This window comes from Myxine glutinosa, chromosome 9 (genome assembly GCF_964187855.1).
Source record: "Myxine glutinosa chromosome 9, kmMyxGlut1.1, whole genome shotgun sequence".
Lineage (NCBI taxonomy): Eukaryota > Metazoa > Chordata > Myxini > Myxiniformes > Myxinidae > Myxine > Myxine glutinosa.
This window is the reverse complement of record NC_136269.1, coordinates 67072286-67216464: the sequence shown is the minus strand read 5'-3', so window position 1 is coordinate 67216464 and position 144179 is coordinate 67072286. Positions and strand designations below refer to the sequence as shown.

General features: G+C 43.1%; 1 protein-coding gene and 2 long non-coding RNA genes across 7 annotated transcripts; 2 read left to right on the top strand and 1 right to left on the bottom strand.

The window, feature by feature from the left end:
• The first annotated feature begins 35594 nt into the window (after window positions 1-35594).
• On the top strand, window positions 35595-80886 carry LOC137435354 (uncharacterized). Its single transcript, XR_010986045.2, has 3 exons — window positions 35595-36306; window positions 80339-80405; window positions 80777-80886. It is a non-coding gene; the product is annotated as an uncharacterized LOC137435354 (long non-coding RNA).
• Window positions 80887-90123: 9237 nt separating this feature from the next.
• Window positions 90124-116123, top strand: BTBD3 (BTB domain containing 3). 5 transcript variants are annotated; one of them, XM_078784416.1, is made up of 6 exons: window positions 90124-90416; window positions 96082-96308; window positions 100784-101021; window positions 102360-102450; window positions 110977-111095; window positions 114334-116123. In XM_078784416.1, the coding sequence occupies exons 2-6, from the start codon at window positions 96218-96220 to the stop codon at window positions 115364-115366; spliced, it is 1572 nt and encodes a 523-aa protein (XP_078640542.1). In that variant the 5' UTR covers window positions 90124-90416; window positions 96082-96217; the 3' UTR covers window positions 115367-116123. The 5 variants fall into 5 exon arrangements, with proteins under 5 accessions (XP_078640542.1, XP_067985157.1, XP_078640543.1 ...); XM_068129056.2 differs by lacking the exons at window positions 90124-90416; window positions 96082-96308 and adding an exon at window positions 99489-99779 and having other exon boundaries at window positions 100495-101021; XM_078784417.1 differs by lacking the exons at window positions 90124-90416; window positions 96082-96308 and adding an exon at window positions 99493-99779.
• Window positions 116124-130473: 14350 nt separating this feature from the next.
• On the bottom strand, window positions 130474-131022 carry LOC144893556 (uncharacterized). The gene is made up of 3 exons (XR_013624462.1): window positions 131007-131022; window positions 130771-130887; window positions 130474-130534 (listed from the first exon to the last, which is right to left on the bottom strand). It is a non-coding gene; the product is annotated as an uncharacterized LOC144893556 (long non-coding RNA).
• Window positions 131023-144179: the final 13157 nt, after the last annotated feature.

Genomic DNA, 144179 nt, shown 5'->3' with positions numbered 1-144179 from the left:
TGCCTCAGACAGGCAGGGTTAAAGTTGAGTCCAAGCAAATGCACTTTGTTTGCAAGAGAGGTGGCCAATCTAGGTCACGTCATTGGTTGCGAGGGGGTAAAAACAGACCCAGGCAAAATTACAGCGGTAGAGGAGTGGCCCGCACCACGTACCATCAAGGAGTTGCGGGGATTTTTGGGACTCTGCTCCTACTACCGGCGCTTTGTAGCAAAATTTGCAGAGTTGGCCCGGCCCCTTCACCGGCTTACGGAGAAGGGGACGAGATTTAATTGGACAAGGGAGTGCCAGGAGGCCTTCCTAGCATTGAAGGGGTGTTTGACATCCGCACTCATTCTAGCTTACCCCACTAGTGACGGGACATTTACCCTGGACATCGATGCAAGCCAGGAAGGATTGGGCGCAGTTTTGTCCCAGACACAGGGGGGCGTGGAGAGAGTAATCACGTATTATAGTCGGGCCATGAGTCGGCCCGAGTGAAATTATTGCGTCACTCGTAAAGAGTTATTGGCTGTGCTGGCTGCCATGAGCCATTTCCACCCGTACTTGTACGGGCGGAAATTTCTGGTTCAAACTGACCATTCCTCCCTGCAATGGCTCCTCCGGTTCAAGAAACCTGAGGGCCAAATTGCAAGGTGGTTGGAAAAGTTGCAGCAGTACGATTTCAGTGTGACCCATAGGGCCGGGAAGGCCCAGGGGAATGCCGATGCACTCTCTCGACGTCCTTGTTTGGAGGAAAACTGTAAATTTTCTGCGAGACACGAGGAGAGGGAGCAATTGGCAGACTCCACCCCTACCCTCATAGCCCGTGCGACCCGGGTGAGAGGGCCAATCTTGCCACTAACCGCTGATGAAGAATTTGGAACGTTGGCTTGGAGCACGGCCCAGCGGGAGGATCCCGTACTGGGACCGGTGTACGAATGGGTTCGATTAGGGAAAAGACCTAATGGGGAAGAGGTCACCCCCCTCGGGGCGCCAACAAAGGCATATTGGGCTCAGTGGCAAACCCAGGAATTGAAAGGTAACATCTTGTATTGCAAATGGGTAGAGATTCCCTCTGAGAGAACTTCCTGGCTGGTGATAGTCCCAGACAAATTTAAGAACACAATATTACAGCAGGTGCATGGTACCCGCCCCAGCGGCCATTTGGGAAGGACAAAGACAACATCTCGGTTCCGCCGGAGGTTCTATTGGGTAAATATGGGGCGCGATATACAGGACTGGTGTCGGAGATGCGACGCCTGTACTGCTAAAAAGGGACCAGCACAGAGGATGAGGGCCCCCCTTCAATTACACCAGGTGGGGGCCCCCCTTGAGCGGGTGGCTATGGATATTCTTGGCCCACTACGCCGCACCCGCCAAGGTAACAACTACATCCTCGTTGTAATGGACTATTTCACCAAGTGGCCGGAGGCCTATGCCCTCCCCAACCAAGAAGCCGGGGTGGTAGCACAGGCCTTCGTGGAAGGATTTGTATGTAAGCATGGGATTTGGGAGGAGCTGCACACTGACCAGGGTCGAAATTTTGAAAGCCAATTATTAAAAGATGTAGGCAGGCTCCTGTCATATAGGAAAACAAGAACAACGCCCTTCAGACCTCAATCGGACGGGATGGTGGAAAGGTTCAACCGAACCCTGGTACAACAGTTGGCGTTATTTACCACCACCCGGCAGGACGACTGGGACGAACATCTCCCGTATTTGTTAATGGCCTACCGAACCAGCCAGCACGGGGCCACTGCATGCAGCCTAGCGTTGCTTATGTATGGGCGGGAGTTGCGGGCTCCCACCGACCTGCTATGCGGTCCCGTGCCAGAGACCTCTAATAGACCGCCGGGGGAGGGCTATGCACGTCCCCTGGAGGAAGGCATGGAAAGGGTCCAAAATGAAGCGCAGGTACGACCACCAGAGCCAGGGGAGTCAGTACGCTCCGGGGATGAAGATTTGGTTCTTCAATCCCCGGAGGCAGTAGGGCAGGTGTCCCAAACTCACCTGACCCTGGCAAGGCCCAGGGGTCGTCCTGGCACAAATTTGTGACGTGGTCATTAAGATCAAAATAGGGCCACGAGCACTCCCTTGGATCGTCCACGCTGACCGGGTAAGACCCTACACCGGCGAGCAGGCGCCCTCATGGATCGCCTCGGCTTTAGAGGCCGAGGCGGGACCCAGTACCTCAAATGACGGGGGCTCATAGTGCGAGAGGACTGGGGGGTGATAGTGTTGGGAAATGGTGTCCGGTGTAGAGGGATGGTAGATCTACCATCCCTCAATAGGGGACACATGAGCTCTAGATTATGGGGTGGCAGTGTAAGCTAGCCGAGGGCGGGCTAGGATATTGTTAGGGATTTAGAGATGACAATAGGAGACCTGAGATTTAAGTAGTGACTTTTGTACAGGTAGAGGGGACGTAGAAAGATTAGATGGATGATAATGACGAGGGAAGTGCTTAGTGTAAGGGAAGACGGGAAAGCATGAGTATTAGATGGAAGTAGTTAGTTAGATGATGCTGTGTGTGTGTAGAAGTGTATAAGTGGTGTATTGAGGACAAATGGAATGGTGTTGAGTGAATTGACTTGCATGGGGAGCAAGTGGGGAATAAATGGTGTGGAATGAGTGGTGTGGAGTGCATGGTGTGAAGGAGTGGATGGGGGAAGATGGACCCCTTCACGAGTACCTGGGGCGGGTAGTTTAAAGTTAGGTAGAGGGTTTAGGTAAATTGTTTGGATATTGACACCTGTGGTGCAGGTAGTAGCAATGAAGTGCTTGGATGGGTGCATGAGTCTGTGGAAATGGCTGGGCGTGTGGGCTTTGTTGGTGCGTATGGTTATTTGGGCACTCCGCCCCTGGTAGTTTGTTGGCCAGCTGAGGCCGCAGGTAGGCTCTGGGGGCCAGTCAGAGTAGTGTTCAGTGGGGCCCGAGGATCCTAGGGAAGGACCCAGGTAGCCCAATGCCAGAGAGGGCATCAGAGGGGTGAGAGAGCCAGGAGGGGCCTTCCCCGATTTAGGATCGTCGCACGGAGCATGGTAAGCTCGGGTGGCGACTTCAGTGGCGGAGGTGCGCAGGTAGGTAGACCTGCTAGTGGAGCCACACGACCCAGCCCCGAAATTGTGCAAAAGCACAGTAAGAAAAATTGGGGAGTGAGACCCAAATTCGTAGGGCACCACAGGGTGGGTCAATGGGAATTGGTTTTTAGAACCGCATAGTTAAAGATGGCCAAATGAATTGGCAGGGCAAGACCCCGGGTAGTGTAACCGAGTTAATGTTGTTAGAGTATAGTTAGGATTAGAAATCGCTTCGCACCATCCACATCCACTCACCAAGGGTGACAGAAGCACACCAGGTTTTGTGAACAATTGGAGTGGGTGAGACGCATCACGACGGAAAGTGACAATGTGTGTAATTCCATCTCTTCCTTCTTGGGAGGGATTGGATGACGAATTTGGCGTAGAGGGGGGATAGAAGAGACCAGACGTAGAGACGGATTTGTAAAGTGTAAATACAGGGAAGGGCAAGGGTAGTGTAGGCTGACATGGGGGGTTACGAACGGTTAGGGACGAGCTTTCTCCGCTCGCTCTCCCGCGCCCCTCATGTTGGATTGCCTTGATTGATGTGTACCCTTGCGTCCTTTCCTTGCCTAACTCTGCTTTGTCTTCCTCCCCACCCATGGACCCATATTTTTTGGAGCGTAGTGTGCAGGAACCCTGAATTGTGCTGTGGCACGTGGCTACACTTGTGCGGTACTCCTGCTACCTCTTGTTGCACCAATACACCCTATGGACCACACGTTCTGTGGCCTGGCACCTGTGCTGAGCAGGAATTTGCTGCAAACGTTACCTTGCACCTGCGGACCCCTGGCTTTGAGTCGCGTCAACGTCACGCGGACGGACCACCTAAGATTGGCCCTGCAAATAAAAACGGACACGGTTTGTGCATTTTATTCCAGTGTGTTAGGAAAGAAGATCTTCAAGTTTTATTATGGCACACCGAAGACGAAGCAGGAAGACACAAGATGCAGCAGCCAAGCAGCAGCCAAGCAGCAACTGTGACATTTGATTATGAAATGGTGATTGTACATTTTTTTTTGGTGTATTGGTGCATTGCATTGTTGTTTCTCCTCTCCAAAATTTCGTTCCCACAAAAGAACAGGTCCTGGGTTATAGAGATGTAAATAATTAGTTCAGTCTTGGAAATAACATGCTCCCCACCGGCTTTATGTTTAGTTTGAGAATTATTTCCGCAATTCGGTTAGCTGTGGGTGTGAGTCTGTTAGTTAGTACACAACGCAGTAGGTGGGACATATCTCGTGTTGTAAAACTGTCGCATACAGGGTGTTAGATTAAATGTAGAGGGGAACCACATCTAAGTGTCACACATAATTTAAAGAGTAGTCCTGAACCTTGCTCAAAACTGGTTGTTCTCACCTGTGTGGGTTCGGCTTAGGGACGAGCCTGGCGAAGGAGGGGGCAGTGCTACGGTTTTGAGATTTGTACATATGACATCATTAAAGGTTAAAGGTTTGCCCCCCATAGTTAGTCCACGAGCAACACGTAGGCCCACTTAAAGTATTAGTTATGTCATAGTATGTGTGAGTATAGGCCATTTTCCCCTAGTAATATCTGCGTTGTGTAAAGACATGAGTTTTGGTCCTTTCATTTTGCATCCACCCTCCAATTCCATCTATGGGCATAATTGATCCCGCGCCCCAATTGGCTGATCCCTCATTCTGTTACGCTTTGGGCTACCTGCAGCAGTTTGTTACGCTTTGGCTGCCAGCAGCATTCGCTGCCCTTTGTTCGCTCGCTATTCAAGTGACACGAGGTAGGCCTGAGAAGAGGGAGGAGCGCGGGGTCGGAGTGGGGCGGCGTCAAGGAGCGCGTCAGAGGCGATTCCGGTAAGGGCCACCAGACAACCCATGATAGGGCGTGGTAAGGCGCGTCTAGCAAGTGCTAGAAGGTTCGCGGGGCGTGCCTATAAAAGTCTGCACAAATCCCTTGAACAGGACTTATGAGAGAGGACTTACGAGAACCTGCACGAGAGGAAGGACTGAAGCGAAAGACTTGCATGAGAGAGAGGACTGGAAGGAATTGTGCTTTGTCACAGGACTCAAGTTGAAGGAGCGCATTGTGAGCACTTCGAGGCTTAGCGCTTCGATGCGGTATTCGCCTATTATGTACGCAGCCACGCGAGTGAACATGGCATTAGCCGCCAGTATTAACCACAAGAGCCCAGACCCTACCGTTCACCCCATATTATCCTGTGTGCACCAACGACAGGCGGAGAGCTCCTGCCATCTCTACTATCCATCTTCGCGGTACGAGCTGGGGACTGGAGAGAGCTGACCATCCTTGGACGTGCTGACCTTCATCTGCAATCCCCGTGTGAGTGTCTGTGTGTGAGATGGGCCCGTTTGTCTTGGGGTAGTAAGTTAAGACTGTTATTAAGGCTGCACTGTGTCTTCTTCTTCTCATCATTGTACATAGTGTGAATAAATCTTGTTATTCCTTTTCTTCTGAATTCGACCGCTTCTGTGATTTCTCCATTGGGTAAGCATGGCACGAATAAGAACCGCTTGGATCGGGGTCTAGTAATTGATAACGGCTCGGATCACGGGTTCGCTACCGCTCGGCGTATCCACTAACACACGTGATTCGTGCGAGGCTTATCTCCTCATTTCAGGGCAGCGCTAGTACTTAGGTAATAGCGAATCTGGTCCTACAACCCTATTTAGCGCTGTCCGGAAAGGACGTCATAGGCCTCGGCTCACGCCTGGTTAGTCAAAGACAAGGGGACTAATCCCCCCTTGGTAAGGGGAGAAGGCCAGCGCTGAGAGCCGCAACATTATTTATATAGTCAGGTCCGAGGCCGATGAACACCAGCCTTGGATGGATAGCTGGTCGGTCTTACTCCGATCAAGCAGAAAATTGGCGGTACTTTTTATGGCGCGCGCGGGACTGATGGGGCAAGGTGCTTACCTGCACGGAGCTCATGGGGTTTTATCCGAAACCCATGAACAAAGAAACACGACACAGCAAAATGCACAAAAATGAATTTAATAACATTAATGCACGGAATGAAAATGAACGATGAGGTAAATCTATAATCCTAATCGAGGTACCTCCACACGCAGACTCATACACAGATGGGGGATGGGTGGGTAGGGGGGGGGGGGGGGAATGATAAAAGAAAATAAATTGTTCAAAGTCGGCTGGCACTCAGCTTTGCTCAAATGAGACCGCCGAATGAAGCCGCAGCACAAGGTGGCCCGAAGCCGCTTGCGCCGGAAACGCACAAGATGGCGCAAAGTTCCTCTCCACAAACATGAGGGGGTTTGTGTGGCTGGTCCTCTTTCCCTCTTATCTCCCTCCGAAACGTGATGTGGCTCCAGCTCCCCCGAAAAATACCACCGGCAAACAACACCCCTGGCTCCAATGTTGCAAAGGTTATCTGAGCTCCGGACAGTCCTCCCCAAAAAGTGCACATGAGCCAGCCGCAGCCGAGAGCCAGAGACAAAAGCGTCCGAGAGAGAGAGAGAGAGAGAGAGATAGAGATAGAGATAGAGATAGAGATAGAGATAGAGAGATATATATATATATATATATATATATATATATATATATATATATATATATATATATATATATATATATATATAGATTCTTCATCTTCTCCTGCTTGAACCTTCCCTGTCAAGTCACCCCGACCAATCATGCACTCACAGCCCTCTTGACCTTGGAACGCAATATTTCAGACAGGACAGCGTAAAATTGACAGCCGGGACAGAACCGACAGCATGATAATCCACTTGGTCATGTGACTGGTTCCAGTATCTGATACATTATTGCCTCTTTGGGCCTACAAACTCCACATTTCAGTGATCTTGATTGCACAGAACGAAGGTGTTTATCAGATTTGACTTGATCAGATATCATACTTGTGAACCTGATCACACTACCAGACTTACAAAGTATTTCATTGTCAATTACTTTTTATTTTTATTTTTATTTATTTTTTGTATACAAGATCGAGGCTCGTGCAAGAGCTAACATTAATCACAAAAAGACAAACTGACACATAAAACGGGAGCGGGAGACAAGATGGGGAGAGAGAGGGAAGCACACAAGTACAACATTTGAGAGCAGGGACATCGGGAGATCTGTGGGAGGGAGATGCCTTGGGGGGAGTAGGCACGGGAAGGGGGGGGGGGGGGTGGGAGAGGTATAAAACACATGGGCATTGCTAGGATTTCCAGGAAAGAAGTCGGAATTTAAAAAAAGTGGATCTGGGGTAAATTAAAGGGGGGAAGAAAAGATCAAGGTTTTGCATGGGGGAAGCCAAGAGATGGTGGTGAACAGCTGTTTTAAAGACCTGGAGGGAGGAGTGGGATTGAAGAGAGTGAGGAAGTTTGTTCCAGAGGCGGGAGAAAAGAGGAATGAAAGAGTGAAGGTGAATAGAGAGTCTTGATTTTGGCAATTTCACCAGAAAAGGGTTACTGGCAGATCTTGTGCGACCTGTAGGAATATTTGGGGGACAGAGCACAGACAGAGCTGGGGGAGCTAGGGTGGAGAGGAGTCGGTAAAAGACAGAAAGACCACCATCCTGCCTGCGGTGAGTGAGTGAAAGGCCCTTGGAGTTAGCTTCATCGCAGGAGATTCCAATGATTCTGAAAGCTTTGGTTTCAACAGTGTGAAGCCGAGCTAGGTGTGAGGCAGGAGCACTTGCCCAGAGGGGAGAACAGTATTCCATTGAGCTGTGGATGAAAGCCTTGTATGTAGTGAGGAGTTCAGGTGTGCCAAGGAAGGAATTCGCACGACGGATGATGCCCAGTCGGTAACTGGCTTTGGAGGCCAGCTTGGAAATGTGGTTTTCCCAGAAAATATCATGGCAGATAGTGAGACCCAGAAGCTTGAGTGACAGAACTTCTTGGAGAAGGTTGTTCAGGAGGTAGATGGGAGGGTTTTCCAGACGAACTTTTCGGAGAGACATAGTAAGTATGTGAGATTTGTCAGGACTGAAAGACATGTTCCACTTGTTTGACCAGTCTGTGATTTTGTACATGTCTGCAGAGAGTGAGGAGGTTGCAGACTGCCGATCTGAGGGATGAGCTATGGAGCGGCAGAGAGTGGAGTCATCAGCAAAGAGGTAGAGAGGATTTTCAAGAGGGTCGGAGAGATCATTGATGAAGACCAAAAAAGCACAGGGCCCAGAACACTGCCTTGGGGAACTCCAGCCTGAACAATTATTGGAGATGAGAGAAATCCATTCAGGGCCACACGTTGACTACGACCAGAGAGGAAGTCCGCAAGCCATGCGTGGAGATTTCCATGGATACCAAAGGAGGAGAGTTTGGTGAGCAGAGCGGGGTGCCAGACGGTATCGAAGGCATGTGATATGTCAAGGGAGACAGCTCTAATTTCCTGTTTGGCATTGAGGACCTCAATCCATTGTTGAGACAGCAGAAGCAGCATGTCCAGAGTAGAGTGACCTGGTCTGAATCCAAATTGATGATCAGAGATCAAGCCCTTGGAGAAGAGGAAAGATTTCATATCCGAAGTAATGATGCCATCCATGACTTTGCTGATAATTGGGAGAAGGCTGATTGGTCTGTAGTTGCAAGGATCTGTGTTTGCACCTTTTTTGTTTGCAGCGGTAATGTTGGCTGATTTCCAAGCTGATGATAGATGACCTTGAGTAAAAGAGAGGGTGAAGAGAACAGAGAGAGGGTGAGATAGAGCGGCAGAGCAGGATTTTAGGACCCGTGGGCTGATGCCGTCTGGTCCAGTTGCAGAATCATTGTTGAGGTTTGACAGAAACTTCTCCACCTTGTCAGGAGAGAAGGACACAGAGTCCTGGAGCAGCTGGGTTCGACTGGGAAAGGTGGGTACAATTGTTTTTACTTTCTCAAGATACCTGAAACCTGTTTATCTGAAACCAAGATACCTGGAACCAAGATACCTATTTACTTTACCAAGATACCTGATGTTTTACTTTACCAAGTTACCTGAAATAAACATAATAATTAGCTATTTCAACAATTATTCTTTTCCTGGGTGGTTTACGTTGCATGTGACCTCAAACTGTGACAATACGACGTGGCGTTGACGTTACACTTTTTTGGGACCGATGTTCCACAGGACACACATGTGCTGCTTGGTTTGCCACATTTTCATCACCAGGAGAGTCACGCTGACAACACAAGGTGTGCCATGTGCACTGCTGACTATTTATGGCCAGACGGATACTCATTTTAGCTTTTCAAAGCACCACAAGTCAAACATCATGCTCTGTATTTTGCATTCTGAGCCATGATTTATCAATTTAAAAAATTCTGCTTTCAGAAAATGTAGTAAAAAAAAAAAAATGTCCACCAATAATACTGCGGATGCAGGATAGTCCAGTTGGTAGCATCTTGCTATTCAGCTGTCGAGTTTGGGTTTGATTCCTGAATCCAATATAAACTGTCACCATGATTATTAGAAGGCAAGGCAGGTGTTGTATCAAAGAGTGTGCCAGGTGTCACCCAGGTCCCATCTGCCAACATTTGTTGGTTGATATTAAGTATCCTACAATATCTTTTGCAAGAGTAGGTCGACACATTAGCCAAATTCCTGCCCACACCAGGCATGAGGCTCCTGGCAATGACCTTCTCGCGGTGGCCAGTGAGGAATTGTAATTGCTTTAAAGGACAGGCAACCAAATAATTGGCATTCTACCTGCCTTGCGGGATAAGGCAATATGTCGTATGTGACAGTTGTGGTATCAACTGTACAACGGACTTGCGTTCAGCCAGCCCAGATATATATATATATATATATATATATATATATATATATATATATATATATATATATATATATATATATATATATATATATATATATATATATTGAGAGCAGGGACATCGACTCACAAGGAGGAGTGGGATTGAAGAGAGTGAGGGAGGTTGTTCCAGAGGCGGGAGAAAAGAGGAATGAAAGAGTGAAGGTGAATAGGAGGTTTGGTGTGGATTTTGGCCTATCATACAAGTGTTATTACTTGCAGATATATATATATATATACATATACATATACACATGCATACATATACATACACATACACATGCACACATATACATACACATACACATGCACACATATACATACACACACATATACACATATACACACACACACACACACACACACACACACACACACACACACACACACACACACTCATATACACATATACACACATATACAAATACATATACATACACACACATACACGCACACACATGTACACATATACACACACATACACATACACACATATACACATACATATACATACACACATATATACACATACATATACATACACACACATATAAATACATATACACACATATATACACACACACACACACACACACACACACATACACACACATACACACACATACACACACACACTCACACACACACACACATATAGCTACATATACATATACATACAAGCACATGCACACATATACACATGCATATACATACACATACATATACATACACATACATATACATACACAAACACACACATGTACACATATACATACACACATACACACACACACAACGCGTCCCCTTTTATTAATAGATGGTGAGATATTGTTATGTCGATGTGGTACAACGATATGTAGAGCAGATAGATCTGAGTAGGTAACATGCTTCGAGGTGTCACGGTAAGGAAAACTACCTTGTAATAAGTTCATGTGTAGGCGTTTTGTCGGTTAAGATGTATACTTGTGAATCTACCAGGAGGTTCGAGTGATAAGCAGTGTAGGGATTAAGGAGTCCTCACCTGGTTAGCCAAACATTTGTCCCTTTTGGCACTGCACACCACATAGACATTCCGACGGATCCTTAGTGCAACACTAAATAACGCCCTCCCCCTGATATGACTTAGGAAGAAACCAGGCCAGGACACCACCGATAATGGCCGTCGCCACCTACACCTCCGGAGAGGCCTATCCACCTCGAATAGCACATGCTTTACACCAGGAGCAGGGAGCGCGAGTGGGAGTGATGCAGTGGGCATGCACCTGGGCGAGCCGGCGAGTCGGTAAGGAGACTGATTGGTTGGCAGCCCGCCATGGCTGAGGTCATGGGCGAGCAGATATTAACGAGGGCCGAACACCATTTTTGGGACAGTCGAGGAGAGTTGTGAGTTGGATCCCGAGTTGCACTTTTCGTGTGCAGAGTTGAGTCCCGGTGCGAGTGGGAGTTGAGAAAGCAGTTGGATCGAGGGTCGTTCAGAGATCCCGAGTGAGTTACGCATGAGTTGAGCAGTTGCGCACTAGTGAGACTCCTGGCCCTGGCAGTTTCGTGAGATCCCTGGTTTCGTTGGCTCGCAGATTCCAGTGAGATTCCTAGCAGATTCCTGGCAGATTCCTGGAAGATTCACGGCCTGAGTTGGCCGTCCCGGTGAGATCCAAGTTGGCTTGTCGACCGTGTACGAGGGTCGACCTCGTGGTGATCGGTGCTCGATGCTTTGGAACTTGGAGCGAGGCGTGCCGCGGGACGAAAGGAGCCGCGTGTTGGACGGCGGCCAAAGCCAATGGCAAAGACCAGATAAGACCGAGTTGCGCATTCACCAGTACATGACGTGTTATTTTCCTTAATTCAGATTCCCCTGTTTTTGTTTGAGGTCTGGTGTGTGGGATCCCGATTTAGGCATTAGATTTACCGGCGCGTGTTTTTCCTGTCCCTGCCTTTATTTAATAAACCCTTGCATTATTTTTGTACATATACCTGAATGCAGTTTTCCCGGTGATTAATTTAATAGATACTGCTGTAGGGTTCTCGCCGCTCCCCTCCATCCCGCGCGCTTGGAGTAGCTTTTGGTTTTGGAATCCGCCATTGAGTTTTCGCCTCAGGGGTTAAGGCCTTCGCGATCGGCATCCGCGACCGCCTGATATTAATTAAAGGCTGTTGCGCGACAATATTTACAGACCAACACAGCAATATGCTGTGTTGGTCTATGGACGCGGGTCAAACCGAATGGACAGGGATGGATTATAGCCTGCCTGACAACCATTGGGGCATCTGTGGAACGTGATGGTGTGAGAGTGACCTTCCACAGATGTTCCGTTATGATTTATGGACTCTCGGGTTGGGAAGAGAGCCATGGGGTTGAAGAATCGGGAAGTTGTAACGTGCCGAGCATATGGGCCATGCTCGGCTGGCATGTGTATGGCAAAGCATCTTTCTTTGGTGAGGTTAGTGAAATGTGGGAAAATGTTTTGCATGGGTAATCTGTGGGTTAAATGCAAATTTAAGGGTGAATTTTGTGAAGAGAAATGGTGGACACTGTACAGTGATGCCATTATTGATCCAGGTGTGTTAGACCAAAGTGTTGGAGGCTGTGATAAAATTGACAGGGTAGCAGGACACAGCTTTCAACTGCTTGCGGGGGGCAACTGTGCCTATATTTGGGATGCGGGATCATGGGGATGTAGTTGTGTAGTTGAGGGTCAACGTGGTGCTATGGGTGTCCGAGGTGTGTAGACCATGTCTTCTGGGTGGGTCTCCTGGTGGAGCATGGCTGTCGACTGGACCTTGGTGTGGTCGAGTGTGGGTGAGCACTGGGGGGGCTGCAGTTCTGTAGTCTGACTGGGGGATGATGTGGAGGTGCAGGGGACGTGGCTGTAGGGATGCCACGCACTGCGACCGTGCCCCCCAGGGCCGAGGTTGTGCGTGCGATAGTGTGTGCAGGAGTGTGTTTTTGGCAGCAGGTGCTCACCACATTGACCAGCTGGGGCTGGTGCAGCTGTGTTCCTCGCAGGGGGGCCGAAGGATGGATGGTGGTTCGCACCCTTATGGACACTCATGGGCCATGTTGGCGTTTTGACTGCTCACCTTGTCCCGATGACCCTTGCACGGTAGGGGTGCAGAGCTGTCGTGGCCACAGGTAGTTGTGTAGTGATGATCACCGTTGGATGTGGATCCACATACCTGCCAGTGTAGTGGGGACAAAAGAGAAATTTGCAGAAATTTGATTGGTCCAATGTGAAATTTTGGGATTTGTGAAGGGTGGATTGCACTTTGGACCTGACCAACCGTAGTTACCTGTACATCAAGGTCGAGGTAAGGCCTTTATGGTTACTGTCCCAGGCTTCAGGACTTGCTTATGGAAATTTTGGGGACATGTAATTTGGAGATGGGAGGCGGGTGACAGTGATGACATGGCCAGTGAGGGGGATGGAATGGGGGCCACACAGTGTCTTGTGAATGGCGTTTGTGTTAGTGTTGTGGTTATGTGTTTTGATGTGGTCGTGAGGTTGGAGGAAATGGATGAGTGATGATTATTGGAGACAATGAGTGGTGATTATTGTTCTTTTGGAAATGTAATGATTTGAACTGTGAACTGGGGAATTTCACATGCAGCAGGCCATGGCAAGCCTTCCAACATCTTTTACACTATCTTTCGAATTGTGCTTAGTTGTGTTGAGAATTGAATGGCAGCGGGGGAGTCGATGTGTTTTGGGGTCTGTGGGTGCGGAAGGTGTGTGTGTCCGCAGGTACAGATCAAGCTCTGAGGAGCGTGCCTGCTTCCCCCCACTGCGGCAATTACCCATGGCAGCCGGTGGTATCTGGAAATTGGAGCTCGTCAGTGGAGGGTCTGTTTGGGCTCCGAGGGGTGAGGGAGTCCCCCGGTGACCCGTGTAGCTGCGCGAAAGCAGGAGGCCACGGAGGAGCCGGGTGTGTGTGGAGACCCTCACCAGCGAAGTAACGGAAAATAGGGGCTGTTGGGCTGTCACGGGGCCAAGGGGTAAAGGGGGGGTGGGGGGGGCAATGAACTTGTAAGTCGGTTGACTTGTTTTTGGGACTGCGGGCACCACACTCTGAAGCGCCCCCACCATCTTTTTGTGCGGTACCTCCCCGCTGCCTTGTTGAGGAATGCACACATGTGAATGACATCAAAGCCATGGTCCTGCAGGGGGTGTATTGAAAGAAGTGCTTGTTGACTTTTGAGATGCCTTGATGAGTTTTGGAATGTGTATGAGTGGATAAGGGGTTTGTGTTGCATGAATGTGGGCGAAATCAACTGAGCCATGTCACTCACCTGTAACATCTGGATAGGGCCGTGGAAATTTCGGGGTGCATTGGGGATGGCCCCGCAGGTAAGGTTGTGCCTTGTGGCATCCACCGGGGGACGCGGTCTGTAGACCGGGGTATGTAAAAATGTTTTATAGAGTTTTTGGAATTTTTGTAAGTTTGATAAGGTTTAAGGATAAGGGACCTGGAGGGAGGACCTGGCTTCCGGTCCCTCGAGCGACGGGGCTTGCTTTGATCTCTCCACGGCATCAAAGTTTGAGTGTTTTCCCGTTCGTTTCTTTGTCAAATTTCCGCTGGGTATTTTGTTGTGTATGTGTTATTGTGTGTTTCTATTTGGTTTTGGTTTTGTAGTTGTTGCAAATTTGTGTGTAATTAGTCGTTTCTTTGTCCGCGCCTCGTGCGGCCTGGTGTCTCGTGCGGCCTCCTCGTCTCGACTTGTGCCCCGCCCCCTATATATCGTTTGTTCTTTCACCTCTGCTCCTGCTTTCTCAAATCCACGTTCTCACTTAGAGACTTTTCCCAGATTGTTTTCATGGTTTTGTTTAAATATATATTTAAATATGTTTAAACCGCAGCGGTGATCCCCCCCCCCACCCCCCCCCCCCCAGGATTTCCATGTTTTAAACGTTTCCCAGTGTGTACCCTGGATAAGAATAGGTACGCCGTATCCCTGCGTGTCGTAAGAGGCGAATAAGAGGGTTGGCGTCAGGAAGGGCATCCGGCCATAAAAAAACATTGCCTCAAAAAAGAGAACCATGACAATTACAACTACATGTGGGCAGGGTACAGCCCGAAGTGGAGATCGGTTTCTGAGGTTTGGGACATGGAATGTAGGGACAATGACAGGGAGATCAGGAGAAGTGGTGGAAGTATTGGTCAGAAGAAGAGTGGACATATGTTGTGTGCAAGAGACGAGATGGAAGGGAAGTGGTGTGAGAATGGTGAAGGGTAGGCAGGGACAGAAATACAAGTTTGTGTGGCAAGGGTGCCCGGAGGGCGTGAATGGTGTTGGTGTCCTGTTTTCTGAGGAGTTTGTAGACAGTGTGGTGAGTGTGACTAGAGTGAGTGATAGGTTGATGATGGTGAAAATGATGATTGGAAAGCTCTTGGTGAACGTCATCTCGGGATATGCTCCGCAGGTTGGTCGGAGCGATGAAGAGAAGGACAAGTTCTGGTGTGCGTTAGAGAAGCTGATGGAAAACGTGAAAGATGAGGAAGTTTTTGTGGTAGGAGGAGACCTAAATGGACATGTGGGAAGGAGTATGGATGGTTTTGACGGAGTTCATGGGGGTTACGGATATGGTGTGAGAAATGGAGAAGGTGAAAGGATTTTGGAGTTTGCTGATGGAGCTGATTTGTTGATTTGTAATACTCAGTCCCAGAAAGAGGATAATAAGCTTGTTACATACACGTCAGGTGGGTCGACGACAACCGTTGACTACCTGATGGTGCGTAGGCGAGAGAGGGGGCACCTCCGAGACACAAAGGTGATCCCGGGGGAGAAGGCTGTTTCACAGCACCACTTGGTTGTCTGCGACGTAAGGGTGAAAGGTGCGAGGAGAGCTCGGCGGGTGAAGTACCAACCGAGAATGAAGGTGTGGAGGTTGAAAGAGGTGACAGTAAGGGAGGCATTAAAAGAGAGGCTGAGTAGGGTCGAGGATGATGTGGTTTAGCTTGAAAGTGGTTGGATGTCAATGAAAGCTAGTCTGTTGGGAGCCGTTGGTGAGGTATGTGGATGGACAAAAGGACCACCGAGGCACTCGGAAACATGGTGGTGGGATGATGAAGTTGGAAAGAGGATTGCCGAGAAGAGGAAGAAGTTCAAGGAGTGGCAGAAGGCGAAGGGTGCGGGAGCAGAAACAGCAGAGCATGAAAGTTATAAGGCAGCTAGGAAGGCTGCAAAGAAAGCGGTAGCAAAGGCGCAGGAGGCATGTAGGAAAATGTTCGGAGAACGCTTGGATTCGGAAGAGGGTCAGTTAGCAGTATTCAGGATTGCAAAGCAGATAGCGAAAGAGAGGTGTGATGTGATGGGGGTGAGCTGCTTGAAGGATGAAGTGGGACAAATCGTTGTCGACCCAGATGGAATTAAAGGAAGATGGAAAAGATATATGGAAATGCTGTTGAATACAGAGAATGAATGGGATGGCAACATAGAGAGTAACCCAGTTTTAGGACCGGCAGAGAAGATAACTGAGAAGGAAGTTGAGGAAGCGATAAAAGCAATGAAGGGTAGAAAAGCGGGAGGGCCGACGGGAGTTGTGGGAGATATGTTGAAGGCAGCAGGACGTTGGGGTGTGAAGAGAATGACAGAGATCTGTAATCTGGTGGTGAAAGAAGGCCGCATTCCAGTGGCTTGGGAACTGAGTACCCTCGTCCCTCTATACAAGGGGAAAGGTGACCCTCTGGAGTGTGGCTCGTACTGAGCGATAAAGTTATTGGAGCATGGAATGAAGGTATTGGAAAGGGTGTTGGAGAGGAGGATAAGGAAGAAAGTGAAGATCGACGAAATGCAGTTTGGATTTATGCCAGGAAGAGGAACGACAGACGCGCTTTTCATTGTGAGGCAGTTGCAGGAGAAGTACATGGAGAAGATGAAGAAGTTGTTTCTTGGGTTTGTTGATCTGGAGAAAGCATTCGATCGGGTTCCACGCAAAGTATTGACATGGGCATTGAGGAAGTTAGGAGTGGAGGAATGGTTGATCAGAGTAGTGATGGCAATGTACAAAAGAGCGCGCACAGCTGTAAGGACGAAGGACGGGAACAGTGGTGAGTTTGAGGTGAAGGTGGGAGTGCATCAGGGGTCGGTACTAAGTCCACTACTATTTGTAGCTGTGATGGAGGTGCTGGCTCAGAACGTAAAGGAGGGTTTACCGTGGGAGTTGTTGTATGCAGATGATCTGGTGTTGATTGCGGAAAGTATGGATGGACTGAAGGAAAAGATGAACACGTGGAAGGAATGTATGGAGACAAAAGGTCTGAAGGTGAATATCGGAAAGACGAAGGTGATGGCAAGTGGTAAAGCATGTGGTGAGGTGGAAAGAACTGGGAAGTGGCCCTGTGCTGTGTGTAGGAAGGGTGTCGGAGTGAACTCCATTCAGTGCACAATGTGCGCTGAGTGGGTTCATCAAAAATGTAGTGGTCTGAGAGGGTCATTAACCAGTGTGGCAGCTACATTCAAATGTAAGGTGTGCACAGAGGGAGCTGCAGATGGAGGAAATGTTGAGTTGGATCTTGGAGACGGCGTGAAGCTGGAAGGTGTGAAAACATTTTGCTACCTCGGAGACATGCTGAATGGAGAAGGTGGATCAGACTCGGCAACGGTTGCTCGAGTGAGATGTGCATGGAAGAAGTTTCGGGAATTGAGTGGCATGCTGATGATGAGGGGAGTGTCGTTGAAGCTGAAGGGAAAGGTGTATGCTGCATGTGTGAGAAGTGTTATGATTTATGGGAGCGAGACATGGGTAATGAACGTAGAGCAGCAACGAAGGTTGGAAAGGGTGGAAATGCGAATGGTTCGACGGATGTGCGGAGTATCGTTGAGAGAGAGGAAGACAAATGATGAATTGCGAAAGATGATGGGAATAGAGCCTGTGATTGATGCTGTGAAGAGGAACAGGTTGAGATGGTTTGGTCATGTGTTGAGGAAGGATGAAAGTGACTGGTTGAGAAGAGGGATGGAAATGAATGTAGAAGGAATTAGAAGACGGGGAAGACCGAGAAAGACTTGGCTAAAGATGGTGGAAGAAGAAATGCGGGCAAGGGGGTTAACAAGGAGAGATGCAGAAAATAGGGCAAAATGGAAAAGATTGTCATGGGGACCGCAAGGCTAACCCCCGCTCTAGCAGGGAAAATGGCCTTTTAAAATGCATGTTGTTGTTGATAAGGTTTGTGGTTAAGTTCCATTTTTGAGTGTTGTTTGTTCCTCCCACCACAGGAGCGATGGAATGAAGATCAATGTACATATTTGATTGCATGATTATTAAGGGGTTTAGCTTGTTAAGGAAGTGTAGGTAAGTAGTCCGACTCACTTCCCACAGCCCTCCTGATTTATTGCATCGGTTAATTAAGTGTGAGACAGTAAGTGTTAAGGCTGGAATGGTCGCGCCTGCAGTGAACCTTGCAGGAGCTACGGTTCCAGGGGGGGTGGGGGCGGGCTGTGTTATGTCGATGTGGTAAAGCGATATGTAGAGCAGATACATCTGAGTAGGTAACATGCTTCGAGGTGTCGTGGTAAGGAAGACTACCTTGTAATAAGTTCATGTGTCGGCGTTTTGTCGGTTAAGTTGTATACTTGTGAATCTAACAGGGGGTTCGAGTGATAAGTAGTGTAGGGATTAAGGAGTAGCGCCCCTGTGTGTCCTCACCTGGTTAGCCAAACATTTGTCCCTTTTGGCACTGCACACCACATAGACATTCCGACGGATCCTTAGTGCAACACTAAATAACGCCCTCCCCCTGACATGACTTAGGAAGAAACCAGGCCAGGACACCGCCGATAATGGCCGCCGCCACCGAACACCTCCGGAGAGGCCTATCCGCCTCGAATAGTACGCGCTTTACACCAGGAGCAGGGAGTGCGAGTGGGAGTGACGCAGTGGGCGTGCACCTGGGCGAGCCGGCGAGTCGGTGGAGGAGACTGATTGGTTGGCAGCCCGCCAAGGCTGACGTCACGGGCAAGCAGATATTAACGAGGGCCGAACATCATTTTTGGGACAGTCGAGGAGAGTTGTGAGTTGGATCCCGAGTTGGACTTTTCGTGCACAGAGTTGAGTCCCGGTGCGAGTGGGATTTGAGAAAGCAGTTGGATCGAGAGTCGTTCAGAGATCCCGAGTGAGTTACGCATGAATTCAGCAGTTGCGCACTAGTGAGACTCCTGGCCCTGGCAGTTTCGTGAGATCCCTGGTTGCGTTGGCTCGCAGATTCCAGTGAGATTCCTAGCAGATTCCTGGCAGATTCCTGGAAGATTCACGGCCTGAGTTGGCCGTCCCGGTGAGATCGGAGTTGGCTTGTCGACCGTGTACGAGGGTCCACCTCGTGGTGATCGGTTCTCGGTGCTTTGGAACTTGGAGCGAGGCATGCCGCGGGACGAAAGGAGCCGCATGTTGGACTGCGGCCAAAGCCAATGACAAAGACCAGATAAGACCGAGTTGCGCGTTCACCAGTGCATGACGTGTTCTTTTCCTTAATTCAGATTCCCCTGTTCGTGTTTTAGGTCTGGTGCGCGGGATCCCAATTTAGGCATTAGATTTACCGGCGCGTGTTTTTCCTGTCCCTGCCTTTATTGAATAAACCCTTGCATTATTTTTGTACATATACCTGAATGCAGTTTCCCGGGTGATTAATTTAATAGATACGGCTGCAGGGCTCTTGCCGTTTCCCTCCATCCCGCGCTTGGGGTAGCTTTTGGTTTTGGAATCCGCCATTGAGTTTTCGCCTCAGGGGTTAAGGCCTTCGCGATCGGCATCCGCGACCGCCTGATATTAATTAAAGGCGGTTGCGCGACAATATTTACAGTGACATATGTTATCACTTACAGATTTGCATATTGTGATTGGTTTGTTACAATCCTAACTGTGCTGTATAATTTCCTATCATACAGAAGTTTGCCAAAATGTTTACTTTAAGTTTTGTAAAATGAGTACGATAACTGGGGAAAAGTGTGTAAAGTTATTACAAAAAACATGGGAACGTTCTTGTTCTTGTGCAATTACTTACTCAGATATGGATAAAAACAAACTGCTGTTGCACATGCTCAGGTTGCCTGATTTTGTTATGTATCTGATCATTCAGGTGTGGATTTGGCTTTAGGAGTCATTTCCAATTGGCTGTAGGTTATTTTATGCCTCCGCTCCTGAAGGTGGCCGGAGGCATTGTTTTCGGGTAATCCGTCCGTCTGTCCGTACGTGTACGTACGTACATCCGTCCGTACGGGCTAAACTTCATTTTTCTCAGCAACCACATGTCCGATTGAGACGAAACTTTCAGGGTAAGAGTAACACTCATGTAGAATGTTTTTATGATAAATGTGACGTCATAGGCACATGGTTTGGCAGCCATCTTGGAGGGAAAAACGAACCTTATCCGATCAACAAGAAACTTCACAAATGTGATCCCTGACCCATACATATGCAAGTGTACATTTATGATGCCATATGCCACATGGTTTAAAAGCTGGAAAGCTGATATATATATATATTTTTAAACCTTCTCCGAAACCATTTCACCAATCGATGTGAAACCTGTCATATCTGGTAAAAATGGATTACTGGAGAGCAGCTGAAGGGATTTAAATCAAACGTGTTTATTTTTAGACAGTCAACAAGGGCATCTACCTGTAGGATTGCTTTAGTTAGTCCTGTTTTAATTCTCCGGCTCGGTTTGTTTTATAATCTAAATAACATTCTGGAAGATTTCACACTTTTTAAAGGTATTGCTGTGTGCATTTCATGATTCAGACATTGTAGTCTGTAAAGTCAGGCCACATTGACAATACAGGTGGTCTGTACACTGCCCTATATTGTTGATCATATGAAGCAACTTCTTCATTGTAGTGACATTATTACTCCTAATAATGTGATAATGTGATAACCTTTGGATTCAGACCAGGTCATTCTACTCTGGACATGCTGTTTCTACTGTCTCAACAATGGATGTAGGTCCTCAATGCCAAACAGGAAATCAGAGCTGTCTCCCTTGACATATCATCACGTGCCTTCGATACGGTCTGGCACCCAGCTCTGCTCACCAAACTCTCCTCCTATGGTATCCATGGAAATCTCCATGCTTGGCTTGCGGACTTCCTCTCTGGTCGTAATCAACGTGTGGCCCTGAAGAGATTTCTCTCATCTCCAATAATTGTTCTGGCTGGAGTTCCCCAAGGTAGTGTTCTGGGCCCTGTGCTTTTTCTGGTCTTTATCAATGATCTCTCTGACTCTCTGTAAAATCCTCTCTATCTCTTTGCTGATGACTCCACTCTTTGCCGCTCCATTCCTCTTCCCTCAGATCGGCAGTCTGCAGCCTCCTCACTCTCTGCAGACCTGGACAAAATCACAGGCTGGTCAAACAAGTGGAACATGTCTTTCAATCCTGACAAATCTCACACTCTTACTATGTCTCTCCGAAAAGACCGACTGGAAAACCCTCCCATCCACTTTCTGAATAATCCTCTCCAAGAAGTTCTGTCGCTCAAGCTTTTGGGTCTCACTATCTGCCATGATCTTTCTTGGGAAAACCACATTTCCAAGCTGGCCTCCAAAGCCAGTCGCTGACTGGGCATCCTCCGTCTTGGCGCACCTGAGCTCCTCACCACATACAAGGCTTTCATCCGCAGCTCAATGGAATACTGTTCCCTCCTCTGGGCCGGTGCTCCTGCCTCACACCTAGCTCAGCTTCACACTGTTGAAACCAAAGCTTTCAGAATCATTGGAATCTCCCGCGATGAAGCTATCTCCGAGGGCCTTTCACTCACTCCGCAGGTTGGTGGCAGGTTGGTGGTCTTTCTGTCTTCTACCGACTCCTCTCCGGCCTTGCTCCCCCAGCTCTCTCTGTGCTTTGTCCCCCAAATATTCCTACAGGCCGCACAAGATCTGCCTGCAACCCTCTTATGGTTAAACTGCCAAATCTAGGTTCTCTGCTCACCTTCACTCCTTCATTCCTCTTTTATCCCGCCTCTGGAACAAACTCCCACACTCCCTTCAATCCCACTCCTCCATCCAGGTCTTTAAAACAGCTGTTCACCACCATCTCTTATCTTCCCCCATCCAAAACCTTGATCTTTTCTACCCCCGCTAATTCACCCTACATCCACTTTTTTTGAAATACCAACTTCTTTCCTGGAGGTCCTTGCAGTGTTCATATGTTTTATACCTCTCCAATCCCCCCCTTCCCATGCCTCTCCCCACCCCCCAAAGCCCTCTCCCTCCCACAGATCTCTCAATGTCCCTGCTCTCAAATGTTGCGTTTGTGTCCTTCCTCCTCTCTCCCCATCTTGTCTCCCGCTCCCCTTGTTATATGTTTTATGTGTCTATTTGTCTTTCTGTGTGATTAATGTTAGCTCTTTCACGAGCCTCGATCTTGTATACAAAAAAAACAAAAACAAAACCAAAAAAAAAAACCAAGATTTACATTTGATAATTTTACTAATCGTAACCCTGATGAGAATTTTTATGCGTTGCACCAAATTAATGCATCATTTCCATGGTAACTGCCCTGTGGATATCTCTTCTCCATGATCCCTTATTTACTGCAGAGGTTTGCTTCGCTACTGGAATAGGGGAGCTTTGTGGTCATTACCTAACCGGTGGGGAAACTTAATTTCGTTTAGGTGAAAGCCTCTTTGTATTACCTCGCTGGCCCAGGTTCGATTGTTGAAGCCATTCCAGGTGGGGTTTTCAGTCGTCCTGTTTAAACTGCAGTGTGGGTTCTGTGGAATATCCCATCATTATACAAGCAGAGTAGGCTTTTGGGCCTGTACCTTAGATTAACAAAGGTTATAAGAAATTCTTCTCAATCACCATCTGTCTGTACTTGTGTGCCATTCTCTTAAGAATGAGGTATGTTAACACAACCATATTTTATTGTTATATTGTACATAGTGGAACAAAAAGAACAACAAAATACATTCACAAAGAATCGTGCCTTTGATGATCCTATTCGAAGATGACTTAATTAAAATTCTGATCTCCGCCAAGCTGGGGGACGTGCCCTTGCATGGAATATTGTTCGGATTCATTAATTTGTAATAGATTGGGGTGCAAATTGTGTCAAAATGCAGGCCTGACATTCCAAACCGTATCCACTGCATGGCTCCATCTCAGAGGTTTACCTGTAAACCGGCCTCGATCCACCTGTAACCAGAGTAAGAACCATGCATGCCATGGTAGTGTTGTCAGTTAAAGTGTGACACAGTAAATCCAAGCTGTTTTTGATCACCTGGTAATATGATCAGTATTGACATGAGGTCTTAGGTCCCTTTTTGCATACAGTCAAGTCTCGTGGAAGAGCTAGAACATTGAATGGATTGGGAGGCATCAGAACAAAAGGAACAGTGGAGAGGGAGGGAGGACACAAACGGCGCAGCTCAAGGACAAAATAGAGGAAGACCTGGACAAACAATGGGTGCAAGGAGGAATGGCGGGCAGGAAAGGATTAATCGGGTGGACAGGATGGATACAGAAGGATACCCTCAGGAAGGATAAAAGTGGAAATTAAGAACGGGGATGATTTATCAGGGGTAGACAAGATCATGGTTTTGGATGGGGGATGATCTGAGATGGCGGTGAACCTGAAGACCTGGAGGGAAGAATGAGATTAAGGGAATGAGGAAGTTGGTTTCACAATCATGGAGGACAGAGGACCACATGAGTGGAGGTGACCAGTGATCCTGGATTTTGGGAGTTCTCCAGAAGTGGATTGATGGTGGATGGCATTCGCCCTGCAGAAATCTGGTGGAGCAGTATGTGAGGGACAAGGAATGTTGAGGACAGAGGGTACAATACCAAAAAGGAGACGGAAGAAGACAGAGAGACAAACCGCAGACCTCTCTGTGTTAGCAAATTGATAGGCCAACAGACTCCGTTTCATCACGGGAGATTCCAATGAAAGTCCGTGGTTTTCATGGTATCAAGGTGAGTAAGGTGTGTGTCAGGGGCACCAGCCCAGACAGGAGAGCAGTATTCCACCCAAGAGTTTGAGTGACTGAACTTCTTCAAGAGGGTTTTTGAGAAGGTAGATGAGTTTATCACACGGTCTTTAGAGAGAGAGAGAGAGAGATAGAGATAGAGATAGAGATAGAGATAGATAGATATAGAGATATAGAGATTTCTCAAGATCGAACGACATATTGCAATTATTTGACCAGCTTGTGATTTTGTCAGGGTCTGAAGAGAAGAGGCTGCTGCCTGTTTATCTGAAGGATGAGGGATGTCATGGCAGAGGGTGCAGTCATCAGCAAAGAGGTAAAGGGGATTTTCCATAGAGTCGGAGAGATTGTTATGAATATTAGAAATCGAATGGGTTTAGTACACTTCAGTCTTGATAAGGAGATGACATGAAATGATTCCATTGAGAGTCACATATGTATTTGTGTGTGTAGTCAGAGGCTCCAATAGTGGAGGAAGTCAATGAACCAAGAGTGGATTTTTTCCATGGATGCCATAGGCAGTCTTTGGAGAGCAAGGCAGGATGCCAGACCGTATTGAAAACTCGAGATCTGCGTAGAAAGACAGCCCTGAGCGCATGCCTGACATTCAGGACCTCCATCCTTAACGTCCACCAACGACCTGTGCTGTCATATAGGTCCATTGGGTGAACAGCTACTGTATCTGAAGGACTGTGCACCCATTGATGTGTAGCCCGACATGTGGAACACCAGGTACTACATGCTTATAGCTGTTCTGTTTGAATCCAGGCTATGCAGCTCAGAGGTGAATGCAAACATCTCTTGGGTTATCCTTCCAGTTTGATGTGTAAATAGAAAGTTGTGAATGAGAGAGCCAGGAAATTAAAAAATTGGAAATAAAAAAAAATATTTGAGACGCAAACCTGAATTTTCCATAACAAAAGGAAATGAAACTCAATTATTTTTTTTATTTTTTTATTTTTTTACTCAATTGGATCATTTATATTTTCTCTTTGCATTCCTACATGGAAAACAATTTTCCCTGCAAATGCAAACGTGAAACATTGCCGCGTTCCATTGCTAATCAGAGATCCCTAATGGCAGAACTTAGCTACTGTCACATAAGTTGTCATAAAAATCGCTGAGGTTGCATTCACTGTCGAATGCTGCATCACCGTTACGCTGATTGGCTATGTGTGAGACTAGGTGCAATGTGATTGGCTCCTTGCAAGATTGAATAATGTATCGTATCGGCTTATTAAAAGCTGATATTCGAAATCTGATTCCATATTTCACGATCAAAACTCATGGTCGAAATAAATATGTCGAAGCCTCGAGTTAAATCGGAAAGAAGTTTGGATAAAGCGATTTTTAAATTAAATAATTAAATAATAGGCTCGGCGAGATAAGAGGTGAAATGCCTCTAAAATTATGGGGTTTTTTCACTCTTTTTAAAGGTAATTATTGTACATCTGATTTTATTTTACACCGTCCAAGGACATTGGTCGTGATGTTTTTGGATTTGGATTGTACTTTCATTATATATTTTAAACGTATAGTAAATAGTTATACATCCAACATGGAATCGCAGTTTGATTATATTAACAGCACATTAAGGGACCACCTCGGCTGACAGGATGACCTCGAGGTACCCACACTCTCCTCTAAGGTGTCGAGCCTGGGTTTGAATCCCGATCCAGCTATAAACTATCATCCCGGTGTTTCATCGACCGGTCAATCATCAATGTGTGTGCCGTCCCTCCGATGGACATAGAACGGGATCTTCTGGTATTAGTCGGTGGACATTAAAGATCCCCATGGTGTCCTTCACGACCTTTTGCCGGCACCCTGGCCAAATTAAAAATTCCCGTCCGAACTACACCTAGTATAGCCCTTGCTCAGGAAGCTGATTTGGCGGCACAGACACTCCGTAATGAGTATGGTACATCAAATATCAAATAAAAGTAACAAATGAATAGCGAAAGCAAAAAAAAAAAAAAAAAATGAAAAGGAAATTAAAGCCATTGAAAAAGGATCGACACAGACATGTGGAGAGGGACCGGTAGGGAGAGGGGAGAGAGAGGAGAGAAGGGAGTGGGGGAAGGAGCGGGACATGAGGGGAGGGAGAGGGGAGTGGGGGAGGGAGCGGGATGGAGGAGGGAGGGAGTGGGGAAAGGAGGGGGGAATTGGGGGAGACAGAAGGGAGATGGAAGTGCGAGAGAGAGGGGAGTGGGGGAGGGAGGTAGAGCAGGGGAGGGAGAGAGAGGTCGGTGATACCTTTGCTAGCTATTCCCGTCACTTGGGAAGGGTACTATTCATAGTTTGAAAATAAATTGTAAACAACTTCATCTTGTAATTCTCTGTTTGGACGTTTGAGTTATGCCCCTTTCAATCAGCGATAAAGGACCGTATCCATTACAAAATGTAATTTCCTTCCAAACAATCGTCGCTTTTCCATTTAGAGGTGACATGATCATTACAGAAAAAAACGGGGAGCAACTTCGAGATGCAATTAGCTGTTCCTGCAGTTAATCACAGTTCATATAATGGTGTGTCATTGGCCAGCAATGTGAAGATTGAAATCGCATCAAACGGCATCAATTCAACCGTCCATGCAGACCCATGTGTTGACAGCAACATGATTGGAATGCGTCGTTGCTGACTCGAATAAACTGTGAAGCTACCCATTAAATAACATCAAAACAGTGTTAATTGCCAGGCAGACATCAGAGCGAAGATGCATTTGATGCATCAAGAATAATTGTGTGTCGACACATGAACAGAAGGATACAAATGTAACACTTTATTGTCTCCTCTTTTCTCATACAGCAGAAACGATTGTTTGGCATTGGACTCCAAATATTTCTGTATTTCTATATTAATGAAGTCCTCATTCTGTAGTGAGAAAAGGTTTGTTGTGGTCTGCCTCAAGCTCACATTTTCTGTTAATTTGGGAAAACTGCTTCGGGGATTTGAAAAAGAGTTAAAAAAAAAAAGAAAAGAAAAAAGTAAATTGACATTTTAATAAACTTCATGAAGGTGACTGATCAACACCCATTGCATTTTTTTGAATGGGACAGGTAATTTAGAATAATGTATTGTCACGTGACCGGAATCTATTCAAGACCCTCAGTCATACTGAAAGTTTTACCTCCAAAGAAGAAATGGGTGATGAAAGATCCTGGAAATTTGGAAACAACTCCATTCATAACAATTATTTTTAACACCAGATTGTAACTTAATTTCACAGTTGTGCCACGCGGGCCGCAGACGTAGTGGGGCGAATCTGGTGTAGGGAATTCCAGGATTCACTCCTTTTTGGTATTCAGTCATGGATGGCATGCACTTAGTATCCAAATGGTTTATTATCACATGACAGTTTTATTACACAAAGAAGGGCTCATTAAGCCACAGGGAGGAAGGAAAACAAACTGCACTTAATATGGACAATTACGGACTGATACCTAATAAAATATTAATCGTGAATCGTGAATCGTGAATCGTGAATGACTTCAAAGAAAAAAATTTAAAAACATGGAAATAATGTTTTTCTTTTTTTTGTGGATACTAAGTCTAGGCGCGTATGAGAGCTACCACATAGAACATATAATAAAGGGAGCAGGAAGCAAGAGGGGGAGAGAGAGGGAAGCACAACAACAGTAGGGAACAGGGACATCGGGAGATCTGTGGAAGGGAGAGGGCTGGGCGGGTTCATGGGATAAACAATATGGACACTACAGGGGATTTCAGGAAAGAAAACAGGGAATTTTGAAGAAGGTGGTTTGGGTGGATTAATGGGGGTAGACAAGATCAAGCTGTGGGATATATAATATCAGGTCAATTGGATGAAGTTTGGCAATTTATGTGACCATGATCTTTGACCCATTGACCTCAAAACATCTGTTGGTTTTGTTTCGTTAAGATTGGTTTAGAATTGTGACCTGCAGGCGACTAACAGGCAAATAGATAAAGAAACAGACAAACATACTCTGGGAACGAATATGATTTATACTAAAAGTATATACTAAAGTTATCTACCTGCCCCCAATGTTTGTGTCTAAACAACCATCCCTTAATCACCCTTTTTGTTCTCACCTTTGGAATCTGTCTTTTGTGTGTTTTAAATGATCTAACAGGCTATTGGGTGCAAGTGCCAGGTCGGGGGAAAGGTGCTCACCTGTGAACTGGGCCCCGGATCAATAGTGGCTGAGCGGGTAGGGGCTAAGTACGTCATCACAGCAGGTTGTGGCACAAGATATAAAGATGGGTGTAATCCATGGGGTTTGGGGGCAGCAGATGCCTGTAAACTCCTCTGGAGAACCTGCATGAGAGTTGCCGTGGGGTTACCCCCTGAACCAACACCCTTTTCTGCTGCGATCTCCATCACACCCCATTCAGCAGGCCATTCCTACTCTTCCCTTTGTGCCGGGGTCGTTCTGTGCCCTGACCTGTGCCTTGGCTAATGGTGTCTTTTCCGGTGGTCAAGCTGTGTTCTGCCGGGCTGTGGTGGAATAACCCGAACCTCAATCAAGCCATACCAGTTCACAGGTTAGTCAAATCATTAATTAAATACGTGCACACAGAGAGAGGTGCTAAAACAACACAGGGTGATCAATATCATGCGTCGTTCACCCTCTCTAGTGAAATGCTTCACATGAGCTCCTTATATGCAGTAGAATACACAGGGATGCGGCAACTTATGGGGAAATCGTACTCCTGCCTTGTCATGCTGACACTAAGGATTTTTCAAAGTAAACAACAGATGTTGGTCAGTAGATTAGCAAACAAGAGACTCTGAGATCTGTTATCTCCTATGAGTGGCTTTGACATTACAACAATTTTAAACACAGAGATGAAAACAAGTTATCATCACTTTCCTACTTGGTATTAGCCCAAGATGCTTTGTGGCAATCACATGGTCTCGAGTTCTGTACTACCTTATATGGTCATAAATTCTCTTTTCAACAAGAAGCATTAATTGTTTTACTTCCACAGCGCCCAGCCAGGGTATTTTCCATCTTGTCTGACTCAATCTCTCGTCTATCTCCTGTGGTATGAGAGATGCCTCAAGAGCTTAGATAAGTAACGTTCCCATTAATTTCTTTGACTATAGTGGGCACATATCTGGTAGAGGGATAAGTGATGATTATTTGTGATTACTCTTTGCTTCTTCTCGTATTCTTGCCCCATGTTCTCACAATTACATTTATAACCACTTGGTTTCCGAGTGAATTTGGGTGGTTCTGATCATGATTACAATTGTGCACGTCCGTTAAAGGACAAATTGTATTCAGGCGTTTAGCACCAATAATGAGGCCGTGCTATGTGCCTGAAGACTCTGCTCAGTTTTTATACGAGAGCAGGCATATGGCACATCTACTAACTCATTGATCCCACTCGGCAAGGCATCGTGGTGCACAGACATGTGATCCGGCCCGAGATGACAAAATCAGTCGGCCGCCCCAAATGCTTTGATGTGGTTCGCTGGGATTCAAGCTGAGCAACCGGACGAACCTGACGACTTCAACATTGGTAATCAGAATTGGGATGGTACAAGCATACCTCTTATAACGCTGTTTCGCATAATGCTTGATAAAATTGGGGGAGAAATCCATCAAAAAATCTGTCAAGTGTCAAAAAGCCATCAAAATGCACCACAAATAGTGTACATATAAGGAAATGCGGCGATTGTTACCTTCCCCGCGTTAAATAATGCGGGATCCAATGCAAAATATTTCCAAACTGATTTTCTTGATGCTGTTTTCACCACATAAATTCCTGCAGGTATGACTGAAATAAGCCATCAGAAGTGCCATGCATGCCGGAATTTGGCCTTGACATTCGCCCACGAACCTTCCACCTGGTTTGTGTGCAGCGTTGGATCATTTGGATCGACGAAATGCAAAGAATGGTTAACAGTCTCGTGATTTGGCAGCTGGTTGTAACTAGCCCATTGATCAGTCAGTATTCGCATCCCTGGCAAAACATGCTGCTGGATCAAAGGTATCAGGGTTGCTGCAGATCTGTCGTTGACAGGTATTATTATTATAACTCGCATTATTATAACGTTTAAAATCATTTAAAACTGTTTACAATCATGTAAGCCTGTTTAAAAATAAGCATTATCATGTTTTGTTGTTGTGAAACATGTGTTGTTTTATAATTGTACGTTTTCATATGATTTTCGACAATTGCTGAATTTAAAGCGGGGAAGGTAACAATCGCCGGAAATGCACCCTACTGCCTCGTAATGACGTAGTTTGCGTCGAAACAGAAGCACTGTAACTGAGGTAGCTGATGGTACGAGGTAGTTTTTCTTCATTTTCCTACGTATCTGGCCTGCACTTCTTAGTGCCACTCAAATGTTTTTTCATCATGTAATTGGAACTTATGCAATTAATATTGTGGTGACGTCATGCACCAGGAAATGGTAGTTTTTTTTTATTTTAAGTAGCATTAAATTATATACATATTCTTCATTGAAACATATCGCAATGTGTACACTTAAAAAAAAATCTGGGTGTGTGATACTTGAATTGGAATGTACGCCATTAATAGTGATGTCACACACACCAGGAAATGGCAGTACCTGTTGTAATAATCAGACTTACAACATTGGCTCAGTTCGTGAGTTTAATCTCAATCGATCCCTAACAATACCTGTAAAGAGAACCAGCGAACATCATATCAATATTCAGCATGCATCTGAATCAGTAATGGGTTTACATATGAGCACAAGCAAGCCTTAAACAAGTGGCGGTACGTACCATCTATTTATGCAGCTACGTAGCATACAGTAAATGTCTCAGGTATGATCATTGCATTGAATGACCGAGTTCGTATAACAGCCGCGTAGTGGACAAAAGACGCATGACACCTGGGTTCAGACTTTAGACAGAATTTCATGACATTCTCCCCAGTGTTAAAACTACACTACCCTAGGGGTGAAAGCAAGCGGATGGCAGTATAGAAAACGTCAGTTAGTAAAAGGGTACATAGAACAGCAATTCATGTCAGTCCCAGCCGTAGCGATCGGGGCGGCGAATTTCTCTTCCGGTGCGTGTTCGCTAAGCGTCGGGAGCTTCAACCGCGAGATCAAATTCCCCCACGTCGGAATAACCGCCTATCTCGGGACACGGCGGCAGCATCTCAGGGCCGACCGGATTGGGCGTGTGCGGGAGCGGAGTTGACGGTGAATTCCCCATCAACGGGTCCCCCGGGCAGAGTTCCGGCTGAACGGTATCCCCGCACGGAGCAAGATGACGCACCGAGACTGTAGACTCGCGTCCATTTGGCAGCAGCACTCGAGCGTGCTCGGGCTTGGCTTGGAGAATGTGAATCTTGTCGACAAGCGGGTCATATTCACTTTGACGAACCGCGCGTTTGAGGAAAGCCAGTCCGGGCTCAGCTAGCCAGTCTGGCAAAGGTCGAACAGCACCAGAACGGTGCGAGTAACGAAACAGACAATCATGAGGAGTTTGATTAGTAGCGGTGAATAATAAAGTCCTGATCGATTTTAACGCCCCGTGCACCATCCAGGTCCATCGGTCCAGTCCTAGTCCGCGAGACTTAAGGCCCAGAGTAATGGCCTTCCATATAATTCCATTAAATCTTTCGACCTGACCATTCGCCTGTGGCCTGTACGGGGTAGTATAGCTTGAAGCTATATTGCGCTGGAGCAAAAAGGTCCTCACATCCTGGGACAGAAACACAGCACCTCGATCGGTGTGTATGTAAGCCGGATTCCCGAACAAGGAGAACAAAATCTGCAGGCACCGGATAACCGTGGCAGCTGTCATATCTACGCACGTGAAAGCGAAAGGGAATCTCGAGAACTCATCAACGATAGTGAGCAGATAACGAGAGTTACTCGATGCCGGTAGGCTAGGACTAGCAGGTAGACACGAAGCCGGTAGAGGCCCTTTAAAGTCCGTTGCCAATCTCTCCCACGGCCGAGTAGCCTGAATCAGCGTACCCATCGGTGGTTTGTAGAAACGAGGTTTGAGTTCAGCACAAACGGAACAAGTGCGACATAGCTGCCGAATGTCCTCAACAGAGTAGGGCCAATTGCGACTTTGCACATAATGAGCGAAACGCGTCACTCCGGGATGGCACAACGTTTCATGAAGAACACGCAGATCCTCAAAGGAGGTGAGACTCGCACTCACCGAAGGTCCTGATAATGCGTCTGTGGCGAGATTATCCCGCCCTCGGCGATACTTAATGGTGTAGCAAAAATCGGCTAGCTCTATCCGCCAGCGAGTGATCTTTTCGTTTTTAATGCACTGAGCATGGCGCGTGTCATACATGAAAGTGACGCTTTGCTGGTCAGTAATGACCTCAAAACATTTGCCAAGCAGATTGGGTCTCCAACGCCTAATAGACTCAACGATGGCATACGCTTCCTTCTCGGCAGACGTATGACGTTTCTCCACGGAGGAGAGAGTCCTTGAAAAGAAGGCCACAGGTTGCCCCCGTGGCAGCGTGGCAGCTATCGCGTGGTCCGACGCATCACTTTCCAAAACAAAGGGTTGACTGTCATCGATAGACGACACAGCGGCGCCAGCTATGTCGGACTTCAGGCCATGGAAAGCGGCCTTGGCAGCATGACCCATGGGGAACACTTTGCAATCTACAAGTGGGCGGAGCTTTTCAGAAAAATTTTGGACCCACTTCGAGTAATGTGCAAATAGTCCGAGGGCACGCTTCAACGAAGCACGATCATGTGGTGGGGCCATGTCGAGCAAAGGTCGCAGTCGCTCCTTGTCTGGAGTGATAGTGCCCTGGGTCATGGTGTACCACAGGAGATCTATCGTTCGGGTGGAATAGCGACATTTAGCCTCGTTCAGAGTTACCCGATACGTGCGCGCAACCTGGAGGAAATGCTGCAAATTAGCATCATGATGGGCCTGATCGTACCCACAAACCGTTAGATTGTCCAGGTAAACAAAGATATCGGTTAAGTGTTCTTTAGCGATTATGACATCGATGGCCCTTTGAAAACATGCCACCCCGTTTGTGACCCCAAAAGGTAATAGAGTGAACTGGTACAACCTCTGTCCGGATTCAAACCCGGTGGAGATGCGATCGGCCTCCGCAATTTGGATCTGATGATACGCGCTTCGGAGATCTAATGTGCTGTAGATCGAGTACTGTGCCACCTGCCGGACCAGGGAATCCTATCCCGGGAGTGGGTAGGCATCCAATTGTGTAAACTGATTAATCATCTGCGAGTAGTCGATTGCCAAGCGTTTGCGATGATTTTCTGTCTGGACTACCAGAACTTGAGCCCTCCAAGGCGATCGACTAGGTTCGATTATACCCTCCTTTAGAAGTCGGCTCGTTTCCTCCGCTATTAATTGTGTGTCAGCCCGCGAGTATCGTCGTGATTTAACGGCAACCGGCATGCAGTCAGGAGTCAAATTTGGAAACAGCGACAGGGGTTCATTTCCACCCTGGCCAGAGAACACACAGAGAGAGTATTGTCACCACCAAATTCTATTTCTAACCATCCATGTCGACAGAGAAAATCGTGACCTAGTCGTACTTCTGCACATAACGTTGGTAAAACCATTAAATGCACATCCGGAAACATTTGGCCATTGATCACTAGCTTCAGCCAGCATTTGCCTTTGGTACACAGCCAAAGAGCTTGGGAAGCCATGAAAATCCTGTGTGTTGTCCCGAGAATTGGCCAGCCATGCTGCTGGACGAGCCGCAAGTCAACATAGCTGTCAGTAGAGCCCGTGTCAATCAAGGCGTTGACCATCTTTCCCTCAATCATGACTGGAATAACAGCGTTTGTCAATCCGGGTGGCCCTGTAGTTGTCGAAACATCCAGAGGTGGCGATCGAGCCACGCGCGCGGGTCCGACGCCAGCTCGTGTCGAGCGTGGTGCGGAGCGCCCCTTGGGCGATGAAAGAGTTCCCGTCAAGGGCGTTCGTGCCACGCGAGGTCGGCGCGGGGAGATCCCAGTCAAGGACACGCGACGGCGCCTCGCAGGCTGCGAGTGGATCCTAGTCAAGGTCGCGTGAGATGCCGATTGTGCCCCGGACTGTGCGAAAAGCACGGACAATGTCGTGTGAGTTCGCCGGCCTCGTGTCGATCGGCATACCTTTGAAAAATGACCCCTCCATGAGCACGAATGGCACGTCGCTTCGCGCGCGGGGCAAATTGTTCTCAAATGATTTTGATTTCCACAAAAATAGCACTTGGCGTTATTCCCGGCAGATGGGGTGGCGGCAGCAGCGGCTGTCACGCTCGGGCCCAAAGCCTCGAGAGTGTCCGTTGTCCCTGATTTCAGCGGAGGTTCAGCATCCGCTCGCTCCGCTGCCTCAGCCCTCTCCAGTTGCTCACCGGTTAGCCCCGCAGTGACGTACGGGCGATCGTATGCTTCTGATTGTGTCTGCACCTCATAGTAAACGAGCGCCAACTTATGAGCTGTCTGAAGAGTTAGGTCTGTAGTTTCCAGCAATCTTTGACGTATTATCGGCGGGTGTATCCCGGAAACAAATGAATCTCTCATTAAATCATCACAGACCTGTTCATGGGTCCTAGGTTCCTCTGTGTGTACAGTCCTTCGCTAATCAGCGGAGGTCCTGAACGAAGTGGTCGATGGATTCCGAAGGGTCCTGTCGTCGTGAAGAGAGCAGGTATCGGGTGTAAACCACACTTCGAGTCTTGATGTAGATTCGACGTAGTTCCGCTTCAGCAGTAGCATACGTGACGCACTGAGAATTGTACTGATAAACAGAATGTGAGACGCATGAGTTAAGAACTGCGAGCTTGGTCTCATCCGTGAGATCAGCTTGGGCCCCCAGGTAACTTGTCAGCAGTCGAAGCCAGTGCTGGAGTTGGGCAGCCGAGTCCGATGCTTGAGGATCCGCTCAGAAGATCGGGACGAGAATCAGCTTATGAGTCATCGTTGTCGATCAAGACAAGAGACGATTGAGATTAATTGTTGTAATAATCAGAGTTACAACATTGGCTCAAATCTCAATCGATCCCTAACAATACCTGTAAAGAGAACCAGCGAACATCATATCAATATTCAGCATGCATCTGAATCAGTAATGGGTTTATATATGAGCACAAGCAAGCCTTAAACAAGTGGCGGTACGTACCATCTAGTTATGCACCTACGTAGCATACAGTAAATGTCTCAGGTATGATCATTGCGCTGAATGACCGAGTTCTTATATAAACAGCCGCGTAGTGGACAAAAGACGCCTGACACCTGGGTTCAGACTTTAGACAGAATTTCATGACAGTACCGTATGTTTTTTTTTGCAATTTAAATAGCACGTTTTTTTAAAGCAGCATTAAATGATATACATATGCTTTATTGAAACGTATCGCAATGTGTATACTTTAAAGAAAAAATAAAAAAACTTTAAAAGAAAATCTATCTTTGTCACTATGGCCCCTTCTCACAGTGGGCGTGGCGCCATTGCAAACTCGACCCTGCTGCCTACGTCATCGGGTGAAGCAAATGACTCACTCCCATGAGCGTTATTGCAATCATCTCCCATTTCCCCAGCTGCCGGCGCCATGGTTCATTCGTAGTCCCGGAATCATGCCTAGAAAACGGCCTGCGAGTGATATTGCTGGGGTCGCCTGCGGATATTACCAGTACATCCAAGTTCACGTGAAAAAGCATCAGCATGGATGTGAAAATGCAGGTGGAGTGGCAGGGGACGTGGCAGGGGACGTGTGGAGTGGCAGGGGACGTGTGAGTGTGTGCAGAAGGAGGGGTGGTGTGGAGAGGGAGGGGATAGTGTGCAGAGGGAGGGGATAGTGTGGAGAGGGAGGGGATAGTGTGCAGAGGGAGGGGATAGTGTGGAGAGGGAGGGCACAATGTGGAGAGTGTGCAGACGGAGGGGATAGTGTGGAGAGTGTGCAGACGGAGGGGCTGGTGTGGAGAGTGTGCAGGTGGAGGGTATAGTGTGGAGAGTGAGCAGACGGAGGGGTGGTGTGGAGAGTGTGCAGGTGGAGGGTATAGTGTGGAGAGTGAGCAGACGGAGGGGATAGTGTGGAGAGTGCAGAGGGAGGGGTGGTGTGAGTGTGCAGAGGGAGGGGTGGTGTGAGAGTGTGCAGAGGGAGGTGTGTTGTCAACGATGTGGAGGAGCAACTGGCCTCACAATGGAGCAGTTTAACAAACGAGGAATTGCAGGAGCTGGATGAGCACCGCAAGAGGTGGAGAATACTGCTACAAAGGAGGTTGAACTGGGGAAGTTCCTCAACACCAAAAACTTGACTGATGTCTTCCTGAAGTCTGAAGTGCTTGAGATCATCTCTGACAATGACCCAGACATGGAGTGCAGCAACGGAGTGAAACGTGCTGCTCTGAACGCTTTTTCCTGCTACGAAGAGATGCTCCAGGTGAAGAAAAGGAACCCGAGAAAGACAAACCTGGATGCTTTCTTCACAAAGAAAGCTGCAGATTCGCAGGAGGATGAGCCACAGCCTGGCTCATCTTCCCAGCAGTAGCTCCCACCATCGTCTCCCATTGCTGCCTTGTTGGAGGAGCAGGAGCGAAGGCAGGGGTTGTAAATATGAAAAGCTCCGACAAAATTCACTGGCGACTGTTCTTTATGGTAAAATTTGTTTCTTGTGTTATGTTATGTTCTTCTGATTGTTATTTATATGAACAAAGTCTTTTTTTTTTACTTATAAAACTCCACAATAACATCTGTTGTGCTATTAACGATGCCAAATGAAACAGGTTAAAGCGCTCATGCGTCAGATATAACTCTCTCGGGAACATACATCTCCATAGGCACCATTTTATAAGTACCTCTTATAGCGCTATTCTCACATAACACTCACTCCTGTGGAACACATCCTGAGCGTTATAGGAGGTATGTCTGTATTCTTGTTCAGAATGAGCACGCAAGACGAGACTATGCGATCGACCAAGTGCCATTCTAGCAACCGCACTATTAGCATTAATAATGCAATTATAACTTTTATTTTTACCTGCGACATGTCGCAGGTCTACAAGAGCTTTGCGATGTTGTTATCCTCGCCAGAGGAGAGGGTATTGCATTTGAGTCCGTTTGTTTGTCTGTTTGTTTGTCTGTTTGTTTGTTTGTCTGTTTGTTTGTTTGTCTGTTTGTCCGCACAGAATAAATTTGATTTTCTCTGCAACCGTTGGTCCGATTGACAGGAAATTTTCACCATAGGTGCAACTACACCTGTATATTTTTTATGATAATTATGACGTCATAGGTCACGTGGTTCGGCGGCCATCTTGGAATAATCGAAAAACTTTGCACCTCTATATCTTGGAAAGCGCTGAATAGAAAAAATTGAGACATGGCTCATTGTAAACAACTCTCCATGGGGAATAAAATATATTAATGATGATGTCATAGGTGCCTCCATTATGACGTCATAATTCGATAAGTACAAAACCTCATCCTATCAAGATGAAATGTATTGAGCGTTATGCAGGCATAAATTGGTGGAGAAAAAAAAATGATGATGCCGTCATCGGTCATGTGGTTCGGCCGCCATCTTGGAAAAATGGAAAAACTCTGCACCTCTATATCTCCGAAAGCGCTGAATATAAAAAATTGAGACATGGCTCATTGTAAAGAACTCTCCATGGGGAATACAATATGTTAATGATGATGTCATAGGTGCTTCCCTTTATGACGTCACAATTCGACAAGTACAAAACTTCATCCGATCAAGATGAAATTTCTTAAGCATAATCTAGGCATAAATTAGTTTAGAAAACAAATAATGATGACGTCATCGGTCACGTGGTTCGGCCGCCATATTTGTTTTAACACAAAAGCCTTAAAAACCACTGAAAATACATCCTGGCGAGGGTTTGCAATTTCCCATTGCTCTTTTTATTGTTGTTCTTGTTGGGGGTCAATTTTTTCAATGTCTGCCTATCGGTTGGACAGCTGCTGGACCACACCCACAGCTATCGCTCGACTCCACCCACCATAGCACCGAGACAAAATGATATGGCAGCCATCTTGGTTTTCTGGTGGGTCTAACACATTCAGCCTGTCGGTCTCTGCTGATTATACACTGCGTGGGTTTGTGGCATCAAATTTCCATTGGCCTTTTTGGGTCGAGTGTTATTGATTATGAGGGACACCGAAAAATCTAATTGCATTCGAATAATAGTAAGGTTTAATCAAGCCCATCAGAATGCACAATAAATCAGATCGCCTGGTAATCAGGCGTTACATTACGTATTCAAGCGTTATGTTATGTAAATTACTAAAATCATTGCATTTGTTAGGGTTGAGTGTTATTGATTATGAGAGACCCTTAAAAATTTAATCATGTGTTGAATAATCGTAAGGTTTAAGCAAGCCTGTCAGAACCCCCAGTAATCAATCATTATGTTATGTAATCGAGTGTTATATGATGCAAATTACTAAAAAGACATAGCGGTACATAATTTTCGAACGGTTCCATATTGGGGTTAAGCAATCCGTGACCACGTGACGAATCAGCACATTCTGATATAACCGTGGGGAGGTTGACATGGATAAGAGGTGTCAAGTTAATATTTTAATAGCGCAGTTAATATTTTAATAGCGAGCGCTGCTCATCTTTTAAGAGTGTTTTAAATGCGCGTTTCCCAATTGGCGTGCTACCGGATTTTGTCGCAAGTTGTGACCACAGTGTGGTTGCGGTCATTTTCACCCCTCAGCCCAAATTGGGCTAAGGGGTATTGTCGTCACGGGCGTCCGGGCGTCCGTCAACTTTTGGTTTCCGTCAATTTCGAGCAGAACGGCCTGTCCAATTAAATCCATGTCTGCAGTGTGTGTTGGGGTTGAGTAAAGGAAGGTGCCTTTCGAAAATGGGCGCGCTGCGATTTTCAATATGGCCGCCACGGCAGCCATCTTGAAATTGGTTTCCGTCAATTTCGAGCAGAACGGCTTGTCTGATTAAATCCATTTTTGCAGTGTGTGTTGGGGTTGAGTAGAGGAAGGTTCATGGGCGCGCTGCGATTTTCAATATGGCCGCCACGGCAGCCATCTTGAAATTGGTTCCGTCAATTTCAAGCAGAACGGCTTGTCCGATTAAATCCATTTTTGCAGTGTGTGTTGGGGTTCAGTAGAGGAAGGTTCCTTTCGAAAATGGGCGCGCTGCGATTTTCAATATGGCCGCCACGGCAGCCATCTTGATATTGGTTTCCACCATGAATGGGCTGAGGGGTTACGCCCGCTTTGCGGTGCTATTTATTGTTATTTGTATGCTTTGTAAAACATACCTTGTTTTCTGAAATAATATTTTAAAAAACTTCAAACAAAACGTTTGCCATATTTGTATTGACCTTATACAGGGTTTCCCAGAGAGAGAGAAGTTAGCTGTTGCTTAGGGTTAGGGGTATTTTTTGGCAGCTGCTGTATTTTCTATTTATTGTAATAGGTTGCTTGTTTATGTGAGGAGTTATATAAATAATTTGCTTTCATATGTAACACTTCTACATACATCTTTATAATACTTGCCTCTAATACACGTTATTTCTCCTTGCTGCCGGTTAATTTTAAACATAGTGGCAATACCCCTGGTGCTCACCCGGTAGAATATACAGTATACTGCATTGACTAAGGGTATTATAAATGAATTTCAGTGGTTGCTAGAAGACAGGGCAGTATGTAGAATCATACTAACATAATCATAAGACTTTAAACAAACAAACAATAAAAATACCTATTTTGGGTGGCAACCCCCCCCCCCCCCCCCCCCCCGCCAACCCCAAATACCTCCTACGACCCCAATTTTTCTAATGCCTTGAACAAACATTGGTACATCATGGGTGATTAAGGTTGTGGTGAAGTTTCATCCAATTTGCATGTGTAGTTTCTGAGAAGAAAGCAAATACCTATTTTGGGGGGGGGGGGGGGCAACCCCCCTGTGGATGCCCAAAGGGGCAGATTTTTTTAATGCCGTGACGAAACTTTGGTACAGCATGGGTGGTGAGGGTTGTTGTCAAGTTTCATCGAAATTATTTGTGTAGTTTCAGAGAAGAAAGCAAATACCTATTTTGGGGGATCAAACCTGGATGCACTTTGACCTTAGAAACCGATTTTTTTTTTAGTGCCATGAACAAACTTTAGTCATAATACAACAAATATAATTTGTGCCAAGTTTGGTCACAATCCCTTCAGTGATTTTGGAGAAGAAGTTGCAAGTGTTTATGGACTGACGGACTGACGGACTGACGGACTGACTGACTGACGGGCGGACGACGTGCCATCGCATAAGCTCGCCTGAACTTAGTTCCAGTTGAGCTAAAAAGCAGTGAAACAGCCATCATCACTTTCTTTTTTCTGTGCAACCCTGTATACTCCCCTCAAAGGAAAGCCTTTGAAATGAAGTTAAAATGCCCATGCTTGTGTTTCAATATCTTATTTTAGTTAAGTATAAAGTTGAGAATTTTGCTTCATTAGTATTCCGAGCAAAAGTCTCGTGATACACAATGGAGGGTTGAGCAAAACAGGAGACCAGATCCTAGAATTTTTAAATTATTCTGGAGTTAATATCCAATGCAGTCATATTGAGCAGAGTTATGACAAAATTGAACTTGACCTGAAAACCTTGCTGTTGCTAAGCAACAGTCCCCTGCTGCAGAGCCATTCCAACAGCAGAGTTAATTTCCCCAGTTCATATTGCAGCTCCAGCCAATAGTCCAAATCATTGGCTATACCTCCATCTTAAAAAAGAAAAGAAACAAGACTCCTTTGCTGTAAATTCGAATTGCGACGAGAGCTCCAGCTCAAATTTAAGCAGCAGTAATTCCAATTTGAGTGGGCAGATGGTTTGCTGAGACCATGAGTTCCAACCACCAATTGCTCTTGATGGCATAACCTTTCATACGGTCACGATTGCTTGCGGGCACTCGTTTACACCACATATTGATAAACAAGTGGACCATCGCACCTTCATTTTCTGATTACTTGCCTCTCATATCTGCCATAGGCCTCATTTCACCTGCCTTCTGTGATGTTCCATAAAAGTTGAAGAATGTGTTTGTTAAGTTTTCATAAGACCCAGCACCGCAGCATTTTCAGTGACTGTGATATTGGGGTTGTATCAAGGTTAACAAAAAAATCACACGAACCGAGTATGTTGTGAAGTTTGGGGAGGCGGTTGTTGGCAGGGGAGTGGGAATAGACTTTTCTGTAGTTTATTGTTAGAATTCCCAAGCTGCCTGTACTACTTGGAAAACTTTGACGATAGCTGTATGCAACGATTCATGTGAGGATGGATGGCAGCAAGACACGCTTTGCACTACTGGGTAATCCAGACGATTCTGATGGAAGTGATAGCATTCTCACGAGGAACATCATCGAGCCTGCGTGATAACAGACTTCAAATGTAAGCCTCCTTCGATCATCATCACTTATCTTGCCTCGTTTTTTTTGTCCTCGCGAACCAACACCTGTAGCCAACTTGCTCCATTGCACCTATGATTCGAAAGTCAAACAGTTAAGATTTAACCAAGTGAATATGGAAGCTCTAAAAGTATAATGGTGCACAAAAAGATGGCATTTTCAAATTTCATTCATCTGGGCAGTTGTAAAAGCATACACATCAGACTGTGGATCCACATATTGTTCTTTTAATATGGAAACATATTTTGTTCAATTTGCAAAGTATTAAAGTACGTTTTCAGCATTTTAATTATTGGGCATCATCGAGCTAAATTGAGTGTCCTATAAAAAATAATATTACAGGAAGATGTTTAAGTTTGAGGTGCTTGGTTACGAGGTCAGGTCAGGTCAGGTGTGGGAGCATGCACCAGTGCGAGTCACTGCGTCCACTTTCTGCCAGTACTCCAAGGGCCTTCGTCTGGCTATCCCCCAGGCAGATGCCCGACCCATCCCCATCTCCTCGAGATATCGCTCAACCTGCTGCAATCACGAGGCACGTGGTTGGTCCTTTGGCGGCCTCCACTCACGAGGCTCCCTCACTGAGAGAATGTGGTGAGCAGGATCAGCGTCAGGAAAACGAGCCACATGTTCATGCAGCCGCAGCTGGTGCTTATGGACTATAAGGTAACAAATCTCACCTGGGTCTCTCTCGGCAATGCTTGTTAAACACAAAGTCCGACCTGCGATAGCCAAGGATTCTCTGAAGAGACCTGGTCCAGTGGTACCAGAGGAGATAAGTATTTGTTTCAGATCCTTGGTCAGAGTCCAGGTCTCATATCCGTAGAGTAAGACTGGAAGCACCAAGGACTTCAAGACCCGTACTTTCTTCGTCCTGCATCGATACCGACAGAGCCAGACCCCATGGCCCAGTGAATTCATGATTCCCCAGGCCCACCTAGATGTTTATTGACTTCTAACTTACAACATGCGGAGGCAGGAATGTCACTGCTAAGGTAAGTGAATCTCTCCGTACCTCAACATCCTCGCCACAAACGTACAGACAGGATAGCATCATCCAATATGTCATTGAAAGCCTGGATCTTAGTCTTGACATGGAAGACCCATAATCCCAGTGGCTCTGACTCCCTACTCAGCACCTTGAGGGCCCCCGTAAGGGTTTCCAGAGTCTGCTTAAAGATGACTGCATCATTACGGTGGGCCATACTTTTTTTTTTGTTGTAAATCAATCGAGAGGGGTGCTCATATTACGTATTTTGGTGTGTAGAACACAAATCTGAGGTTAAAAAAAAAAATTCTGATAACCCTAACCTACATCAATTTGCAGTTGATTATTATTAAATTTTTGATTATTTTGCTATTCTTCTGGAAAAAAAGAGACGTTTTTTATTTTGAAGTTAGGGCTTTTATTTTGGTAACTTCCTGTTGGGACGGCAGTTGTAGCCATCTTGTTGCTGAAAGCTCGATGTTGAGGAGGTTGGCAATCCTTATCCATCCGTCTTCTCTTCTCTTCTTATGGCATTGCCAGTAAGTACGTTTTTGATTAGGAACCTGAGGAACAAATAGATAATAATTTTAGATGTAAATTACCTTGTTTTATATTATATTTGTTAATTGATTTGTGTACTTAACTATTGCTAGCCTGAGTTACATGTAAAGGAAAATAGTGACCTGTGAAGTGAATATTTTGACGGTTTTCTGTAATACCTGTGTAATACCTTAATATCTGTCTGTAGTGGATACTTACCTGTGTATTATTGTTTTTATTTCAGTGTGAACTACTAAAAATGGCTCAAGTCAGAACAAGGATGAAATCAAGTTCTCATTTAAGTAATCTTGTTGGCACTGGGCAGGAGCTGTTGGTGTCTGAACTGCCAACTATGAGGGATATCCTGAGGTATGGCATCTACTTGAGGGAGCAAAGTGAAGATGACAGGAGGAACTACCCAGTGGACCAGCTCGTGTCTGACATCTACCCTGGTCTGATTTGTCAGTGGAGCAAAGCTAATGCTCTTTTCAAGCCTCCTGTTATCAATGAAAAGGTGACCATCATGTCCAAGCACAAGGAGGTCTGGAATCAGGCAGTGAAGTTTTCTCTTGGGAAGGGCAAACTTGATGCCAAAGAGAGGTTCATTGTCAAGTTAGACAAGTTATTTGATATTTTGACTTGCAAGTGTCAGATTACCAGTTGTGAGGGGGAAGGCTGTGAGGTCGGTGAGGGCTGTGTGATCCAAGCCCACATTAACTGTTTCTGCAGCAGAGAGAAAATGATTCCTGTGAAAGATCTTGCCTACATCAAGGGACAGAAAGAGAAGGTTGGAAGTAAAGGACCCCACCAAATGGGGAGCCCTGATCTGGCAGAGCACAAGAGACAGGTGAGGACATTGGAAAGGCAGGAAAAGAAAAAGAATGCAGAGAAAAGGAGAAGGAGCAAGGAGGAAAATGCTGCAGCAGCAGAGAAGGCAACCAGGAAGGATGTTGAGAGATTTTTGTCAGATGGTGATGAGGATCTGGAATTGGAGAGAAGTGGTGCTGAAGATGAGTTTGTCACTGAAGTTGAGCTCTTCCCTGAAACTGACACTGAGCCTGCAGCTTCAGAAAAGGTCCAGAAAAACGATGATGAGTTTCCAAACATTGCCCTTGCTAGTGTAAGGTATGGCATAGGGCTGAGGCCAACTGCAGCGATAGCAACTGCAGCTCTGATTGATGCAGGAATCATCACAGAAGACAATACAAGTAAAGTGATTGATAAGAACAAGGTCAATAGAGCACAGGAGAAGTTGATGACAGAGCTGGGGGAAGAGTTTGATGAGAAGTGCAGGGAGGAGGGGGGGATCTCCTGCATCCTCTTTGATGGGCGGATTGACCTGACCAATGTGATGATGGAAGCTGAGGGCAGTGACCAATCTTTTCCTGCAAAGATCAAGGAAGAACACTATAGTGTTGTTAGTGAGCCTGGTAGCTACGATCTGTTCCACTTTACCCCAGAGAAAGCAATTAAAGAGGAGTCACATGCGGAGCAGATTGCTAAGGTCCTGTTTGCCTGGCTGAAAGAGAGGTATTTTGATAAGACCTTGTGGGCCATTGGAGGAGACTCAACAAATGTCAACACTGGTGTGAAAGCTGGAGTAATGCGGAAGCTGGAGCTGCACCTGGGGAGAAAGCTGGTCTGGTTGGTGTGCAACCTGCACACTGGTGAACTTCCCCTGCGCCATCTCATTGTTCACCTTGATGGCCCTACTCTGTCAGACAACACATTTTCCGGGCCAATAGGAAAGCTCCGTGCTTCTGCTACAGACTTGAATATCAATCCAAACTTCACCCGGATCTTTGTTGGCCCTTCACTGATCAAGCTGTCTGACAAGGCCATTGAAGATCTCTCAACTGATCAACACTATGGCTATAAAATTGTCTGTGCAATCAGGGATGGAGTGCTTCCTGCAAGGCTGGCTCTAGTGGAGATTGGACCAGTAAACCACAGCCGCTGGCTCACCACAGCGAACAGACTTCTCAGGCTCTGGGTGTCAAAGCATGGACTGAAAGGAAAGAACCGGAAGAATCTGCAATTCATTGTGGAATTCATCATTGGAGTGTATTATCCATGTTGGTTCAACGTGAAAGTCAAGCACACCTGGATCGAAGGGCCAAGGCACATTTTGTTTCAGCTGGACTGCCTCAAGTCACAGAGGAAGGAGGTGCTGGACCTTGTGATGCCGACTGTGAGAAGATCTGCTTGGTATGTCCACAGTGACGCCATCCTCCAAACACTGCTGTGCTCTGAGGATCAGAAGGAGAGGACTGAGGGGTGGAGAGAATCCTGGCCATCAGGGGAGAGGGGGGCCCAGACACTCAGCTGGGGGACTCCTCTGTCAGGACCAGAAAGACACCTGACATCAACTGTGATGCTTCCAGCATTGGTAACTTGATCAGCTGGTCAGAAGGTGTGTCAGAGCCATCTCTCACCTGCTCCCTAAGCACCTCGGAGGTGAAGAACTTCATCAACACCCCCATGGAGGTGCTCAACTGGCCTTGCCACACACAAAGCATTGAGAGGGTTGTTAAAATGGTGACTGAGGCTTCTGCTAAGTACTTCTCACAGGAAAAGAGAGATGGAGGCATCAGGGCTCAGGAGACCAGCAGGAGGCTGATGTCCAAGAATGAGTCAAAGCAGGACTTGTGCAACCTGGTAAAGTTCAAGAAGTAAGGAGATTGATCATTGTAATTGTAACCAGTGATATACATGCAGTTCACCTGTTAATAAATATGTACATTTGATTTGGCTGTGTCAATATGAATGATTTCCCTTATATCTTTTAATCTATATATATATAAAACACAGTTTGTGTGTGTGTGTGTGTGTGTGTGTGTGTGTGTGTGTGTGTGTGTGTGTGTGTGCGTGCGTAATGTTACCGATAGACTCCTAAACGGAGAGGCTCACGTACTTGATATTTGGCACAAACATGGCCATTGAGCCTGGGAAGAACATGGTCGACCTAAAAAATTATTTCATAATATTTTTTTACCATATTTTTACCTCAGCGCATTCAGCGAGGAATATTATGACCGGAATGGCAGAGCAGCGCGCTGATTCGCTCAGAGCGATCACGTGATGTTCCTTGCCACCATTAACTCAGTTACGCGTTCGCACGTATTTCAGAGCGAAAAGCGATTTCAGCGAGGAACATTGCCATTCACACCACATAGGGTTTTTTCCCTTTCATCTTTAGATCCATATTTTTTGCCATAACGTAGCGCATTATGGCTCTCTCGAGCTCGAGTTAGCCAATCACCTGGGAGCATGAGGCCACGTTGGCCACGCCCACGACACGACGCCGAGTTGCAATCGATCGCTCAGAGCGATCACGTGATGTTCCTTGCCGCGCGATTGCATTTTTTCACATTTCAGCGAGGAACATTGCCATTCACACCACATAGGTTTTTTTTTCTTTCATCTCTAGATCCATATTTTTTTTCAGCGAGGAATATTATACACGGAATCTGAATCGGTGGCAGAGCAGCGCGCTGATTCGACGATTCGCGCACCCTCCCCCCTCCCCCTCCCCTCCCCCTCCCCCTCCCCCTCCCCCTCCCCCTCCCCCCTCCCCTCCCCCTCCCCCCTCCCCTCCCCTCCCCCATCCCCCCTCCCCCCTCCCCTTCCCTCCCCCATCCCCCCTCCCCCCTCCCCTCCCCTCCCCCATCCCCCCTCCCCATAATATAGACACCCCTCATGTTAGGATTTCCTTCAGATTCATTTTGGCACCTGAGTATGACCCGCCCTACTGCATCATCTGCAAAATCAAGGTCAGAGGTCTTTACAATCCCAAATGATGCATCTCAGCTAGAACTCTGATATCCTCCGTATAATCTAGTCCATCCAAGTGTTGAAAAGCATCATGGCCAGTACCCACCCATGACAAACTCCAGTGGGAACTGGAAATAAGTCAGAGATGGAACCACCAAACCTTACATCACTCTCAGTATCAGAGTGGCAGATCAATTAGCTTTGGTGGCATCACACAAAGACCGAGGATCCTCCAGAGGGCATCCCAATTTACTGAGTCAAAAGTTTTGCAGAGATCAACATAGGTTGCAATCAGCCCCTGTTGAAACTCTCACCTGTGTTTAGTGAGGACCAGAAGAGCAAGGATATGGTCAATCATTGATCTCTTTGATGTAAAGCCAGACTGCGTGGGCGCTGATGCTCAAGCAGATGGTGGCGAACCCTATCAATAGTTATCCAAGCAAAGACATTGCCTGGGACTGAGAGCAGCATCACCCCTTAGTTAGTTGTTGTTGCAGTCCTAGTGATCACCATTCCCTTTCTTGAGAGGGACAATACGGCTCCTCTTCCAGTCAGTTGGTATGATGAACATGATACTATTCTAGTCTTGGGCGATTTTGATGCATCGACTGTCACTGATAGGGATGGCTATGAGGCATGTTTTGGTTCTCATGGATCTGGAACCAGAAACCAGAATAGCACTAGGTTCCTTGACTTCATGTGATGTCATGGACTTAAGAGCTGGTTCATGCATGGTTTCAGTGCAAACAGCCACATTGTTGGACTTGGTACTCCAATGATGGAGGTGTGGCAAAGGAGATTGATCATGTTCTTGTTGATAGTTGCTGGAGGTTGCTCCAGAACTGCAGGGTCTACCAGAGTGCTCAATTCCTCAAAAAGAACCACACGTGTTGAAACCTGGCTTTTGCAATCCCCCCAGGATTCCTGTTGTCAACATATCTCTGTTGATAATCCCTTTCTAGTTAGCATATGGTCATCATTCTGGAAGTACACCCTTTGCCCCCAAAAAGATTCCCACTGCTTCCTAAATGCAAAACCTTCATCCCTACACTATTCTTCCAGCCATATGTTGACATCTGTTGTTTGATCTGCTCAAAAATTATATTCCATTTCCTAACTGGTAGGAAACCAGAAATGATGACCTCCTTTGCTCTCAGTCGCTTACCCAATATCCTGTACCTACCTATCGTTCCCTAGCCTCACTCCTACCTATCTCTAATGCTACACCTTCAGCGTTGCCTACATTAGTTATACCTTCACCCCTGCCTGCATTCACTAAACCCTCATGGCTGCCTGCACTCGCTGCACCCTCACTGCTGCCAGCAATCGTTACACCCACACTGCTGCCTGCAATCGCTACACACACACTGCTGCCTGCAATCGCTACACCCTCACTGCTCCTGTGGTCTCTACACCCTCACCGTTGCCTGCACTCACTACAACCTCACCGCCACCTGCACTTCCTACACCTTTGCCGCTGCCTGCAGTCTCTACACTCTTGCTGCTGCTTGCACTCGCTACACCCTCAGTGCTGTCAACAACAATACAGCCATTCAATAACAGCTTTCCTGTCAACCACACAGTGATCATGTAAGAATGAATACAAATAATATACCAAAGTATGTCTGGTGGCATCTTGTACAATTCATGCCACAATAAGTTGAAGCTCTCATCTAGACGTACCCACTCTATTCTCATCGAGACCTACCCACCTGTCCTACCGTTCATTCTCCATTAATTTTTACTTGTTATTTTGGGCAAGGTGGTGTATAAAGTCAGATTTTTGTCCTGACAACAACATTGTAATCGATGTATCTCGACTATGTGGGCTAGCCCACAAAATGCCCATGCCCAGCCCACATGGGGTAGCACACAAAGAGCCCATGCCTTGCCCAAATGGTCGAGCCCACGAAAATCCCACGTCCTGCCCACATGGGCTAACCCAGTTGGGCCCCGAGTGGTGCCTATGGACAAATCCAGCTGGGACCTAAGTGGGGCACACATTTAGAACCCACAAGTTAGCCTACATAGGACACATATGGGTCCCAGCTGGACATGCTGGCTGGGTAGGCTGTAACTGCTGACTTCTCAGGTTTGATGTGGCATTTTGACATTACCATTTAGTGACCTCTTGTGTAGGACAATGACTTTCTTCTGAATCAGTCTTACCAGACATATATTAAATATATGAAATGAGTAATTGGGAGAAAAAGCTTTTAAGGACATTATGGGTTCATTTCAAGTTATCATTAACGTTTGATTGTCGTGTAAATTACAAAGCACCTGCTTAAACCGTCACCTTTGCAGAGCTTGGCCACTCAAAGGTAGAGCCATTGATATTGGGCCCAATTTTGCCAATGTGCAGATGAGAATGAATGAAATACCTCACCGGTGACCAGTGGCTGCTGACACTTTGTATGCAGAGTGGTCACGGCCATATTTCAGAAAACACATACCGATGATTCATTTGAAGGGTCGGGGGAGTGGATATTCTTATTTATCTGCTTTACTGATACTAGGGCATGCCCGTACTATATATATATCTAAAAGTATATCCCCCCCCCCCCCCTCTATTTACATGCAATGGTTTGGTCCAAAGCTAACGGCTTGCGAGTACGGTGACAACCCCCCCCCCCCCCCCCTCTATTTACATGAAATGGTTTGGTCCAAAGCTAACGGCTAGCGGAGTTTGGTAAAGAAATCGCCATAGCGTGCACAAATGCGCAGGAAAGCGAAAGAATCGCAAATTAGTTTTAATTAGTTTTAAAACATAGTTTAACGCCAACATAGCGGCAACATAGTTTGCCAACGTGAAATAAATGAATACGCTCTCAAATGTGCCAAAAAAAAAAAAAACGCTACCCGTACGCTCTACCCCGCCCGTACGCCCGTAAACAAAAAAAACAACGCTCTTCGCTTCCGCCCTTCGCTCTGACTGAATTGGGAGAAATAATGCGCATAAGAAATCGAGAAATTATTATTTTCTCCGGAAGAAATCGAATTACGTACCGTAATGGCGCACGCGCTGGGCTCGGCTCGCTGCTCGCTCTCACATCGGCCACGCCTACGCAATAACGCGTTCTGTGATTGGATGCCGGAAGTGCAGTCCTCACTGTCCGGAAGTTCGCAAATCGCAGTTACGATGAATCGCAAATTAGTTTTAATTAGTTTTATAATTAGTTTTAAAACATAGTTTAACGGCAACATAGTTTGCCGACGGGAAATAAATGAATACGCTCTCAAATGTGCCATCCGAGGCAGAGTGTGTTCGCCACGTTCGGCACACGTGATAGCTCGCTGCTCTCTGATTGGTTGAATCGTTTTTTGGACATAGCTCGGTAACTACTTCTGCGATTAATTTAAAACCTTGAAAAGGCACATCCTCGGGTCCCCAGCAATATACCTGGCAAGTTTCAAGTATATCGGACCGGTAGTTGTCGAGAAACAGCGGTCACAGACATACAAACAAACAAACAAACGTACAAACAAACATACACACAGAGATTAGTGGAATTATAGATAGATGTCAAAATCTCCAGAAATCAGAATGAAATTGTTATTCTCCAAAAAGTAGCACACGAGTACTTTTCACCGATTCCTTTGAAATATGCTAATTTGTAAATGCTCAAATGGCATGTTGATGTATGATATTTTGCCTGCGTCAAATAAATTGCATTTTACAGTCAGGAGAAAGAATTTGGCACAGGATGCAATCTTATTAGTGTGTAAATTCCCTGTGCCGTTACCCAGTACCTTTCATTAGCTGAAATTGTCCTCCACACAGTATTACACATCACAGCATGGAATATAATTTGGCTTTAAAGATAGGCCTTGAAATGACCTCCAGGAAAAGTACGATATAACCAGGTGACCAACCAATTACTCTTGCCTCGTTTTACTCACCTGTCAAGGCAAGAAACAAACGAATACTCCTGCAAACATGAAGGTGATTCCAATGTCCTTCAACGAACCGGGTATACATGTCGGTCACTGGAATTTCCCGAGAAAATAGAATGGGAATGCGGTTCTGTTGGTTTCCAACGTGCCTTTTTAATGAGTGAAATACCTTTTTTGATTATACCCTTGTTGTGCCTGCTTTAGGAAAGTCTAATGGTGCTAGAATGTTCCTTCGATCTCCTTGAGTTGGAGAAATTTAATTACTCTCACCAGACCACGGGCCTTTCTTTCTTTCTCTCCTAGCTCTCCACCCAATTATTTTCTTCATTGGATTTTGGCATTAAGTATCCTCTAAACAAGAGCCTCTGTGTAACAGCCTCCTGCAGTGACCAAACAGTAACACAGATTTAAAGGAAAGTAACAATAACAATTACTTGACTGTTCTCTAACATAGTTGACCTGGACTATCGTTGAGAGAGAGGAGGACAAATGATGAATTGCGAAAGATGATGGGAATATTGCCTGTGATTGATGCTGTGAAGAGGAACAGGTTGAGATGGTTTGGTCATGTATTGAGGAAGGATGAAAGTGACTGGTTGAGAAGAGTGATGGAAGTTAATGTAGAAGGAAGTAGAGGACGGGGAAGACCGAGAAAGACTTGGCTAAAGATGGTGGAAGAAGAAATGCGGGCAAGGGGGTTAACAAGGAGAGATGCAGAAAATAGGGCAAAATGGAGAAGATTGTCATGGGGACCGCAAGGCTAACCCCCGCTCTAGCAGGGAAAATTGCCTTAAAATGCATGTTGTTGTTGTTGTTGTCTCTAACATAGTTGGTAGATGTATAATCTCACAATGCTTGCCCACTTGCTGCACAATGTGAAAGCTGCTTTGGACATAAAAATTGCAAGGACGACACATCTTTCAGCTTGTAGGTACGATGTACTGTCATTGGCAACATCCATATCCAAAACTGAAGGCACGAACAACTTGTATAGCTGCTCAGATCTGACGTTCCGAGCACCGAGTGGTTTTCATCTGGGATTACTACAATTTCATATCAGTCTAATCAACTCTGTGAGTACTCATTGAATCCTGGATGAACACCACTCAGTGGTCAAAACATTGAGTGCTGAACTACTCGGTGAGTCCAGGATGAAGACCTGGACTACTCGGTGAGTCCACGATGAAGACCTGGACTACTCGGTGAGTCCATGATAAAGACCTGGACTATGCAGTGAGTCCACGATGAAGACCTGGACTACTCGGTGAGTCCACGATGAAGACCTGGACTACTTGGTGAGTCCACGATGCAGACCTGGACGACTCGGTGAGTCCACAATGAAGACCCGGACTACTCGGTGAGTCCTCGATGAAGACCTGGACTACTCAGTGAGTCCACAATGAAGACCTGGACTACTCGGTGAGTCCACGATGAAGACCTGGACTACTCGGTGAGTCCACGATGAAGACCTGGACTACTCGGTGAGTCCTCGATGAGGACCTGGACTACTCGGTGAGTTCACGATGAAGACCTGCACTACTCGGTGAGTCCTCGATGAAGACCTGGACTACTCGGTGAGTCCACGATGAAGACCTGGACTACTCGGTGAGTCCACGATGAAGACCTCGACTACTCGGTGAGTCCACGATGAAGACCTGGACTACTCGGTGAGTCCACAATGAAGACCTGGACGACTCGGTGAGTCCTCGATGAAGACCTGGACGACTCGGTGAGTCCTCGATGAAGACCTGGACTACTTGGTGAGTCCACGATGAAGACCTGGACTACTCTGTGAGTCCACGATGAAGACCTGGACTACTCGGTGAGTCCAGGATGAAGACCTGGACTACTCTTTGAGTCCAGGATGAAAAGCTGGACTACTCGGTGAGTCCAGGATTTTTTTCAGTGCTTGAAATGTCAGACTTGAGTCTTTTCTGCTGGGCAGCTGTAATAGTTGGTGGTATCTTCAAGTTCGAATATAAATTGAACATGTTTACTTATTTAACAACATGTTTACTTAGGACAACCAGGGGATACAGGTAACGATGAGTGGTAGGGGGAGAAGGCAAGAGATGAACAAGATGGACACGTAAGCAAAATTTTGGGGTGGTTTAAGGAGTATAGAAAATTTCATGGTTTGGATGGGGGACAGCTGTCTTGAAGTTTGGAACAGCTGTCTTGAAGACCCAGAGGAACGAATGAGATTGAAAAGAGTGTGAAGGGTGGTTCCATAGGCAGGAAAAAGAAAGGAATAAATGAGTGGAGGTGAGCAGTGGTTCTGCATTTAGGCAGTTTCATGAGGAGCTGGTGGACCTCGTCATCCAGCAGATACTTGGGATTGGGAGGAGGATGGATAGAAAACAGAGAAGGCAGATGGTGCAATACCATAAATGAGGCGGAAGAAGACATTCCAGCGACCTGTTGCCAATGGCGAAATTTATTTAATTTTATCAGATGTAACATTTCTGTTCAATGTGCATTTCATCAAAGAGCAGCAGTTCACCAGGCCCTGAAATCCATTGGGTGACATAGGATAGTGAGGGACTAAAGGATCATATGCAAACATAGAACTTATAAGTAATGCCTCAGCACCCAAACTGCAGGTTCATCCATCCATTGTCTTTGGTGAACCTGCGTGCCCTGCCCTTCCTGTTTACCCATCTGGAATCCAGAGGTAGAGGGGGAGGAGGGAGGGAGTTAGATGCTATGGAGTTTCCCTTTTGCTTCTGGTTATGGAAGGATTGCTGCAAATAATATTTTTTCTAATCATGTATTACATTGAAGCATCATGACAAAGATTATTAAGATACTGTCAGGGTGGTTATGGACTAGGAGCCTTCCTCATCAGATAATGTGGTCAACCTTTATATGTTTAGTCCAGATATTAAATTTGCAATTTGCCCAGGGTAACGGTCCAAAGGCCCGATCTTCATACTATCTAATGCTCATGAGCAAGTGCAAGCAGCTAGGAAATAGCCAGATGAATGTTCTTTACTATCGACCTTAACCTACTTGAAATGCCCCATGTGGCAGCTTTGGTCGAATATGGTTCTACCAAGGAATATGATTCCACAGCTTTGAGAAAAGTTCTGCTTAATGATAACTACCATATACTGCTATTTACCATGAACTCACTGTATCTAATAATTCAAACACTGTAGCACTTCATCTGTTTACATTCACTCTATAATCCTTAAAGCCCTTAAAGCTGAAGGGCACCATGAATGCAAGTGTGCTTACCACAAAGGCAAAAGTTACTCTGAGAGTAACAATGCACCTGCAATGTCATAGGAAGCTCTGATCATATTCGCACATTGGTAAAGGAAATAATCATTCAATTAATTTCCCATTCGCCTGGTTGTTAATGTGGCTGTCGTCACAGGCCCTCTCCGAGCACAGCACAAAGCTGCACTTCAGAAGATGTCAAATGCACTGAGACTTTGGTACTTCCTTGATTAATTGTTATGGTTGACCGAAGAAAATCCCATTCGCCAGTCTTTCCACCCACCCAGTCCGACACATCCAAGCCCACTAAGCCTGCTGTGGATGACAGGAAGTAAGAGGATGGGGGGAACTGCACCTGCACAATATCTCTGTCGTGCATATGCTCTAGGAATTAAATTATTTAATTACCTAACACGTGACATAGACAATGCATATGTAACAAACACTCAAATGCATTACTCTGGTTTAGTGAGCCACATTCTTGTCAATCGAACTAAGGATAAGGAAATATTACATGTTATGATTGTTACATCTATAAAAGATTACTTGTCATCATCTACTTTATTTTCAGATTTCATAGCCCTGCAGCCTCAATTTGAACTTTCTCTATGGACCTGAATCCTACTCCAAAATGTATGTATCAGAAGATGCAGTTATATTAAGATATCCGCACGGCATTACTATGAACCACTTCCCAAAAGGGGAATGCCACCACAAGTTTATACTAGCAGCAGTTCCAGAAAGTATTGTTTTCCACCTTCATTGCTTCACCAACAGGAGAAAATAAATTGGCATCTGAAACTTTTTGTGAAAAACCTCCAAGTCTGAAATGCACCATTGATTCAAGTGGTAAAACAAAAAAAAAATCCTGGCAAAGGCACAAAGAAGTAAGAGCAGAAATAGAGTAGAAATTTAAAGGTAAAGTTAGAAAGAAAATCATCGTTAACAAATAGTCTAGTAGGAAGACTAGGTCCCTCTGCACCCCCCGGAGATATACTTCTAATCAGTGTTTCTAGATTGGAAAAAATGTGTAGAAAATGACTAGCTATGGCCCCAAGCTGAAAAAATGTCCCACATACCATTTTTATGCAAATTACTGCTGCAAATTTTATGCAAAATTATGCAAATTTTATGCAAATTTTTGATGAGGAGTAGAGTTGAGGGGTCTTTTAGGGCTTCATCGAGGTGCTCTCGGTTGCAAGACTGGGTCATTCTGAGAAGCACAGCAGGGTCAGAGATCATGATGTTCTCCTCCTCAGTGAATCTCTCCATCAACAGCCTCTCCATTGCCTCACACACTGTTTTGAGGCAAAAGAGGGACTTTGCGTAGGCCTTTCCACTGAGAACACCTTTGAGAGATCCACTTGTTACTAGTTGTGCCTCAAAGAGAATCTCTGCATATCCAGAACCACGCATCTTGTGTCCAGTGAGCATCCCGATGTAGTTCATGGATGTGTGGAAGGGTCCAATCGTTACTACATGACTAGCAAATTCATTTGGCCAGCGCCAGATGATGGGAAGGGCTTTCATGCAGACACCCAGATCAAATGTATTCAGGACCCATCTCTGACCCACCTCAGCAGTTGCTGCCTCGGAACGCTTCAGTAGCTCACGAACAACTGCGTTGTCTGTGATCGGTTGGTGGATAGGCGTGCAGTAGTCGACTGTTGATTTGCTGGGTGGGGGAGAACCAGTTGCAGAGGTGAAACCCCCTAGCCCAGGCACAGGCTGCAGGCCATTGCCATGCCATGCAGGCACCAGGCACAGACCGATCACAGACAACGCAGTTGTTCGTGAGCTACTGAAGCGTTCCGAGGCAGCAACTGCTGAGGTGGGTCAGAGATGGGTCCTGAATACATTTGATCTGGGTGTCTGCATGAAAGCCCTTCCCATCATCTGGCGCTGGCCAAATGAATTTGCTAGTCATGTAGTAACGATTGGACCCTTCCACACATCCATGAACTACATCGGGATGCTCACTGGACACAAGATGCGTGGTTCTGGATATGCAGAGATTCTCTTTGAGGCACAACTAGTAACAAGTGGATCTCTCAAAGGTGTTCTCAGTGGAAAAGCCTACGCAAAGTCCCTCTTTTGCCTCAAAACAGTGTGTGAGGCAATGGAGAGGCTGTTGATGGAGAGATTCACTGAGGAGGAGAACATCATGATCTCTGACCCTGCTGTGCTTCTCAGAATGACCCAGTCTTGCAACCGAGAGCACCTCGATGAAGCCCTCAAAGACCCCTCAACTCTACTCCTCATCAAAAATTTGCATAAAATTTGCATAATTTTGCATAAAATTTGCAGCAGTAATTTGCATAAAAATGGTATGTGGGACATTTTTTCAGCTTGGGGCCATAGCTAGTCATTTTCTACACATTTTTTCCAATCTAGAAACACTGATTAGAAGTATATCTCCGGGGGGTGCAGAGGGACCTAGTCTTCCTACTAGACTAAAAGGCATATTATTCAAAGCCGAGCCACTGATTTCATCATGACTGCGGTAATACTGTATCACTGACGCAATGCCCCTCATGCACATTAGCACAGGAATTTGAGAATTTGGCCAGGGTGCCAGTGATACGTCTCCTCCCATTGTTTGTCAAAAGAGACCGCAAGATCGAAAGAGAAATCCTTCAGCTAATGCTAGCTCAGCCTTGAAAGTTTGTGCACTGCTGAGTTCCCTAGCCATGTTTGCAGAGACAATTGAGCCCATACACAGGAAAGATATAGTTTGCCTTTCGATGCTTTGGTATTGAATTACTGCTAACATCATTATGATAGATCCATTATCATGTATGAACACAAATCTTTGGACAGAGTATTACATGGTCTTGATTACTTAATGCAAAACAACTCAGAGTGTTTTACGACGAGCCCAGATGCCATCAATATGTCATTTAACATTAGCTAGAGACTGCGAGTATTTTTGAAGGACAAATGGACAATTTGGATCACTTTTGACAGGTGGATATTGAAAGTTGTCAAGAGTAACCCTGGGATATTCATGGACAATTTGGATTATTTTTGACATGTGAACATTATATGATGTATGGAGTAGCCATGGTATATTCATGGACAACTTGGATCATTTTTGACATGTGGACATTATATGATGTAAAGAGTAGCCATGGTATATTCATGGACAATTTGGATCATTTTTGACATGTGGACATTAGAGGATGTAAAGAGTAGCCATGGTGTATTCATGGATGATTTGGATTATTTTTGACACGTGGACATTATATGATGTAAAGAGTAGCCATGGTATATTCATGGACAACTTGGATCATTTTTGACATGTGGACATTAGAGGATGTAAAGAGTAGCCATGGTATATTCATGGATGATTTTGATTATTTTTGACACGTGGACATTATATGATGTAAAGAGTAGCCATGGTATATTCATGGACAACTTGGATCATTTTTGACATGTGGACATTATATGATGTAAAGAGTAGCCATGGTATATTCATGGACAACTTGGATCATTTTTGACATGTGAACATTATAAGATGTAAAGAGTAGCCATGGTATATTCATGGACAACTTGGATCATTTTTGACATGTGGACATTAGAGGATGTAAAGAGTAGCCATGGTATATTCATGGATGATTTTGATTATTTTTGACACGTGGACATTATATGATGTAAAGAGTAGCCATGGTATATTCATGGACAATTTGGATCATTTTTGACATGTGGACATTAGAGGATGTAAAGAGTAGCCATGGTATATTCATGGATGATTTGGATTATTTTTGACACGTGGACATTATATGATGTAAAGAGTAGCCATGGTATATTCATGGACAATTTGGATTATTTTTGACATGTGGGCATTATAAGATGTAAAGAGTAGCCATGGTATATTCATGAATAATTTGGATTATTTTTGACATGTGGACATTATAAGATGTAAAGAGTAACCCTGGTATATTCATGGCCAATTTGGATCATTTTTGACATGTGGACATTAGAGGATGTAAAGAGTAGCCATGGTATATTCATGGACAATTTGGATTATTTTTGACATGTGGACATTATAAGATGTAAAGAGTAACCCTGGGATATTCATGGACAATTTGGATTATTTTTGACATGTGGGCATTATAAGATGTAAAGAGTAGCCATGGTATATTCATGAATAATTTGGATTATTTTTTGACATGTGGACATTGTAAGATGTAAAGAGTAGCCATGGTATATTCATGAATAATTTGGATTATTTTTGACATGTGGACATTATAAGATGTAAAGAGTAGCCATGGTATATTCATGAATAATTTGGATTATTTTTGACATGTGGACATTATAAGATGTAAAGAGTAGCCATGGTATATTCATGGATAATTTGGATCATTTTTGACATGTGGACATTATAAGATGTAAAGAGTAGCCATGGTATATTCATGAATAATTTGGATTATTTTTGACATGTGGACATTATAAGATGTAAAGAGTAGCCATGGTATATTCATGAATAATTTGGATTATTTTTGACATGTGGACATTATAAGATGTAAAGAGTAGCCATGGTATATTCATGGACAATTTGGATCATTTTTGACATGTGGACATTAGAGGATGTAAAGAGTAGCCATGGTATATTCATGGATGATTTTGATTATTTTTGACACGTGGACATTATATGATGTAAAGAGTAGCCATGGTATATTAATGGACAATTTGGATCATTTTTGACACGTGGACATTATAAGATGTAAAGAGTAGCCATGGTATATTCATGGATAATTTGGATTATTTTTGACATGCGGACATTAGAGGATGTAAAGAGTAGCCATGGTATAGTCATGGATAATTTGGATCATTTTTGACATGTGGACATTATAAGATGTAAAGAGTAACCCTGGGATATTCATGGACAATTTGGATTATTTTTGACATGTGGACATTATAAGATGTAAAGAGTAGCCATGGTATATTCATGGACAACTTGGGTCATTTTTGACATGTGAACATGATAAGATGTATAGAGTAGCCATGGTATATTCATGGACAACATGGATCATTTTTGACATGTGAACATTATAAGATGTAAAGAGTAGCCATGGTATATTCATGGACAACTTGGATCATTTTTGACATGTGAACATTATAAGATGTAAAGAGTAGCCATGGTATATTCATGGACAACCTGGATCATTTTTGACATGTGAACATTATATGATGTAAAGAGTAGCCATGGTATATTCATGGACAACTTGGATCATTTTTGACATGTGAACATTATAAGATGGAAAGAGTAGCCATGGTATATTCATGGACAACTTGGATCATTTTTGACATGTGAACATTATAAGATGTAAAGAGTAGCCATGGTATATTCATGGACAACTTGGATCATTTTTGACATGTGGACATTAGAGGATGTAAAGAGTAGCCATGGTATATTCATTGATAATTTGGATTATTTTTGACATGTGGACATTGTAAGATGTAAAGAGTAGCCATGGTATATTCATGGATGATTTTGATTATTTTTGACACGTGGACATTATATGATGTAAAGAGTAGCCATGGTATATTCATGGACAACTTGGATCATTTCTGACATGTGAACATTATAAGATGTAAAGAGTAGCCATGGTATATTCATGGATAATTTGGATTATTTTTGACATGTGGACATTAGAGGATGTAAAGAGTAGCCATGGTATATTCATGAATAATTTGGATTATTTTTGACATGTGGACATTATAAGATGTAAAGAGTAGCCATGGTATATTCATGGACAATTTGGATCATTTTTGACATGTGAACATTAGAGGATGTAAAGAGTAGCCATGGTATATTCATGGATGATTTTGATTATTTTTGACACGTGGACATTATATGATGTAAAGAGTAGCCATGGTATATTAATGGACAATTTGGATCATTTTTGACACGTGGACATTATAAGATGTAAAGAGTAGCCATGGTATATTCATGGATAATTTGGATTATTTTTGACATGCGGACATTAGAGGATGTAAAGAGTAGCCATGGTATATTCATGGATAATTTGGATCATTTTTGACATGTGGACATTATAAGATGTAAAGATTAGCCATGGTATATTCATGGATAATTTGGATTATTTTTGACATGTGGACATTATAAGATGTAAAGAGTAACCCTGGGATATTCATGGACAATTTGGATTATTTTTGACATGTGGACATTATAAGATGTAAAGAGTAGCCATGGTATATTCATGGACAACTTGGGTCATTTTTGACATGTGAACATGATAAGATGTATAGAGTAGCCATGGTATATTCATGGACAACATGGATCATTTTTGACATGTGAACATTATAAGATGTAAAGAGTAGCCATGGTATATTCATGGACAACTTGGATCATTTTTGACATGTGAACATTATAAGATGTAAAGAGTAGCCATGGTATATTCATGGACAACCTGGATCATTTTTGACATGTGAACATTATATGATGTAAAGAGTAGCCATGGTATATTCATGGACAACTTGGATCATTTTTGACATGTGAACATTATAAGATGGAAAGAGTAGCCATGGTATATTCATGGACAACTTGGATCATTTTTGACATGTGAACATCATAAGATGTAAAGAGTAGCCATGGTATATTCATGGACAACTTGGATCATTTTTGACATGTGGACATTAGAGGATGTAAAGAGTAGCCATGGTATATTCATTGATAATTTGGATTATTTTTGACATGTGGACATTGTAAGATGTAAAGAGTAGCCATGGTATATTCATGGATGATTTTGATTATTTTTGACACGTGGACATTATATGATGTAAAGAGTAGCCATGGTATATTCATGGACAACTTGGATCATTTCTGACATGTGAACATTATAAGATGTAAAGAGTAGCCATGGTATATTCATGGATAATTTGGATTATTTTTGACATGTGGACATTAGAGGATGTAAAGAGTAGCCATGGTATATTCATGGATGATTTGGATTATTTTTTGACATGTGAACATTATAAGATGTAAAGAGTAGCCATGGTATATTCATGGCCAACTTGGATCATTTTTGACATGTGAACATTATAAGATGTAAAGAGTAGCCATGGTATATTCATGGATAATTTGGATTATTTTTGACATGTGAACATTATAAGATGTAAAGAGTAGCCATGGTATATTCATGGACAACGTGGATCATTTTTGACATGTGAACATTATAAGATGTAAAGAGTAGCCATGGTATATTCATGGACAACTTGGATCATTTTTGACATGTGAACATTATAAGATGTAAAGAGTAGCCATGGTATATTCATGGACAACTTGGATCATTTTTGACATGTGGACATTATAAGATGGAAAGAGTAGCCATGGTATATTCATGGACAACTTGGATCATTTTTGACATGTGAACATTATAAGATGTAAAGAGTAGCCATGGTATATTCATGGACAACTTGGATCATTTTTGACATGTGGACATTAGAGGATGTAAAGAGTAGCCATGGTATATTCATGGATGATTTTGATTATTTTTGACACGTGGACATTCTATGATGTAAAGAGTAGCCATGGTATATTAATGGACAATTTGGATCATTTTTGACACGTGGACATTATAAGATGTAAAGAGTAGCCATGGTATATTCATGGATAATTTGGATTATTTTTGACATGTGAACATTATAAGATGTAAAGAGTAGCCATGGTATATTCATGGACAACCTGGATCATTTTTGACATGTGAACATTATATGATGTAAAGAGTAGCCATGGTATATTCATGGACAACTTGGATCATTTTTGACATGTGAACATTATAAGATGGAAAGAGTAGCCATGGTATATTCATGGACAACTTGGATCATTTTTGACATGTGAACATCATAAGATGTAAAGAGTAGCCATGGTATATTCATGGACAACTTGGATCATTTTTGACATGTGGACATTAGAGGATGTAAAGAGTAGCCATGGTATATTCATTGATAATTTGGATTATTTTTGACATGTGGACATTGTAAGATGTAAAGAGTAGCCATGGTATATTCATGGATGATTTTGATTATTTTTGACACGTGGACATTATATGATGTAAAGAGTAGCCATGGTATATTCATGGACAACTTGGATCATTTCTGACATGTGAACATTATAAGATGTAAAGAGTAGCCATGGTATATTCATGGATAATTTGGATTATTTTTGACATGTGGACATTAGAGGATGTAAAGAGTAGCCATGGTATATTCATGGATGATTTGGATTATTTTTTGACATGTGAACATTATAAGATGTAAAGAGTAGCCATGGTATATTCATGGCCAACTTGGATCATTTTTGACATGTGAACATTATAAGATGTAAAGAGTAGCCATGGTATATTCATGGATAATTTGGATTATTTTTGACATGTGAACATTATAAGATGTAAAGAGTAGCCATGGTATATTCATGGACAACGTGGATCATTTTTGACATGTGAACATTATAAGATGTAAAGAGTAGCCATGGTATATTCATGGACAACTTGGATCATTTTTGACATGTGAACATTATAAGATGTAAAGAGTAGCCATGGTATATTCATGGACAACTTGGATCATTTTTGACATGTGGACATTATAAGATGGAAAGAGTAGCCATGGTATATTCATGGACAACTTGGATCATTTTTGACATGTGAACATTATAAGATGTAAAGAGTAGCCATGGTATATTCATGGACAACTTGGATCATTTTTGACATGTGGACATTAGAGGATGTAAAGAGTAGCCATGGTATATTCATGGATGATTTTGATTATTTTTGACACGTGGACATTCTATGATGTAAAGAGTAGCCATGGTATATTAATGGACAATTTGGATCATTTTTGACACGTGGACATTATAAGATGTAAAGAGTAGCCATGGTATATTCATGGATAATTTGGATTATTTTTGACATGCGGACATTAGAGGATGTAAAGAGTAGCCATGGTATATTCATGGATAATTTGGATTATTTTTTGACATGTGAACATTATATGATGTAAAGAGTAGCCATGGTATATTCATGGACGACTTGGATCATTTTTGACATGTGAACATTATAAGATGTAAAGAGTAGCCATGGTATATTCATGGATAATTTGGATTATTTTTGACATGTGAACATTATAAGATGTAAAGAGTAGCCATGGTATATTCATGGACAACTTGGATCATTTTTGACATGTGAACATTATAAGATGTAAAGAGTAGCCATGGTATATTCATGGACAACTTGGATCATTTTTGACATGTGAACATTATAAGATGTAAAGAGTAGCCATGGTATATTCATGGATAATTTGGATTATTTTTGACACGTGGAAATTATATGATGTAAAGAGTAGCCATGGTATATTCATGGACAATTTGGATCTTTTTTGACATGTGGACATTAGAGGATGTAAAGAGTAGCCATGGTATATTCAGGGATAATTTGGATTATTTTTGACATGTGAACATTATAAGATGTAAAGAGTAGCCATGGTATATTCATGGACAACTTGGCTAATTTTTGACATGTGAACATTATAAGATGTAAAGAGTAGCCATGGTATATTCATGGACAACTTGGATCATTTTTGACATGTGGACATTAGAGGATGTAAAGAGTAGCCATGGTATATTCATGGACAATTTGGATCTTTTTTGACATGTGGACATTAGAGGATGTAAAGAGTAGCCATGGTATATTCATGGATAATTTGGATTATTTTTGACATGTGAACATTATAAGATGTAAAGAGTAGCCATGGTATATTCATGGACAACTTGGATCATTTTTGACATGTAGACATTAGAGGATGTAAAGAGTAGCCATGGTATATTCATGGATGATTTTGATTATTTTTGACACGTGGACATTATATGATGTAAAGAGTAGCCATGGTATATTCATGGACAATTTGGATCATTTTTGACATGTGAACATTATAAGATGTAAAGAGTAGCCATGGTATATTCATGGACAACTTGGATCATTTTTGACATGTGGACATTAGAGGATGTAAAGAGTAGCCATGGTATATTCATGGATGATTTTGATTATTTTTGACATGTGGACATTATATGATGTAAAGAGTAGCCATGGTATATTCATGGACAATTTGGATCATTTTTGACATGTGGACATTAGAGGATGTAAAGAGTAGCCATGGTATATTCATGGACAATTTGGATCATTTTTGACATGTGAACATTATATGATGTTTAGAGTAGCCATGGTATATTCATGGACAACTTGCATCATTTTTGACATGTGAACATTATATGATGTATAGAGTAGCGATGGTATATTCATGGACAACTTGGATCATTTTTGACATGTGAACATTATGTGATGTTAAGAGTAGCCATGGTATATTCCTGGATAATTTGGATTATTTTTGACATGTCGATATTAGAGGATGTAAAGAGTAGCCATGGTATATTCATGGATAATTTGGATTATTTTTGACATGTGGACATTATATGATGTAAAGAGTAGCCATGGTATATTCATGGATAATTTGGATTATTTTTGACATGTGGATATTAGAGGATGTAAAGAATAGCCATGGTATATTCATGGATAATTTGGATTATTTTTGACATGTGGACATTATATGATGTAAAGAGTAGCCATGGTATATTCCTTCTTCCTTTGTTTCCTGATATTTCCTTTTCCTTTGTCTGGCCAGCAACAGATATTTTCATGGTTACCCTTCAAAGTAGAGGATGGCCATTCACACATGACATGGAAACAAGTAGGTGCACAAATCTGTTTGTAGTGTAGGTGATGCTGCCTGGACATAAATCCTATTCTGAGATGACATATCAAGCCCTTTCAAAAACTTTATATTAAAAAAGTTCAAAAACCAGGTATTGAGGAATCTCGAAGAAAACCAGACCTCTTAACACCTGCAGTTCAGGCAGAAATTTGGAAATTGCTTCAATAAATTGATTGATCGCACCTACTCATCATCAAAAGACACTGGGATCCAAATTAGCATAGGTTATTAAATAGGTTTGGTTGTGATATACAGCGATCTGATATTGTACGAGTATAACTAGAATGGCACTCAGTAGAGAGCATACCCCACCAGGTGAACAGTTTACGTTTTGTATCCCAGAGTAGACCAGAAATTCACAATACAGAATCACATTTAATCAAAACCATCTGTCCACAACTTTTTGAGATATCCTGCCATATTTCGTTTTTGGCCCTAAAAACATTGCCTCAAACAGGGAACCATGATTGTCATGGGGCCCGCAAGGCTAACCCCCGCTCTAGCGGGGAAAATGGCCTTAAAACGATCATTCATATATATTATATATCGTTTTTGGCCCTATCTCCCAATGGTGAAGAATCACTTAAAAAATTATACGATCTGATTCGGATCCGGATCTTCACCAAAATCGAATCGATTCTTCCTTGTCACACACACAACCTGTCACCAAGTTTAGTCAAAATCCATCCATAACTTTTTGAGATATCCTGCTATATGTTGGTTTTAGCCCGAATTCTCAATGGTGAGGAATCATTAAAAAACATTAAATGATTCTCATATCCGAATCCATATTCAGATTTTCACCAAAATCGAATCGATTCTTCCTTGTCAGACACACAACTGGTCCACAACGTTTCGTCCGAATCTGTCCACAACTTTTTGAGATATCCTGTTATGTACAGTCACGTGAAAAAGTATACCCCAAACATATAAAAGTATAAAAGTATACCCCAAACACCCCATGTAAAGTTTTGACTTTTTCAACATATTTCAACACACAGCTATTTGATCTTCATTTCAACAATATTGATAGATAAAGGTGATATAATATAACAAATATCATGAAACATTTACATTTTGTAGTCCATTGTATAATTTAAATAAACATAAATGCAAATTTCGCATGTGGAAAAAGTAAGTACACCCTTGGCTCTAATAGGTGGTATTGCCCCCTTTGGCAGAAACAACCTCAAGTAGGCGTTTCTTATAACTGTCTGCCAGTCTCTGACATCGACTGGGAGAAATTTTTGCCCGCTCCTCCATGCAGAATTCTTTCAGCTGTGCGATGTTTGAGGGGTTTCTTGCATGCACAGCTCGTTTCAAATCCCCCCACAACATCACGATGGGATTTAGATCCGGGCTTTGACTTGGCCATTCCAGAAACCTCCATTTCTTTCTTTTCAGCCATTCCTTCATGGATTTATTGGTATGTTTAGGGTCATTGTCATGTTGCAAGGTCCACCTTCGGTTGAGCTTCAACTTTCCGACAGATGGCCTCACATTATCCTCAAGCACCCTCTGGTACAATGAAGAATTCATAGTGGATTCGATGAAGGTGAGCTGCCCAGGCCCTGATGCAGCAAAGCTGCCCCAAACCATAATATTTCCACCACCATGCTTTACAGTTGGTATCAGGTTCTTGTGGTCAAATGCTGCCTTTGGTTTTCGCCAAACATGTCTTCTGGTATTGTGGCCAAATAGCTCTACCTTTGACTCATCTGTCCAGAGCACATTGTTCCAGAAGTGCTGGTCTTTGCCAAGGTGTTCAATGGCAAACTTTAGTCTTGCCCTGATGTTCTTTCTGGACAGCAAAGGTTTCCTCCTGGCAAACCTCCCATGTAGATCAAATTTATGCAGCCTCTTTCTAATGGTAGACTCGTGCACTTTTACATCACCAGTGGCAAGAGCTACCTGTAGGTCCCGTGATGACATTCTGGGGTTCTTGGAGACTTCTTTCAGCATCTTGCGGTCTCCTCTCGGGCTGAACTTGCTGGGGCGGCCTGGCCTGAACAAGTTGGCAGTTGTTTGGAATCTTCTCCACTTGTAGATGATCTTCCGGACAATCGAATGATTGATTTCAAATTGTTTGGAGATCTTTCTAAATCCCTTCCCAGACTCGTAGGCATCCATAACCTTCTTTCTGAAGGCCTCAGAGAGCTCTTTTGATTTAGGCATGGTGACGCCGCACACTTCAACAACAAAGAGCAAACCAAACGAAATGTCTGAGGTTTAAATAAGATAGGTTCCTCCAAGATCCTCTCTAACGATGTTCTAATCATTTGCACCTGAGCTGGTGCACCTGATTCTAATTTTAGGTATTTGAAGTAGTGATAAATGTAAGGGTGTACTTACTTTTTCCACATGTGAAATTTGCATTTATATTTATTTAAATTATACAATGGACTACAAAATGTAAATGTTTCATGATATTTGTTATTTTGTATCACCTTTATCTATCAATATTGTTGAAATGAAGATCAAATAGCTGTATGTTGAAATATGTTGAAAAAGTCAAAACTTTACATGGGGTGGACTTACTTTTTCACGTGACTGTATTCATGATATCTCTCACATAGAGCATCTTACATGAAAGGTATTTCATCATCATACCTATTGATATCGATTGAACATTACCATAGGACAAAGTACAGTTGAAAAAGTCAACCAAGATGATAAGCAGGTACATCTCCCTCTATCATTCATTGGAGACAGCTCTAAGACATGCAGGTATTTCTTGGCTCAGTTGCTCGTCTTCGACTCCAGTTCTCTAAAAGGACACTGTCACAGTTTTGGGCATGATAGACTGAAAGCCATTGCACTGGGCACATGCACAAAGGAGCCTTGGTTGTGATGCCAACCTCTAAACTGTCCACAGTGACATACTGCAGTCAGCAGGAGGGGCAGAGCACAGCATGGATTGCTCTTTGATTCACAGGCCTTTTGTTTGAAAAGTCTTCTTTCTTAGCAATGTATGAACAACTCTTGTCTGTGAGTTCTGACATGCAGTTCATTAGCTAAGAGCAGGACAAAAGCCTCTTATGGTAAAACATTGTAACGTAAAAAAAAAAAAAAATTTTTTGAAAACTTTAATCGTAAAATAATGGGATTGAAATTGCATGATGAGTTGGAATTAACATCTTTGGTTCCGCAATGTTGGTGTTGTATAGTCCCGGACAGTTCTCTCGAACAAGCCCGTGGCACGGAGACAGTCGATCAATTTTCCAGGAGTGACCGAGAGATCTCCTACATCCAGGATGGTGTATCCCCACCTTCACAAAATCATGGTCATGACAAAGTTAGAGAGAGAGAGAGAGAGAGAGAGAGAGAGAGAGAGACAGAATTTTTTTTTTGAACTTGCAAACCGTTTATTTGATCCACAAAAAAACAGTTTGAAAAGAAGGATAACAATTCCAAAGGCAGTAAAAAAAATCAAAACCTTTTCAATGAATCATTACAAGGTGATCACCAATTCCAATTTATCCACAAAACACAGAACATTACCACAGCACAATTTTTTTCTCAAAAAGTTTAACATTCTCCATACTTAGGTAATAGGCAAATTCTAACTGAAGTCTTGCTGCAACAAACCCTTTGAAAATAGGCATGACGTCAGACCTGTGACCATTGTCAATTTTAATTTTCCTCGATTTATATATACCATATTTCGCAACAGCAACCAGGAAGGGCTTAAAAGCTTAAAAGGTAGCCCAAACACAAACATGTGTGAAGTGAAAAGAAAAGACAGTTTATGAAAAAGGTTTGAAAGTAAAGAGAAAAAGTGCGTTTAATCTTTTGCATTGCACGTACGCGTGAAAGAGGTCCTCCTTGTGCTCGCAGAAGGGACAAGTGAATTGCACTGAGCTGTTAAAATGGTGTACCAGGGTATTGGAAGGGAGGGCCCAATGGGATAATCTCCATTGTATGTCTGCCAAAAGGCCATAGATAGGTAATGTGTACATCACATTAACAATAGGCCACAGTGGAGCTGACGGACACCCGGGTCCTAGTCGTTCTGACCACATTGCTATACGGGGGTAAGGTGATCACTTAATTTAACAAGGGGGGGGGGGCACCTTAATTTCGGGAAAAGCCAGCCAAAAACCCTCCACAATACCAAAAACCAGCCAATATTTAGCAGTCTAAATTTCCTAATCACAATTCAGACAATTTGGTGTTTGAGTCGACCAGACCTGAACCCTCGGCTTGTTGCAATTGCCCCAAAAGTATTAAACTTCGAAAAGTGTTCATGAAATGTCTATCCTCGGGAGTAAGCGAGTTATCGCTGGCATCTCAATTGAAATTTGTCCCTCGTCCTTTTAAATTAATATTATACATTATAATGACAAATGTCCTTTCTCGACTCTTCTCATAAATATCCTCATGAAGGTACCAATCTCCAATGTATTGTTCATGAGAAGAATATTAATATTAGATGTGATAGAAATAGTTCAGCTATTTGATGAATCTTAACAATACTGAGTTATAGTTTATCAGAATCTTGTAGAAGGATTAATTATATTATTAAGGATACGTGCATATATTTAGTACACACACACACACACACACACACACACACACATATATATATATATATATATATATATATATATATGTATATATATATATATATATATGTATATATATATGTATATATATATATATATATATATATATATATATATATATATATATATATATATATATATATATATATATATATATATATATATACACACACACACACACACACAGTCACATGAAAAAGTAAGTACACCCCATGTAAAGTTTTGACTTTTTCAACATATTTCAACATACAGCTATTTGATCTGCATTTCAACAATATTGATAGATAAAAGTGATATAATAGAACAAATATCATGAAACATTTACATTTTGTCATCCATTGTATAATTTAAATAAACATAAATGCAAATTTTGCATGTGGAAAAAGTAAGTACACCCCTACATTTATCACTACTTCAAATACCTAAAATTAGAATCAGGTGCATCAGCTCAGGTGCAAATGATTAGAACATCGTTAGAGAGGATCTTGGAGGTACCTGTCTTATTTAAACCTCAGACATTTACTTTGGTTTGCTCTTTGTTGTTTAAGTGTGCGGCGTCACCATGCCTAGATCAAAAGAGCTCTCTGAGGCCTTCAGAAAGAAGGTTATAGATGCCTACGAGTCTGGGAAGGGATTTAAAAAGATCTCCAAACAATTTGAAATCAATCATTCGACTGTCCGGAAGATCATCTACAAGTGGAGAAGATTCCAAACAACTGCCAACTTGTTCAGGCCAGGCTGCCCCAGCAAGTTCAGCCCGAGAGCAGACCGAAAGATGCTGAAAGAAGTCTCTAAGAACCCCAGAATATCATCACGGGACCAACAGGTAGCTCTTGCCACTGTTGATGTCAAAGTGCATGAGTCTACCATTAGAAAGAGGCTGCACAAATTTGATCTACATGGGAAGTTTGCCAGGAGGAAACCTTTGCTGTCCAGAAAGAACATCAGGGCAAGACTAAAGTTTGCCAATGAACACCTCGGCAAAGACCAGCACTTCTGGAACAATGTGCTCTGGAAAGATGAGTCAAATGTAGAGCTATTTCACCACAGTACCAGAAGACATGTTTGGCGATAACCAAAGACAGCATTTGACCACAAGAACCTGATACCAACTGTAAAGCATGGTGGTGGAAATATTATGGTTTGGGGCAGCTGTGCTGCATCAGGGCCTGGGCAGCTCACCATCATAGAATCCACTATGAATTCTTCATTTTACCAGAGGGTGCTGGAGGATAATGTGAGGCCATCTGTCGGAAAGTTGAAGCTCAACCGAAGGTGGACCTTGCAACATGACAATGACCCTAAACATACCAATAAATCCACCAAGGAATGGCTGAAAAGAAAGAAATGGAGGGTTCTGGAATGGCCAAGTCAAAGCCCAGATCTAAATCCCATCGAGATGTTGTGAGGGGATTTGAAACGGGCTGTGCAACAATTTTTTGTTGAATAAATTATTGCAAAGTCAAATTTTCATTGTTTTTTGTTCAATTAGAACACCTTTATCTATAGATACTGTTTAAATGAAGATCAAATATTGATATGTCCACATATGTTAAAAAGATAAAAAACATTTCATGGGGTGTACTTACTTTTTCCACATGCGAAATTTGCATTTATGTTTATTTAAATTATGCAATGGACTACAAAATGTAAATGTTTCATATTTGTTATATTATATCACCTTTATCTATCAATATTGTTGAAATGAAGATCAAATAGCTGTATGTTGAAATATGTTGAAAAGGTCAAAACTTTACATGGGGTGTACTTACTTTTTCATGTGACTGTATATGTAAACTGAACATCAAAAGAAACTTTTCACTTTCATTTTTTGAAATGTGCAGCTTTACAAACATGTTTCTTCAATTGTAATTGCTGATTATGTAACGGGAACTTCACTTCAATCACCTGGTTGATCAACAATGGCATGCCTGAGTTGTTCTGTAGAGGGATCCTTTCTTTTAAATAATGACCCTCATAATGAAATCCTTCAGTTCTTGTGGTTAGATATTCATTTACTGCTGTCTATAGTCACTCTAGAGTCTAGAGGCTTCTGACAGGGAAAACAACAAGAAGTTCAGATGCCACGCCTGACATCTGAACAACGTTTAAGGGCAATTGGGATGCTTGAGGCTGGCGTAAGCCAGCGAACAATTGCCCAACGTCTTGGTTGTTCACAGCCTGTAATTTCCAACCTGGCCAGGCGTTACGGTGAAACTGGAACTGTGAATGATGGTCCACAAAGAGCAAAACCACGGGTAACCACCCCAAACCAAGACCGCTGGATTGTGCTGCAGCATCTTTGTGATCGCTTCTTCCCTGCGACGCAAACAGCTGCAGTGACAAAAGTCGCCACAACAACCGCATCAGTGTCTCTACTGTGAGGAGGCGCTTGAGAAGTTGGGGCCTGGTGGCAAGACGTCCTTGCAGAGGTCCAGTGGTGAACGCAGTGTATCGGCAGAACAGCTGCAGCATCGCCGCTGGACACAGCAACAGTGGATTGCAGTCTGGTTCAGCGACAATTCCAGATTTTGCCTCCATGCTACTGATGGGCGTCAATGGGTATAGCGCAGAGGTGGGGAAAAGTATGCATCATGCGCTGTATTCGCCAGATCAGTTGGAGGGGGGGGGGGGGGGATCCCAGTGCGATGGTATGGGCCGGCATTTCCACCCGTTTCAGGACACCTCTGGTCGTCATCGAAGGCAATCTCACTAGTCTGCGTTATGTCAATGAAGTTTTGAGACCTCATCTGCTGCCATTTCTCCAGGCTCATCCTAACATCACAGTTTTCCAGCAGGACAACGCTCGACCCCATACTGCTCGCCTGACCACCAACTTCCTCCAGGAACAGAGTGTTGAAGTGATGCCTTGGATGCCTTATTCCCCTGACCTCAATCCCATTGAGGATTTATGGGATGAGCTTGGTCGACGTCTTGCATCGAGGAGATCAACGGCTGTCAATCGGCAAATGCTCATTCAAGGCTTGCAGGAGGAGTGGGATAGACTTCCCCAGGACCGCATCAGACGCCTGGTACAGAGCATGCTTCGGAGGTGTACAGGCTGCATCACAGCTCAGGTAGGACACACACAATATTGAAGACTGCTGTCATTCTGTCCTTGACTGTTAGGAGTGTTGTGTCCATTCCTGTGTCATTTTGTTTTGACTGTATTCAGGTGCGTGCCTTTGTGTTGCAGTGCTGTGACTTTTGTTGCACCACCCCTTGTGATGTTCATGCTTTTTGTTTTTTTGTGTTTATTGACATGTGTTTAGTAAAGATAGCTGAACTTTACCTGTGTTCAAATATTTTTCATTTTTGCATGGAGGATTTCAATGAGTGTCCTTCTAAAGATTTGATAAGTTTCTTTTGATGTTGAATATATATATATATATATATATATATATATATATATATATATATATATATATATATATATATATATATATATATATATATATATATATATATATATATATACATACATACAGTGCATTCAGAAAGTATTCAGACCCCATCACTTTTTTCACATTTTGTTATGTTGCAGCCTTATGCTGCAATAGTTTAAATTCATTTTTTCCCTCATCAATCTACATTCAATACCCCATAATGAAAAAGAGAAACAGGATTTTAGAAAATTTTGCAAATTTATTAAAAAGAAAAAACTGAAATATCACATTGACATAAGTATTCATACCCTTTGCTATGACACTTGAAATTTAGCTCAAGTGCCTCCCATTTCTCTTGATCATCTTTGAGATGTTTCTACACCTTGATTGGAGTCCAACTGTGGTAAATTCAATTGATTGGACATGATTTGGACAGGCACACACCTATCTATATAAGGTCTCACAGCTGACAATGCATATCAGAGCAAAAACCGAGCCATGAGGTCGAAGGAACTGCCTGCAGAGCTCAGAGACAGGATTGTGTCGAGGCACAGATTTGGGGAAGCCCCCAAAATTTTTTTTGCTGCATTGAAGGTTCCCAAGAGCACAGTGGCCTCCATAATTCTTTAATGGAAGAAGTTTGGAACAACCAGGACTCTTCCTAGAGCTGGCCGCCCGGCCAAATTGAGCAATTGGGGGAGAAGGGCCTTGGTAAGAGGTGACCAATAACCCGATGGTCACTCTGCTGAGCTCCAGAGATCCTGTGTGGAGATGGGAGAAACTTCCAGAAGGACAACCATCACTGCAACACTCCACCGATCTGGGCTTTATGGCAGAATGACCAGACGGAAGCCTCTCCTCGGTGAAAGGCACATGAAAAGGCACATATTTTCCTCGGCCAAGATTGAGGAGTCAAGCACTCGTCGCTGGTCCTCTTCAAGCTTTGGAAGTCCAGCAATCAGTTCCTGCATCAATCATTTCATTATCCACACTCCAGGGGGAGTAAAGGTCAGAGTAAAAGTATTTTAAGACACCCCAAATTCCCTGCTGGGATGTCGTCAAAGCCCCATTTGGAGTGAGTAAGCCATGAATTTGTTGTGATTTTTTGGTAAAGTTCTCTAATCTGAAGAACTCTTTGTTTGGCATATATTTCGCCTCAGATTGCTCATCCACATTCATACCAAGGTACCCATTGCCCTTCGTTTAACCATTTCAGTTATCAATGTTCTCTTTGCCAATAGCAACTAGTCTCATGTGTCCTTTCCAGCATCGTCATTATTTTGCTCTAATGAAACAATTTCAGACTTTAACAAATCAATTGAGTGAGATTGCACCTTGGTTGTATATAGACTATATTGCTGGCAGAAATATTTTATTTGGGATTTCGCAAGGTCCCACCACAACTGAAGGTTTGTGTGCTCAACCTTGGAGGTGCAGATCTTTTCCCATACAGTCTTGAAATAGTCTTTACATTTTTTGTCACTTAAAAGACGAGTATTAAGAGTCCAGTATGCACTACCACCTGATGGCAATGGCAATTTAAAGGACAGCACAACTAAACTATGATCTGTGAACCCGGTTGGTAGAATTTGGGACACAGTTTCAACATTTAACATTGGCTTATTAACATATACTAGTGAGATACCCATGCGTAGCATGGGTGGGAGACCAGAAGCAAACAGGCAATGCAGATACGGCAAATGCTAAAGCATGAAACCAATAAATTCCACATTCCTGTTGCACCTTCAGTCGCACATCAGACATGGACAGCAAGTTCGTGAAGGACTTCCATGAAAAACGTACCCGTTCGCAAACAAATGGGTACGTTCACGTATGGAAACATCGATCGTGGATCCGTGGCGAATCTGCATATGGCGATATGCGAAGTTCACGTTCAGAAAGTAGAAACCATCACGGCATGTCGTCATTCACTTGAACTCGATATCTCTTTTTTCATTCCAAACAACATAACTCTAATCACAAATTAATCACAAAATAAACTTTTAACAACATTGTTAATGTTTCCTTCATTGTAAAAACTACTAAGTCAACAGTTAAAATGATTTTGAGCCGATAGGTGTTACGACCTCGGCAAGATCGATGGAGACAGCGATCTGTTAGCTTATACACCACCAAAATAGCTATGTGGAATTCTCTCATGCAGAGATTAAACCCACGTCGTTTGAACTTTGGCAGAGGTCCTTATTTACTTTTAATGATGTTTATATACGAATCAAAAAGAAGATAATTGGTTTTGGGTCGTCCTTTCCACATATCTCGTGGGATTGTGAGTTGGAGAGACCACCGTGATGGCGGGGAGGGGGTTGGTATTCTCTCAAGCAGGGATTCAACCCATGTTCTTATATAAGGTTTTTGTCAGAGGTCACCGAGTCTGATCGGTGCAGCCGATCGGTGCAGTTGTGCAGCGATCGGTGCAGCCGTTTGTGCAGCACCCGGGAAAATAACGTTACGTTATACGGGAGTCCAATCCTGAAAATGCTGGAGGCCAAAGCTGAAATTGGAAAAACAATATAGCCTATTTTACTCCAGGAGAGGCCAGGATTACCCACCCAAAATATCGTTGCGATCGGTTCAGCCATTTTTGCGGTACCTTCGAACGGACGGACAGACAGACGGACAGACAGACAGACAGACGGACGGACATTTGGTGAATTATAGTAAGATTCTATCAAGTCTTGCCCTTGATATAAACCCATCCTGACATTTGCACCATGTGTAGCTGTGCAGACGTGGGTGTTGTAGCCTCCACACATCTTTAAAACAATAATTATTAACGATGTTCTCCAAACCCTTAGTAGAGGCTACATGAAGCTCATGACCATTCCTATCGACTTCTGGGCAAAGTGTACAATTAAAATCTCCAGCAATGCAAATGAACGCGGTCGAATCCTGGTCTTTAAAGAAATCCTCTAGTATAGGAAAGAAATTTTTTCCTTTCTATAGGATCACTCGGAGTATAGACGTTCACCAAAAAAAATTTTTTGTGCATTACACAAGAACTCTATAGATATGAGGTGTCCTTTAGATATTTCCTTGAAGGAAACCTGCTGCGCAGAAAACCTGTGGCTTAAGCAAATAGCAACACCGGCCTTGGATGTAGGAAATCCGCTCAAGAACCATTGACCTCCAAAATGTTTCTCCCACTCAGTTTTTAGAGTATTTGTAGCATGGGTCTCCTGTAAGAGAATAATATCAGTGTTATGTGTTACCTCCCCAAACTCCGGTCACGGTGCATCTCAGAGTCTCGAGCGGGAACACGGCAGAAAGATTTGTTATTTTGTGTGTTCCAATAAACCATGGTAAAACCACACCAATGCAATTGTAGAACAAAACAAGTAATTGTATTAAGAACTCTCACATACACAATAATAACACTATTAACTGTGTTTCCCAGCAATGCCGGGTACATTTGTTAGTTTTAAATAAAGACTACTTAAAGGGAATAAAGTTTGCAAAATTACTGGAATTCGTTGTAAGTTAATTTCTTTAAACCTTGACGTAAAATATTTTCAAGTTTTGTCTTCAAATGTGATTGAAAGGTGGTTAAAATGATGGTTTCCAGCTGAATTTTTGTCATCTGTAATGAGATGTCTTGTCAGATTGAAGAGGGAAATTGAAAACAGGGAAAGTTATGGAAACTGGGGTTGAGACTGGCTCAGCTTCCAATAACCCAAGCAATGAAAATGAATCTAAGGTGAAGCTTTTTGTGAAAGTGAGTCAAATGGTCTAATGATAAACAATCCGATGATAACAAAAAAATCTTTGTATTCCTTAGTATAATGATGAAAACCGTTTTAGAAATGAAAATGATTAAAATATAATCAGTTGCAACATGTTTTATATTGACCTGAACTGTAAAGAGCTGTTTTATGTGTCTTAAGTTGGTCTCCATGGTGAGTCCTGTTATCTTTGTGTAGAATTTATTTAACTGTGTCTTGCTTGAAGTGATTCTTTGTAATAGGTTTATTAATTATGAGGATAGTAATAATTATTATTAATTATTAAATTGCTTGTTTATTCAATGGGTATTACATATATGCTCTGTCATGTTGGTAGGAAGTGCTGCTGCGGTAGCAAAAACTGTTAAGTTTGGGTTGTAACGAGGCCCCATCTAGTGGCTTCAAATTTGGTCAATCAGACCCTTCGACCCACTCTGAAGCCTAACGCAAGGGAATCTTTTACCTTTTAAATATTGGTGTCCAGAATGTGGAATTTCAACTCCTCTGAGCTACCGCGTACAAATTTTAAGCTTTATATAATACTATCAGAAGTACCCGGCATTGCCGGGCGAGGGGGGGGGGGGGGGGAGGCAGGAGGAGGCAGGAGGGAAGAGAGGGAGGGGTGAGGAAGGGAGTGGGGGGAGTGGAAGGAGGTTCATCACCTTTTCGTTGAATATATGCTGTTGAATGTGCCGTTCATCACATTTCTGAGTTAAGTGTGAGGCCGATCAGGAAGAAGAAGAAGCCTTACTACCAACTTTGTACACTTCTGGAATTGTTCGATTTATTTGTGTTCAAATGTCCGGTGATTGTTTTGTATTTATTTATGTGAATGTGCACTTGTATATAACTGTCATTAATTTTAAAAGGCTTAGGTACTATCGAGCGTTTTTTTTTTGTTTGTTTTTTAATAATAATAAAAAAACGAACTTTTTTTTGCCCAAAATTTTTTTTTGGGCCTAAACACTCCCAGGCACTCACTGATAAACCTCTGAAAGTTTGACGAAGATCAGTTTAGCCATCTCTGAGAAAATTGGCGACACAGACAGACACACAGACAGACAAACGGTTCTCTTATGTAGTAGATTTCAAATCTGACCAAAGCTGTTTAATATTGAGCCTCCTGGTGCAGTGCTTTAAATGTAAGAATAACGTGGAACATGTAAGAATAGCTTGCAGAATAACTTGGAACATTGAGAAGTAAATGGGTGCCTAATTTCTTAGCCATGTCTACAAATTACATTCCCAAATTGTTTTTTGGAAGATAAATATCTCCATAACTTTGATTGCAACTCTAACTAGAAAGCATCTGAAAATGCAAAGCCCGTCCACGTCCATTTGTATACAGGCGTCTTCGTCTTCCATATGCTCAAAATAATGAGAGCATTAAAAAAAAAAAAAAAAAATGAAAATTTATGATTTTATGCAGCCTTGACCTTTGAGCTTTAGATCTAAAAAATTAATCAGCTTCTAGCTTTTTATTGGTGAACCACTTCTGTGACCCAATATGCAATTTCTTAAAATTTCAAGTCAATTGCATGAAAATTGATGATTTAATGTGACGCTGACCTTTGACCTTTTGAGCAAATTATTAATTTACCTTCTCCATACTATCACATTAAAGCTTTGTTGAAAATTTGATGACAAAACTCAAATGGTAAATTTAAATTTCAGGTCAATTGGATGAAAATTGATGATTTAATGTGACGCTGACCTTTGACCTTTTGAGCAAATTATTAATTTACCTTCTCCATACTATCATAATAAAGCTTTGATGAAAATTTGATGACAACACTCAAATGGTAAATTTAAATTTCAGGTCAATTGGATGAAAATTGATGATTTTAGGTAATGCTGATCTTTGACCTTTTAACCTTTTGACAAAATTATTAATCTGCCTTCTCCGTATTATCATAATAAAGCTGTGGTGAAAATTTGATGACAAAACTCAAATGTCACAAAAATGTTTCAAAAAGATACACACACACACACACACACACACACACACACACACACACACACACACACACACACACAATGTACCACACACACACACACACACACACACACACACACACACACACACACACACACACACAATGTACCACACAATGCACCACACACACACACACACACACACACACACACACACACACACACACACACACACACACACAATGTACCACACAATGCACCACACACACACACACACACACACACACACACACACACACACAATGTACCACACAATGTACCACACAATGCACCACACACACACACACACACACACACACACACAAAAGTGATTATAAAACCCCATCTCCTGCTGTACCGTGGATGGGCTAACAAATGTTATCTTTTACAGGCATCGTCCCTCTCTTGATCCTTTTTAATGCGACATCTAATGACATAGCCATCTAAAAAAATGATCTGCCATAAACAACCAACAACTTAATTCATTTCACACTTTATATCACAGACCAACATTTTTGCAGCACTTAGCAGCTATCGCTGTCTTGGCTTGAAATGCTCATTAAATGGCTCGATGCATCTTACAAATGTCTGTAAACTTGGAAAGCTTTTAGTCTGGATTTCTTAACGAGTTACCTTCAAAGTGATTTCAACACAGGAGGAGGCCATTAAGCCCATCAAGCCAACATGGCGGATGCCAACCTATGGTTGTTTGTCCGTGCTCTCCTCTTTTTCAATGCTGAACGTCAAGCAAGGAAGCAGCACATTAGGTCATTGTATGTAGGATCATTAGGAATGTAGGGTCTTTGATATGATTGCCGGTGTGCCGACCTTCCAGACACTGAGCGGACGCTCTAACCATTACGCTTTTGCGCCTGAAACATCAGAGTCTGGTTGCCTGGGCCGGTCTTGATTGCTCAACATTCGCATCTTATTGTACTTGTCATTATGACCAACATCATCTGCCATGTCCCAACTCCCAATAGCTTAGGGTGGGTGGCTCACCTAATCATTGGTCCACTTTTTTTTTCAAACCGACTGGCCAGACCTGTTTGTGTGTATACTGAAATATAGGGACAAATAAATGAGACCCAATGCTAACTCTTGTACAAGTCAAAGGGTTTATGGATTTTTTGGATATTTTTGTGCAGGTACATAGCTTATGAATCGGTGTAACCTGTTCAGATGTTAAATTTGCAGCATTTATATTTGTACATTTCTATCCTCTAAGAAAGTACCATGAAAAATTTTGACTGCGAAAAATTCTTCTTTTTATAGTGTTGTTGTGTTCATGGCGATTAACACCACTGCTGAATGGATGGAGCGAACAGGGTTTAACCCCCTCACACTTTGTTCAATTTATGGTGGCCTTATGCTGGCGCGGAACTGAGGAGAAACACGAGAGCCTTATCTTGTAAACACAACAGGTTTATTTCCCGTAACAAATAATCTTCCCAACAACAGGGAAGATTGATTCCAGTGGCGGGGATTTCGACGGCGGGATAGGGTAAGGGAAAAATCAATCAAAAAGTGATCAATAAGTAACTATTTACAAAAGAACTACGGACCTATGGTGCCACACACCGGACTCAAACACAGATAGAGAAATGGACAAAAACCAGGTGGCTTATATCTGTTGTAATAACGCAGAAGGATGGGGCAGTCTCAAACAGGTGAGAGGGGGAAGCGGACGGATGACAATGCAGGCAAAGGGGGGGGGGGGGGGAGCGACAAAACAGGCACAGGGTGAAGGCAGGCACACAGTAAAAGGCAGGTTCCTCCTTGAGGCCATACACCAAAAGCCTTCCTCAGAGTGTGATCCTTCACACACCAAAATCTCCCCAGACACTCCAGATCGCTTCTGAACTCCCTGAATGAGCATGATACCTTCGCGCCTCAAAAGCTCCTCCCCCTTGGCACATTGCCAATTCCCCATGGAACTGTCCTTTTCCCCCACCTCCCTCAGCATCCACTCTCGCGAGCCTCTCAGCTCCCCCCTTGCTCTCTTGACAACCCTCCACCCCTCCAGGCATTGGGTTCCAACCCCTTTAGGATACAATCATAGCTCCACTTCCCTCTCTGCCTTGCTTGGCAGAGCCCCATTTCTAGCTGCCTCGCTCTCCTCTGCTCTTCTCTTGCCATCCGGTGGATGTTTACAGGGAGGCCTGTACACACATGCCATTTACTTAATCCCTTGCTATCTACCATAATGCACTACCCTCTATATGGTGCACGTTTAAATAGACAATCCTTTAGCTACACGCAGCTGCTAATTACCTCAAGATTGGATAACAACTCGTACACAGACCATACTACTCTGTACAATTCTATCTGTTCTGTGGTAATCTCTAACCCGCCATCTTGTCCTTACCCCTCCCCCCACAGACGTAACAGTAGTATACGGTTCAACAAGTTGCTCCGCTCATGCAAGCTTCACCACATAAAATTAAAGGTAAGCTTTTGGAGTACTTTGGAAGTTACTAGAAATCTCCAACTATTTTGTAATCGAACCTATGTTCTAGAAACCTCTGTATTGGTAGACTTAGGAGCATGGTGCGATTTGACAGAGGGATGGAGGAGAGGTGGGTTTCCCTGGCTCTGCTTTTTTTTTCTTTTTTTTTTATCCCTGGCACTGCACTTGAAATTGCCATCCAAGAGGATGCAGGGGATAAATTTATCCTGACTTGGCCTGAAATGTAAAAAGATTTTGTGTCGATGGTGATTGAATTTGTGAAATTTTAACATCTGACATTTAGAGATGATAAATGCATCCTTTTTGAGCATGAACTGATTTTACAAAGCTTGTTCTAACCACACAAACAGGATAAGATCAGCAGGAGAGACAGCAAACATTAATTGCTGCTTTTGTAAAACAACCAGAGAAGAACCAACCTGAAGATTCATCCGGCGAGTTATTAGTCCCCTACCCAGAGGTTTGCTGTCCGTCCGTCTGTCCGTCCCACCTGTAGTTATTTTGGATTTTTTCCCATACCCTCTAACATATGATAAGTTACAGAACAAGTTTGAGTTTTGGGGCGTTTCCCCAATTTTTCATGGAGTTATGCCCTTTTTGAACGTAGAAAATATCACATATTATACATACCTCAGTTTCCAGCTGCCCTGACTCCACGCTACTGCTTTACTCCCATTGGCTGGACAGCTGGCCTGACTCCACCCCAATTAAAACCATGCGCCACCATTCCATGAAGCAGCACAGATCGGCAGGCCATAGGCCTAGGTGCTCGTCCATGGCCCAGTGCAATTTGAAGGATCCCAGGTATATATCCACAATGTATTATATATGCTCCTAAGCTGTACGCATGTTCTTGCTTCATGTACGTGTATCAGGTTTTTTTTTATGTTCGGCAGATTGGCAGGCCTAAGGAATTTTGCCTGGGTGTTAGTCGATGGCCCAGTGCAATTACAATGATCAATCAGAATGAATTACAGTGCAATTACACTATATTTTATATATGCTCCTAAGCTGTACGCATCTTTTTGCTTCATATATGTAAATCGGGTTTTTTAAAAAACTATTATTTTCGTCACTGAATGCGGCATTATACACCACCCAAATAAAGGGATGTGTTTACTGATATTTAACTGAAACTTGGTAGGTGACATGCATTGCAAAGCAATTCTTGCTCTTTTTTTGGCTCACATTTGTCAATAAAAATGTATGTCAAACTTTGATTGAAGTGGTAAAGTTTTCAATCTGTACATGTGGAGCTTAAATAGTTCCAAGATTATTTTATCATTACTTTTTTCAGTGAGAAATGTATGAATTGTAATGTGAGTTTTCAGCTTTATGTTGCCATTGCTATGTATAAGATTGTAAATTGTAAAAGTCCGAAATAACAAACAAACAAATCCTGGAAAGCAAATCCAACGGAAGGAAATCTCATTTCCTTTCACAAAGCCCGAAACAAGTGTGTGTCCACCCTCAGGAGAGCCAGGAAAAAATATCTCACCGTTCTCAAGACCGAACTCTCTTATCTGTCTCCCTCTTCCAAATCCTGGTGGCATCTGGTCAAATCTGTTTCTGGTGTTTGTTCCCCCTCCATCCCCTCCCTCACCTCAAACGGCTTAACGGCTGACTCCGCAAGTGAAAAAGTTGAATGCCTCAACTCTGTGTTTGCCTCTAAATCTTGTGTCCCAAACCCATCCCTCTCTGTACCCACCGTACCCAGTCGTACCCAGCTGCTCCTGGACTCTGTGTCCTTTCCTCCTGACAAGGTGGAAAAGTTTCTGTCAACCCTCGACTCTGATTCTGCAACTGGTCCTGACAGCATCAGCCCACGGGTCCTAAAATCATGTTCTTCTGCTCTTTCACTCCCTCTTTCTGTTCTCTTCACCCTCTCTTTTGCTGAAGGTCATCTGCCATCTGCTTGGAAATCAGCCAACATCACCGCTTTGCACAAAAAAGGTGCAAAAACAGATCCCAGCAACTACAGACCAATCAGCCTTCTCCCAATTATCAGCAAAGTCATGGAATCCATCATTGCTTCAGATATGAAATCTTTCCACTTGTCCAATGGCTTGATCTCTGATCATCAATTTGGTTTCAGACCTGGTCACTCCACTCTGGACATGCTGCTTCTGCTTTCTCAACAATGGATGGAGGTCCTCAACGCCAAACAGGAAATTAGAGCTGTCTCCCTTGACATTTCACGTGCCTTCGATATGGTCTGGCACCCTGCTCTGCTCACCAAACTCTCCTCCTTTGGTATCCATGGAAATCTCCACGCATGGCTGGTGGACTTCCTCTCTGGTCGTAGTCAACGTGTGGCCCTGAATGGGTTTCTCTCATCTCCTCTTCCTGTTCAGGCTGGAGTTCCCCAAGGTAGTGTTCTGGGCCCTGTGCTTTTTCTGGTCTTCATCAATGATCTCTCTGACTCTCTTGAAAATCCTCTCTATCTCTTTGCTGACGACTCTACTCTCTGTCGCTCCATTCCTCATCCCTCAGATCGGCAGTCTGCAGCCTCCTCACTCTCTGCAGACATGGACAAAATCACAGACTGGGCAAACAAATGGAACATGTCTTTCAATCCTGATAAATCTCACACTCTTACGATGTCTCTCCGAAAAGACCGACTGGAAAACCCTCCCATCCACTTTCTGAATAATCCTCTCCAAGAAGTTCTGTCACTCAAGCTTTTGGGTCTCACTATTTGCCATGATCTTTCCTGGGAAAACCACATTTCAAATCTGGCCTCCAAAGCCAGTCGCCGACTGGGCATCCTCCGTCGTGCGAAGTCCTTCCTTGGCACACCTGAGCTCCTCACCACATACAAGGCTTTCATCCGCAGCTCTATGGAATACTGCTCTCCCCTCTGGTCTGGTGCTCCTGCCTCACACCTAGCCCGTCTTCACGCTGTTTAAACCAAAGCGTTCAGAATCATTGGAATCTCCCGCGATGAAGCTAACTCCAAGGGCCTTTCACTCACTCACCGCAGGCAGGTTGGTGGTCTTTCCGTCTTCTACCGACTCCTCTCTGGCCTTGCCCCCCCAGCCCTCTCTGGGCTCTGTCCCCCAAATATTCCTACAGGTCGCACAAGATCTGCCTGCAACCCTCTTATGGTTAAACTGCCAAAATCAAGACCTTCTGCTCACCTTCACTCCTTCATTCCTCTTTTCTCCCGCCTCTGGAACAAACTCCCTCACTCTCTTCAATCCCACTGCACCCTCCAGGTCTTTAAAACAGCTGTTCACCACCATCTCTTATCCTCCCCCATCCAAAACCTTGATCCTTTCTACCCCCGCTAATTTCGGTCCCCTTGTGTTTTATACCTCTCCCCCCCGCCCTCCCCCTCCCACGCCTCCTGCCCCCAAGCCCTCTCCCTCCCACACTTCTCCCTGCTCTCAAATGTTGTGGTTGTGTGCTTCCCCTTCTCTCCCCATCTTGTCTTCCGCTCCCTCTTTTTGTGTTTTGTTTGGCTGGTTGATTTGTTTGTGAAATAAATGTTAGCTCTTTCACGAGCCTCGATTCAGTATACAAAAAAAACAAAAACATGATGTCTATCAATTTTATCCCCCCTTCCCCACTATAAATTTTACAAATCACACCCTGCTTGGGAGGCATGGTCATGATGTCATGTATGGAGCAGTCTTTTAAAGCCTCTTATATGATATTATAATGTGGCATCATCACCACTTTACTATGGCAGTATTACATTCCTCAATATGTTATTCAAGGTTGAGCCAACTGCAATGACATGCCATTGTCCAATGAGTGGAGATTCTCGGCAACATGTTGAAAACATTTTACAAGACCAACTCAAGGTGAATTAATATAATATCTACCAGACAGACTTATGAAGAGAGTCTAGAAACTTTTCTTAGAACGTCGAGAAAAGGTTTCGCGAGAAAACAATTGGACAGCGAGACTGGGTAATGAGACTGTGAGAGAGTGAGAGAGACTGTCAAGTCAGTTTCACAGACTGGTACTGGATCAAAAAGGAACATGGAGACAAAGACGTCACACAGGTGTAGATGAGTGCCAGAAAGGAATGGGGTAGGGCGAATGGGTCAATAAGGGAAGCGGCATGAGGAGACGATGGGCAGCGAGACTGGAGGACTGTGGGGATGGACACAAGACAACATATAGAGTTATATCCACAGACAGGAGAATATCGTATCGTCCACGTCTCCCTCTATTTTGTCCCTCAACCCTGCCATTGGTGTATTTCCTGACTATCTCTTTCGACTGTTCCATATATTCTGTTACTTCCTGATTCGTTCTATGTTCTAGCCTCTCCATGAGCTTCAACTTTGTATAAAAAATAGAGGGATGAAGAATGGAGGTGAGTGTTCAACTTCGAATTGGAAAAGGTAACCATACAGGTGTGATTCTGAAAGAATTAATGTAACTTGGATGGGCTTGGGAGGCCAAAGGGACAACATGGCAGGAGTAGCATGATCAGAATTCAGGCAATAGAAAGCGGAGTCTCTGCCAACCTTTCTGTGATGGGCAAGAAACAGACCGAGGGACTTGGCCTCCTGCTGAGATATGCTGGAGAAAGGTTGGCATGGAGAGCTTTGGAGTCAATTGAATACAGAGGAGCAAGATGGGAAACAGATGTACCAACCCAGAGTGGGGACACTCATATTCCATGATACTTCAGGTGAAAGACTTGTGAGAAGCTCATGATGGACTTGTATCTCAGGGGAATACCAAGGCTGTCACAAGTTATTTGTGGGTCTATTAAGTGGTGTTTTCGTGAAGTAGGAAGTTAGAAGTTAGCACTGGTGCACCTAGGACTTGATAGTGGAATGTACTGGTTATATTGTGTAATATTTGTGAAGGTGAAATATGTGTTCTAAAAGTTGCAGTCTTGTGTAAAAGTGGAAGAGGTTATGAATGTCAGGGTTAGGATTTGACCTCAGAACTGTACTGATTGCCAAGGTGCAATAAATTTCCGGTTACTTCCAGGTTAAGAAGCACCCAGAAAACACTCTTTACTTCAAGAATGACAAACCTTTGTCGAGATCCTATCTAGGGGTATAAATGTGAAGAAGAGAAGGACTGGGAGAGGTCCACATGGTAAACCAGCTTGGGGGTAAAGGCTGAAACCAATCGGTCTCGGTAAAAGCTTCGGGAAGCAGTTCAGGATAGGGATGTTTGGAGAAATCTGATTGATGTCATCAGAAGTCGGCCCCGGGTGGACGGAACTGGATAACTAGCTTTCAAATTTGCTTTCGTTTATCTAATCTTCTGTTACTTCTAGCTTTTGTATTTTTCATGTATTATTTTCACTTTTCTCTCATTTCTCCCCACAGACGAGAAGAGGAAGAAGTTCAAGGAGTGGCAGAAGGCAAGGGGTACGGGAGCAGAAACAGCAGAGCATGAAAGTTATAAGGCAGCCAGGAAGGCTGCAAAGAAAGAGGTAGCAAAGGCGCAGGAGGCATGTAGGAAAATGTTCGGAGAACGCTTGGATTCGGGAGAGGGTCAGAAAGCAGTATTCAGGATTGCAAAGCAGATAGCGAAAGAGAGGTGTGATGTGATGGGGGTGAGTTGCTTGAAGGATGAAGTGGGACAAATCGTTGTCGACCCAGATGGAATTAAAGGAAGATGGAAAAGATATATGGAAATGCTGTTGAATACAGAGAATGAATGGGATGGCAACATAGAGAGTAACCCAGTTTTAGGACCGGCAGAGAAGATAACTGAGAAGGAAGTTGAGGAAGCGATAAAAGCAATGAAGGGTAGAAAAGCGGGAGGGCCGATGGGAGTTGTGGGAGATATGTTGAAGGCAGCAGGAAGTTGGGGTGTGAAGAGAATGACAGAGATCTGTAATCTGGTGGTGAAAGAAGGCCGCATTCCAGTGGATTGGGAACTGAGTACCCTCATCCCTCGATACAAGGGGAAAGGTGACCCTCTGGAGTGTGGCTCGTACCGAGTGATAAAGTTCTTGGAGCATGGAATGAAGGTATTGGAAAGGGTGTTGGAGAGGAGGATAAGGAAGAAAGTGAAGATCGACGAAATGCAGTTTGGATTCATGCCAGGAAGAGGAACGACAGACGTGCTTTTCATTGTGAGGCAGTTGCAGGAGAAGTACATGGAGAAGAGGAAGAAGTTGTTTCTTGGGTTTGTTGATCTGGAGAAAGCATTCGATAGGGTACCACGCAAAGTATTGACATGGGCATTGAGGAAGTTAGGAGTGGAGGAATGATTGATCAGAGTCGTGATGGCAATGTACAAAAGAGCACGCACAGCTGTAAGGACGAAGGACGGGAACAGTGGTGAGTTTGACGTGAAGGTGGGAGTGCATCAGGGGTCGGTACTAAGTCCACTACTATTTGTCGCTGTGATGGAGGTGCTGGCTAAGAACGTAAAGGAGGGTTTACCGTGGGAGTTGTTGTATGCAGATGATCTGGTGTTGATTGCGGAAAGTATGGATGGACTGAAGGAAAAGATGAACACGTGGAAGGAATGTATGGAGACAAAAGGTCTGAAGGTGAATATCGGAAAGACGAAGGTGATGGCAAGTGGTAAAGCATGTGGTGAGGTGGAAAGAACTGGGAAGTGGCCCTGTGCTGTGTGTAGGAAGGGTGTCGGAGTGAACTCCATTCAATGTACAATGTGCGCTGAGTGGGTTCATCAAAAATGTAGTGGTCTGAGAGGGTCATTAACCAGTGTGGCAGCTACATTCAAATGTAAGGTGTGCACAGAGGGGGCTGCAGATGGAGGAAATGTTGAGTTGGATCTTGGAGACGGCGTGAAGCTGGAAGGTGTGAAAACATTTTGCTACCTCGGAGACATGCTGAATGGAGAAGGTGGATCAGACTCGGCAACGGTTGCTCGAGTGAGATGTGCATGGAAGAAGTTTCGGGAACTGAGTGGCGTGCTGATGATGAGGGGAGTGTCATTGAAGCTGAAGGGAAAGGTGTATGCTGCATGTGTGAGAAGTGTTATGATTTATGGGAGCGAGACATGGGTGATGAACTTAGAGCAGCAACGAAGGTTGGAAAGGGTGGAAATCTGAATGGTTCGGTGGATGTGTGGAGTATCGTTGAGAGAGAGGAAGACAAATGATGAATTGCGAAAGATGATGGGAATAGAGCCTGTGATTGATGCTGTGAAGAGGAACAGGTTGAGATGGTTTGGTCATGTGTTGAGGAAGGATGAAAGTGACTGGTTGAGAAGAGTGATGGAAATGAATGTAGAAGGAAGCAGAGGACGGGGAAGACCGAGAAAGACTTGGCTAAAGATGGTGGAAGAAGAAATGCAGGCAAGGGGGTTAACAAGGAGAGATGCAGAAAATAGGGCAAAATGGAGAAGATTGTCGTGGGGACCGCAAGGCTAACCCCCGCTCTAGCAGGGAAAATGGCCTTTAAAATGCATGTTGTTGTTTCTCTCATTTCTACTCCCCTTGACTTTTTACCCCTGAACACTGACCTTCCCTGTCAAAATTAGTCGTTTCCACACCATGTGCTTCCTGAACCATGACCCCACTCTGACCCATCAACTTCTGACTCACTCACACCCTATACCAACCATCGCCCCTATCCATTCCCAGTCTTTTGTTCTGACAAGGGGTTAATGCCTGAACCATTGTTCAAATTTCAAACATAGTTCTTCCAGGGGTATGCAAACAAGTAGACAGTGGGATTTTGGATACGTTTGCATACGATATGATTAGAATGCTGCATGAGGGGTGGGGAGGTTATAAAATGCTTGATTTGTATAATACATACAGTCGTGGCCAATACATACAGTCGTGCCAGAGTGTACCCCAGTTTAGAATAGGTACACCGTATCCCTGCGTGTCGTAAGAGGCGACTAAAAGGGTTGGCGTCAGGAAGGGCATCCGGCCATAAAAACATTGCCTCAAAAAGGGAACCATGACAATTACAACTACATATGGGCAGGATACAGCCCGAAGTACCCCGTGGGGGACCCCACTCCCTCTCGTCAAAAATCAAGGTGGGGAACCTGATCGAAGCAAGGGTGGAAATCACTCCATTTATGATGACGAAACGTCTGATGCCCGACGTGGAGATCGGTTTCTGAGGTTTGGGACATGGAATGTAGGGACAATGACAGGGATATCAGGAGAAGTGGTGGAAGTATTGGTCAGAAGAAAAGTGGACAGATGTTGTGTGCAGGAGACGAAATGGAAGGGAAGTGGTGTGAGAATGGTGAAGGGTAGGCAGGGACAGAAATACAAATTTGTGCGGCAAGGGTGCCCAGAAGGCGTGCATGGTGTTGGTGTCCTGTTTTCTAAGGAGTTTGTAGACAGTGTGGTGAGTGTGACTACAGTGAGTGAAAGGTTGATGATGGTGAAAATGATGATTGGAAAGCTCTTGGTGAACGCATCTCGGGATATGCTCTGCAGGTTGGTCGGTGCGATGAAGAGAAGGACAAGTTCTGGTGTGCAATAGAGAAGCTGATGGAAAACGTGAAAGATGAGGAAGTTGTTGTGGTAGGAGGAGACCTAAATGGACATGTGGGAAGGAGTATGGATGGTTTTGAGGGAGTTCATGGGGGTTACGGATATGGTGTGAGGAATGGAGAAGGTGAAAGGATTTTGTAGTTTGCTGATGGAACTGGTTTATTGATTTGTAATACTCAGTTCCAGAAAGAGGATAATATGATTGTTACATACACGTCAGGTGGGTCGACGACAACCGTTGACTACCTGATGGTGCGTGGCGAGATAAGGGGCACCTCCGAGACACAAAGGTGATCCCAGGGGAGGAGGCTGTTTCACAGCACCACTTGGTTGTCTGCGACATAAGGGTAAAAGGTGCCAGGAGAGCTCGGCGGATGAAGTACCCACCGAGAATGAAGGTGTGGAGGTTGAAAGAGGTGGCGGTGAGGGAGGCATTAAAAGAGAGGCTCAGTAGGGTAGAGAATGATGTGGTTGAGCTTGAAAGTGGTTGGAAGTCAATGAAAGATAGTCTGTTGGGAGCCGTTGGTGAGGTATGTGGATGGACAAAAGGACCACCGAGGCACTTGGAAACATGGTGGTGGGATGATGAAGTAGGAAAGAGGATTGACGAGAAGAGGAAGAACTTCAAGGAGTGGCAGAAGGCGAAGGGTACGGGGGCAGAAAAGGCAGAGCATGAAAGTTATAAGGCAGCGAAGAAGGCAGCAAAGAAAGAGGTAGCAAAGGCGCAGGAGGCATGCAGGAAAATGTTCAGAGAACGCTTGGATTCGGAAGAGGGTCAGAGAGCGGTATTCAGGATTGCAAAGCAGATAGCTAAAGAGAGGTGTGACGTGATGGGGGTGAGTTGCTTGAAGGATGAAGTGGGACAAATCGTTGTGGACCCAGATGGAATTAAAGGAAGATGGAAGAGATGTATGGAAATGCTGTTGAATGCAGAGAATGAATGGGGTGGCAACATAGAGAGTAGCCCAGTTTTAGGACCGGCAGAGAAGATAACTGAGAAGGAAGTTGAGGAAGCGATAAAAGCAATGAAGAGTAGAAAAGCGGGAGGGCCGACGGGAGTTGTGGGAAATATGTTGAAGGAAGCTGGAAGTTGGGGTGTGAAGAGAATGACAGAGATCTGTAATCTGGTGGTTAAAGAAGGCCGCATTCCAGTGGATTGGGAACTGAGTACCCTCGTCCCTCCATTCAAGGGGAAAGTGACCCTGTGGACTGTGGCTGGTATCGAGCGACAAAGTTATTGGCGCATGGAATGAAGGTATTGGAAAGGGTGTTGGAGAGGAGGATAAGGAAGAAAGTGAAGATCGACGAAATGCAGTTTGGATTCATGCCAGGAAGAGGAACAACAAATGTGCTTTTTATAGTAAGGCAGTTGCAGGAGAAGTACATGGAGAAGAGGAGGAAGTTGTTTCTTGGGTTTGTTGATCTGGAGAAAGCATTCGTTGGGGTTTCATGCGAAGTAGTGACATGGGCATTGAGGAAGTTAGGAGTGGAGGAATGGTTGATCAGAGTCGTGATGGCAATGTACGAGAGAGCGCGCACAGCTGTAAGGACGAAGGACGGGAACAGTGGTGAGTTTGAGGTGAAGGTGGGAGTGCATCATGGGCCAGTACTAAGTCCACTACTATTTGTAGCTGTGATGGAGGTACTGGCTTGGAATGTAAAGGAGGGTTTACCGTGGGATTGTTGTATGCAGATGATCTGGTGTTGATTGCGGAAAGTATGGATGGACTGAAGGAAAAGATGAACAAGTGGAAGGAATGTATGGAGACAAAAGGTCTGAAAGTGAATATCGGAAAAACGAAGGTGATGGCAAGTGGTAAAACATGTGGTGAGGTGGAAAGAACTGGGAAGTGGCCGTGTGCTGTGTGCAGGAAGGGTGTCCGAGTGAACTCGATTCAATGTACAATGTGCGCAGAGTTGGTTCATCAAAAATGTAGTGGTCTGAGAGGGTCATTAACCAGTGTGGCAGCTACATTCAAGTGCAAGGTGTGCACAGAGGGAGCTGCAACAACAACAACAACAACAACATGCATTTTAAAGGCCATTTTCCCTGCTAGAGCGGGGGTTAGCCTTGCGGTCCCCATGACAATCTTCTCCATTTTGCCCTATTTTCTGCATCTCTCATTGTTAACCCCCTTGCCCGCATTTCTTCTTCCACCATCTTTAGCTAAGTCTTTCTCGGTCTTCCCCGTCCTCTACTTCCTGCTACATTCATTTCCATCACTCTTCTCAACCAGTCACTTTCATCCTTCCTCAACACATGACCAAACCATCTCAACCTGTTCCTCATCACAGCATCAATCACACACTCTATTCCCATCATCTTTCGCAATGCATCATTTGTCTTTCTCTCTCTCAACGATACTCTGCACATCCATCGAACCATTCGCATTTCCACCCTTTCAAACCTTCGTTGCTGCTCTACGTTTATTACCCATGTCTCGCTCCCATAAATCATAACACTTCTCACACATGCAGCATACACCTTTCCGTTCAGCTTCAACTACACTCCCCTCCTCGTCAGCACGCCACTCAGTTCCCGAAACTTCTTCCATGCACATCTCACTCCAGCAACCGTTGCCAAGTCTGATCCTCCTTCTCCATTCAACATGTCTCCTAGGTAGCAAAATGTTTTCACACCTTCCAGCTTCACGCCGTCTCCAAGATCCAACTCAACATTTCCTTCATCTGCAGCTCCCTCTGTGTCCCTCTGTGCACACCTCTGTGCACATAGAGGGAGCTGCAGATGACGGAAATGTTGAGTTGGATCTTGGAGACAGCGTGAAGTTGGAAGGTGTGAAAACATTTTGCTACCTAGGAGACATGTTGAATGGAGAAGGAGGATCAGACTTGGCAACGGTTGCTGGAGTGAGATGTGCATGGAAGAAGTTTCGGGAACTGAGTGGCGTGCTGATGAGGAGGGGAGTGTCGTTGAAGCTGAAGGGAAAGGTGTATGCTGAATGTGTGAGAAGTGTTATGATTTATGTGAGCGAGACATGGGTAATGAACGTAGAGCAGCAACGAAGGCTGGAAAGGGTGGAAATGCGAATGGTTTCGGTGGATGTGTGGAGTATCGTTGAGAGAGAGAGGAAGACAAATGATGAATTGCGAAAGATGATGGGTATAGAGCCTGTGATGGATACTGTGAAGAGAAACATGTTGAGATGGCTTGGTCATGCGTTGAGGAAGGATGAAAGTGACTGGTTGAGAAGAATGATGGAAATGAATGAAGAAGGAAGTAGAGGATGGGGAAGACAGAGAAAGACTTGGTTGAAGGTGGTGGAAGAGGGGGTTAACAAGGGGAGATGCAGAAAATAGGGCAAATTGGAGAAGATTGTCATGGGGCCCGCAAGGCTAACTCCCGCTCCAGCAGGGAAAATGGCCTTAAAATGCTTGTTATTGTGTTGTTGTATACAGTCTCCCCAAAGATATTGGCACCTTTGCACTTTTTTTCAAATAATTCACCATTTATTCCAGAAAATTGTTGAAATAAAAAAAATATTTTGGTATGCACATATGTATTTCTGTGGTTTGCATTGGAACAAAACAAAAAAGCTGAAAAAATGACAACCTTAGCTTCTTTCACACAGAAATCCTAAAATGGCTCAGACAATATTATTGGCACCTTTTAGAAGTTGTTAGAAATAATTTTCAAGAATTAGAATGAACAAGTGCCCCTTCGACAATTTCGTCGAACAAGAACAAGTTAGAATTATATTTCAAGCAGGTGATTCTCCTTTACCTTGGAATTGAACTCACCTGTGGTGAGTTGCAGGTGCTTGCAATATAAAAATCACTCATTCAACCAGTTTGAAAAGAGAAAAGGAGTCATTCTGTTGTTTGATGTCACTGTGTGTACCACAATGAGCATGGAGAAAAGAAAGAAAACCAGAGAATTGTCTGAGGAGGTCAGATACAAGATTGACGGCAAGCATGGACAATCTCAAGGCTACAAGTCCATCTCCAGAGACCTTGATGTTCCTGTGTCCACTGTACGCAATGTTATCAGGAAGTTTAAGGCCCATGGCACTGTAGCCAACCTCCCTGGACGTGGCTGCAAGAGAAAACTTGATCGAAGATTGCAGTGAAGGATTGTTCAAATGGTGGAGAAAGAACCTCGAACAACTTCCAAACAGATTCAAGCTGAACTTCAGACACAAGGTACGACAGTTTCAACTTGCAACATCTGTCGCCAACTCGATGAAAGGGGGTTCTGTTGTAGGAGACCCAGGAGGAGCCCACTGCTGAGAAAGCCTGACTGGAGTTTTTCCAAAATACACCTGAACAATCCAAAATCATTCTGGGAGAATGTCCTGTGGACAAATCAGACTAAATTAGAGCTTTTTGGGAAAGCACGTCATCTCTATGTTTCCAGAAAACAAAATGAAGCCTTCAAAGAAAAGAACACCTTCCCTACAGTCAAACATGGAGAAGGGTCAGTGATGATTTGGGGTTGCTGTGCTGCTTCTGGCATTGGGTGCCTTGAATGTGTGCATGACGTCATGAAATCAGGAGAATACCAATGCATTTTGGAGCGCAATGTTAAACCTAGTGTCAGAAAGCTGGATCTCTGTCGAAGGTCTTGGGTCTTGCAGCAGGACAACGACCCCAAACACACTTCAAAAATCACCCAGGAATGGTTCAAGACAAAACGCTGGACTGTTCTAAAGTGGCCAGCAATGAGTCCAGATATAAATCCCAATGAACACCTGTGGGGAGATCTGAAAACAGCAGTTGGGAGAAGGCACCCTTCAAATCTGGGAGAAATGGCGCAGTTTTGCACAAGAAGATTGGGCCAACCTGCCAGTAGAGAGGTGTCGGACGCTCATTCATGGCTGTAGGAAGCGCTTGACTGCAGTTATTTTGTCCAAAGGCCGTGCTACCAAATATTAAGTCTCGGGTGTCAATAATTTTGTCAATGCCATTTCTTTTTATTTTCTGATTTAAAAGGATATATTAAGTTCTGAATCAAAAACAAAGGTTCTGTAATGTTAACAATGAAATAAAGAATTGTGGAGACCAAATACTTTGGTCAATTTCAACTTGTTTTTTCATCTGCAGAACTTTACAAATATAGGCTTTATGGGAGTGACCAGACAGAAGCTACTCCTGAGAAAGAGGCACATGACAATATGCCTGGAGTTTGCAAAAAGGCACATGAAAGGCTCAAAGCATGAGGTGGCACATTCTGTGGTCTGACGAGACGACAATTAAACTCTTTGGCCTGAATGCAAAGCACTGTCTGGTGTAAAATGTACACAGCTCATCACCCATCTAACACCATCCCTTCGGTGAAACACGGTGATGGCAGCATCAAGCTATAGGGATGCTTTTCAGTGGCAGGGACTGGGAGACTTGTGAGGAATAGAGGGACCAATGAATGGAGCCAAATATGAGCAAATCCTTGAGGAGAATCTGCTTCAGAGTGGAAAAGATCTTATACTGCAGTGAAGATTTACATTCCAACAGGACAATGACCTCAAGCATACAGCCAAAGCAACACTGGAATGGCTTCAGAACAAGAACGTAAAAGTCCTCGAGTGACCCAGCCCAAGCCCAGATTTGAATCCCACTTGAGAATCTGTGGATAGACTTGAACCTTGCTGTTCACCGACACTCCCCATCCAACTTGACAGAGCTTGAGCAAATCTGCAAGGAAGAATGGGAGAAACTCTCCAAATCCAGATGTGCAAAGATGATAGACATACCCAAGAATACTCAAAGCTGTAATTGCTGCTAAAGGTGCTTTTATGAAGTATTTAATCAGGGGGTGAATACTTATGTAAATTTGATACTTCTGTATTTCATTTTCAATTATTTTGTAAAAAAAATTGGGGGAAAAAATGCCACTTTGACATTAATGGTGTATTTTGTGTTGATCAGCGACATAAAAATCTCAATTTAATCCATTATAATTTCAGGATGTGAAAAAGGTCAAGGGTTGTGAATATCTTCTGCAGGGACTGTATTTTAAATACATCAACTCCGGTATAAGGGGGTGTAATTGTATTTAACCGGCTCCTTTCTCGCATACTGTCGCAGAAAGTGTTCTCGTAGAAGCAAGATCCTCTCCAGTTGTTTTGATGCGTTTTTTTTAAAGAAACGCCCCCTCTTGAATTTAACCCCCCCCCCCCCCCCCTGGCCACTCCGAGAAGCACCAGCTGGCCTGCATTTTGTGCCTGCATTTTTGCCAATTTTTGCCCAATAACAGGCCCATTTTTGGGCCTGTTATTGGGCCTGCATTTGCCCCAATAACACCTGAGACACAGCATCCTTTGATAAAGGCTGATGCATGACACAAACAACTGAGCCTTCTGCTCTTTTGCCTTTTAACGACTCCAGTTATTTTATGTAATTCATTGTTGATTAGGACAAGCTCAATGAATTGTCCTGCAATGTATAAAATATGTGGTAGAAAATCAGAATTGTATTTGCTGAACAGCGTGAATGGAAGATTCAGCCATTAGCTGGTATTAGGAGGGATTTTTCTGAGCTGCACAGCCGGGGTGCAGTTTATTCTGTGAGCACCTTACACAGCCTACAGGTGCAGAGGAAATAAGATATTTATAAACCTGACAACACTTGTCTGTCTCGCTGGTGTTTGTTTATTTTTCAGCTGCTTAAACCATCAGATGTTTTGTGTTGACTTTCAAAGACATTTATTCCCATCAGTATGCGGAAACATGAGTTATCTGTAAACTTTTTTCGTGAGACTTGACACCCTGGCCCACCCTCATAAATAAAGAATAGGTAAACAAAAACAGGTAACAATAACAAAATGGACAAAAAAATGTATTTCACTTTTTTAAAAGCCAGAACAATGATGCACGCAACAAGTGACATCAGCACAGAACGTGCTCGTCCTGTAATAAGTATTTCAGCACTGAACGTGCCTGTCCAATGTATTTCACTTTCTCTCACCTGCCAAATAGACAACACAACTGAACGTTATTTCCACCAAATTTAAGAACGCAGATGACGATGAACAAATCCCCATGACCACTGGATGTAAATGTCATACCAGGGGCCAGAGCATTTATATTAAGACAAGCACTCGGACAAAACATCCCCACAAACTGTAAAAGATTGCTTTAAATTTCACTTGCATATTTACTTATATGATTCTCACTTGATTATATATAAATTACTACAAAAATAAGATGTTGTCAAGTATCCCGATCCTTACTATAATGCACAGACTGGTGTGTATGTGTTTGTCCACTCTTCCCACAGTTCTGGCCCGATTACCCAAAGCATTCTCAGCATTTACATAGTGCAAGATACACCAACAAACAAGGAAGGATTTTGCATGGCAGAGGATGCTAAGCTCTGCATGACCTATGAAGATGATCAGGATTGAAAGACATGAATGGGCTTAACGATTGGAGTGTCTGCTCTGCGTCTGGGGTGCGGTTGGCGGTTGAAACCCTGGCTGAGTCATCTCAAAGACTTCAAATATGGTATGTGCTGCTTTCCTTGCTTGATGCTCAGCACTTGAAATGGATGGAGCATGCACAAACAACCATAACAGGTTTAGCTGGGCCAAATAGCCTCCTTTAGTAGACCTGGTCAAATTGAGAAGACCCTTCAACGTTGGATTTGTTGGACCTCTTGCATTATTACTTGCAAAATCGAAGATTTTTCAAGTATATTGGTCGGTTGCGTTTGTTATTCTGTCTGTTTGTTTGTCTGTCTGTTTGTTTGTCACCGGCCTACAGGTTACAATTCTAAACCGATCGTCACGAAACTTCACCAAGTTGTAGAGGACGTCCCAATTGAGAAGACTATTGATTTTGAGGTCAAAGGTCAACATGAGGTGGAATTTCTAAAATCGCCATTTTAAATCGGATTGACTTAAAAATTGAACAGCATTTGTATATTGAGTTACTAAATTGGAAAACCACCTATTTTTGAGGTCAAAAGGTCAAAGGTCAACGCAAGGCCAAACTTCCAAAATCAAGGTCAAGGTCCAAAAGGTCAAATCCAATCCCCCCCCCCTCCCCTTCCCACGCCTCCTGCCCCCAAGCCCTCTCCCTCCCACACTTCTCCCTGCTCTCAAATGTTGTGGTTGTGTGCTTCCCCTTCTCTCCCCATCTTATCTTCCGCTCCCTCTTTTTGTATATTTTGTTTGTCTGGTTGATTTGTTTGTGAAATAAATGTTAGCTCTTTCACGAGCCTCGATTCAGTATACAAAAAAAAAAAAAAAAAAAAAAGTTTCATCTGAAAACCCATTAATTTTCATCCGATTGATTTGAAAATTGAACAGCATTTGTATAGTGCCCCACTAAATTGGGAAACCAACTATTTTTGAGGTCAAAGGTCAACTCAAGGTCAAACTTCTATAATCATCATTTTTCATCTGAAAAATCATCACTTTTCTTCCTATTGACCCAAGCTTTGATCAAGATTGTAAATTTTAATCATAAAATGGACAATTTGCTGTATCAATGGAAACTTTTTGGGGGGTTAGGGGGGGCAGATTTTGCAAGTATCGTACTCTGCATGACGTCTTCTTGTTACTTGCAAAATCGAAGATTTTAAAAGTATATTGGTCGGTTGCGTTTGTCTGTTTGTCACCGGCCTACAGGTCACAATTCAAAATCGATCATCACGAAACTTCACCAAATGGTAGTCATAAGCAAGAAGCCTATTGTTTTGGGGTCAAAAGGTCAACATAGGCCAAAGGTCACCAACTTTTCCAAATTTCTAAAATCCCCAATTTTCATCTGATTGACTTGAAATTTGAAGAGGACTTGCATATCTGGTCACTGAATTCAACCACCAAGTATTTTTGAGGTCAACATAGGCCAAAAGGTCAACATAGGCCGAATTTCTAAAATCCTCAATTTTCATCCAATTTACTTGAAATTTGAAGAGGACTTGCATATCTGGTCAATGAATTCAACCACCAAGTATTTTTGAGGTCAACATAGGCCACATTTCTAAAATCCTCAATTTTCATCCAATTGACTTGAAATTTTAAGAGGACTTGCATATCTGGTCACTGAATTCAACCACCAAGTATTTTTGAGGTCAACACAGGCCGAATTTCAAAAAATCCTCAATTTTCATCCAATTGACTTGAAATTTGAAGAGGACTTGCATATCTGGTCACTGAATTCAACCACCAAGTATTTTTTTGAGGTCAACATAGGCCAAAAGGTCAACATAGGCCTAATTTCTAAAATCCTCAATTTTCATCCAATTGACTGGAAATTTGAAGAGCATTTGCATATCTGGTCACTGAATTCAACCACAAATTATATTTTAGGTGAACATAGGCCAAAAGGTCAACATAGGCCAAATTTCTAAAATCATCACTTTTCATCCGATTGACTTGAAATTCTAAGAGGATTTGCATATATGGTCACTGAATTCAACCACCAACTATTTTTGAGGTCAACATAGGCCAAAAGGTCAACATAGCCCAAGTTTCAAAAATCCTCAATTTTCATCCGATTGACTTGAAAATTGAACAGCATTTGCACATTGAGTCACTAAATAGGGAAACTAACTATTTTTGAGGTCAAAAGGTCAAAGGTCAACTCAAGGTCAACCTTCCAAAATCATCATTTGTCATCTGAAAAATCATCACTTTTCATCCTGTTGACCCAAGTTTTGATCAAGATCGTCAAATTTAATCGATGAAATGGACAATTTGCTGTATCAATGGAAAACTTTTTTTGGTGGGGTGGGGGGGGGGGGGGGATGATTTTGCAAGTATCGTGCTCTGCATGACGTCTTCTTGTTACTTGCAAAATCGAAGATTTTTCAAGTATATTGGTCGGTTGTGTTTGTGGTTCTGTCTGTTTGTCTGTCTGTCTGTCTATTTGTCTGTTTGTCACCGGCCTACAGGTCACAATTCTAAACCGATCATCACGAAACTTCACCAAGTTGTAGAGGTCATCACAATTGAGAAGCCTATTGATTTTGAGGTCAAAGGTCAAAGGTCATCTGGAGGTCAAATTTCTAAAATCGCCATTTTTTATCCGATTGACTTGAAAATTGAACAGCATTTGTATATTGAGTCAATAAATTGGAAAATCAACTATTTTTGAGGTCAAAAGGTCAACTCAAGGTCAAACTTCCAAAATCATCAATTTTCATCTGAAAATCGTCACTTTTCATCCTATTGACCCGAGCTTTGATCAAGATCGTCAATTTTGATCGTGATGAAATGGACAATTTAATGGATCAATTGCAAACTTTTTTCGGGGGATGGAAGGGGGGGGTGGATTCTGCAAGTACCGTGCTCTGCATGAAGTCTTCTTGTAATTGTATATTTGTTCAACCCAAATGTCATAGTAATTTTGTGTAGGCCTCCAAGTCAGAAATCCTAAAAAAAGAGCTGCCCTGGTAAATAGGCATTGAACGTAGAGTTTCCAACACACCATGGTAAATGTAAGCATTCATTTCGCGCAGGAGGCTGAACAGACAAGCGGTTTATCAGGAAAAACGAAGGCTCATCGCTGTATTTATACTCACACACTGCTCGGGTGTGTAGAACTATTCCCACTCACATCAATACCCCGGGAAACGACAGTTCGCGCGCCAATCCCTCACTCTTACCGCCCACTTCCCGCATTCAACACTGCCCACTGTTGACACTGTGCACCTCCCAATTCCAATCTCTGCCCATCCCACAAACCAGGGTCGCTCGGCACGACGAGGCGAGCCCTCCGCCGGGCCCACGTAGGAGCGACGTCTCTTGCGTCCGCCGAGCTTTCCGCTGGACTGTACCACATCTTGGTCGTTCTCTTCAGCTTGGCAGGGGGTACCCGGGGACCGGACCGGGCGCCACCAAGCGGCGGGTCTGGCGCACACAGGGAGAGGAAAAGGAGAAAGAAAGAAATAGAGGGGAGAAGGGGAGAGAGAGGGAGACACATTCCCACAAGGCATAAATCTCCGCAGGAGTAAGAGGAGACCAGCGGGTGTGTGAGTTTCCTTTGTTGTGGTTGTTGCACTTTTAATTCCTTGCATCTGTGTTGGTTTCGGGGCACATTTGTGAGGATACAGCTTTGGCGTTTTCATTTTAAGGGAGAGCATGGTGGGATGCCGCGAAGGAGAAAAGCGAGCGAGTCTGGGATCCAGGAAGAACATTGGATTGAATGGATTGATCAGTGGGTTCACTGAACAACTCCATAGTTTCTCCTTGTACTTCCCTTGAATCACTGGTTGGGTTAATAATTGAGCTGGCTTACTTTGGAGGCTTTGTACTTCGTATGGCTGGAAAACTACTGGAATAGGATAGATAGGAGAGGGAAAAATAAAGGGGAGAGGGAATGAGTAGAAGGGACAACCAAGGAAAGGGAAGGAAAAGGAGGGAAGATACTCAGTTTTGCCACTCATTGTTTTCATTCTGTACAGCATTTGTCATCCTCCAATTTCCTAACCTACCTTTTCTTTGGATTCACCTTTCAACTTGTTTTCCATCCACGTAGATTTGAAAACCCTTCATCACCTGCCACCACTGATTCCTCTTATCCCACCCCGAATTTTATTCGTCTCACCCATTCTTTCATTAGTTCTGCCCCTCGCTTCCAATCTTGATCCTTTTCTAACTTTTCTTCCCCTGTTTTCCATTTTCCCAAACATCTCCCTCCTTCCCTCCCTACCCATCACCCACTGTCCCTATCCGGTGTTCAGATTCTCTGTCCCCACCATTGTCCTTGCAATTGTCACCCGCTTTCTCCCTCCACCTTCCTTTCCCTCCCTCTTCCTACCCCAACTGGAAGACGATCCCTCCCCACCAGCGGTTGGGATGCAGGAGGAGCAGCTTGTCGGTCGCACATCTTCATAACAGCAACCGTCAAATGTCTTTATTTCATTGTCATTTCGTAAAAATTAGGTAATTGAAGAGACCACTACTTTAGCGGCGCTTACCCAATGAATGGGGTGAGTATGAAGTGCTTGTCGTTCTTCCTGCTGCTGCCAGAGGCACTCAAGAAGAAGTCCTGGGGATCAGGGCTCACCAAGCGCTCACCACCGGCGTGCTACGAGTTGGTGTCGCTGAGTTTGAGGAGGAAGAAGACGATGATGATGACCGCAGATAGTAATTTTGAGAGCAAGGAGTCTGTGGCACATGGACCATGCCCAGCTGAAAGCGGGAACATCAACAACAATCACTTCACGACCACCAACTGGCAGGGATTGTATGCCACCATCAGAGAGAGGTGATTTGGACCTGGAGTCTCACTGTGATGTGTGTGTATATATATATATATATATATATATATATATATACATACTAACATTTATACATATACACATACACATGTACACATACACATATAAGCATACACACACATATATATATATATATATATACATACTAACATTTATACATATACACATACACATGTACACATACACATATAAGCATACACACACACATATATATATATATATATATATATATATATATATATATATATATATATATATATATATATATATATATATATATATATACATACACATATAAGCATACACACACATATACACATACACATATGCACACACACATATAAGCATGCACACACATATATAAATATGACATAATATACATATATACATATACACATATAAGCATACACACATATATAAATATGACATAATATACATATATACATATACACATATGAGCATACACACATACACATAATATACATATACACATACACATATAAGCATACATGCACATATATACATACACATATACACATACATATATAAGCATACACACACATATATAAATATGACATAATATACATATATACATACACACATATAAGCATACACACACATATATACATATACACATATATATGTATATGTATATATGTATATCTACATATACACATAGATATACACATACATATATACATATACACATATATGCAAATACACATACATATATACACATACACATACATATATACATATACACACACATTATATATATATATATATATATATATATATATATATATACACACATATATGCATATACACATACATATATACATATACACATACATATATACATATACACACACATTATATATATATATATATATATATATATATATATATATATACACATATATATGCAAATACACATACATATATACATATGCACATACATATATACATATACACACACACATATATATATATATATATATATATATATATATATATATATACACACACATATATGCAAATACACATACATATATACATATACACATACATATATACATATACACACACATATATACATACACACACACATATATACATATATATAAATAAACATATACATGCACAACTACTTGGCGGTGAATATGTAGTCATGGCTCGATGAAAATGTTTAAAATGCTCACTGGCCCCGGGATTGTTCAGAGTGCAAATATAAACGGTTTCTTCTGCAATCAGATTATAGCGTGATTTGTATTGTTGTGTTGTGACTGTTCCCAATTCCTGTCTTTAATTTGTATTTTCTCCAGAAATGCTGTGATGTTTAACAACGAACTGATGGCAGATGTCCACTTTGTCGTGGGTGTTCAGGGAGACTTCCAGCGAGTTCCAGGACACAAAGTGAGTACAGTATATGTGTGTCGGAGATGTTTCCAAGACTCAGGTTCACTCACAGAACTTAACTCGGATCACAATTTCAATTGTAAGCAGATTCTCGACCGAAGGAATTTCCATAACATTTTGGTCTAAGAGTTTCTGCAGTGTTTGATGAATATCACACCACGTGACCTGTAATGAGAAGTCTTCACTGCTCTCATTATTACTCAAGTTGTTTTTGTAAAATACTTTTGTTGGAGCTTATTTCCCACTGCAGATGTGGACATAATTGTATTTGTGCGGTTTTCAGATGAATTACTGCCCAAGACGAGCTTTTGACTGTTTGATGTATCATTTAGCATTATACGTTCTTCAATCTGATTTAAAACCTCCAACATATTATTTCTCAGTGGATGGAAATTGAAATTGCATTTGATTCATATTTTAAGATTTTTATGAATTGTTTTGTTGATTGTTAATCTTGGTCGATGATCTGTCAGATTTTAATGCAGCAAATTACCTTTTTGTACTTGCCCTCTCTCCTTTCTCTGCCTGTGTATTGACATTCAGTAAATGCACAGGTGATGTCTGCCTTGTCTCTAATAATTATAGTAATGAGGCCGAGCGATGCGAGGTGGAGAAACCGTTTATTCTTGATACTTCAAACACCCTTGCAGTGTCCTTGTGTTTTATACCTCTCCCACCCGCCTCCCCCTTCCCACGCCTCCCCCCAAGCCCTCTCCCTCCCACATTTCTCCCGATGTCCCTGCTCTCAAATGTTGTGTTTGTGTCCTTCCCCCTCTCTACCCATCTTGTCTACCGCTCCCCTTATTATATGTTTTATGTGTTTGTTTGATTTTTTGTGTGATTAATGTTAGCTCTTTCACGAGCCTCGATCTTGTATATAAAAAAATATAAAAAAATCCTGCAACAGACCTTTTGGAACGCCGGCTACATTCTCAATCTGATCATTATGTAACTTTGTTTAAAATAAATTCTCCATTGGTAGATGCTTTATGCTGTAGGTTTTTATGTCAATCGCTCAAGCAGTTGCAGAGAAAACGAATTTAAAAGCGAACTAGAAAGCATCTGAAAATGCAAAGCCTGTCTGCGTCCACTTTGGATTCAGACATATACTTCTTCTTCTTCTTTTGTATGCTAATCATGACAAAAACAGTTAAAATTTTATTACGATTTTAGGTCGCCTTGACCTTGTGACCTCGAAGGTAATCGGCTTCACTGGCCCAATATGTAAACCCTGCTCAAATTTCAAGTCAATCATATGGATATTTCTTTATCAAATAAAGAAATGAGGCCATTTGGCCCAACATGATCAGATCTAAATGATCCTCTGCGCATGCGCAAGATTGGAGGTCACGTCTCTTCAAAGCTGTCCATGCACGCACGCTTTCGAAGTTAAGTAATTTTTCACAATTGTGTTTTTGGCGAAACTGTATCTTTCTTTCGGGGTGTGTAACTATTGGTGTGTCTTTAATAGGATTCTCGGTGTTGGTTTTTCATACCTGTGTACAGAATCGTCGGTTAGTTCGTGTCACGTATTCTGAGGCCTAGTGTAGTACTAGTAGGCTACAGAGTCTGACCTTGGCTTGAGGCTTTGTTTTTGTCTCAGCGGTTCTTCGATTGCGCTGCAATGACTTTCGGTCTCTGTTTTTCACAGTCTTTTCACCCCATACTTCCTTGATTTAAAATCTCAACAACAACAAAAAAAATATATATTTCCTTCTCTGCTCTTATCTGTTTGTTTGTTCTTATTTGTTCGTTCGTTCTTCGACCACGTTGTTCGTGATCACGTGATCACGTTGTTAAAAAAATGTTTAAACTGTCCCCTGAAGAACTGTATTCTGTCGTATACGATAACACCTTTTTCTTCTTCCTCTATAAAAGGATGCTTTCGACTTGCTCACCAAATCTATTCATTCCAAAAAAAAATTCCATCTCTTACAGTGCCTCTTTCATACATTCCCTAAACTCTCCAGCACTCCACCCATCCTTCAGCGTCCTCAAACGTATTTTTGAGTCGAAGGTCTCAAGAAACTCATTTTGCAATAAATGTTCGTTTCCCATTAATCGTACACTTTTCAAAATCCAATCTCACCCCTCCCTTCCAAATCTTCCCCATCACCCCTTCCCTCCAAAACTTCCTCATCACCCCTTCCCTCCAAAACTTCCCCATCACCCCTCCCCTTCAAAACTTCCCCATCACCCCTCCCCTCCAAATATACCCCCTTGCCCCTCCCCTCCAAATCTTCCCCATCACCCATCTCTTTCAAATATTCCCCCTTGCCCCTCCCCTCCAAATTTTCCCCATCACCCCTTCCCTCCAAAATTTCCCCATCACCCCTCCCCTCCAAAACTTCCCCATCACCCCTCCCCTCTAAATCTACCCCCTTGCCCCTCCCCTCCATATCATCCCCATCACCCACCTCTTTAAAATCTTCCCCCTTGCCCCTCCCCTCCAAATCTTCCCCATCACCCATCCCTTTCAAATCTCCCCCCTTGCCCCTTCCCTCCTAAACTCCCCCCATTCCCCTCCCCTCCAAGACTCTCCCTCACTCCTCCCCTCCTAGACTCCCCTCTCACCCCTCCTCCTCAAAGCGTCCTCCCCACTTCTTCCCCCTTCCAACTTTCACCTTCATCTCCCTCAACCTTCTGCCTCACTCTTCCCCCTCCTCAAATAACACCTCACTGCACCTCACCCAATCACCATCAAATCTTTTGTCTGCCCCATTCTTCCCTTTCTCCAAGCTATTCTGAAATCTCTGACACACCTTCAACAGCTCTTCCTACCTCTTCCCCCTCTTTCACATCTTACCCTACCGCCCCCCCCCCCCTGTTCTGTATCCGATGCTCCCCCTTCCTCTTCTTTAACAGTATGGACCTCAAACATCCGGGGCCTTCGCTCAAACTTGACTGATCTCTCCATACAGGTTGCTTCTGACAAACCAGACGTGATCTGCTTAACAGAAACGTTCCTCCTACATGATGTCTCTGATTCCTTGGTATCTCTCCCAGGTTACTCCCTCCTCCGGTATGATAGACCTGAGCCTCGTCCTGGAGGTGGGGTTGCTATCTTTATAAAATACTCTCTTCCTCACTCGCCCTGCACTGCCCTCTCTCCACCTCACCCCCAGGAATACCTTTGGCTACGGCTTCCCCTTCGCTCCCACCTTTTGTTCATATGTGTGTTGTACCGTCCACCAAACAGTGATGACTCCATCTACATCTCGCTGTCTGATAATATGGACCAACTTCTATCTACCCATCCCAACTCTCTCTTCCTCATATGTGGTGATTTCAATTGTCACCATGCCAGTTGGCTGGGTGTGGGTACCTCTCTCACCAGCCATGGCTCTTCAGCTAAGGACTTCTGTGACTCACTGGGACTGACACAATCTGTCAATTTCCCGACCCGGATCTCAGTCAACGGAGCATCTTCTCTTCTGGACTTGGTTATGACTAACTTCCCTGAAAATGTCTGCTGCTCTTCTTCTGCTCCAATCGGCTCATCTGATCATGTGCTTGTTAAAGTGGACATCTCTCTGACCATTCTCAGAGAGCCTCCTCAGCGTTGACGAGTCTGGCATTTCACTCAGGCCAATTGGCACGGTCTTCATCAGCCATCCATCATCTGGACTGGTCTCCCATCTCTACCGCCTCTCACATCAACTCATCCTTGGAATTCTTCCAAAGTAAATTGCTCTCTCTCATGCACAGATTTATCCCATCTCGTCTTCAGTTGTCATACCCTTCCTCCCGTCCATGGTACACGGAATCTTGTGGTGAGGCTATTGCCCAGAAACAACTTGCTTTCGTCTCCTGGAAAGCAAATCCAACGGAAGGAAATCTCATTTCCTTTCACAAAGCCCGAAACAAGTGTGTGTCCACCCTCAGGAGAGCCAGGAAACAATATCTCTCCGTTCTCAGGACTGAACTCTCTTATCTGTCTCCCTCTTCCAAATCCTGGTGGCGTCTGGTCAAATCTGTTTCTGGTGTTTGTTCCCCCTCCATCCCCTCCCTCACCTCAAATGGCCACACGGCTGAATCCGCACATGAAAAAGCTGAATGCTTCAACTCTGTGTTTGCCTCTAAATCTTGTGTCCCAAACCCATCCCTCTCTGTACCCACCATACCCAGTCGTACGCAGCTGCTCCTGGACTCTGTGTCCTTTCCTCCTGACAAGGTGGAAAAGTTTCTGTCAACCCTCGACTCTGATTCTGCAACTGGACCTGACGGCATCAGCCCACGGGTCCTAAAATCCTGTTCTTCCGCTCTTTCACTCCCTCTCTCTGTTCTCTTCACCCTCTCTTTTGCTCAAGGTCATCTGCCATCTGCTTGGAAATCTGCCAACATCACCACTTTGCACAAAAAAGGTGCAAAAACAGAACCCAGCAACTACAGACCAATCAGCCTTCTCCCAATTATCAGCAAAGTCATGGAATCCATCATTGCTTCAGATATGAAATCTTTCCTCTTCTCCAATGGCTTGATCTCTGATCATCAATTTGGTTTCAGACTTGGTCACTCTACTCTGGACATGCTGCTTCTGCTTTCTCAACAATGGATGGAGGTCCTCAATGCCAAACAGGAAATTAGAGCTGTCTCCCTTGACATATCACGTGCCTTCGATACGGTCTGGCACCCCGCTCTGCTCACCAAACTCTCCTCTTTTGGTATCCATGGAAAATCTCCACGCATGGCTGGTGGACTTCCTCTCTAGTCATAGTCAACGTGTGGCCCTGAATGGGTTTCTCTCATCTCCTCTTCCTGTTCAGGCTGGAGTTCCCCAAGGCAGTGTTCTGGGCCCTGTGCTTTTTCTGGTCTTCATCAATGATCTCTCTGACTCTCTTGAAAATCCTCTCTATCACTTCTGCTGATGACTCTACTCTCTGTCGCTCCATTCTTCATTCCTCAGATCGGCAGTCTGCAGCCTCCTCACTCTCTGCAGACCTGGACAAAATCACAGACTGGGCAAACAAGTGGAACATGTCTTTCAATCCTGACAAATCTCACACTCTTCCGATGTCTCTCCGAAAAGACCGACTGGACAACCCTCCCATCCACTTTCTGAATAATCCTCTCCAAGAAGTTCTGTCACTCAAGCTTTTGGGTATCACTATCTGCCATGATCTTTCCTGGGAAAACCACATTTCAAATCTGGCCTCCAAAGCCAGTCACCGACTGGGCATCCTCCGGCGTGCGAAGTCCTTCCTTGGCACACCTGAGCTCCTCACCACATACAAGGCTTTCATCCGCAACTCAATGGAATACTGCTCTCCCCTCTGGGCTGGTGCTCCTGCTTCACACCTAGCTCGTCTTCACGCTGTTGAAACCAAAGCATTCAGAATCATTGGAATCTCCCGCGATGAAGCTAACTCCAAGGGCCTCTCACTCACTCACCGCAGGCAGGTTGGTGGTCTTTCCATCTTCTACCGACTCCTCTCTGGCCTTGCCCCCCCCCAGCTCTCTCTGGGCGCTGTCCCGCAAATATTCCTACAGGTCGCACAAGATCTGCCTGCAACCCTCTTATGGTTAAACTGCCAAAATCAAGACTCTCTGCTCACCTTCACTCCTTCATACCTCTTTTTTCCCGACTCTGGAACAAACTCCCTCACTCTCTTCAATCCCACTCCACCCTCCAGGTCTTTAAAACAGCTGTTCACCACCATCTCTTATCTTCCCCCATCCAAAACCTTGATCTTTTCTACCCCCGCTATTTTCACCCCAATTCCACTTTTTTGAAATACCAACTTCTGTCCTGGAAGTCCTTGGTGTCCTTGTGTTTTATACTTCTCCCACCCCCCCCCCGCCCCCCTTCCCACGCCTCCTCCCCCCAAGCCCTCTCCCTTCCACACATCTCCCTGCTCTCAAATGTTGTGTTTGTGTGCTTCCCCTTCTCTCCCCATCTTGTCTTCCGCTCCCTCTTTTTATATATTTTGTTTGTCCGGTTGATTTGTTTGTGAAGTAAATGTTAGCTTTTTCACGAGCCTCGATTCAGTGTACAAAAAAAACCAAAAAACAAAAAAAACATTACTGTGATGCACTCCCAGGTTAAGTTATGCTTCAGCTTTAAACATCAACGGTAGTGATTGCTTGATGAAGTCTGACCCGATGTGTGTGTGTGTGTGTGTGTGTGTGTGTGTGTGTGTGTGTGTGTGTGTGTGTGTGTGTGTGTGTGTGTGTGTGTGTGTGTGTGTGTGTGTGTGTGTGCCGGAGCACTGAACGGATTAGGACAAAAGGAACAATAGAGTGGTGGGAAATACCGACAGCACAGTTGAAGGACAAGATAGAGGGAGACTTGGACAAACAATGGTTGTGCATGGGAGTATTGGGGAATGGGGGGGGGGGGTGGGAGGTGAGGGGAGGATGCACTGGGTGGACAGGATGGATATACAGAAGGAGATTCTCAGGAAGGAAAAACTAGAAATTTGGAAGGAGGTGGTGGGGGTTTAAGGAGGGTAGAAAAGATCATGGTTTTGGATGGGGGATGAACTGAGATGTTTTGTATCCCACTGATCGGCCGGATCTGGATTCGGACCTGAGCCAAAATCTAATCGGCTTGTGCTTGTCACCTCACCAACTCGTCCACCTAGTTTATTCGTAACTCATCCATAACCTTTTAAAATATCATGTTAAATATATCTATATATATATCGCTTTTCACCCGATCTCTCAATGGTGAAGAATCACTTCAAAATTAAATAATTATTGTAGCCGAATCCATATTAAAATCTTCACCAAATTCTAGACAATTAGTCATTTTCACACACCCAATCTCTCCACCAAGTTTCATCCAAATACGTCCACAACGTTTTGAGACATCCTGCTATGTATCGTTTTTGGCCCGATCTCCCAATGGTGAAGAATCACTTAAAAACTTCTAGTAGCCGGATCCGAATCTTCACCAAAATCTAATCATTTCGCCCTTGTCACACATGCTACCTCTCTGCCAAATTTCGTCTGAAACCATCCACAGCTTTTTGAGATATCTTGTTCACAAACGGACAAACGGACAGACAAACAGACAGACAGGGGTGAAAACATAACCCCCATCATCCACCTTTGGTGGCAGAGGTAATTAGAGCAGAGGAAAGCAAGAGACATTTGCGGGGAAGTTTGTCATCACGAAGTCCAGAAGGAACTTTGCCATTGAGAGAAATCCAGATGGAACATCTTCATATAGTGAAATGAGATGATGTGTGAACAGGCACTTCAGGAGTAACATTGATGCACGAGCAGTATGGGGAGTTGCCCCATCCTGCTGGAACCAGGGTTTGATCATCAAATCCTATGTCTGTTAGTTTTGGAGAAAGAAAATTACTTATCATTTATTGATATAACTCCAATGCCACCGTGATAGTTGCCCATCACTGGCATCGGATAAAAAAAGATGGCTCTGTGCCTCCGGCCCATGAATTGCCACACCACGCTATGGCACGTTCACAGTGTAAAGGTCATTGGTGGAAGTGCTCAGAATATACTTCTGCCCACAATTGGATGTTCTGCATAACCTTAGAGCTGGAAATGAGTTTCCATCTGAGATGTTTAGTCTCTCAATAAACCTGCCATCCTCCTCGCTCATCCGAAGAGACGTTTCCCAAAATTCCATCCTGCTTCATTTACTAAGCTTGCATCACAAAGGTCGTGAACCACTTGAATTGTGTATGTAAACATGCAAATCATCCATCAGTATGGTCTGAAATGATGTTCAATGTCTTTGACAGTTTAGTTGTCAAACGGAATGGGCTCCGCTGAACAACTGCATGCACAACTTCAATATTGTGCAACTATCGGAGATGCCTCTTCGAGGTGGTTGTACCCCCCTAATGCAAGTTGGGGCCAAATCTTACCCACTCTTCTCTCGTCAGCGTAGTGCAGTCACGGTCAGAGAGCTGATCGGTCCACTTGGACCAGCCCACTCTATCTTGTCTTTGTCTCTCTTTTTCTCTCTCGTGGCATCGGCTTTACTAAGGCGACATAGACAGCACAGCGTCTGAGATGTGAGGAACCTATGGGTCGCTCTCAGGAGATCGACCGGCTATCTGTATGCTGCAGGCCTGGTTGAGCAGGACTATACTGAGTTAAACAACAACAACGGCAACAACAACTGCAATATTCTTAGGCGTATGGACGCTTCTGGGCCATCCTGGAAGAGCGATGCTTGTGCATTGGCAGTTTCATGAATATTTTTGGCATATGAGAGTGTTGTGCTCCTGGAACGACATTTTCTAACATTGTAAATTATTTTGAAGTCTCATCGAGCCTGAATTATCGAGCCGTACTTAATGTCGAGTTCCAGGATCCTTGTTCTTTCGATTTTTGTCCACTTCTCCATGTTAGTAAATCTTACAGGAGCGATCCTTTATAATATTCAATAGATAATGTATTTTAGCATTGCTTAAGATTTCACTTGAATTTAAACTATGTCAGTTATTTCCTGGCCACCCTGTATGTACTTTAAATATCTCGTAAATCCCCAATTTGATAGTTTTTGATGTGTGCAAGTTTGTGCTCTTTCATTTTTCCCATTAGTACGTGTTGGCTGTTGGCAGCTCGGTATTCCATGCAATGTTCTTTGGAGAGCTTGCCGAGAATGCAGATGAAATCCATATTCCTGATGTGGAACCTGCTGCATTTCTAGCAATGATGAAGTAAGTCAATTTTTTTCATGAGCAAAACATTGGTATGTGCATCGATTATTTTTAATCAAAACAATTGTGTATATTCAATATTGTATTGGCTTTCTCATTGGAAATATTTCAAAAGTTTGGGAAGTTTTATTTGCCCTTTCATCCCCACCAATCCTAAGTATTCATTCACCTTAGCACTGGCTACAACACCGCCACTTCGGACAACCAGAGTGTATCCCCACCAGAGCTTGTGTTTGTTAATATATGCTCTAAACACACTATGCCTTGTGGTGTGAATGTGCCATATATACTCATATGTCTCATTTGGCCTCAGAGAAAGAAAATGAAAACAAAAAAACATCTGAAAATGCAAAGCCCGTCTGCATCCGTTTCTTTTCAGACATCTTCTTCTGTATGTTCAAATGACAAAAATAGTAAAACAAAAAAACAAATAAAAACAAATAACAAAAAACAAGAAAGAGCAATTAGAGATTGCAGACCCTCATCAGGACGTGTTTTCAGTGGTTTTTAAGGCTTTTATGTTAAAACAAATATGGCAGCCGAACCACGTGATCGATGACGTCATCATTAATTTTTTTTTCTCCACCAATTTATCCCTAGATGATGCTCAACAAATTTAATCTTGATCGAATTAAGTTTTGTACTTGTCGAATTATGACGTCAATATGGAGGCACCTATGACATCATCATTAACATATGTTATTCCCCATGGAGAGTTCTTTACAATGAGCCAGGTCTCACTTTTTCTATTCAGCGCTTTCGGAGATATAGAGGTGCTAATTTTTTCGATTTTTCCAAGATGGCGCCCCTACCACATGAGCTATGACTCATAATTATCATTAAAAAATTATACAGGTGGAGTTGCACCTATGGTGAAAATTTCCTGTCAATCGGACCAACAGTTGCAGAGAAAATCATATTTATTCTGTGCGGACAAACAAACAAACAGACAAACAAACAAAAAATGGACTCAAATGCAATACCCTTTCCTCTGGCGTGGGTAAAAATACAAAATGAAAATTGACGACTTTATGCAGCCTTGACCTTTGAGCTTTCGATCGAAAAAATAATCAGCTTCTAGCTTATGATTGGTAAACAAATTCTGTGACTCAATATGCAAATTCTTAAAATTCCAGGTCAATTGGACGAAAGTTGACGATTTTATGCAACCTTGACCTTTGACCTTTTAATCTAAAACAAACAATCGGTCCTACCTTTTGATTAGTGAACCAATTCAGTGACCCAATATGCAAATTCTTTTAATTTCGGGTCAATCGGGTGAAAAATTGGGGATTTTATGCAACTGTTACCTTTGACCTGTTGATCTAAAAAAAAAAAAAATCAGCTTCTAGCTTTTCATTGGTGAACCAATTCAGTGACCCAATATGCAAAGTCTTAAAATTCCAGGTCAATTGGACGAAAGTTGACGATTTTATGCAACCTTGACCTTTGACCTTTTGATCTAAAACAAACAAACAATCGACTCCTACCTTTTGATTGGTGAACCAATTCCGTGACTAAATATGCAAATACTCTAAATTTCAGGTCAATCCGGTGAAAAATTGGGGATTTTATGCAACCTTGACCTTTTGATCGAGAAAAAAAACCAATCAGCTTCTAGCTTTTGATTGGTGAACCAATTCAGTGACCCAATATGCAAATTCTTAAAATCAGTTATCAATCGGATGAAAATTGACGATTTTATGTGATGCTGACCTTTGACCTTTTGACCAAATTATTAATTTACCTGCTCCATATTCTCATAATAAACTTTTGTTAAAAATTTGATGACAAAACTCAAATGGTTAATTTAAATTTCAGGTCAATTGGATGAAAATTTATGATGTTAGGTGTTGCTGACCTTTAACCTTTTGACAATTATGAATTTGTCTTCTCTAAATTATCATAGTAAAGCTTTGGTGAAAATTTGATGACAATAGCTCAAATGGTAAAAACGTTACTGCCCGGACATTCGCACACACAGACAGACACACAGAATATTGATTACAATACCCCGCCTCCTATTGCAAAGGGGACGGGCTAATGGATTGTGGAGTCTCTATATGAATGAGCATTGTTATATCCTACACATTAAGACCATAGGTGGAACCATTAAAACCATTAAAACAAAAGGATTGGAGTCCATATTATATAACATTGCTGAGAGCAAAGCAGTTCCATTTAAAAAATAAAAATAGTCGTAAACTTTTGATTAATTATAATTAGATGTGCTCTGTTCTCATTGAAACAAGCTATAGGATCTCTGTAATATCTGCTGCACCAATGACAAGGGTGTTGCACTGCAACAAAGAGTGTCTGGTTAAATAGATTTGGCAGCTTCGACATGAGTGAAAACAGCACAAGCTTCTCCTAGACGGATCAATCCTAAGTCATGCTGCTTTTTTATGATCATAAGATCATAAGTCATATGATCAATTCTTTGCTTTTGAAGTGCGAAGTGAAAATAGCACAAATCGAAATATCCCAAAAATGTCACGAAACGTAGCGGTTACGAAAGCGATAACAAATACATGGTCTTGTGGGGACAGGTCTTTTTTTTTCCAAATGCACTGCATGTAACATATGCACAATCTCCTCCATGTGCCTTAGTGAAGTGGCATTAAAAATAAATCAATAATTAAAAAAAACTTACATTACACAGTTCCATTTCAGACAAATATTCGTTAAAAAATATATTTAATGGAACATATACACTTATCTTAACGAGTCTGTCTTTCTTTTTTATTACTATTCAAGTAGTGTTAATGTCACCAGACTCAGTGGCATAGTGGTTGGAACGGACAACTCCTAGTCTTGGAGGTCAGTGGTTTAAACCCTGGCCGAGTCATTCCAAAGACTTCAAGAAAATGGTACATGCTGCTTCCTTGCTTGACGCTCAGCATTTATAAGGATAAGAGCACAGTCAAAAAGAGCACAGTCAAAAAGAGCACAGTCAAAGAAGGCTGGGAAGGCAATGGTAATCATTGCCAAGTAACTGCTTCGGCAGCACCGACACGCTGCAAGGAGTATGGTGCATCAAATCACATCTAGTGTCAATGTCACAAGGTTAGCTGCACTACCAAGCATCTGTTTTGCTGTTAAACATGATGCTAATATGTTTGACTGAGTTGCTTAGTGTTTATTTTTCCATTTTTCTGCACAGCAACATGACTCACGGTTTAATTCACTCGAACAGAAATCAATGGGCCTTGCAGTGATGAGCTGTCTTATTGCGCAGGTACATTTACTGCGACGAAATCGAGTTGGAGGCAGACACCGTGTTGGCAACTCTGTACGCGGCCAAGAAGTACATGGTGCCACACCTGGCACGCGCTTGCGTCGATTTCCTCGAGACCAGCCTCAGCGCCAAGAACGCTTGCGTGCTCCTTTCCCAGAGTCGCCTCTTCGAAGAGCCGCAGTTGATGCAGCGGTGCTGGGAGGTGATAGACGCGCAGGCCGAGTTAGCACTCAAATCGGAAGGTTTTTGTGACGTTGACTATGACACGCTCGAAACGATCCTGAAGCGAGAGACGCTCAAGATCAGAGAGCTGAGCGTGTTTGAATCGGCCCTTGGTTGGGCCGAGGTGGAATGCCACCGGATGAGCATTAAACCCTCGCTCGACAACAAGCGGCGAATGCTTGGCAAAGCCCTCTACCTTATCCGTGTGCCCACCATGCACGTCGAGGAGTTTGCCAACGGTGTGGCGCAGTCGGGTATCCTGACACTTCAGGAGACGAACAATATCTTTTTGTGGTACACGGCTACTAATAAGCCACAGCTACGGTTCCCCACATCTCCACGCAAAGGACTTGTTCCACAGCGTTGCCATCGTTTCCAGTCTTGCGCCTACCGAAGCAACCAGTGGCGGTATCGTGGCCGTTGCGACTCGATACAGTTTGCCGTGGATAAACGAGCGTTCGTCGCTGGCTTCGGTCTCTACGGCTCGAGCTGTGGTTCAGCCGAATACACCGTCCGTGTGGAGCTCAAGCGGCAGGGCCTGGTCCTGGGTCAGAATGTGGATAAGTTTGTATCGGACGGTTCAAGTAACATTTTTTCCGTGTGGTTCGAGCATCCTGTGCAAGTAGAGCCGGATACCTTTTACACCGCCAGTGCAGTGCTCGACGGAGGGGAATTGAGCTATTTTGGACAGGAGGGCATGACGGAGGTGCAGTGTGGCCGAGTGACCTTCCTCTTCCAGTGCTCCTCAGACAGCACCAATGGCACGGGTGTCCAAGGAGGCCAAATCCCTGAACTCATCTTCTACGCATGAAGCACTTTTTGGTAATGAAGTCGACCGGGGCTTCGATTTGTGGCCTCTGAAAGAACTTGAAAAGTATTTGGATGGCAAGTTGCACGGCAAACTAGTTTTTCTTCACTAGTTTCAAACTAGTTGCAGATGTATCATCAGTCCCAACAGATCAAGTATTGTCTGATGAAGTGTTAGTGTGCTTTCACCTCTGTTGCACATCTAAACTGAACATGATGTCAGACACATGAAATATATTTATATCATGCTTTGGAGTAGCACTGTCTGCATTTTCTGCCATTTGTCTATATCATTGTTGGTAAAGTCAATGTATCTAATTATGAGAGGTCCTCCTGTTGGAATAACTAATAATGTTGCACTACTTTTAATCAACCTCTTATTGTAAGATGTTTTCAATTAATTCCTGCTTTGTTGTTTTTAATCTATTCCTGATGTTTTTTTTTTTTGTTTGTTTTTAAATCTCTTTTGCTAACTTTTGACATAGGAATGTTTTTATTAAATTGCTGAAACGTTCGATTAACACGATGTGATTTATTGCAACACTGAAACTGCTCTGTTTTCAAAGCTCCCTTATGCTTTTGCCAGTAAGCTCTCATCAATATCTGCTGCATGTAAAATACTGATCTGTGTGTTTTGGGAATGTAATTACAGAGTTGTATTATATATTTTACCTACCCTCTGTACATGGCACAAAAAAAAAAAAAAATGATGTTTGCAAATGTTGAACAACAGTGACCAATGAAAGGTATGCTTTGTGTAACAGGGTTTCAGTGAATGTTTTATTGTACAATATTTGTTTGATATATATTTCATTTTGCATTTCAATGTTTGACTTTCATTGTCTGTAAAAGTTTTGAAAAAAAAAAACAAAGACGCCACCAATCCAGATGTATTTCGAAAAGGAACAAGGCTTACAAATGAAACTTTTCAGTCAAACAGTGGCCTTTATTAGGGACTATACAAAGGCCATTTGCGATTTGTATTTTGACAAAGGTTCTGCAAGGAAATTAACATTTTGCTCTTTAATCTGGTTAAATCTCCCTCGATGGAATTATTGTATTTGACGTTTGCCTCAAGCTGTCATTTCTTCTTTGTACACAGGTTTGTTCAGCAAAGAAAAAAAATGTATATGTATGTATGTATATGTATGTATTTATGTATATGTATGTAAGTATATGTGCAAGTATGTGTGTATGTATGTATCATGCATGTATGTGTGTATGTATGTATCATGTATGCATGTGTATGTCTATATATATATATATATATATATATATATATATATATATATATATATATATACAGTCACGTGAAAAAGTAAGTACACCCCATGTAAAGTTTTGACTTTTTCAACATATTTCAACATACAGCTATTTGATCTTCATTTCAACAATATTGATAGATAAAGGTGATATAATATAACAAATATATGATTTGTCAAATATATGAGGTGTGTCAGAGATTTCAGAATAGCTAGGAGAAAAGGAAGAATGGGGCGGACAAAAGGTTTGATGGTGATTGGGTGAGGCACAGTGAGGTGTTTTTTGAGGAGGGGGATGAGCGAGGCAGAAGGTTGGGGGAGATGAAGGAAGGTCCCCCCCTTCCCATGCCTCCCCCCCAAAGCCCTCTCCCTCCCACAGATCTCTCGATGTCTCCATGTCTCTCGGTCCCTGCTCTCAAATGTTGTGTTTGTGTCCTTCCCCCTCTCTCCCCATCTTGTCTACCGCTCCCGATGTTATTTGTTTTATGTGTCGGTTTGTCTGTTTGTCTTTCTGTGTGATTAATGTTCGCTCTTTCACGAGCCTCGATCTTGTATACAAAAAAAAAAAGAAAAAAAAGTTGGGCGGGGGAAGAAGCGGGGAGGACGCTTTGAGGAGGAGGGGTGAGAGGGGAGTCTCGGAGGGGAGGAGCGAGGGAGAGTCTCAGAGGGGAGGGGTGTGGGTGGAGTTTAGTAGGGAAGGGGCAAGGGAGGAGATTTGAAAGGGATGGGTAATGGGGAAGATTTGGAGGGGAGGGGCAAGGGGGAATATTTGAAAGAGATGGGTGATGGGGTAGATTTGGAGGGGAGGGGCAAGGGGGTAGATTTGGAGGGGAGGGGTGATGGGGAAGTTTTGGAGGGGAGGGGTGATGGGGAAGTTTTGGAGGGAAGGGGTGATGGGGAAGATTTGGAGGGGAGGGGTGAGATTTGATTTCAGAAAGTGTACGATTAATGGGAAACGAACATTTATTGCAAAATGAGTTTCTTGTGACCTTCGAGTCAAAAATACGTTTGAGGACGCTGAAGGAGGGGTGGAGTGCAGGAGAGTTTCGGGAATGTAGAAAAGAGGATGGAATTGTATTATTATTATTATTTTTTTCAACATCTCTCCCTACCACTTCCTCCTCTTCCACATCTTACGCTACCCCTCACCCCCCTGTTTTGTATCCGATGCTCCGCCTTCCTCTTCATTAACGGCATGGACCTCAAACATCCGGGGCCTTCGCTCAAACTTGACTGATCTCTCCATACAGGTTGCTTCTGACAAACCAGACGTGATCTGCTTAACAGAAACTTTCCTCCTTCATGATGTCTCTGATTCCTTGGTATCTCTCCCAGGTTACTCCCTCCTCCGGTATGATAGACCTGAGCCTCGTCTTGGAGGTGGGGTTGCTATCTTTATAAAAAAAACTCTCTTCCTCACTCGCCCTGCACTGCCCTCTCTCCACCTCTCCCCCAGGAATACCTTTGGCTACGGCTTCCCCTTCGCTCCCACCTTTTGTTCATATGTGTGGTGAACCGTCCACCAAACAGTGATGACTCCATATACATCTCGCTGTCTGATAATATGGACCAACTTCTATCTACCCATCCCAACTCTCTCTTCCTCATATGTGGTGATTTCAATTGTCACCATGCAAGTTGGCTGGGTGTGGGTACCTCTTTCACCAGCCATGGCTCCTCAGCAAAGGACTTCTGCGACTAACTGGGACTGACACAATCTGTCAATTTCCCAACCCGGATCTCAGTCAACGGAGCATCTTCTCTTCTGGACTTGGTTATGACTAACTTCCCTGAAAATGTCTGCTGCTCTTCTTCTGCTCCAATCGGCTCATCTCATCATGTGCTTGTTAAAGTGGACATCTCTCTGACCATTCTCAGAGAGCCTCCTCAGCGTCGATGAGTCTGGCATTTCACTCAGGCCAACTGGCACGGTCTTCAAGCAGCCATCAATCATCTGGACTGGTCTCCCATCTCTACCGCCTCTGACATCAACTCATCCTGGGAATTCTTCCAAAGTAAATTGCTCTCTCTCATGCACAGATTTATCCCATCTCGTCTTCAGTTGTCATACCCTTCCTCCCATCCATGGTACACGGAATCTTGTGGTGAGGCTGTTGCCCAGAAACAACTTGCCTTCGTCTCCTGGAAAATAAATGCAACGGAAGGAAATCTCATTTCCTTTCACAAAGCCCGAAACAAGTGTGTGTCCACCCTCAGGAGTGCCAGGAAACAATATCTCTACGTTATCAAGACCGAACTCTCTTATCTGTCTCCCTCTTCCAAATCCTGGTGGCGTCTGGTCAAATCTGTTTCTGGTGTTTGTTCCCCCTCCATCCCCTCCCTCACCTCAAACGGCTACACGGCTGACTCCGCACGTGAAAAAGCTGAATGCCTCAACTCTGTGTTTGCCTCTAAATCTTGTGTCCCAAACCCATCCCTCTCTGTACCCACCGTTCCCAGTCATACCCAGCTGCTCCTGTACTCTGTGTCCTTTCCTCCTGACAAGGTGGAAAAGTTTGTCAACCCTCGACACTGATTCTGCAACTGGACCTGACGGCATCAGCCCACGGGTCCTAAAATCCTGTTCTTCCGCTCTTTCACTCCCTCTCTCTGTTCTCTGCACCCTCTCTTTTGCTCAAGGTCATCTGCCATCTGCTTGGAAATCAGCCAACATCACCGATTTGCACAAAAAAGGTGCAAAAACAGATCCTAGCAACTACAGACCAATGAGCCTTCTCCCATTTATCAGCAAAGTCATGGAATCCATCATTGCTTCAGATATGAAATCTTTCCTCTTATCCAATGGCTTGATCTCTGATCATCAATTTGGTTTCAGACCTGGTCACTCAACTCTGGACATGCTGCTTCTGCTTTCTCAACAATGGATGGAGGTCCTCAATGCCAAACAGGAAATTAGAGCTGTCTCCCTTGACATTTCACGTGCCTTCGATACGGTCTGGCACCCCGCTCTGCTCACCAAACTCTCCTCCTTTGGTATCCATGGAAATCTCCACACATGGCTGGCGGACTTCCTCTCCAGTCAAAGTCAACGTGTGGCCCTGAATGGGTTTCTCTCATCTCCTCTTCCTGTTCAGGCTGGAGTTCCCCAAGGCAGTGTTCTGGGCCCTGTGCTTTTTCTGGTCTTCATCAATGATCTCGCTGACTCTCTTGAAAATCCTCTCTATCTCTATGCTGATGACTCTACTCTCTGTCGATCCATTCATCATCCCTCAGTTCGGCAGTCTGCAGCCACCTCACTCTCTGCAGACCTGGACAAAATCACAGACTGGGCAAACAAGTGGAACATGTCTTTCAATCCTGACAAATCTCACACTCTTACGATGTCTCTCCGAAAAGACCGACTGGACAACCCTCCCATCCACATACTGAATAATCCTCTCCAAGTAGTTCTGTCACTCAAGCTTTTGGGTCTCACTATCTGCCATGATCTTTCCTGGGAAAACCACATTTCAAATCTGGCCTCCAAAGCCAGTCGCCGACTGGGCATCCTCCGTCGTGTGAAGTCCTTACTTGGCACACCTGAGCTCCTCACCACATACAAGCTTTCATCTGCAGCTCAATGGAATACTGCTCTCCCCTCTGGGCTGGTGCTCCTGCCTCACACCTAGCTCGTCTTGACGCTGTTGAAACCAAAGCGTTCAGAATCATTGGAATCTCCCGCGATGAAGCTAACTCCAAGGGCCTTTCACTCACTCACCGCAGGCAGGTTGGTGGTCTTTCCTTCTTCTACCGACTCCTCTCCGGCCTTGCCCCCCCAGCTCTCTCTGGGCTCTGTCCCCAAAATATTTCTACAGGTCGCACAAGATCTGCCTGCAACCCTCTTATGGTTAAACTGCCAAAACCAAGACTCTCTGCTCACCTTCACTCCTTCATTCCTCTTTTCTCCCGCCTCTGGAACAAACTCCCTCACTCTCTTCAATGCCACTCCTCCCTCCAGGTCTTTAAAACAGCTGTTCACCACCATCTCTTATCTTCCCCCATCCAAAACCTTGATCTTTTCTACCCCGGCTAATTTCACCCCAAATCCACTTTTTTGAAATACCAATTTCTGTCCGGGAAGTCCTTGGTGTCCTTGTGTTTTATACTTCTCCCACCCCCCCCCCTTCCCACGCCTCCTCCCCCCAAGCCCTCTCCCTCCCACATATCTCCCGATGTCCCTGCTCTCAAATGTTGTGTTTGTGTGCTTCCCCTTCTCTCCCCATCTTGTCTACCACTCCCTCTTTTTATATGTTTTGTTTGTCTGTTTGATTTGTTTGTGAAATAAATGTTAGCTCTTTCACGAGCCTCGATTCTGTATACCAAAAAATATATATATCATGAAACATTTACATTTTGTCGTACATTGTATAATTTAAATAAACATAAATGCAAATTTCGCATGTGGAAAAAGTAAGTACACCCTTGGATCTAATAGGTGGTATTGCTCCCTTTGGCAGAAACAACCTCAATTAGGCAATTCTTATAACTGTCTACCAGTCTCTGACATCGACTGGGAGAAATTTTTGCCCACTCCTCCATGCAGAATTCTTTCAGCTGTGCGATGTTTGAGGGGTTTCTGCATGCACAACTCGTTTCAAATCCCGCCACAACATCTCGATGGGGTTTAGATCCGGGCTTTGACTTGGCCATTCCAGAACCCTCCATTTCTTTCTTTTCAGCCATTCCTTGGTGGATTTACTGGTGTGTTTAGGGTCATTGTCATGTTGCAAGGTCCACCTTCGGTTGAGCCTCACATTATCCTCAAGCACCCTCTGGTACAATGAAGAATTCATGGTGGAATCTATGATGGTGAGCTGCCCAGGCGCTGATGCAGCAAAGCTGCCCCAAACCATAATATTTCCACCACCATGCTTTACAGTTGGTATCAGGTTCTTGTGGTCAAATGCTGTCTTTGGTTTTCGCCAAATATGTCTTTTGGTACTGTGGCCAAATAGCTCTACCATTGACTCATCTGTCCAGAGCACATTGTTCCAGAAGTGCTGGTCTTTGCCGAGGTGTTCATTGGCAAACTTTAGTCTTGCCCTGATGTTCTTTCTGGACAGCAAAGGTTTCCTCCTGGCACACATCCCATGCAGATCAAATTTGTGCAGCCTCTTTCTAATGGTAGACTCGTGCACTTTGACATCAACAGCGGCAAGAGCTACCTGTAGGTCCCATGATGACATTCTGGGGTTCTTAGAGACTTCTTTCAGCATCTTGCGGTCTCCTCTCGGGCTGAACTTGCTGGGGCGGCCTGGCCTGAACAAGTTGGCAGTTGTTTGGAATCTTCTCCACTTGTCGATGATCTTCCGGACAGTCGAATGATTGATTTAAAATTGTTTGTAGATCTCTTTAAATCCCTTCCCAGACTCGTAGGCATCTATAACCTTCTTTCTGAAGGCCTCAGAGAGCTCTTTTGATCTAGGCATGGTGACACCGCACACTTCAACAACAAAGAGGAAACCAAACTAAATGTCTGAGGTTTAAATAAGACCGGTTCCTCCATGATCCTCTCTAACGATGTTCTAACCATTTGCACCTGAGCTGGTCCACCTGATTCTAATTTTAGGTATTTGAAGTAGTGATAAATGTAGGGGTGTACTAACTTTTTCCACATGCGAAATTTTCATTTATGTTTATTGAAATTATACAATGGACTACAAAATGTAAATGTTTCATGATATTTGTTATATTATATCACCTTTATCTGTCAATATTGTTGAAATGAAGATCAAATAGCTGTATGTTGAAATATGTTGAAAAAGTCAAAACTTTACATGGGGCGTACTTACTTTTTCACGTGACTGTTAGTGTTGTTACTTAAAATGGCTCACAAAGCTTTTGAAAAATTAACTAGAAATACTTCGAAAAGTACCTGAGAGAAAGGGCTGTGCCTCTGCACAACGAAAGACTTGGAGAAGTTTCTCAGCGCGTCAAATGGGCAGCTGCTCGTACTGCAAACTCCCGACCATCTGGGCCGGTGCAAGGCCCGAGTGGACGGTCATTTGCTACACAATCTGCCGACGGGTCGCTGTCAGTGAATGGACTGTTTATCTGGATTCGGTCTTTTGAACACCAATGGATGGGAAGGACATATTTGGTGCTTTCAAATGTGCAGGGTCAGTCTAAATTTAAAATGATATTTACTATTAATCATTTTGGAAAGGGAGTAGCGGAGGTGAGAGCTACGGGAGGTGAGAGGGCTGTTATAAATATATTGTTGGTTTCGTTCCAGGGCCACAAGAGAAATTATACCAGATTTTTGCATCTATTGCTAAAGGTTGAAACGTCCATGTCCAGTATGTGTGTTTTAATATATATCTTCACTGCAGCTGCTAATTATATTAACAGTAAATGATAGGAAATGAACATCTCTCAATCTCATACACGGATATTTGCCGTATTTCCTCCATTTCTGTGTCAGATTTTCATTCAGAAACAGAACACCAGTTTACAAAATGTGAATTTTAAATTTACAGTTATATCTTTGTATTATCTTCATATCAAAAATATAAATCAATAATTACCATATATCATAAATCAATGAATATTATCATATGATCATATCACACACATATACAGTAAGAACACCCCATGTCAAGTTTTGACTTTTTCAACATATTTCAACATACAGCTATTTGATCTTCATTTCAACAATATTGATAAATAAAGGTGATGTAATGTAACAAATATAATGAAACATTTACATTTTGTCATCCATTGTATAATTTAAATAAACATAAATGCAAATTTCGCATGTGGAAAAGGTAAGTACACCCTTGGCTCCAATAGGTGGTATTGCCCCCTTTGGCAGAAACAACCTCAAGTAGGCGTTTCTTATAACTGTCTCCCAGTCTCTGATATCGACTGGGAGAAATTTTTGCCCACTTCTCCATGCAGAATTCTTTCAGCTGTGCGATGTTTGAGGGGTTTCTTGCATGCACAGCTCGTTTCAAATCCCCCCACAACATCACGATGGGATTTAGATCCGGGCTTTGACTTGGCCATTCCAGAACCCTCCATTTCTTTCTTTTCAGCCATTCCTTGGTGGATTTACTGGTATGTTTATGGTAATTGTCATGTTGCAAGGTCCACCTTCGGTTGAGCTTCAACTTTCCGACAGATGGCCTCACATTATCCTCAAGCACCCTCTGCTACAATGAAGAATTCATAGTGGATTCGATGATGGTGAGCTGCCCAGGCCCTGATTTAGCAAAGCTGCCCAAACCATAATATTTCCACCACCATGCTTTACAGTTGGTTGGTATCAGGTTCTTGTGGTCAAATGCTGTCTTTGGTTTTCGCCAAACATGTCTTCTGGTACTGTGGCCAAATAGCTTGAACTTTGACTCATCTGTCCAGAGCACATTGCTCCAGAAGTGCTGGTCTTTGCCTCGGTGTTCATTGGCAAACTTTAGTCTTGCCCTGATGTTCTTTCTGGACAGCAACGGTTTCCTCCTGGCACACCTCCCATGTAGATCAAATTTGTGCAGCTTCTTTCTCATGGTAGACTCGTGCACTTTGACATCAACAGTGGCAAGAGTTACCTGTAAGTCCCGTGATGACATTCTGGGGTTCTTAGAGACTTCTTTCAGCATCTTGCGGTCTGCTCTCGGCCTGAACCTGCTGGGGCGGCCTGGCCTGAACAAGTTGGCAGTTGTTTGGAATCTTCTCCACGTGTAGATGATCTTCCGGACAGGCGAATGATCGATTTCAAATTGTTTGGAGATTTTAAAATCCCTTCCCAGACTCGTAGGCATCTATAACCTTCTTTCTGAAGGCCTCAGAGAGCTCTTTTGATCTAGGCATGGTGACGCCGCACACATCAACAACAAAGAGGAAACCAAACTAAATGTCTGAGGTTTAAATAAGACAGGTTCCTCCAAGATCCTCTCTAACGATGTTCTAAGCATTTGCACCCGAGCTGGTGCACCTGATTCTAATTTTAGGTATTTGAAGTAGTGATAAATGTAGGGGTGCACTTACTTTTTCCACATGCGAAATTTGCATTTATGTTTATTTAAATTATACAATGGACGACAAAATGTAAATGTTTCATGATATTTGTTATATTATATCACCTTTATCTATCAATATTGTTGAAATGAAGATCAAATAGCTGTATGTTGAAATATGTTGAAAAAGTCAAAACTTTACATGGGGTGTACTTACTTTTTCACGTGACTGTATGTGATTCAATTTACATATTATTTACTAGCTTGGCTCGGCTCAATACACTCGCCTCACCACGCGTCGTTACAGAGGAACGGGCGTGTTTTAGCTGAGTTTAATGACTGTAGCTGAGTTGTCTCGTCATTATTTACACCAATCATAATACAAACAATTATTTTGCATAAATTTATTTGTCGTGTTTGTTATATTACATTTTATAAGCAATTTAGGTTGAAATATATATATATATTTTTTTTTTTAAAGAACTCCTCAGCACATACATACAGGAGGGGTAGGTGCATTCTGGAAGTTTGGGACGAGTACACCCCACCACCACGTAATTCAAAACACCTCACCACCATGTAATTCAAAACATCTCATCACCACGTAATTCAAAACACCTCACCAACACGTAATTCAAAACACCTCACCACCACGTAATTCAAAACACCTCACCACCACATAATTCAAAACACCTCACCACCACGTGATTCAAAACACCTCACCAACAACGTTATTAAAAACACCTCACCAACAACGTTCTTAAAAACACTTCACAACCACGGAAACAAAAGTTTCAGGGAGTAGTTCAGTGACAACACAGACACTGTCCACATATGTAGATATATAGATGGATGACTGCACCTGAGTTGCTGTTTTGTCATGGTTTACACCAATCATAATACAAACAATTATTTTGCACAATGTATTTGTAATACACGTGCTATTACATTTTAAACAATTAAAGTTGAAGCAATTAAATTTAAAAATAAATAAATAAATATATTTCAAAAAAAAACAAAAAACTTTTTCTAAAATTTTCTTTTAAAAAAATACCCTTAGGACATACCCACGGGAGAGATAGGTGCATACCAGAGGTTTGCTACGATTTCACAAAGTTTGAGGGAGTAGTTCAGTGACAACACAGGACAGGACACAGGACAGGACAATGTGTCCAGTCACGTGAAAAAGTAAGTACACCCCATGTAAAGTTTTGACTTTTTAAACATATTTCAACATACAGCTATTTGATCTTCATTTCAACAATATTGACAGATAAAGGTGATATAATATAACAAATATCATGAAACATTTACATTTTGTAGTCCATTGTATAATTTATATAAACATAAATGCAAATTTTGCATGTGGAAAAAGTAAGTACACCCTTGGCTCTAATAGGTGGTATTGCCACCTTTAGCAGAAACAACCTCAAGTAGGCATTTCTTATAACTGTCGACCAGTCTCTGACATCGACTGGGAGAAATTTTTGCCCACTCCTCCATGCAGAATTCTTTCAGCTGTGCGATGTTTGAAGGGTTTCTTGCATGCACAGCTCGTTTCAAATCCCCCCACAACATCTCGATGGGATTTAGATCCGGGCTTTGATTTGGCCATTCCAGAACCCTCCATTTCTTTCTTTTCAGCCATTCCTTGGTGGATTTACTGGTATGTTTAGGGTCATTGTCATGTTGCAAGGTCCACCTTCGGTTGAGCTTCAACTTTCTGACAGATGGCCTCACATTATCCTCAAGCACCCTCTGGTACAATGAAGAATTCATAGTGGATTCTATGATGGTGAGCTGCCCAGGCCCTGATGCAGTAAAGCTGCCCCAAACCATAATATTTCCACCAGCATGCTTTACAGTTGGTTGGTATCAGGTTCTTGTAGTCAAATGCTGTCTTTGGTTTTCGCCAAACATGTCTTCTGGTACTGTGGCCAAATAGCTTGACCTTTGACTCATCTGTCCAGAGCACATTGTTCCAGAAGTGCTGGTCTTTGCCTCGGTGTTCATTGGCAAACTTTAGTCTTGCCCTGATGTTCTTTCTGGACAGCAAAGGTTTCCTCCTGGCACACCTCCCATGTAGATCAAATTTGTGCAGCTTCTTTCTCATGGTAGACTCGTGCACTTTGACATCAACAGTGGCAAGAGTTACCTGTAGGTCCCGTGATGACATTCTGGGGTTCTTAGAGACTTCTTTCAGCATCTTGCGGTCTGCTCTCGGCCTGAACCTGCTGGGGCGGCCTGGCCTGAACAAGTTGGCAGTTGTTTGGAATCTTCTCCACTTGTAGATGATCTTCCGGACAGGCGAATGATCGATTTCAAATTGTTTGGAGATTTTAAAATCCCTTCCCAGACTCGTAGGCATCTATAACCTTCTTTCTGAAGGCCTCAGAGAGCTCTTTTGATCTAGGCATGGTGACGCCGCACACATCAACAACAAAGAGGAAACCAAACTAAATGTCTGAGGTTTAAATAAGACAGGTTCCTCCAAGATCCTCTCTAACGATGTTCTAAGCATTTGCACCCGAGCTGGTGCACCTGATTCTAATTTTAGGTATTTGAAGTAGTGATAAATGTAGGGGTGCACTTACTTTTTCCACATGCGAAATTTGCATTTATGTTTATTTAAATTATACAATGGACTACAAAATGTAAATGTTTCATGATATTTGTTATATTATATCACCTTTATCTATCAATATTGTTGAAATGAAGATCAAATAGCTGTATGTTGAAATATGTTGAAAAAGTCAAAACTTTACATGGGGTGTACTTACTTTTTCACGTGACTGTATGTGATTCAATTTACATATTATTTACTAGCTTGGCTCGGCTCAATACACTCGCCTCACCACGCGTCGTTACAGAGGAACGGGCGTGTTTTAGCTGAGTTTAATGACTGTAGCTGAGTTGTCTCGTCATTATTTACACCAATCATAATACAAACAATTATTTTGCACAAATTTATTTGTCGTGTTTGTTATATTACATTTTATAAGCAATTTAGGTTGAAATATATATATATATTTTTTTTTTTAAAAAGAACTCCTCAGCACATACATACAGGAGGGGTAGGTGCATTCTGGAAGTTTGGGACGATTACACCCCACCACCACGTAATTCAAAACACCTCACCACCATGTAATTCAAAACATCTCACCAACACGTAATTCAAAACACCTCACCACCACGTAATTCAAAACACCTCACCACCACATAATTCAAAACACCTCACCACCACGTGATTCAAAATACCTCACCAACAACGTTATTAAAAACACCTCACCAACAACGTTCTTAAAAACACTTCACAACCACGGAAACAAAAGTTTCAGGGAGTAGTTCAGTGACAACACAGACACTGTCCACATATGTAGATATATAGATGGATGACTGCACCTGAGTTGCTGTTTTGTCATGGTTTACACCAATCATAATACAAACAATTATTTTGCACAATGTATTTGTAATACACGTGCTATTACATTTTAAAAAATTAAAGTTGAAGCAATTAAATTTAAAAATAAATAAATAAATATATTTCAAAAAAAAAAAAAAAACTTTTTCTCAAATTTTCTTTTAAAATAATACCCTTAGGACATACCCACGGGAGAGATAGGTGCATACCAGAGGTTTGGTACGATTTCACAAAGTTTGAAGGAGTAGTTCAGTGACAACACAGGACAGGACACAGGACAGGACAATGTGTCCAGTCACGTGAAAAAGTAAGTACACCCCATGTAAAGTTTTGACTTTTTAAACATATTTCAACATACAGCTATTTGATCTTCATTTCAACAATATTGATAGATAAAGGTGATATAATATAACAAATATGAAACATTTACATTTTGTAATCCATTGTATAATTTATATAAACATAAATGCAAATTTCGCATGTGGAAAAAGTAAGTACACCCTTGGCTCTAATAGGTGGTATTGCCCCCTTTAGCAGAAACAACCTCAAGTAGGCATTTCTTATAACTGTCGACCACTCTCTGACATCGACTGGGAGAAATTTTTGCCCACTCCTCCATGCAGAATTCTTTCAGCTGTGCGATGTTTGAAGGGTTTCTTGCATGCACAGCTCGTTTCAAATCCCCCACAACATCTCGATGGTATTTTGATCCGGGCTTTGATTTGGCCATTCCAGAACCCTCCATTTCTTTCTTTTCAGCCATTCCTTGGTGGATTTACTGGTATGTTTAGGGTCATTGTCATGTTGCAAGGTCCACCTTCGGTTGAGCTTCAACTTTCCGACAGATGGCCTCACATTATCCTCAAGCACCCTCTGGTAAAATGAAGAATTCATAGTGGATTCTATGATGGTGAGCTGCCCAGGCCCTGATGCAGCAAAGCTGCCCCAAACCATAATATTTCCACCACCATGCTTTACAGTTGGTATCAGGTTCTTGTGGTCAAATGCTGTCTTTGGTTTTCGCCAAACATGTCTTCTGGTACTGTGGCCAAATAGCTTGACCTTTGACTCATCTGTCCAGAGCACATTGTTCCAGAAGTGCTGGTCTTTGCCTCGGTGTTCATTGGCAAACTTTAGTCTTGCCCTGATGTTCTTTCTGGACAGCAAAGGTTTCCTCCTGGCACACCTCCCATGTAGATCAAATTTGTGCAGCTTCTTTCTCATGGTAGACTCGTGCACTTTGACATCAACAGTGGCAAGAGTTACCTGTAGGTCCCGTGATGACATTCTGGGGTTCTTAGAGACTTCTTTCAGCATCTTGCGGTCTGCTCTCGGCCTGAACCTGCTGGGGCGGCCTGGCCTGAACAAGTTGGCAGTTGTTTGGAATCTTCTCCACTTGTAGATGATCTTCCGGACAGGCGAATGATTGATTTCAAATTGTTTGGAGATCTTTTTAAATCCCTTCCCAGACTCATAGGCATCTATAACCTTCTTTCTGAAGGTCTCAGAGAGCTCTTTTGATCTAGGCATGGTGACGCCGCACACTTCAACAACAAAGAGCAAACCAAACGATATGTCTGAGGTTTAAATAAGACAGGCTCCTCCAAGATCCTAACGATGTTCTTATCATTTGCACCTGAGCTGGTGCGCCCGATTCTAATTTTAGGTATTTGAAGTAGTGATAAATGTCGGGGTGCACTTACTTTTTCCACACGCAAAATTTGCATTTATGTTTATTTAAAGTATACAATGGACTACAAAATGTAAATGTTTCATGATATTTGTTATATTATATCACCTTTATTTATCAACATTGTTGAAATGAAGATCAAATAGCTGTATGTTGAAATATGTTGAAAAATTCAAAACTTTACATGGGGTGTACTTACTTTTTCACGTGACTGTATATACTAGCTTGGCACGGCTCGCTGCGCTCGCCTCACCAAGCGTCGATACTGAGGAACGGGCTTCTTTTAGCTGAGGCTAATGACTGTACCTGAGGTGCTGTGTTGTCATGATTTACACCAATCATAATACAAACAATTACTTTGCACAAATGTATTTGTTGTGTTTGTGATAATACATTTTTATAGGCAATTTAGGTTGAAGATTTAGGTTGAATGTTTTTTTTCCAAGAAAGAACCCCTCAGCACACACATCGGGGAGGGGTAGGTGCAGACTGGAAGTTTGGGATGATTACACCTCACCACCACGTAATTCAAAACACCTCACCACCAAGTAATTTAAAACACCTCACAGCCATAAAACACGTAATAAAAACACCTCACCACCACGAAATTAAAAACACCTCACAGCCATCAAACACGTAATAAAAACACCTCACAGCCATAAAACACGTAATAAAAATACCTCACCACCACGAAATTAAAAACACCTCACAGCCATAAAACACGTAATAAAAATACCTCACCACCACGAAATTAAAAACACCTCACTGTCATAAAACACATAATAAAAACACCTCACAGCCATAAAACACATAATAAAAACACACCACCACAAAATAGAAACACCTCACAGCTATAAAACACGTAATAAAAACACCTCACCACCACAAAGATAAAAACACCTCAGAGCCATAAAACACGTAATAAAAACACCTCACAGCCATAAAACACGTAATAAAAACACCTCACAGCCATAAAACACATAATAAAAACACCTCACAGCCATAAAACACATAATAAAAACACCCCAGAGCCATAAAACACGTAATAAAAACACCTCACCACCAAGTAATTTAAAACACCTCACAGCCATAAAACACGTAATAAAAACACCTCACCACCACGAAATTAAAACACCTCACAGCTATAAAACACGTAATAAAAACACCTCACAGCCATAAAACACATAATAAAAACACCTCACCACCACAAAGATAAAAAACACCTCAGAGCCATAAAACACGTAATAAAAACACCTCACAGCCATAAAACACGTAATAAAAACACCTCACAGCCATAAAACACATAATAAAAACACCTCACAGCCATAAAACACATAATAAAAACACCTCACCACCACAAAGTTAAAAACACCTCAGAGCCATAAAACACGTAATAAAAACACCTCACAGCCATAAAACACGTAATAAAAACACCTCACAGCCATAAAACACATAATAAAAACACCCCAGAGCCATAAAACACGTAATAAAAACACCTCACAGCCATAAAACACGTAATAAAAACACCTCTCAGCCATAAAACACATAATAAAAACACCTCACAGCCATAAAACACATAATAAAAACACCTCACCACCACAAAGTTAAAAACACCTCAGAGCCATAAAACACGTAATAAAAACACCTCACAGCCATAAAACACGTAATAAAAACACCTCACAGCCATAAAACACATAATAAAAACACCTCACCACCACAAAGTTAAAAACACCCCAGAGCCATAAAACACGTAATAAAAACACCTCACAGCCATAAAACACGTAATAAAAACACCTCTCAGCCATAAAACATGTAATAAAAACACCTCACAGCCATAAAACACGTAATAAAAACACCTCACAGCCATAAAACACATAATAAAAACACCTCACCACCACAAAGTTAAAAACACCCCAGAGCCATAAAACACGTAATAAAAACACCTCACAGCCATAAAACACGTAATAAAAACACCTCACAGCCATAAAACACGTAATAAAAACACCTCTCAGCCATAAAACACGTAATAAAAACACCTCACAGCCATAAAACACGTAATAAAAACACCTCACAGCCATAAAACACGTAATAAAATCACCTCACAGCCATAAAACACGTAATAAAAACACCTCTCAGCCATAAAACACGTAATAAAAACACCTCACAGCCATAAAACACGTAATAAAAACACCTCACAGCCATAAAACACGTAATAAAAACACCTCACAACCATAAAACACGTTAAAAAAAAAACACCTCACAGATATGAAATTAAAAACACCTCACCACCAAGTAATTCAAAACACCTCACCACCACATAATTCAAAACACCTCACCACCACGTAATTATAAATACCTCACCACCACGTAAATCAAAACACCTCACCACCACGTAAATCAAAACACCTCACCACCACGTAATTATAAATACCTCACCACCAATTAATTCAAAACACCTCACCACCATGTGATTTAAAAACACCTCACCACCATGTGATTTAAAAACACCTCACCACCATGTGATTTAAAAACACCTCACCACCACGTCATTTAAAAACACCTCACCACCACATAATTCAAAATACCTCACCACCATGTGATTCAAAACCACCACAACGTTATTAAAAACACTTCACAACCACGGAAACAAAAGTTTGAGGGAGTCGTTAAGTGACAACACAGACACTGCCCAGATGTGTAGATATGTAGATAAATGACTGTACCCGAGTTGCCGTTTTGTCGTTTAATCCAATCATAATTCAAACAATTATTTTGCACAAATGTATTTGTAATATACGTGATATCACATTTTATAAACAATTGAAGTTGGAAAAAAAAATTCACAAAACAATTCCAAAAAAATAAAAATAAAAATAGGAAAATTTTTCAAAAAAATACCCGTAGGACATACCGACTGGAGAGATATGTGCATACCAGAAGTTTGGTACGATTTCACAAAAGTTTGAGAAAGTAGTTCAGTGACAACACAACACAGGACAGGACAGACACTGCACAGATATATATATACACAAAGAATTAAGTTAAGCACCCCCCCCGTTTTTTTACAACCTCGCACATTACAAGTTTGTTGTCGTCAAAACAGTGTAATATACCCATGATATTGCTATATTTTCTGGAGAAGTGATATTATGGTCACATAAAAACATAACAATCATGCCGTTTTCAATATTTTATTCTGAATAATTTAAGGTGAAATTTTTTGGGAATTTTAGGCATATTTTCACCTCAATTTAAGTATGGAGCTATAGGTCCATCACGGACAGTGTGGATGACGTTTATGTTTTCTAACGTACAGTCATTGTTCTGAGAAGACCTCTAGCGATCTTTGCGTCAATAACGTGTGTAGGACCCACGTGATCGGATCACTGACTCAACCCTACGTCTCATAGACCCTGTAAGCCGTCGTATGCGTTGCTGTGGCAGGTTGAACCCCCTCGAGCACGTTTGGGACATGTTGGGACGACAAATTGCGAAGATGGTCCCTCCAATAGCCAATCTGGATGAATTGGAACGTGCATTACATCGGGAATGGAACAACCTGCCACAGCAACGCATACGACGGCTTACAGGGTCTATGAGACGTAGGGTTGAGTCAGTGATCCGATCACGTGGGTCCTACACACGTTATTGACGCAAAGATCGCTAGAGGTCTTCTCAGAACAATGACTGTACGTTAGAAAACATAAACGTCATCCACACTGTCCGTGATGGACCTATAGCTCCATACTTAAATTGAGGTGAAAATATGCCTAAAATTCCCAAAAAATTTCACCTTAAATTATTCAGAATAAAATATTGAAAACGGCATGATTGTTATGTTTTTATGTGACCATAATATCACTTCTCCAGAAAATATAGCAATATCATGGGTATATTACACTGTTTTGACGACAACAAACTTGTAATGTGCGAGGTTGTAAAAAAACGGGGGGGGTGCTTAACTTAATTCTTTGTGTATATATAGATATATATAGATATCTTAATGACTAAAGTGTATAAATCCAATGAAAAATAAACGACATTTAGCCAATTTCAGATTAGCAACTTAAGCTTCGACTTTGCTAAAAACAGGTTGAAAAACAATTACTCATTCAGTAAATATTGTCTTTTAATGAGATGATTTAATGAGATACAGTATAGAAAAACAATTTTTTTTTTGCTCTTAATGCTGTAAAACAGAAAAGAAAAATGTCTGTTTTCAATCATTTTGGTGCAAAAATGAATATGTGAAAAGAAATATATTTTATTCACAATGTTATGGATATGGTAAATGTTGAGATTGACTGCAGATATTTGTATGCACCGAACTGGAAGTACAGTATCTGGTGTTCCCCAGATTTCCGACAACATCATTAATCAAAGAAAAACTTCTTCCCCCAATAATGTTCTTCACGATTTATTACTTAACATTTCATAACTATGACAGATGCATGCAAATGCCAATGTGTGTGCATATTTTAACTTCATTTTATGACTTTAGAAGTAACTCTTCCTCTGCTAGGCTGAACAGTTTACATTTTGTATCCCACTGATAAGCCGTATCTATATTCGGACCTGAAACAAAATCTCATCGGCATGTCTTGTCGAGTAGGTACCCAACTCATCCACCAAGTTTTGAGATATCGTGCTACATATCGTTTTTTGCCCCATCACTCAATGGTGAAGAATCACTGAAAAACATCCTCGTATTCACATCCGGATCCGGATCTTCACCAAAATCTAATCATTTCGTTCTTGTCACATACCCAACCTGTACAACAAATTTCTTCCACATCCGTCCACAACATTTTGAAATATCCTGTTCACAAACAGACAAAGAAACAAGAAATATGTCGTGCGTAGCAACGATATTTGCAAAATTGCTAAAATAAGTTGTTGACCTTCGGCCTATGTTTACCTTTTGGCCTGTGTTGACCTCAAAAATAATTGGTGGTTCAATTCAGTGACCAGATATGCAAATCCTCTTCAAATTTCAAGTCAATCAGATGAAAATTGAGGATTTTGGAAATTTGACAGTCATTGACCTTTGGCCTATGTTGACCTTTTGACCTCAAAATCGATACCCTTCTTCATCATGGCCAAGTATACCATTTGGTGAAGTTTCGTGAAGATCAGTTTAAAATTGTGACCTGTAGGCGATTGACAAACAAACCGACAGACAGACAGGGGATGAACACATAACCTCCATAAATCTTCTGTGGTGGAGGTAATAATGGTGGGACAGCCTATTTACAGTCACAATGAGAACGGAACTTGGTAGACTGCTCACTTCCGCCAGGCTGAACAGGTTACGTTTTGTATCCATCCACTGATACAACGGATCTGCATCCAGACCTTAACCAAAATCTAATCAAAATATTCTTGTCACAAACCCAACTCATCCACCTAGTTTTGTCCTAACAATACAAAATTTTGGAGTGTCATGCTATTTATCGTTTTTAGTCCCATTTCTCTATTATGAAGAATCACTTTAAGAAATAAAAAAAATTCTCGTATCCGGATCTGGAATTGGATCTTCACCAAAATCGAATTCATCTGTCCTTTTCACACACCCAACCTGTCCAACAAGTTTCGTCCGAATTTGTCCATAACTTTGAGATATCAGGCTGCAGTCAGACAAACAGACAGGGGTGAAAACATAACCTCTGTCCACCTTCGGTGGTGGAGGTAAATTCAGGTCGCTGTATGGATAAGCCATCCTATAGTGCAGGAGCTGTATGATTTTGATTGTTCTTTGGCTTTGAGGCAGGTGAATGCCTTTCTCTCTGGTCCTCGTGCTTATTTGGGATGTCTTAGTACTTTCTCATATGGTCCTCGTGCTTATCTGGGTTGTCCTAGTCCTTTCTCTATGGTGCTCATGCTTATTTAGGTTGTCTTAGTACTTTCTCATATGGTCCTCGTGCTTATCTGGGTTGTCTTAGTACTTTCTCATATGGTCCTCGTGCTTATCTGGGTTGTCCTAGTCCTTTCTCTATGGTGCTCGTGCTTATCTGGGTTGTCCTAGTCTTTTCTCATATTGTCCTCGTGCTTATCTGGGTTGTCCTCGTCCTTTCTCATATGGTCCTCGTGCTTATCTGGGTTGTCCTAGTCCTTTCTCATATGGTCGTAGTGCTTATCTGTGTGGTCCTGGTCCTTTCTCATATGGTCCTCGTGCTTATCTGGGTTGTCCTAGTCCTTTCTCTATGTTCCTCGTGCTTATCTGGGTTGTCCTAGTCCTTTCTCATATGGTCCTCGTGCTTATCTGGGTTGTCCTAGTACATTCTCTATGGTCCTCGTGCGTATCTGGGTTGTCCTAGTCCTTTCTCTATGGTCCTCGTGCTTATCTGGGTTGTCCTAGTCCTTTCTCATATTGTCCTCGTGCTTATCTGGTTTGTCCTAGTCCTTTCTCATATGGTCATAGTCCTTATATTTGCGGTCCTAGTCCTTTCTCATATGGTCCTCGTGCTTATCTGGGTAGTCCTAGTCCTTTCTCTATGGTCCTCGTGCTTATCTGGGTTGTTCTAGTCCTTTCTCATATGGTCCTCGTGCTTATCTGGGTTGTCCTAGTCCTTTCCATATGGTCCTCGTGCTTATCTGGGTTGTCCTAGTCCTTTCTCATATGGTCGTCGTGCTTATCTGGGTTGTCGTAGTCCTTTCTCATATGGTCCCCCGTGCTTATCTGGGTTGTCCTATCCCTTTTCCTATCGTCCTCGAGCTTATCTGGGTTGTCCTAGTCCTTTCTCATATGGTGATCGTGCTTATCTGGGCTGTCCTAGTCCTTTCTCTATGGTCCTCGTGCTTATCTGGGTTGTCCTCGTCCTTTCTCATATGGTCGTCGACCTTATCTGGGTTGTCCTAGTCCTTTCTCTATGGTCCTCGTGCTTATCTGGGTTGTCCTAGTACTTTCTCATATTGTCCTCATGCTTATCTGTGTTGTCCTAGTCCTTTCTCATATGGTCATAGTGCTTATCTGTGTTTATAGGAGGAGACAACCTTAATGTAGTCTCTGGAAAGACTCTTTAGTGCAACCTCCTTCCATGCAACAACATACTGCTGCTTTTTAAAGCAGGATTGAAACTATCAGGATCTTCAATTACAATTACAAAAACATCTGGAGAAATTGCTTGTTTGCATATGAGCTAATTAAGTTTGCAAAAAAATGATTGGAAGGATGTTCACAGTTGGGAAGATCCTTATTTAAAAATGAAGGCACCACAAACTCATATCGCTGCCCAACCTGCTATCAGAGAATGGATGCCTGCAAGTTGGGCAGCTGGTGTTGTTGTTATTGTTATTGTTGTTGTGGTATGGCCCCAGACAGTTCTCTCGAACAAGCCTGCGGCACGGAGACTGCTGATCCACCTACCAGGAGAAACCGAGAGACCCCTCATCCAGGATGTTGTACTCCACCTTCACAAAGTCAGGGGTACGACAGAGTTAGAGAGAGAGTGAGAGAGAGTGAGAGTGAGAGTGAGAGTGAGAGTGAGAGAGAGTGAGAGTGAGAGAGAGAGAGAGAGAGAAAGAGAGAGAGAGAGAGAGAGAGAGAGAGAGAGAGAGAGAGAAAGAGAAAGAGAAAGAGAAAGAGAAAGAGAAAGAGAAAGAGAAAGAAAGAGAGAAAGAGAAAGAGAAAAGAGGGAAAGGGCTGGTCCATGGGGTCCGATCCGCACGCTGACCGACCACGCTGTCCTGACGAATCTGGGCAGCAGGGGAAAATGGGGAAGATTTTGCCCCCGACTTGCGTTGGGGGGTAGAACCACCGCAAAGAGGCATCCCTGATAGTAGCAGTTGGCCAGTTTTCTGGTTGGTTAAGCTTCATTTTTGAAAAGTATTATTCTTATTAGCCATAGTTTAATGGTATTCTATCTCTTCACAATGACCTTTCTTCAACCTCCACTTCCAGGATGAGCCGCAGCTCTGGGGAGGTAATTATTTTTACCGCAATACTTTAGTAATATTCAAGGACATCTGTGATGTAATTGTTGGTGGAAAATGGGCAAGGCAATGAGAAGATTGATATGATATAGAAAATCTAATGATGCGTGATGCTAGGTTATTATGGAGTGTGAGGGGAAAATAACTTGCAATTAGCTGTCCAACAGTGTCCACAAGACATGCCCTGTGGAATTGAATCTCTCAGGAAACCTTGGTTTAAGATGGAAGTTCATAATTTACATTTTCATTTTAAAGTATCTCCGTGTCTCCATCTTAGGATCCAGGTTCTTTTTGTTTCTTCCTTTTTATATACAGAAATCTAGGCTTATGGAGGAGCTAAAAGATGGAGGGCAGTAGGTTCACAGAGGATCAAAGGGTAACATGGAGACAGACATTGCACATGAGTAAATGAGTGATAGAAAGGAAAGTGGCAGGAGTGAGGAGGAGAGGAGGAATTCAGGGAGAGTAGAAGTGATGAAGTGTAAGATGATGATGATGGGCAGCACAATGGAAGGATTGGAGTGAGAAGCACATGAGACAACAGATACGAGAATAGAGATGAAGGAATGGAGGTGGGCATTGTGTTTAGAATTGGGACGGGTAACCAGTGTGGGATTATGGAAGGATTTGGGTGGACTGCGGGAGAAAAGTGGGAAGAGGGGCCCACTCCTTTTTCATTTTCAGGTGCATAGGGCTGCCAAAGCAGTTTCTTGGCTATTGGGCACAATCCTGGACTGGTCGCCAATCTGACGCAGGATACTTGAATAGCTCATTCTTCCCAGTAAACTGGTACTCGTTTTGCCAACATTGGAAGGATTTCAGGCTGAGTCAACCAACTTAGTGTTAATTCACCGACCAGCATAACAAGGGCATGAACTCAGGACCCTGAGATCTCAAGCCAGCCACCTTTACCGTTGAGCCAACACCAAGCTTGGGGGCTGGAGGAGCAAGGCTACAATTGAGGTTTGCTTGCCAGGGGTACTTACTGGACATTTGCTTATTTCCAACTTTCTCTGGTTCCTTTATGATATGACATGGTACACTCGCACAAATTGGACAATTAAATGTCATGATGTTTGAATTAAGACATTGTCAGATCTTTCCAGTGTTCAACGTTCTCTCCTTCTCCTCCATCTCCCCTTCTACATTACTCGGTATGCACAGAAGCAAGCAATTCAGACCAGATCGAGAGCTTGATGTCCGTGCAGCCATGCCAAGGATGGTAAAGCATATCCATCCAACCTTTACTTCTTTATCAAATATCTCGTCGGATTTAACAGTGAGTTGATCAATGTCGACTCTGAAGGCTTTAAGAAGAAAAAAATAGCCTTAAAGTGATGCAACCAGACAATCAGTTCCAAAGGGTTGAAAATGCTGCGATTCTTTCTTGATTTTTAAACAAAATTCATGGGTTTGTTTCAAAACTCAAGCATTTTATGTTGCCTTTGCTAACCCAAATATAAAATTGCTTTACATAGTGTAATACTTTTTTATTTAACTGTGAACAAGCTGAAAACACATCACCAGCTTCAGCATGACAGAAATGAAATATTTTCGAAAAGAAAATTGGGCAATCAAAATTCCTCCATTTGAAAACAATTGCTATTTAAGTGTCAGCATCGCAGCACAGCTGTCTCTGAACTATGATCATACATAAGATAGTCGTTTTAAAGCATTGCATATTCATCAACACACCTAATTTGCCTTTCCTCATCATCTTTCCTCACCGCTGCTTATTTGCCGCATATCTTGTGCGCTTTTGAGATTGACAATATTCGCTCTACAGGTTTCATCCAGTTTCACAAAGTCTTGGTTTTATTAATTCACTAGTGTGGATCGGCTCGCTAAGCTCACCTCACCACACATCGCTGCATAGACACAGGCTTGTTTTAACAGAGGATAATGACATGACTGTACTTGAGTTGCTGTGTTGTCATGATTTACACCAATCATAATACAAACATTTATTTTGTACAAATTTATTTGTAATATTGGTGATATTATTTCTTTGTAATTTATTTGTAATTTTGGTGATATTATTTATTTGAAATTTATTTGTAATATTGGTGATATTATTTATTTGTAATTTATTTGTAATATTGGTGATATTATTTATTTGTAATTTATTTGTAATATTGGTGATATTATTTATTTGTAATTTATTTGTAATATTGGTGATATTATTTATTTGTAATTTATTTGTAATATTGGTGATATTATTTATTTGTAATTTATTTGTAATATTGGTGATATTATTTATTTGTAATTTATTTGTAATCTAAAAAGGTCCAAGTGCTGCAAAACTCTAAATGGTCAAGGGTCCAAGCTGTCTAATCGGTCTGAAGGATGTAAGGGGTCTAAATGGTGTTAAGGTCTTACGGGTTGAAAGGGACTTAAGGAGTGTAAAGGTCTAAAGGGTATAAAAGTTTGGAAAGGTGGAGGGATCTAAAGGTATCTATTGAAAGGTGTCTATAAAGTATTGAAAGGGTCTTAAAGGTAAAAGTGGTCTTAAGGGTCTTGGGGTCTTGAGGATATCGGGGTCTAATGGGTCTTCAGGTTCTTTTGGGGGCTTTTGGGTCTTCTGTGTCTTCGGGATCTTTAAGGCTGTTCAGTGTATTTTGGGTCTAAAGGGGTCTTTTGGGTCTTCATGGTCTTTTAGGTCTTTAAGATTATTCGGGGTATTTTGGGTCTTCATGGTGTTTTGAGTCTTCAGGGTCTTTTGGGGTCTTCGGGGTATTTTGGTCCTTTTGGGTATTTTGGGTCTTCCGGGTCTTTTGGGTCTTCTGGGTCTTCGGGGTCTTTTGGGTCTTGGTGGTCTTAAAGGTCTTGGGGGGACTTAATGGGTATTAAAAGGTCTAAGGGGTCTCAACAGTCTAAAGGGTCGGAAGGTATATCCCAACAGTACGTCATTAATAGACAGGATGCAACCGGCGTTCAAACAGTACGTAATTAAGACATATAATCACACGGCTTCATGGACGGACAGGCGGCTTCAGGGATCGTGCTTTTCGGTAATATATTTATTATTTTCCTCATCAGCTCTTGATGCTCCGAGCCACTTCACCTGCAGTAGTCAAAGGTCTGCTAGGTGGTTGAGAAAGCTTTCCTGGTTTATAGTTGCATTTACGAAGGTTATTTCTAAAATAAAGGAGTGCCTGCTGTGACTTTTGTGGACAATAGTTGAATGAAAAAGTGATAATATTTACAGGGTCCAATATTCTCCATTATCAAATCTTTAAAAAAAAATGTTTTCAGCAATCAGACATGAAGGTTTGATGCAACTAATGTGCCAGAGGGTAAAGGGTCCATGCATTGATCCAGCAACCCATGTGCTAATTGACAAGGGCGATTGAATGCATTAAAAATGAGTCTTAAGCCAAACGTAGCGCTTTGTCTTTAATGATGAACCATTGAGGACAAGTTGGAATGCAGAAACTTTATGCTATTGCTCATTTACAAATCATTGGCTTTTTTAATAACCCGCTTTGTCTCAACCTTGGAATAATCTAGAGTTGTTTTCAGTTTTTTGTATAAAAAAAAAAACTTAAACACTTTGTTTTCTTGACTTTCCTTGACTTTCTTGCCACATAAAAAAAAAACATGGCGATTACTGTCACAATGTCACAAAGGCATGTAGAATGGTAAGGACATCTCTGATACACACTATGTATGGTGTTTCTTGTGATGTAATAGTCAATACTCAGTACTTACTATAGTTACTGCTTATATATACCATACTGGTGTGGGACCGGTGCTGATGTGCAAAAAGTGTAAGTTAATTTTAATGGGATTTCAAGTGTTAAGTGAGATGCAGTTAATTGAAAAGAATGCAAATAATATCTCGTAGAAAATGGAAGATAAATATTATCTGATAGATTAAGTTGCTAAGGTGTGGATAGAAAACAGGTATCATGGGCCAAATCATGCAACTGCTGATCATTTATCGTCAGACAGACCTTTATGATCGAATCCACAGTTGATTTTCACGATTCTATATGAAGTCTCGGAATTTTAGTTGGATACTGTTACGGTTGTATGAACGGTCCCTGGGCAGATCATTCAGAGATACGTAAGAAACCCTCAGATAGATACGGTATTTCATGAATTAGTGTGTTTACTTAGGGCCTTCCCTCCCGTATCAGGGTCGGGAGAAAATGCGTTGTGAGATTACCATGTTCATCCCCCCCTTCCCCCCCCCCCGTGTGATTTCCCCAATTTCAATCCATCTTTCAACCCATCCAATCCTTCCTATCAATCCGTCCATATCCTCCACACTCTTCCCTCCTCAAGCTCATACATGCCTGCAGACACTCCCTTTTCATTTAATCCATTTCAATATCCCCTGGCCTCAAATCCCTTCAAATCCTTTTCTGCACTTTCCCACCAGGCCAATAGCCAGCAGGAGTATCCGAGAGCACGTTCGAGGGGATTCAATTCAAGAGGGGACGTTTCTTTAAAAATGCACCCAAACAACTGGAGAGGATGGTACTTCTGTGAGAACACGCAAGAGATGAGTCGGTCAAATAAAATTATTCTACCCCCATATACCGGCGTTGATGTATTTAGGATATGTGGACCCCGATGATAAAAAAAATCACAACCAAAATCCTTTGGAAAAAAAAGAAAAAAAGACCACACTTGATGTCTTTTACAGTTGACACCACTTATATTTCACAATCAATTACTCTCTCAGGTTAATTAGGTTTAGGTTTTATACCTGAGACCATGGTCCGATCTCAGTCCATGTGAAAGGACTGAGACGTCAGTCAGTCCGCAAACACTTGAAACTTCTTCTCTGAAACCGCTGATGGGATTTTTTTTTTTTTTTTTTTTTGTATACAAGATCGAGGCTCGTGAAAGAGCGAACATTAATCACACAGAAAGACAAACAGACACACAAAACAAATAACATCGGGAGCGGTAGACAAGATGGGGAGAGAGGGGGAAGGACACAAACACAACATTTGAGAGCAGGGACCGAGAGACATGGAGACATCGAGAGAACTGTGGGAGGGAGAGGGCTTTGGGGGGGAGGCATGGGAAGGGGGGGGGGGGGTGGGAGAGGTATAAAACATATGGACACTGCCAAGACTTCCAGGAAAGAAGTTGGAATTTCAAACAAGGTGGATCTGGGGTGAATTAGTGGGGGTAGAAAAGATCAAGGTTTTGGATGGGGGAAGATAAGAGATGGTGGTGAACAGCTGTTTTGAAGACCTGGAGGGAGGAGTGTGATTGAAGTGAGTGTGGGAGTTTGTTCCAGAGGCGGGAGAAAAGAGGAATGAAAGAGTGAAGGTGAGCAGAGAGCCGAGATTTCGGCAGTTTAACCATCAGAGGGTGGCTGGCAGATCTTGTGCGACCTGTAGGAATATTTGGGGGACAGAGCACAGAGAGCGCTGGGGGAGCAAGGCCGGAGAGGAGTCGGTAGAAGACAGAAAGACCACCTACCTGCCTGCGGTGAGTGAGTGAAAGGCCCTCAGAGATAGCTTCATCGCGGGAGATTCCAATGATTCTGAAAGCTTTGGATTCAACAGCGTGAAGCCGAGCCAGGTGTGAGGCAGGAGCACCAGCCCATAGGGGAGAACAGTATTCCATTGAGCTGCGGATGAAAGCCTTGTATGTGGTGAGGAGCTCAGGTGTGCCTAGGAAGGACTTCGCACGACGGAGGATGCCCAGTCGGCGACTGGCTTTGGAGGCCAGCTTGGAAATGTGGTTTTCCCAAGAAAGATCATGGCAGATGGTGAGACCCAAAAGCTTGAGCGACAGAACTTCTTGGAGAGGATTGTTGAGAAAGTAGATGGGAGGGTTGTCCAGTCGATCTTTTCGGAGAGACATAGTAAGAGTGTGAGATTTGTCAGGATTGAAAGACATGTTCCACATGTTTGACCAGTCTGTGATTTTGTCCAGGTCTTCAGAGAGTGAGGAGGCTGCAGACTGCCGATCTGAGGGAAGAGGAATGGAGCGGCAGAGAGTGGAGTCATCAGCAAAGAGATACAGACGATTTTCCAGAGAGTCGGAGAGATCATTGATAAAGACCAGAAAAAGCACAGGGCCCAGCACACTGCCTTGGGGAACTCCAGCCTGAACGGGAAGGGGAGATGAGAGAAATCCATTCAGGGCCACACGTTGACTACGACCAGAGAGGAAGTCCGCAAGCCATGCATGGAGATTTCCATGGATACCATAGGAGGAGAGTTTGGTGAGCAGAGCTGGGTGCCAGACCGTATCGAATGCACGTGATATGTCAAGGGAGACAGCTCTGATTTCCTGTTTGGCATTGAGGACCTCCATCCATTGTTGAGACAGCAGAAGCAGCATGTCCAGAGTAGAGTGACCTGGTCTGAAACCAAATTGATGATCAGAGATCAAGCCATTGGAGAAGAGGAAAGATTTCATATCCGAAGCAATGATGGATTCCATGACTTTGCTGATAATTGGGAGCAGGCTGATTGGTCTGTAGTTGCAAGGATCTGTTTTTGCACCTTTTTTGTGTAAAGCGGTAATGTTTGCTGATTTCCAGGATGCTGGCAGATGACCTTGAGCAAAAGATAGGGTGAAAA

Bases quoted from the DNA above. Each gene is read 5' to 3' on its own strand.
- BTBD3 (XM_078784416.1), top strand. From the start codon at position 96,218: ATGGGCTTAACGATTGGAGTGTCTGCTCTGCGTCTGGGGTGCGGTTGG. The intron at 96,309-100,783 runs GTATGTGCTGCT...TGCTGCTGCCAG, and splicing joins TCTCAAAGACTTCAAATATG to AGGCACTCAAGAAGAAGTCC. The intron at 101,022-102,359 runs GTGATTTGGACC...TATTTTCTCCAG, and splicing joins TATGCCACCATCAGAGAGAG to AAATGCTGTGATGTTTAACA.